Source organism: Ambystoma mexicanum, chromosome 3q (genome assembly GCF_040938575.1).
Source record: "Ambystoma mexicanum isolate Mex_15411 chromosome 3q, UKY_AmexF1_1, whole genome shotgun sequence".
NCBI lineage: Eukaryota > Metazoa > Chordata > Amphibia > Caudata > Ambystomatidae > Ambystoma > Ambystoma mexicanum.
Window position 1 is genome coordinate 340,375,410 of NC_090926.1, and position 144,179 is coordinate 340,519,588.

The window sequence follows — 144,179 nt, forward strand, 5'->3', positions numbered from 1 at the left end:
CAACAATTGTCTCTCATTTGTCATAATCTGTTCCACAACCTTTTTTCCCACAATGTGTAGCGAAACAAATTTTTGATTCGAGTCTGCTATTATTTCGACCCTTTCAATTTGAGCACTCTTTACAGATCTCAGTGCAGGGATCTTTTGAAATATCTGTAGTACTGTGTATCTGTTTAACGACGGATCGCTTTTGTTATAGTTGATATTTTCCACCAAAATTCTATATCCAATCGCTTTATCATTGTTGGTAGATTTGCTTGTATGATCAATAGGATTAGAGGTTTTTCTCCCACTTTCTGGAATTGAGGTCGCTGCCGCTTGGGCCCCCTCCATCAGTTTGCCTGTCGAACCTTTCTTAATTGACTTGGTCGCTGGTCCCGGTGTGTTACACACAATTGGTTTTTGTTGACATTGCATGCTTCTTATACGTTTCTCTTCTAACGTAAAGAGGTGTTTGACAGATCCCTCATTAGGACACTTATTCTTTAGAGGAAAATCTTCTTCTTTTGGAGTTTGAGGCCATGAGAAGGCTCTCTTGCCTGGTTGCCCCATTTCTCTCTCTGGCTCAATTTCCGACGGGATCTTGCCTGTCACGATCGGTTCTCCTTTCTTTTTGTCGTGTTGGTTTTTTGCATTACCTTCCACGTCAATCTCACTGACGCCTTCAGCGCCCACGTCATCGTCCACCGAAGAACTGTAAATTGACATATTCAATAGTTCTTCGTCCTCCTCATCATCATTTTCAATCTCCACTGGGGCTTTTTGTTTAACTTCTTTTTCCGTTGTCTCTAAGGGCTGAATCTTCCTCGTGGAAGGCAATTCAGCGACCGTTGTTCCATCGGCCTTACTGGACTCTCTAGTGCATTTTTTGCTATTTAGGCCCGTAGGTTCAGTATTGTTTACTGTAATGGTTAGCGCTTTTATGTTCCGAAAGAAGTTCGCTGAGCTTCGTGGATTTTTGTTCTTCTGTATTTGCTGGTTTTTAGATTTCTTTTTACATTTACTCTGTTTTGGAGCGGTGACTCTGCCTTGGTATTTAGGCCGGTGCTCTCTTTTAATTTTTTGGAATCAAAGATGTCAAATCACTCAGTTTCATTCTTTTTTTCAGTCGTGTCATCAGCTTTAGAGTTTACTGGAGTAGTCCTCGCCTCATTGTCGTTACCACCTACTCTCGGCTCCTCCACAACTTCATTCTCACTTCCTTTGTCTTCCTTTCCCTTTTGTGTTGTCTCCGTAAGGTCAATTTCTTCCACCCTCCCTTCTTTTGATGATAAATCATAGGGTGTGGTCATCAAGACTCTATCACTCTCTTTGATCTCTTTTGTGGTGGCTTTGTTGTTATTTCTTTTCACCTCACTGATTTTCACTTCGTCTTCTGCAATAGGAACCTTTTTTTTATTTAAGTCCTTTGGATTGTCACTCAACTCAATGGTTATCTCAGAGTCTATTTCAGAACAACAGTTCTGAATAAATTTTGGTTTTGTGAGCAGAGATTTTGGTTTTGACGTTCTGTCCTCTGGTACAGGCTCAATTTTGTTGCCTATTGAGTTCACCATGCGTCCTGTTTCTGCACTCGGCTGGATTTTTTGGGGGACACACGTCCCTACTTCCTCTGTTCTGTGTTCTCTATCTTTTTGGAAAAGCATTAAAGCTTGTTTCGTCACTTCTGCGAAGAGTCTTTTGTCTTCCGTTGTCGTTTTTAGAGATTCTCTTAGTGCCGGTAATGAAATGTCATTGCCTCTTCTGGTTGTCACAACCTGAGCCGTCATGTCTCTCAGATCTAGCTTGAGTTTTACAATTTTTGAGTTTAACAGGGCGACCAAGGTTGTTTGGTCCCGGAGGCTTTCATTTAGATTTTCATAAAGTTTCAGCAATGGTGCTACTGCTATTGTTGTAGCTGACATCAGTGGTGGGCTCAACTTTCCGACTATGGTCTCCACTAACTTCTTTTCGTCCATTACTGTTTCAGGAGTCACCAAATCCAAAAGTTGATCAGGCTGCGAACTTCTCTTTTTGGGAGACGGCATATTTTCTACGTCATCCAACACGGCTGGTCCTGGTTTTGTCACATGCTTGCTCGGGGACCCCGGTTTAGGCGTCAAACTCTGTCTTGAGTTTCTTTTAAATCTTTTGTTTGCACCCTCGTGGTCTGAATTCGAGCTTAACTTTCTCCGGCTCCTTTTTTGTGAGACAATGATCTCATCATTTCTGGCCTCAAAGGATGGTGTATTTTCTTCTAGAGTCATCATGTCAAGTAGACTCTTTTCCTTGGTCATTTGGCATTCAGTTTGTGGGGATGGCTTTCCACAGCAATTTGTTGATGAGTTTTTTCATTGTTTTGACAAGTTGGAATTCAATTCCACTAGGTCTCTCAGGAGTTGATCTGCGAGTCCTACTGAGTCTCTTCTACGAGGGGGCTCGGCCGTTCCAATTTTAGCTGTTCTTTCCTTCCATCGTGCAGCACACGCCCCCTCCTCACTGGGGGCCTCTTCTGTCACCACAATGTTCACTTTTCCGATTGACTCTACATCAGGGGGTTTTATAACTGAAGATCTTATCTTGTTGGCCACTATGTCATCTTTTTTCGTCTTTTGGGCCTGGTACTTTAGGTTTTTTCCGTTCTCCTTATGCATTGAGGTCACTTTTGTCCATGCTAGGATCTTTAGCGATGAACCCTTGTGGGGTGGTTTAGGAGACTCATCTACGTGATCTACTGAGAGCCTACTTAAACGTCTCTCATGGATAGGGGATGTCTCAACTGGGGTGACTGGCGTCGTTAGAGCGGTCTCCTCATTTGGCACACCGCATTTATTATTCAGTTGTTTCCTTGATTTTTTGTCGTTCCTTTCGTCATTGGGTGTGGCCTCCTCCTCTCGTGTGACTTCAGAATGATTTCTGGGCTCACCCAGGACTTCTGGATGGTCACAATTTGAATTCCCACTTGCCGACCTCCTCCTACCAGAGACATGTTCGCACTCTTCACTCCTAACATGCAGTGGTAGGTAGTTGCCATTTGTTGTTGACTCGGCATGGGCATGGGCACAATGTACCATGGCGGTGCATACGTCCAGCCTCGACTCACAACCCACTTCGCCCCCCCTTGTTGCGTGCGGGTCATCTCTTTCTGCCCTTTCCAAGTCTATAGTTTCCATGATTCTTGCCGAGGTGGGCGAGGGACTGTTATTTCATTTTGATCCACTCTCTCTCTCACTTCGCACTCTCCGCGACACCCACTCCGCTGACTTTTCAGTATCCCTTACAGGCAATTCATCTTCATCTTCATTATCCTCAAGCTCTGAATCGCTTGACCTCACATATTCACTGTCAGTATCCAGCTCATCGCTGGCTGCATTAGTGTTGTCTGCGCCTTGGTTTGGCACCACACAGTCATTCCACGCTTGTTTTAAGTTGTTATGGGCCCCGCATTGCGGCGGCGTGGCCGCGGTCATCCCACATTGGGGCACAGTTCTCACATCATTTCCCCCCCCACCCCCGCCGGTGGCATTCCTCCTCGTACTGGGGGTGGGGGGGTGTTTGAATTAAATGTTCGGGTGTTTGGAACTGCTAGCCCCCGCTTGGCGTACGCTCGCGTATTAGGCGGAGCACTGGACCTCATCTTTGCCGCTTTCTAAGGGGCCTCAAACCCCCCACAGACTCTCTGCAGTTCAACAGAACGTAAGCCGCATTTTTTTTTTTTCCCACAGTGTCTATCGCACAACTCACGGCGGCTGGCCAGGTGGAACTGATAACTGATAAAGGGAGGGGGGAGGTGGAAGAGTACACGGCAGCTCTTACCGGGACCTCTTGTGCTTTACTTTGCCTTTTCCAGCTTCAGTCAGCCTCCGTCGGACAGCACTCCGGCCCTCCGGCCCTCACAGGCCCCCCACGGACCACCAGGGAACACAGGAAACACTCGCCACACTCCGCTATGCTCCGCTTCGCGTAGGTGGCGGTTTTAAAGGCTCCTCCTCTTCCTTCAACCTGCACAGAAAAAAAAGGCAAAAAAATTAAATGCGAAGACTCTCCACACAGGAAACACTCGCCACACTCCGCTACGCTCCGCTTCGCGTAGGTGGCGGTTTTAAAGGCTCCTCCTCTTCCTTCAATGCGACACAGAAAAAAAAGGCAAAAAAATGAAATGCCGAGACTCTCCATACAGGAAACACTCGCCACACTCCGCTACGCTCCGCTTCGCGTAGGTGGCGGTTTTAAAGGCTCCTCATCTTCCTTCAACGCGGCACAGAAAAAAAAGGCAAAAAAATGAAATGCCAAGACTCTCCACACAGGAAACACTCGCCACACTCCGCTACGCTCCGCTTCGTGTAGGTGGCAGTTTTAAAGGCTCCTCCTCTTCCTTCAACGCGGCACAGAAAAAAAAGGCAAAAAAATGAAATGCCAAGACTCTCCACACAGGAAACACTCGCCACACTCTGCTACCATATATACGTATTGAGTCAATGTACTTTACTGAGAAATGTAAAGTAGATGGAGAAGATATTTTTAGTTCTATTTTTCAACTGTGAAAGGTGGTTCCTAAAGGAACTTTTCTTTTGTTGTTGAAAAAAAAAAAGTTTGCAGTAGAGGTTAGAAAGGAAGGTGAGGTGGGAAATGAGGGAAGAGGCACCAAGCACTAATATGGAGGCGCAGGTGTAAAGGGGACCATAAGGTCCCTTTATCAATGTTTTTTCATTGAATTTCATAGGTTTTTATTAGTGCAACTTAACCATAACGTCCCTTTAACAAAGTTTTTTCATTGAATATATGTATATATATATATTCAATGAAATAACTTTGTTAAAGGGACGTTATGATTAAGTTGCACTAATAAAAACCTATGAAATTCAGTAATAAAACGTTGTTAAAAGGACGTTATGGTTACAAGTAAAATTGAAAAACCCCTGAAATTCGCCAGTTATGGTAAGCTAAGCAACCATAACTCAAGCCAACACTGTGCACTGCTAAGACTAACACCCAGGACATCAAAGATGACATCACAAATACCATTGATGACATCACTGATGACATCACATGTCTAGCCCCTTCTTGTCTGTTCACTGCCATATCTAGGCCAGGTGATTTTATTTACTGACAGTCAGAAACTTAACTTTCAAAAGGTATTACATTTATAGATATTGCTATTCTCACATGTTCTTACACTACTTTCCTTAGAATTTAATTGCATCTTATGATGTACATATATAGAGGAAGAAGCAGCCCTGAAACACAGCAATCATTTTTGTGTGTGAATACAATCATTTAGATTATACACAGTTGCTAATGATACTGCCTCTTGTTTGCTTACTTTACTCTCCATATATAAGACCCATATTTATATGCATTGTAGTCTATTTATGTTTTGTGTGTATTAGTAGAAATATGTATTAAGTGATGCATTATTAGCTACTTAGTACACGTTTCACAGTACGGAAAAGTCTGATACAGTGAATTTCATGTGTTTTTACCAGAGTATGCCATTTTCCTACAACTTACTAATATCTTACTTACCAAATATAACAATATCTGTGCCCAATTTACAAAATGTCACCTTAAATCTCTCCCATTTCCCACCTTCTAGAATCATTTCTAACACTTCTATACACTTTTTGCAACTATTTCAACTAGTTTTGCATCTGTAGACGTCTACGAACATCTGACTTCATTGCGGACCTTCCGGACAGCGCCACATGACCATGAGCTGGCACGCAGCATGATGACGTGTCCAGGAACCCGTCCACACTTCACGATAAGATCCGTCATTCACGGACAGTTCGGAACTGCATTTTCTACTGATCTAGGAACTTTCAACTTCAAAATTTCCCTTGCACACCTCCTACACCTGTTGATACTCATTATCCATTACCAATCTAGTACACAGTACATACTTGAAAGAATTTTATCAAAACTGCTATTTATCTTAAAAATGGCATCAGTTATTGCCATCCCTCCTCCCCAAGAGCCACCACCTCCACCAGCTGGAGGACCTTCACAACAAAAAAAGCGCAGTACTTTCAAAGACAATGAAGAGGACCAAGAAGATGAGGTAGAGGAAGTGCCTACTTCTAGCACCAAGATCGAATCATGGGTGTGCTAGTTCTTTACTACTGTTGGGAGTGTACCAAAGGCTAAAGCTACCAAAGTGAAATGCACTGAGTGCACTCAGTCACAGATGACCTGGACAGTACTCCTATGGGAGCACCTCCATGTGCCGCCACACCAAATCCAATGACCGCAATGCTCTCAGAAAGGTTGTTCCTTTCTCAGCAAGTAGTAAGCTGTCTTCCTCCACCTCATCTTCCTCAACAAATACTGTACCCACACAGCTGATGTCTGCAGGCATTGGTGCATTATAAATAAATAAATAAATAAATAAATAAATAAATAAATAAATAAGGAGGGCTATGGACCATTATCGTCCATTGCAGCCCCTGAAATGGGGAATAAAGGCCATTAGCACCCGTGGTTCCCAAAGCGGGAACCCAGGGTGCTAAAACATAGATTTTTCTTCCTATAGCGGGACACCTGCGCTGACCCGCTGTAGGAAGGAAAGTCCTTTTCCAAGACAGCCAACATGGAAAGAGAAGGCGGGGCTCCGTACACAGCCCCTCTTCCCTTGCCATGGCAGCCTGCAACACCCTATGAACATATTACCACAAGCACTTTTTTTCCCTTTCAAACGTATCCTACCTTTGAAAAACTTTACCTCATAGCCGGTCCCAGGTAGACATAGACACTTTAATACCATTTTTCATCCCTAGCGGTCATGGCCAGTAGCCAAATTGTCCGTGTCATGACCTTATGCCATGACCCAGACAATCTGGCTACTGCCCACGGCCACAGGCTATACCTCAGTCACCAAAGGTATATGACTATTTTTTTAATCTACATTATTACACTTGTAAAAAAATAAAACATTTGCAAAACCATGCTTTATGTCCTTGCCAATGCTCCTCACGAGTTTGATCGAAATCCGCTATTGTTTTATTTTTTATAAAGTGTCAAAATGTATGTACATACAATAGTCATATAACTTAGCCCCCACTTGACAAAATCCATTCAGTCTTTACACAAACATTGAAGGTTGGGTCTATAATCTTTCTCAAAACATTTGTCCACATTCGTCAAAGAGCAACAAAGTTATAAGCCATCTAAAAATGTTAAAACCCCCCTCTAATTTTGCCCCATATTGAGAAAATCCCACCAAACTTTAGAAAACCATTTATATCTAGATCCAAAATCGCTTTGCCAAATGTTGTGCAGATTCGTCAAATGACACCACATTTATATGTCTTTACAATATTTTGGGACCCCCACTCTAATTTTGCCCCCTCTTGACAGAATCCTACAAAACTTTGCAAAACCGTTCAGGATTAGTTCTAGAATATAATTGCAAAATTACATGCAGTTTCATTGGATAGCGCAAAAGTTATAAGCCATCCAAAAACTGCTTTTGCCCAACCCTGTAATGCAGAAATAGGTACGTCTTAGGACATCTGAAGTGTCTGCGAACACCACAGCACTGCTCCAGGAAATCTGGAGTGTTCGCAGACTTTCGAGCAGTGAAACAACCTGTATTTTGGCTTCTTATGGCCATATCCAATCCAATCCTCATCCCCCCACATCCCCAGAGATTGTTTGTTGAGGTTGACAAGTGAAATGCTGCTTTTTAAAAAATGTTTTCACTGCACTGTCCGCGGACCCTATGTCTGCGAATCCAAAATGGCGTGCGCTTCAGGAAAACCGACACATTTCACGTTTTCTCACCAGCCAATCGGCGGCTGCGTTCCGATGTCCGCGGACCACGCAAAAGTCAGCGAATTTTCAGGCCAATCGGAGGCCAGTCCACAGACAGTACAGCCAATCAGAGGCCAGTCCGTGGACCAAACAGGGAAGTGAGTCCGCGGATCGGACATAGATATCAGTAATTGTTTTGCCTCATGTTTTGGTCATTTAAAAAAAACGACTGGACGGATTTACACCAAATTAACAAAAGCACGCTTTTGGGACCAAGCCGCTGATCCTGCCGCAAATTTGGTGAAAATCCGTCCAGCGAGTGGGCCATATACTTTTTTTGGAGCGAAGTTATAAGCCGTCCAAAAAGTATTCTTCCTATGAGATGAGCAACTTAACCATAACTACACGGCCGCTACCGCAGGCCATGTAATGCCTATCTCTCTTTCTCTCTGGCTCTCTCTTCTCCTCCCATCTGCTTCTTATAATTCAAGTTCCTTTTTTAGGTGGTCTTCGCAAATGGAACCAGCGTGCTCTAACAGTTCTATTTATATTAGGAAAAGTAATCTGTAATGCTACTGATTTGAGTACCCCTTCCACGATACCTTTTGATCTCACCAGGCCTCTTGAAAATGTATATAACATAATTTTAGCATGTAAGAAAATGCAACTTAGAAAATATAGATCTGATAAGTACAAGGGACTTGTCTAAGATACAATAGAAGATGTTCATCATCAAGAATTCTCAAATAGTTGGTATGCAGACATTGGTACCTTTCATTGTCCAAAAATGTTGCCTTCCTTCGCACCCTGGTCAGTGGCGTAACACAAAATGTGGGGGCCCCCCTGCGAGCCATGCTGAGGGCCCCCCCCCATCTCGGCAACAAATCACGGTCGTGCCTCACTCTGGGCCGGCCTAGATTATCACGTTTGCACAATACGCATGAACGTGCTGCTGAAGGGTATGCCGCACACTGTACTAGGAGAAAGATATAAATATGTGTTTTAATGCAATATACAGCAAACTTTCTGAGAATAATTGGCCAAAAAGCCAGAGTGTAACACCAATCCAATATATGCAAGTCACAAACGGTGCACAGGAACATTAATGCTTTGCTATTAAAAATGCCATGCCACATTGAAAACATATCCCACTGGCTGCACAATGTAGACCAGTGTAGACATGTTATGAAATTACAGTAAAGCATGCCAGGCCACATTTATACAGACCCAGACTGGATGCACAAAAATACCAGTCGAAGCAATAACACTCATCAAGATGAGAGCACACATTGAAGACCGGGTCTCTGCTGCCTCGAACAACACGGCCAAACTCTTTAAAATCTTCATGGAACTGGTCAATCCTGTTGCAGTCTCCACCTCTCTGGTTCCCTCCCAGGCCCTCTGTATGGCTCTGCCCTCTCACTTCTCAGCTAAAACTCAGGACATCCTGTCCACTATCTCCTCTTCCTCTCCCTCTTCCTCTCTCGGCCCCCCTTTGGCCATCTCTACCTCTCCTCCTCCTTTCTCCTCTTTCTCTCTGACAACACCTGACAAGGTTTCTAGACAAGTCCGGTCCATGAAATTGTGGCCAAACAGGTGCTCCCCTGTTCCTCCAGAACCATCAAGGGCCATATTGACACCCTTGCTGCACCTTGGCCAATTTCTGTAATCACTCTTTCACCACTGGAACATTCCCCTCTCCCCTTAAGCACTCCCTTCTGCACCCACTTCTCAAGAAGCAGTCGGCCGATCCTACCTGTCCGGCAAACAATCACCCAATCTCCATTACACCTTTCCTGGGAAAACTCTTGGAAAAAAGCTGGCCATCTCCCAGCTTACTCTCCACGTTGAATCTGTTGGTTGTCTCCATGACCATAAGTCTAGTTCTAGGGCTGCCTGAGGCACGGAAACATCTCTCCTGAATACCTGTGATGATCTGCTCTCTAACCTTGATTCCAGCATTCCTTCTGTCCTAATCCTCCGTGATGTTTCCTCGACTTTCGACACAGTCAACCACGCCATCCTGATCATTCGACTACGTGAGAACCTGGGCATCACGGATCAGGGTCTGGAGTGGCTGACCTCCTTCCTCTTGGACTGCCCCTCCCAGGTCCAACTTGGTCCCTTTTTTTTCCATCACCTCTCTCTCTCTTCCTGTGGCATTCCCCAGGGCTCTATCCTCTTACCCTGGTTTTTCAACCTCTAGTTGGCCCCTTTGGCACACCTGATCTCTACCTTCTCCTCTAACTTTCAGTGTTATGCGAATGGCGCTCAGCTTTCCTTCAGGCTCCTCTCATCTCTTGCTCATCCCTGACTGGCTATCTGCGATTCAGGATTGGTGGACCTCCAATGATATCGATATTAGTGCCATTAAGATGGAGACCCCTGCCCCTGCTTTCCCTCTCTCACTCTGGCCACCCACCTTGGGCCCTCTTCCTTCGCCTTCCTGCGAGGCAAAAAACCTTTGTCATCTTCGACTCTACTCTCTCTTTCTCTCCTCGCATCTCGGACGTCGCCAAGAGGTCCCACTACCTACCAGCTGCTCCTCCTCAAAGGGTCTCTTCCCTTTCTCACTTTCCCCCAGAAGCTCACTATCTCCAGAGCCCTGTTTCTCTCTAGGCTGGACTACTGCAACAGCCTCTTTCTCAAGCTGCCTTCCTCTACTCTCCGCCCTCTGCAACTTATCCAGAACAGGACAGCGAGACTTGTCCTTGGCCACAAGCCCAGGGATCATATCTCTACAGCCCTGAAATCTCTCCACTGGCTCTCGGTGGTTGCAAGAATAAAGTTCAAGGCCCTTCGCATTGTCCACAAGGCTTTCTGGGGTCGGGCCCACACTACAACCAAGACTCTCTTCCAAAATTCCTTTTTTCTCTAACCCTTCCACTGGCTACCTCTAACTCTCTAAGGGCTAGATGCTTCTTCAGGCAGAGAATGGGGGTGGTAGATCTCTCTCCTCTGCAGATGCCTCCCTCTGGAATGGCCTCCCTGCCCCTCTCAAACTTTAGCGGACCACCTGATGTCCGGAAGCAGCTCAAAACTTTCCTCTTCTCCTCTGCTTTTGCTCTCTGCCTCCCCTGCAGACCTACCTGACCTACCTGTCTGCTGTACTGACTGGTTGCTTGGCTACCCTCAGAGTCTCACTGACTCCAGGCTCTTTCTTGATCAGTCACCCTTGCACTGCCGATGGCCTACCATGCACTTAGGGACTGTTACTGTAACCCTACAGTCCCTTGTTCTCCTTGCACTAACCAGAGCTGCACTGTCCTGGCTGCACTTACTCGGAGCATTACAGCTCTGTTTTCCCCGCCCTTCTTCCTTGCACTCCCCCCTCCCTTACCCCTTGCATTTCTCATTCTCGCATTTGCACGATTTGAATGACACAAGGCCTAGTAAGATCATTTGTCTTGTCACTCCCTCTATCTTCACTCCATTGCTTGTCGCGCCAAGCATCACTTGTGTACAGGCGCGTTATAATAGACTTCTATCATATCATTTTATCACAGATGCTCAAAAAAATATACAATGCTGCAGTAAGAAATGGCTAGACTGGCAGCACCCAAATGCCAATCTAGCCAGGTAATTACACTTAGCAGGACTGCTTTATCAGAAATGCGCAGTTAAAAAAAAAGTCATACCAAATTGAGGAATAACTAGACTTGCTGCACCAAAATGCCCCTCTAGCCACGAATAACACATATCATGCCTGCTTAGCCTGGACTTGGACAACCATTATGATTTATCGCACAATCCCACCTCCCACACATGCCCTCTCCCTCCCATGCCCTACCCCAACCTCCAAAATCAGCTCCTTGGCCCAGATTTACCTTAACGTCCCTTCTCCTTGTCCTAGAGCTTACGTTTGAGGCTCCTGGCCTCATAGGTAAGTACTGGGATGAGAAAGAGTGGGATTAGGAGTAATGAAGATACAGGTAGCTAAGTCAGGCATTACCTCCATGTATCTCGACCTCATCCCAGTGCTTGTGTATGAGGCAAGTACTGCCTCATACACAATTACAGGGACAAGGAAGAATAGGGCTAGGAGTAATGACGATTACCAATAAGTAATTAAGGCATTAAACACAAGTAGGGTCTTAACAATATTCAGTTGACTGGGCTGCAGCACTCGCCCCCAGTAATTTTGGGCTATGCTGACTCAACCTGGCTGACCTTCAGAGCAGTTGCCAGGCAGAACAGGACACCGATGTTAAACGGCGCCTGGGTTAACAAGGGCCAAGCAGTTACTAACGTAAAGCATTTCACTGTTAGTACTTGCATTCAAATGCCAAATCTTTTAGGCAATTGAAATTGTGATGTGTGTTTAGCACTTTCATGGCAGGGAAGTGATTGGAAGTGTAGACAGAGAACAGGAGACTGTTCATTCTCACAACAGTTCATAAGTGTGTGCTTTCACACTTAAAGGAGAGAGTTCACTGCGTGTAACATTGAAGCTGCACTAGAATAGTCTCATTAAAATGCATAAAGAAGTTAGATGCCCCCACACAAAAAAGTTTGCCTCCCCCACCACCCGTGAATTTAGCACCTCCCCCAACATTTGAAGCATCAGCCCACTGAAATGTAGGTTTTGTTGCGCCCCTGAGCACAAGCACAAACACCATTCACCATATACACGCATGCACAACAGCCATCCTTACATTTAGGTGTGCACTCTTTCACCATTCTGGCACACCCAGACAGCCACCCATACATTTAAGTGTGCACCCTTTCACCGTACACGCACACACGCACACCCAGTCACCATACATTTGTGTGCACCCTTTCACCATACGCTCACAGACACACGTCATGGGGTTGAGGGGAGCCCTATTACTTCAAAAAGAAATTGGGCCTCAGTATAAGTTTGCCGGTCCGGTAACAACGGTACCGGTAAGCTTGCCGGTACTGTTGTTACCAGACCGGCAAACTATGAGTTCTGCTCGAGGGTGCCTTCCCCCCGCCAGGTCTAACCTGGCGGGCGTACCGGCACCTGTGAGCAGAGCATGTCGGGTGCACCGGCACCATTATAAATGGTGCCGGTGCATCCGATCTCCTCATTCCCATTGAACCCTATGGGGATCAAATGGGAATGGGGAGCATTTTTTTCCGCCGCCCGCAAATGGGCAATTACCAGGTCCGGCGGGACCGTAATGACCCGGTAATTGCCCATTCGCGGATGCTGGAAAAAAGAGCAAGTTTGGCGGTAGCCTGGCGGTTTTACCGGCAAGGCTACAGCCAAACTTGTAATGAGGCTGATTGTTTCTTTTTGAAGTCACTCTGACTTAATAAAGACATTATTTCTGTTACACAAATAATTTCTTTATGAAGGCAAAGTGATTTAAAAAAGAAATGAAAAAAAGATTTTGAAAAAAAAATTTTTTTTCATTTTTTTTCAAGTGGGGCCCCCTCCCAGGACATGTGATAGCGGGGCCCCCCGCACCGCAGGGGCTGCGGGGGCCCCTGTTACGCCAGTGACCCTGGTAAGGCACCCTGTGCCCTGCAAAGCCACCGGACGAGGGCTGAGTGTCAGTGTACAGCATGATCCAATGAGAACGAGGGCACAGGCCTCCAACCCCCACCAGTCCCAATCCTAAATTATAGCACCCTGGCTTTGTGACCCCCGAATTCCAATGTACCAGATAACCCCAGCCCACTGACCATAAACCTGCTGGACCATCGATCGATCAAAAGATCAGAAAGCAGGCCCTTCCTGCCTTCACTTCTAGGTCATGTTATTTGTGAGGCAAGGTGCAGGGGGGGGGTGAAATTATAGCCCAGAACGAGGGTGGGAAACCTTGGAGCAGTGCCCGCCTGTCTGGGAGCGAGTGAAGTGTGTTAGTTAGTATGACCTCGACTTTCCCCCCAGGCCCCTGTCTGTTCATACCAGGTTTACTGTTACATAGATATTGTTGTGTTTTTCTTAGTAATATAATTGTCATTTGGCCGTCTGCTGACCGATGGTGACTGCAACATTGCCCACATGGAAGAAGATGGACGGACGGGGCTGGGACCAATGGCCTGGCATCCCCTATGGAGCAAGTGACCTATGTGTAGGGTCTCACCAACCAGCAGCGCGGGTTTCCACTGTATGGGATGATGTCACTGATGACGCTATGTACCTGCTTAATGTGCTGCTCATGCAGATTTTGGCAGAACGTGATGCAGCAGCAGAGTTCGTTGTTGCTGCTTTTTCTTTTTGTAAGGAAATAAAACTCAATCCTTGCAAGTGGTGTATTGGACCTTTTTCCCTAGTGGGTTGTATTGTTTCTGGTGTCAGCATCTAGGGGCTTTCCTATACTTTGTTTTACAGAACTTCAGTGAAGGAACTGCATAATGCTTATAAATCCAGCGGCTGAAAGCAGAACTGGTTAAGACATGTTTATTACACCAGTAGCTTGGTGTTTACAGCTCCAATTAAGTCATAAACTCTCAAATGACTGCTTTAAAAAAACACTGGCATGCACTTTGAGTGAAAACTTCAATGGTAATGCTTGATTAAAGGGAGCTCAAAGAATTCCCATGCGGAGTTGTTTTAGGTGGGGAGGGGACTGAACTGGGTGGGAATGGCTATAGAGATTAGCATAGCAATGGACAGTCAATTGGTGGGTTAGTAACCAAACAGCACCTCCAAACTTGGTGTACCTCCTCATATGCCATTTCTCCCTATCTGTACTCTAATGCAATAGTTTCGGTTTATAGGTTGTGGTGCCACTTAATAGCCCAAGCTAATGAAATTATGCCACTTCTGTCTCATTATGTCAATTACAGAGATTCAGGTCATTAAATATAATGGGTCACATTATGTCCCTTCTTTATAACACAGATACTGTACCAATCCTGCAACATATTGTTATTAACTCTACTTTGTCCAATCATGTTGCTTGCTGTCATTATCTATACTTTCTCCAATAATTTCCCTTCCTGTCATTGTCTATACTGCGTCCAATCTTTTCACTTTCTGCTATTAAGCAGAATTCGTTTCACCTCCTTTCATTATCTGGCCTGTGTTCACAGGCAATTAAACTCTTTGCAATGTCATTTTCTGTCATTAGATATTCTGTGTCCAATAATATAAACATGGTATACATGAGATTTGTACAGCATGAACGTAGTTAGCAAGCAACTAACCACTGCAGAAAAAGGGGGAGAGGGGTGAGATGGGGAAGGGGTGCCATCAGTGGGGGTGGAGTGGAATGAACAGCCAGGTGCACCTTGAGGAGCAGGGTGTTCAGCTCCTTCATGAAGTGCAGGAGAGATGGGTCCAATATGATGTGCGCCGGTGTGTGATTCCAGAGTCTGGGTGAATCCCAGGAGAATGTCTGACTTCTATTTCTTACCTTTTTGCATCTCTTAGATTCTAGTCTGGTGAGATTGTATATTCTGCTGCTGCAGAGGGCTGCGAAGGTGGGGATTTGTTCGGCCAGGTAGGAGGAGCCTATGTCGTCTTTTACGTCACGTAGGCCTCTTTTAATGTGAAGCTGGCTTTAGAGGGTAACGGGTGCAGCTCTCTGAGGGTTGCTCTGATAAGGTCACATCCCTACACTCTTGTGATGAAAAGGACTGTGGTGCTCTGGGCAGCTTGCAAAGGGACCAGGAAGGATTTGGGGGAATCCCGCGGGGAGAGCCTTGCCCCTATTCAAATGGCAAAGTACCAGGGCCTGGTGGGGATGGAGGGCTGGACTTCTGGAAGCATTGGGTGGTGGTACCAGTTGTATTCACAATGCTGGTCTTGCAGGAAAGGTTGCTGCCAAAGATGAAGCCACGAGACTCGGTGCTGGAAGAGAGCTGGGCAAAGAAGGCCTCAAGTTTCATTTCCATCAGCCAATTCTGGATCTGAGCATGCTTGGTAAAGCCCCGAAGGAGGATGAAGTCTGTCTTTGTGTAGTTCACTTTCAGGAATGTGTTGAACATCCATGCTTGAATGAGTGAGAAGCTGAGATGTATTAAATGGGTGTCTGCGACGGTGGGCCTCATTATAAGTTTGCCTGTCCGGAAACAAGGGTGCTGGTAAGTCCACTGGCACCCTTGTTTCTGGATGACAAACTATGAGTCTGCCTGCCGGAACCGCTGGGCCCGACAGGTCTGCTGACCCTGCCAGGCGCAGCAGCCACAGTAGGCAGAGTGGTCACGGAAGCAGCAGCACCGTTAGCAATGCTGCCGGTGCTTCCTTGTCCCGACTCCCATAGAGGGGAATGGGGACTTACATTTCACCGGCGCCTGACTTCCCGGCCGCCAGACTTGGAATCTCCCGGTGGCACCGGGAAGTCAGGCGCTGGTAAAATGTTAAGAGTCTGGTGGCAAGCCGGCGCTAGCACCGGCAGGGTTACCGCCCTACTCGTAATGATGCCCAGAGTATACCTTTAGGCAAAGTTGAATGAATATTGTCCACATATTGGTGGATGTTTGCTTCAAAGTGAACTTAGCCTCCCACCCATTTCATGCAGTCATGTGACTTCCTGTCCTTACCTATTCTTTGTCCAATCATATCACTTTTGCCATCAGCTCTTATGTGTTCAGCAATGTCACTGCCCAGTAGTAGCAAAAGGGTGTGCAAAAAACATTACTTCTGGATCATTTGATACTTAAAAACCCATTTTTAAAAGAGTTAAAAGGCCTTGTTCGTGAGATGAATGTGTACGATGAAAATTATGTAACGTAATTATTGCTGCATACTTTGATGTATTTATAAATCTTACTTGCCATCACACTTCTTGCCATTAGTCACCTCCTCCCCCGGGCATGCTGAATGCAGAATCTTTGACCCACATCATATTTTATCTTTCCGTCTGAGATCTTCCCGGACCCTCGCACGAACACAGGATGTTCAAAGGAGCCTCCCTGCCGCCGAGTACTCACCCACCTTGCCCTTGGCTACTGCCCTGTCTTTGCCCCCTTTATCACGATGACAGCTGCAAATGAAACCCATTTAATACAAAGCCAGCTCATCAAACAACTCGAACGCCGCAGACCGCGTGTGCTGACAGAGGGAGTGCCAGCTCCCTGCTGTCTCACCGCTTAATCCTGGCATGAGTTCATCCTTTGGGGTCTTTAGCTGCATGGATCGCTGTGCTCTGAATTTCTAGCTCCGTGATGGTGCTGCTTATCGGACGCCCCCGGAGCTCATTTTCCTTGTGGCTTAACGTGAATGGAAGGTGTAAAAGCCTGGAGAAAGGGCAAAAGCGCGAGCAAAAGGCAGCTTACACGTGTGTGAAAATGAGCTCCATTCTGTTTACATTGCGCCTCATTTTCCAGCATTCGTATGGCAGAGAGGAGAGGCAGAACGCACCTTGCATTTCTGCTGCTCCCTTCCTCTCTGCCATACACATAATCCCAGGATTTGCGCCGGCATGGATGTTCATGCTGCCGCAAATGCTGTGGATCCCTATGGAGTCCGTAGGCTTTTTGTGCCAGCAAAAAGCCAGCAGACTCTATAGGGATTCATTGTAAACGGCACCTGCCGTTTACTCAATTTGCAGGACAGATTGCAAAAGGGAAAAGCAAAAGGCAGGGTACACGCTTGTGCACTCTGCATGTAAATGACGAACATTCAGCAGCAGGAACCCGCCTACATGTAAGTCTACACATAACGGGTCCCTGCCACCGAAGTACGCAGTGACTCGTAAATTAACCCCATGGTCTTAACAGGGCTGGAGCCCACCACCTGCATTCTTACCCCACATGCCGGCTACAGGCACCAGCTGCTCCCTGCCCTAAGATGGACATGCTGGCTGCAGGCACCAGCCGCTCCCTGCCCTAAAATGGGCATGCCGGTTGCAGGCACCAGCCGCTCCCTGCCCTAAGATGGGCATGCCGGCAGCAGGCACCAGCTGCTCCCTGCCCTAAGATGGGCATGCCGACAGCAGGCACCAGCTGCCCCCTGACCTAAAATGGACATGCCGGCTGCAGGCCCCAGCTCACTGCCCTAAGATGGGCATGCCGGCTGCAGGCACCAGCTGCTCCCTGCCCTAAAATGGGCATGCCGGCTGCAGGCACCAGCTGCTCACTGACCTAAAATGGGCATGCCGGCTGCAGGCACCAGCTGCTCCCTGCCCTAAGATGGGCATGCCGGCTGCAGGCACTAGCTGCTCACTGACCTAAGATGGGCATGCCGGCTGCAGGCACCAGCTGCTCCCTGCCCTAAAATGGGCATGCCGGCTGCAGGCACCAGCTGCTCACTGACCTAAAATGGACATGCCGGCTGCAGGCCCCAGCTCACTGCCCTAAGATGGGCATGCTGGCTGCACACAGATGCTGGTATCCTTAGACAGAGAATGATGGTAAGTGATTGAAGGAGTCAGGAGAGTCCGAACTCAGTGCCACTGTTTCTGTTTGAGACTTGGTCTCCAGCTTTGCAGTGTGTGCTCCTCCAGTGTGTCTAACATGGCATCAGCATCAATCGGGGGACTGTACGAGCTCAATGAACATCCACCGGATCAGGGGTTTCAAAGGTTAAAACCAAACCTGCGGAACCTCACACCACCCTCATTCCCCTGGGAGAAATTAAATCCACATACATAGGTAGAGCAACAGAGAGAGAAGCTAAATACATAACCTTTGATGTTTGTACTTGCAGATCAGAAGTATCCATCTATGTGCTAGTAAGATTTGTCTTCGGGCATGTGGGATCTGTATTTCCAGAGGGGAACACCAGGGGATGCAATCCTTCTCAGTTAATTGCTATTTCTGTTCTGCGCGCATGAGTAGAGTTGGCGGTGCAGAGTTGACTGTAGTTTGATGGGTAGTTGGCGTGGCGTTTGCTGGGTGCTGGTTCAGAGACTGAGCAAATGTTGCCATTTCAGCAGCCAACCCACTGCAGTATGTGCTTCAATGGCCGATATGGGTGTCTACTGTCAAATGCAAAGACTGAAGATAAGCGGGTGATTTCTTTACAAGAATCTGCTACACTAGTACAGTGAAAAACCTGCACTGCACTAAAGCAAGAGTGGGTCATAATGGTCCAAGTCACTCCTCTAGACTAGTACAGGGATGATGCCTGCGCTTCAGCAGGATTTGCACAGGATGATCCAAGGAGGGCTACTACACTAATGCTCTGATGATCTTTGTGCAGGGACGTCAATTGGGGGTCGCCAGGGTCACAACTATTTTTCTGGACATCTTTAAAGAAGTAAACATCATAAGTGTTATTACGTGTATATACTAGCATTTTGCCGCAACTAGACTAGCCATTTCTTACTGTGGCTTGACATTTTGTGATGGGTATCTCTGATAAAGCAATCATGTTACGTGTACTTTCCTGGCTAGACTGGCATTTGGGTGCAGCCCGTCCTTATTGTGGCATTGTATATTTTTCTGGGCATCTATGATAAAGCAAGCATGATAAGGGGTATTACATGGTTAGATGGGCATTTTGGTGCTGCTAGTCTAGGTATGTCTTACTGTGGCATGGCATTTTGGATTGTGCATCATCAAGGCTAGAGCAAACATGATAAGTCTTATAACGGGTCTGGCCTACATTGTGCAGCCAGTTTTGACATTTTTTTTTCACGGTGGTGTTGGATTTTTAATAGCAAAGTGGTAAGATAGCTCAGAGGGTTGAGTACTCGCTGCTGCGATCTGTGTGTGATCTGAATGTCACAGGTTCAAATCCTGCAAGGCCAACTCAGACTTTCATTGTTCCGAAATTGATAAATGAGTACCAACTTTAGCTGGGATGATCATTTCTGTAAATTTGTGCTATGCACAGCTCTTTGGCGGATGCCAAATAATTATCATTGATTAATGCATTAATGCTCCTGTGCACTGAAAGTGACTTTCATCTATTGGATTTTTGGATAATGTATTATCGCAGCAACTGGCAATGTAGAGGATCTACTTTTCATACAATGAAAATACCGGACATGCAGCTATAATTGGCATAATATGGAAGTAACTGGTCATACAATGCTGAAATGCAATATCTATGGCAGTAGGTCGGACTATTTTGTTTTTGTGTTTGTAGTTTATTAAAAACTTAACACAATTTTATTCATATACTTCAAAACTCTTAGTTCATTATAAATGGCAATAAATTACTTCAGACACAACATTCTAAAATAAATATTGCAGAAATGAATGAACTCAACACAATACAATGTAATATCCTATAGTATACACCCATCAAGGCCTCTGTTTCTAACCCCAAGACTGCATTTGTCACCTATCCGATAAATTACTCCTTCCCTACTTCCTTATGGTCGACTAATCTAAAAAAACATTTCCCCCCAACTTTTTGTGTATCACTATTAAAATATTCACTAAAGCAATGATAATCCAATGGTAATCCAATGAGTATCCATGCCAGAGCCTAGCTCACTTGGCTTCATTGTTTAAATCATCTGCTTATGAACTTTCCCAAAATCATTTTTCTCAGCCCTAGTGTTGCGCTACAGCAAAACAGCCAATGTTTAGTGTGTATACCTTCCTGACTTTTTACAGAGTCGACAATTTCTCTCTTGCCAATGGATCCCTTTTATGGGACCAGCCTTTGTAGGGAGCCTGGTAAGTTAAGACTCTCTTCGTAGTTTATACAATGACATTCTCTGTATATCTTTCCCCATTTTACAATTTTCATTGTGTTGTACATTTTCATCAGTCTTTCCATCAATGTAAGCTTGTCTAAATCCATTTCAGCAAGAATCGGGTCACAGGACTTCCCAAAATTGCTCAATGCTTTGTCCTAATTATGACTTAAAGATAAATTCAAATCTTCAAATAGCGAACCCAATGGCGGAACAAAATGACCTCGGCCTATATTGTACTATTGAGTCTAACCCTGTCATATCATGACTCCATCCATGGCAAATGAAGGCAGCATATCTATGAGCGCTCTGGGGAATCCCAAGATCTTACGAGAAAACAAAACTCAGTGAACTCAAACCTTTTCCCGAAACTCCATAGTAATTACAATGAGGATTAAGCATAATAGTTGGCTCTTTCACAATATTAAAATAATTTTATTCATATGTATCAATACAAAAATACAAAAGTATAGAAGGTTAAAAAGTATTTCACTTCACCGGCACTCAAAGGTGAGTGACCCAACCACCAAGTGACTCACAAATCTTTATCACAATCCATTGTTAAACATGTATCAATTCAATGTCTCCAGCCCCATAAATGAGGTTAATTTAAAAGTTGCTTATTTTTTAGGCAATAAATACTCTATTTCCCACTTGCTCTACATCACAAATTTCATGTAGCAGGTTTTCACTAGTGCCCTACACTCTTCAGGAACTAGATATTTGGCCTCATTACAAGTATGGCGGTTTGGAATTAAGGGTGCTAGTAGTAACGTACCGCACCCTTTCCAGACCTCCATACTACAGGAATGCCGGGTGGGACATGGATCCCCGGCAGGCCTGACCTGCTGGGAAATCAGGCCCCTACCAGCATGTCCCTCACTGAAGCACCGGCATCGTTAGCAACAGTGCCAGGGCTTCAGTGTCCCCATTCCCATGGAGTCCTATGCGACTACATGGGAATGGTGATTTACCTTTCTGCTGCCACTTGTGATATCCCGGTTGCACCGGGATATCAGGCAGCGGACTCAGTGTTACGGGAGTGGAGCCAACCCGCCGGCAGCACTGGCAGGTTACCGCCAACCTCGTAATGAGGCCCATTTTCACGCAATCATTGGTTTTCCTCTCTTTTATATGGTGAATATGAACGAGTTTTTCTTTGGCCTTAAAATGACCCTATATGCAGGAGTCGTTTTCCTCTGAAAGAGAGGCCCAATACAATAACAATTGAAGAATAGTATTTCTAGTACAGTTGGTGCAGCTTATTATTATCATGTATTATCATTTAATAACTGCACATACAGGAGTTAACTGTTTCAAGTCAGATTCGGCGTCCCTTCTAATGTGGTGCCTGTGGATACCAGATTAACTTCCATAACTTGTAAGGATATATTTGTATATCCTCTTCAGCATTCAAAGAATTGCAGGTATAAACTCCCTTGTCTCCCCAGATACTCCCCTACCCTGTACTCACCAGTGGGTAGTTTTCCAAATGTGCATGGTTTTGCATAAATGTTCATTTGTCAAGAAGGCCACAGATAATAGGACAGGCTCAAGACCAACCTGGGGACGGAGTGGGGTAGAGCCATCTGACAGACACAAACTCAGAGGCCCAAAGATGGATCACAGAAGGCGCAAAACACAGGGGGCCAGGAAATTTCAGAAGCTCAACACCTGTCCTCCCAGGCAAGGGATGACCTAAAGGGAGATGATTCGCCTTGATGTCATTGGATCAAAACAGGGGGCCCAAGGAGCTCAAGTTGCAGGACCCAGTTTAACAGTTTTATAGTTGTGCTTATGGAGGAAGTGGTGAGGCGAAACATGGGAGGGTGCAATACATACAGTTGAGAAGACAGAGTTGTTGGCCGTTTCTATGTTACTTTTTGAATTGTTCAATGGGAGAAGACGACTGTGAACCACAGACCTGGTATAGAGGGAAGGAGGGAATTGGCTAATGGGGCGCACACCAGGAAGGTAAAAAAGGGGTAAGAGTGGCAAGCAAGGCTACAAGGACACGCTATGGGGAAAGCTAAAAAGTATGGTGAAAGAAAGAATAGGACAGGGACCGTCACCTTAGTGGTTCAGCCATAATGCCCAGACACACGACAACGGGAGGCTGAATGCCCCAATGGGGAAAGGGAAGGGAGGGGAGGGAGGTGGAAAGGAGAGGGGAGGGGGAAAGGAGTGGGGTGGGTAGGGGGGAAGGGGACACCGAAGGGAATCAACGCAACCAAAATGTATATCGACAAAGGGTAGGGGAGATGAATACATAAAGAGGGAGGGGGAAGGTGGAATGCAGTACAACTTCACAACCAAACCGGGGGAAGTTTCTAACCAAGGGTCGGCACACAGGGAGAAAACAAAGAAGGGGAGATGGTTAACCGAAAAGTAGCAATGCTAAATATAAAGGGACTAAACTCACGGAACATAAGATCACTCACATCAAATAAGTTCCACAAAGCCAACATAGCGGTGCTGTTCTTACAGGAGACACACTACAGGCGGGGGGAGGCACATCCCCTCAAGGGACTAGTGGTGGGACAGACCGTCTGGGCCTCACATAAAACAAGCAAAAAAGAGGGTGTGGGGATTGTTCTATGAAGAACCATGCAACTGAGGGAGGTGCAAGTTAAGAGGGGTTTTGGTGGTATGTTGGTGTCAATCAAAGGGCAGGTCGAAGGGCGCCTAATCACTCATCCAATCCATATACGCACCTAACACACACCAGTTGGCATTCCTGCGAAAGGTATTCTTGGAACTTGAGGAATGGGGGGAGGGCATACGAATGGTGGGAGGGGACTTCAACCTAATAGCATTCGCCCAACTGTTGGAAGACCACTTTTGGGTAGATATATGGAGATGAAGGTTGCCCAGGCACGAGTATACACCTTCTTCTCACCCCCACACCACACATATACCAGGATAGACCTCCTACTGGTTTCAAATGTGCAGGAGGCCATGGTGTCATCACTGAGGGTGGAAACAGTGACCTGGTCGGATCATGAGATGGTACAACAGATTGGTGGTTGGAAGAAGGGAGGAAGGGATGCCTGCGCTGGAGGTGAAACGATGGCTCCTTAAGGACCCAGGGCCTCATTACATGGTAGGCGGTAACCATGGCGCTATTAGCGCCATGGTTGCCGCCAGTATTTTACCGTGTCCGCCTTGGTGGATGGCGGAATTACCGCCCTACTCCAAGGTGAGCGGGGCGGTAATTCCCCATTCACCAAGGCACTTGCCCATTCCCATTTTCGCCCCCATAGGGCATAATGGGAATGGGGAAGGAGCTAATTACGGTACCGCAAATTGCGGTACCGTAATTAGCACCGAGGTCCCTTTGCAGCACCCTACTTTAACGGCTGGTAAAACCAGCCGTTAAGGTCGGGTCCCGCAAAGGGAACTCATAGTAAGGCACTAAGGGTTTACCGGTACCGGTGCCCTTACCGGTACCGGTAAACCCTTACCGCCTAACGTGTAATAAGGCCCCCAGTATTTAGGGACTTCCTCCAGATGGAAATCACCCTATACTTTGTAATAAATGACACAGGAGAGACGAGCCCAAAGACGGTGTGGGGGGTGGCCAAGGCGACAGTGAGGGGGCTTACTCATAGCGGAAGGGGCGCAAAAAACGAGGGAAAGGACACTGATGGAGGGGAAGATACGGGAATAGTTGAGAAACATGAGGACGAGGCTTACAAGACCGAGAGAAGACAGAGGTGGTTTACTGGACACAATGCGGGACGTGAGGCAAGAATTGCATTCACTCCTGATAGGGAAAGTGGCAAAAAAGCTGAGATATGCCAAACAAAAGTTCTACGAAGGGGACGATAGGGTGGGGACACTGCTGGCGAACACAGTCAGGGAATTTAGGGGTGACAGAAGGGTTCATTGGTTAAGGGATGAGAACGGGGTGACACTCGGATCCAAGGACATCATCCCAGACTCTTTGCAGACTTCTATGAAGCACTGTACTCCCAACCGGTCGGACCTCAAAGAAAGGAGATTAAGGAATATTTGGTCAGGCTCCCCATCCCCTGCCTCACTACACAGGGGAAATCCATGTGTGAAGTGGAAATAACGCAGGAAGAGGTTAAGAGGGCAATAGGTCAGTTGAAAATAGGTAAGTCACCAGAGGAAGATGGCTACACAGGAGGCTTCTATAAGCAGTTTCAGAACTCCATAGCGGGGCCCCTAACGAAGGTCTGCAACTCCATAAAAGGGGCAGAGGACATGCCCCTTACGTTCTGTGAGGCGCTTATAACGGTGATCCCCAAGCACGGCAAGGACAAGGCAGACTGCCCCTCATATAGGCCCATCTTGTTACTTAACATGGACGCAAAGATCTTTACAAGAATCCTGGCGTGCCGCCTGGAGGTACACCTCCCTGGCCTCATAGACCCAGACCAGACAGGCATTATGCAAAAAAGGCAAGGATCCGATAACCTGAGAAAGACCCTAAACATCCTATATAATCCAAAAATGCAAAGAGAGGGGGCCCTGGTCCTTTCCCTTGATGCCGAAAAGGTGTTCGATAGAGTGAACTGGTCGTTCATGGAAGGGGTGCTGGAAGAGGTAGTAATGGGAGAACGACGGATGGGATGGATTAGGTCCTTGTATCACACTCTAAGGACCAGAGTACCAGTCAATGGGAACATGTCCTGGATCATAGGGCTCCACAGAGGGACAAGACAGGGGTGTTCCCTGTCCCCACTGGTGATGAAGCCTTGGGTGATAAGCCTGCGACAGTCAGGTGACATAACCGGAGTTCACATAGGTGGAAAGAGTTTAAAGTGAGTCTCTTCGTGGATGATGCGCTGCTCTACCTCTCTAACCCGCAGTCATCAGTACCGGCTCTCCTCAAGGGGCTGAAGGAATGTGGGGAACTGTCTTGGTTCCCAGTCAACCTCTCCAAATCAGTGTCAGGAGCAGGCGTAGACCGGGTCAGTAAATGGGGATTCCAGAAACAGCAGGAGGGTTTACGCTACCTGCGGATAGAAGTTACTAGGGAACCGGAGAATTTATTTGGGAGGAACTAACCCCCTTGTGGGAGAAAATAAAGGGGGACCTGCAGCGTTGGGTTAGGATTGGTCTCTCATGGATGGCACGGCTGAACTGTAACAAGATGACAGTCCTCCCCAAGCTGTTGTTACTCTTCCAAATGCTTCCCACGATAGTGCTGGCCCACTTGCTGGCCACAATCCAGATAGCCCCCTTGCGATTCCTCAGGGCAGGAGCGAAACCCAAGGTTGCGTACAAGATACTACTGTTGGCAAAAGGTGACGGTGGACTAGGATTCCTGGACTTGGGAGCATATTACAAGGCGGCCAAGCTGTGGATTATAGTTGACCACATGTACCCCAGTACAAAAGAAGGAATGCCATCATATGGCCAGTAACGCTGGAGGAGTGGATGGGGGTTCCACAAAGTGAAATCTTGGAAATGTTCTGGTCAATCTGGCACGAGGGAAGTGCCACCCGCTGGTTGTCAACCTGGCCCTCTCCCCTTAGCTGTATTTTGGGCACCACCTATACAGAATCACATCTCAGACTCTCTGGAATTCCAACTGTGGTATGAAACAGGCCTCTCCAGGGCAGGGAAGTTGTGGGCAGATGGAGAATTTATGTCACCAATCAGACTGGAAGGTTGATTAGCAATGAAGGGACGTTTGCCCTTCAAGTATCTACAGTTAAAGGGAGTCCTGACAAAACGCACAAGGGGAGACAAGCTATCCCAGGAACTGACCTCCTTTGAAAAAGCACTGTAACAAGAAATCAATAGCAAAGGTAGGATATCCAGGCTGTACAGGGAACTAAGTAGAGGCAAATCCATAAATATTGTGCTAGCACGGGGGAAATGGGAAGAAGAACTAGGGATTGAAATAACCGACTAGCTGTGGGGTAAAATGTGCAGATGTGTGAAAAAGTCCATATTACCCCTGAAATAAGAAGGCAGGCATTCAAGCTACTGCATAGAAGGCACCATCCGCCAGCGACACTAGCAAGAATGTACCCAGGGGTGGATGCTCACTGCTTGCGCTTTCAGAGGTCGAAGGCAGACTACTGTCACATGTGGTGGAAATGCTCACTAAACCAGACATTTTGGAAAGAGGTGCTGGGGTGTTTAATGGGACTGGACAGAATAGATAGACCCAGGCAACCCACCTTGCTGCTGTTCGGGGTGGGTGAGAAGAGGGAAGTTGGGGCGGAGGAGGGCCACATGATCCACACTCTGTTAGTGGTGGCGAGATGCTGTATATCTCAACAATGGAAGAGGGGAAGTGAGCCCACGGAGAAGGAATGGGTCCAAAAAGCAAGGTCCATCTCTGACATATGACACAAGGACAGACATAGAAGGGATCTGGCTGCCTTTCTTCAATAAATACAGTCGATAGCTTACCCATGCAAGCAAAACACCTGTGAATATGTAGGGGTCTCCCGGTAGTGGGAAAGTAGCAGAGGATTATATGGGGGGAGGGAAGGGAGGGGAGAGGGTTGGAATGTAACTCTTATATGTTGTACAAGTTGGTGTTATTGTTGATGGATCGAAACTGCAAAAATGTCAATAAAGATTTGACTTCCCCAAAAAATGTTCATTTGTTCACCTTCCTGCTTTTGCTGCTCTCTCCCAGAGATGCCTTTGAAGCAGACATTGTTGAATTATCAGTATGTTGACTGTTTTAAGAATATAGACGTTTTTCCAACTCCTTGTGTTTTTTGTTTTTTTTTACAGATTTAATTTACATTGGGCCTCATTCTGAGGTTGGCGGTAAGTATTGGTTTTTACCGGCATGGCGGAAAGAGCGAGTCCGATCTGGTACCACGCCGCTATTTACAGGCTATTCCGACCTCGCGGGCACAAGCTTTCCGCCATGCCGGTAAATCCCCTAGCGGCATACCGCTAAAGGGCCCGTTAAACCCCTTAGCGGCATGAAGCGAGACGTTCTTTACAACACCGCCATTGAAGCTTCGCCGTCCGTAATTAGTGGTGACCGTAATTTACGGATACCGTAAATTACGGTCACCGCTAATTAACGGATACGGAAATTACATCATCGCACAGGAACGGGAAGGAGCGCTGCGGCCATCTTTAAAAACACAATCCATTGCCATCCTCTTCATACAGGACCCAGAGGCATATTTGGATCAGAAAAATAGCCATTAGAGACCAGCATCATGCCGAAAGCACTGAAAAAGGGTGCCGCCCGCATAAGGAAGGAGCGCTTTACACAGGACGAGCTCCAGGTACTGGTGGACACTCTGCACGAACGTGCAGAGATAGTATTCAGCAGTGACATGCGTAGGCCCACCGTCGTCAGGAAGAAGGAGATCTGGGACTTGGTTGCACAGAGGGTGAGCGCCGTAGGAAACACCCCCACACCACGAAGGACTGCAGGAAACGGTGGGATGACCTCCATCTCAGGGTGCGGGCCATCCTATCGGCCAACCGAAGTCAGGCCCTGGAGACAGGAGGAGGCCCAGCTTCTCCCATCAAAATGATGCCCTGGGAGCAAACGTGTGCGGACATGATAGGCACTGAAGCCATAGAAGGGGTTGGCGAAATGGAGTGCGGTGCTCCGTCATCCGCTGATGGAGGTGAGTGTCATGAGTCAAGACAGTAAATGCATTCCTAATGTAAGGCACTGCCAAGGGCTGGGGAAGCTGTCACATCATGTATGGGAAACCCCCCCGCCCCCCAATGAAATCATTCCGTAACAAGTGGGACCCAGGCTGATGTCAGGTGCAAGGCTGCAACCCATATTGGCCATACCACACAAAGAGGCTGTCAATGTGAGTCACCACAGTACTCCGCCAACATGAGTGACCCAGACATCTGCATGCATTTTCCATCCAAGCCCAGATCACTGTCCCAGTCACCACCCAAATGTCAACAAAACGCTGTAATCCCATTGTGATACCATAGGCTTGAAGAAATGCTGACCCCCCAAATCATTGCTCATGCCGTCTCTCTCTTCCCCCCCACAGGCAGCGGGCATGAAAGTGAGGACCAGGAAGCCACCCGGGCCAGTAACTCCAGGGGCAGAGCCAGGGGACACTGTATACCTGCAAGCAGGAAGAAAACACATGCAACACCACCTGCTCCAGCAACCCCCATGGAGGGTGCACAACCCCCACCCGCACCCGTACCCATGCCTGCAGTGCCGCCGGACACATGCCCTACGGTGCACTCTGAGGAGTCCAGTGTGGCAGGGGAGAATGCTGCCATGTGCCTCCTCGATGTGCCAGATAGCCCAACATCAATTTCCGTGGCCAACGTGGAGGACCCCAATGGCATTGGACATAGCCCAGACACTCCATCATACAGCCAGGTGGCACACAGCGACTCCGGGGAGAGTGACACCCCAGGGCTCACAGGCCAAGGAGTACCACCTGCCTGTCCTGGATCCACTTCCCCTGCAGAAAGTCCCGAAAGGGCTGCAGGCTCAATACCAAGCCTGCCAAGCACATCGGCCACACCGGCCATGGATGCAGTGCGCTCCCAGTACCTCACGGGCCTGATTGAGGAATTCATCCGGGACAACCGCGAATCAAGGTTGGAGTGGCACAATGACCTTCAGGCTCTGGGCGAGGTGATCACTGCAAGCACAAACCGGCTCTGTGAGGTGCTGGGCCGGATCGCAGATGCCCTGGAGGCAGCACCCCCCAGACCACAGCCCCAGTGGGAGTACCCACCCTCCCAAAGCTCCTCCACGCAGACCAGCCCTGTCCGTCGGTCACTGCGTACATTGCGCCGCCACGACATGGATCCCCCTGGCTCTGGGAGTGCACATTGACCATACTGCCACACACATGTGGCCTATGTTGCAGTGATGGGACTTTTGTGGGGTTGTTGTGGGGGGAGGTGAAGAGGGGTGAGGGTGTGTGTGGGAGTTGGGGGGTAGGGGGAGGGGGGGAGGGTGTGTGTGGGAGTTGGGGGGGAGGGGGAGGGGGTGAGGGTGGAGGTTTTGCTGTACACGTTTCTACAATATTATTCAATACACTGGTTGATCATCCCTAAAAAACAGAGTGGACATTGATCATTGTGCATGTGTCTTTTAATGTCGCACAGTGCATGGTGTACATATATCCCCACACCCAGTGCCCAATGTCCTGTCATCCTCACACCCTCAGCTGACTTGTGAGTCAGAAATATTGTCCGATCAATGATTGCCGCACGGAACGTCCCTCCTGTGCATCGGCACTGTGATGCTGTCCTGCCATTCCTTCCTCCTCCCCCTCATCATCATCTGGTGGTAGCAGTTCCACGTCAGGTGGCAGTGGCACGTTCCGACGGATGCACATGTTGTGCAGCATTACACATGCCATGGTGATCTTGGACACCTTCTCGTGGCTGTAGATAAGTGCCCCACCCGACCGGCTGAGGCAATGAAATCGTGCCTTCAACAGGCCGAAGGTCTGCTCTATCACCACACGTGTACGGGTATGGGATCTATTGTAGTCCTCCTCGTGCCTGTTCTGTGGGTTGCGGACCGGGGTCATGAGCCACGGCTTCAAAGGGTAGCCAGCATCACCTGCATGAGAGTGTAATGAAGGTAAGTGTTTGTGCATTCATGGTGGAGAATTGTACTAGTCTTACATGGCCGCAGGTGATTACTGGCCATACACACATGACCCAGGATACAGTCACCCCATTACTGGCCCGGCTATGTGTCATGTGCAATGGAATGATGGAGGGGGTAGCTTCTCCCTGATGGGTCATGGTGTGCACTCACGTCTTGTTGCATGTGCATCGTATATGCATGCAGCAGTGTTGGACTGCATTCATTGATGTCTTGCGCAAGACTTGGTGAAAGGGGGTGTTGGCTGTAGTTGGTAGCATACTCGTCATTCTGCACGGATCCCTACCATGGTGACTTGCAGCAATCCTATGGGGGTGCAGGACCAGTGACACGCTGTAGGATCCCTGTTAGACTCACTTCTATGCACTCCCAGGGATGACTGTCCTGTGTGTTGAGATGCAGGAGTCAGCGACATGGTGCTATTGCACTGCATGGTGCAGGATGCCGCTACGGTGTGTAAGGGCCGCCAATGAGTGGTGCATGTGTTGTGGTATCTGGCCAGGTTTCCTGTTAGTCATGTAGTGTCGGCTCAAATTCATCACTGTGTGCTTATGTGGTCATGTGCCGTGTCACTTGCCTTGGGGCACAGTGTGCTGTGAGGTGAACATCGTGCACTGGCATTGACATTCCCACTCAGGTGGAGTATGCATCACCCCCCCCTTTCCCACCCAGGTGGAGTATGCATCCCCCCTTTCCCACCCAGGTGGAGTATGCATCCCCCCCCTTTCCCACCCAGGTGGAGTATGCATCCCCCCCTTTCCAACCCAAGTGGAGTATGCACCCCCCCCCCTTTTCCATCCAGGTGCAGTATGCAGACAACCTACTCACAGCCCCAATGCACTGCCATGGCCCATTCAGGTTACTCACCAAGCAGCCAGGCACGTCGTCCAGCATGTCGCTCCATGTAGCGTGGTAGTGTTGAGTTCCGCAGGACCAAGGAGTCATGAGTTGATCCGGGGTATCGGGCATTGCAATGTGTGATGGCTTTACTGGCATTACACACCATCTGGACGTTGATGGAGTGGTATTGCTTGCGGTTGCGATACGGCACCTCCATGGCATGCGGGACCACCAATTCAACGTGGGTGCAGTCGAGTGCACCTATGCAATTTGGCATGCCTGCCAGTGCATGGAAGGCAACTTTGGTGTCATATATCTCCTGGGGAGTCTGGGGTAGGGATATGTAGTCCCTTGTGTGGTTGAGGAGGGCATCCAGCACTTGGTTGAGTATCCGGGACAATATGGGCTGTGAAATGCCATGCATGTGCCCCACTGTATGCTGGTAGGTGCCTGTGGCAAGGAAGTGGAGCACAGACACTACCTTCAGTAGAGGGGGGATGGCAGTGCTGATTTCTATGCGGCTCACTATATCGTCATGTAACAGGTCCACTATGGTGGTAATGGTGTCCCGGTCAAGCCGGTACAAGGTGTGGATCTGCTCTGGAGTGAGGTTGAAGGGGGTGGCTCTGATGCGGGGGATTGGGGGCTGCCGGCGTGGTAATGGTGGCTGCACCGGTAGGGCACGCTGGGCCTGTCTCACCCTCCTTCTCCTCCTGTGTATCTTCTGTGGTGGGGGCTGTGGTTGTTGTTGTTGCTGTTGTTGTAGTTGCTGCCTTGCAAGCAGGGCCTCCAGCTCCAGGAATGCTGCTACAATTGGTATCATCTTGGTGTGGGAGGGGGTGTGGTGTGTGGGTGTGCTCCTTTTGTGCTGTGCCAGACTCCATTGCCTTCACCTGTGCTGATTGAGTGCACCTGTTCCTCTTGGAAACACTGATCAGGGTTCTTTACACCTTCTCGGCGATGCCGGTATTTACTCCATGCCGCTTTACTTGGGATCAGCTCCGGTTTACACCATGCCGCTAATTTCGGCATGGCGTGTCGGGCGCACGCCACTACACCGCTATTTACGGCCTCGTACTTTACGGCGCCGTAAATAATGGTCTGGTGGGTCAGAATGGGCCGTAACGGGAAACGATGCCGGTAGTCCTTTACCAGCATCGTTTTTCCCTTACCACCCAACTCGGAATGACGTCCATTGTTTGCTTACTTGGGGATTAATATTTGTCTCTGCCAAATTGCTTTTTGTTCTTGGTTTACATAATCGTTCACAGCGTTATCACAATTCTTATATTAGTTGTAAAGAGGGGATTTCTGACTGTGTAAACCAAAACAAAACACAATGGGGCAGTGTGTCAGTTTAAAGCTCTCCATTAGTATAGTCATGCTGTCATTATTTTGTAGTGTTGGTTCTGCATTCTTACCTCGTTGGATTTATTTATTAACATTTCTCGGTTACAAATTGAATATGATGACCCGTGGGGCTGTGCTGCACTACTCTAATGGCTATTCGGCTGTGCTTCAGTAGTAGTTGGACTTAACTGTCCATGGGGTTCTGCTACACTAGTACAGTGGTGTTCCCTGCACTACAGCAAGAGCTTGACATGATTGACCCAAATGACTGCAGTGAGCTAGTACAGTGGTGACCACTGCACTAGGAGTGAGGCATGTTTTTCTGCGGGGCTCACCCTAGTACAGTGGTGATCTCTGCACTGTTGCAAACGTTAAACACGAGGGTTAATTGTGACTCTACTACACCGGTGTAATGCTGGCCTCCTGGATGGCAACAGGAGTTGCATGGCAGCGACTACAATACAAACATGAAAGATCACAGGGAGGAGCACCCAAACAAACGAATTGGCTGCCTTTAGCAAATTGGAGAAAAACACTATGTTTCCCAATACCAGCAGGATCGCACACAGAATCCAAGGAAGGGATTTCGATGTCTCCCACACCACACCGGAGGGCATACAGATAAGCTCCTCACCGGAACCACCAGGCAGGACCTTCTGAGTACTTTCTGCAATGTGACTAATAGAGCTGCATGTGCCTCTCCATATATCTGTTCAAACTCAAGAATTAGAACACAGAGCCCTGATGAAGGCAGCAATCAAGCATCCATATACCACTGAAACGTGATGCCCAGGATGACTTGGGAAGAGCGGTCAGTTAGGAAGGATGACAGCCAGTCCATTGCCCATTCCGAGATACCAAGGGTATCTTGGAGCATTTGTACGAGGATGGAATGGTTGACTGCGTTAGAGTCCAGAGATGTGAGCAGTTCTTCACGGGTGTTCAGAAGAGCAGGTACTGTGCCTCTGGATGCTCGGAATCCAGACTGATGGTCATGGAGACCACCAACAAGTTCTGTGTGTGAGTTGAGTTGGGGCAATGCCAGCTTTTCCAGCAGCTTCCCTGGGAAGGGGATGATGGAGATATGGCGGTACTTGGCAGGGCAGGTAGGGTCTGCTGACGGTTTTTGAGGAGTGGGCGCACAAAGGAGTGCTTAAGGGGTAGGGGAAAGATCCGGTGACAGAAGAGTGATTGCAGAAATCAGTGAGTGCAGGGGCAAGAGAGTCAGTGTTATCCTTGATGGTCCTGGATGAGCAAGGGGAAACTTATTTAAAAGAGACCTTCATGGAGCGGACAACTTCTTCAGGTGTGACAGGGAAGAAGGAGGAGGGTGAGAGGACAATTGAGGCAAGGGGGTGTGGGATGGGTTGGGTGGGTGTGGGATAGTCAAGAAGACTGGGTGGGAGGAGAGGAGAGAATGGTCTGACCAGGCAAGGGGTGACTAGTGGGGGGCAGAGAGAGAGGTCAGAGTGTATGAGGGCGTCCAGAGTGTGTCCAGCTGAATAGGTTCATCCAGAAAGGAGAATAGAGATTGAAAGAGAGGTGCAGAGTACAGTGTAGAGAGTGGATGCACAGCCTGAGGAGTTCAGTAGGATGTTTAAATCACCCAGGAGGAGGAGGTTGGAGGTGGACAAAAGTAAGTAAGAACAGAAATCAGCCCATTCACAGAGGAACGGGTGGTGGTGCCAGGAGGCTGGTAAATGGTGGCAATGGTCAGGGTAGAGATGGGGGAGATGACCAACTTGCAAACCAGGCTTTCAAAGGAAGAATAGAGCTGGGCGGGTAAAATGGAGGCAGGAACCCACTCAGGGAAGATTAAAGCAACCCCCCTCCGCCAGTGGGGTGATGTTGAGGCTTGGAGATGATCTTGAAGCCGTCAGGGAGGAGGGAGTCAAAAGCAGTGACTGAGCTGGCATTGAACCATGTCTCTGTAAGAGCGAGAATGTCAAGGACAATGTCTTCAAGAAGAAGGCAGATGTCAGCGGAGTGTTTGTTGGCTGAACGGGCGTTAAGTGTCTCCAGATGGAGGAAGTCTCTGCCTTTGAAAGTTTTCTGAGGTGGGGTATAGGGGCATGGTACACCAATCAGAGGAGGGGGCGAGAGAGTAGTAGGGGAAGATGCAGGTGAAGGAAGGAAGATAATGAGAGAAAGGCAGGACCGGTCAAAAAGAAGGAGGTTGGGTTGTGGACCCTGAACCAGGATAGTGCCTATGTAATAGACATTACTAAAGCAACGTGAAGATGAGAAACCAGACAAGAGGACCCCCCACTTGCTTTCACTGTCAATGGTAGAGGGTGTGGAAGAAGAGAGAGTGGAGATGAGATGGGGGGTCCATAGATCTGGAAAGGGGACAGAGAAGAGGATATCAGTGAAAACTTCTCTGGATGATGCACTAACATAGGTGTCTGCGATGGGAAGTCCAGGGTTTGCACTGAAAATGTCTTTTTTGTGCTTTTTCCTACCAGACTTCATGAGAGATGGGGGATAGGTGATAGTTTAGAGAAGATGGATGATATGGAGAGGGCCATAGGGGTGGCAGAGATTAGTCAAGGAATGAAAGAAGAGTGGCTGTGTAAAGGTATAATTTTCAATAATACCGCCTGATAGTAAACATTGGCATAAGCACATTCGCATCGCACTGTAAATCGCATTTGAATGAACCTGAAATAGGCTGACTAAACCACCATTTTAAGTTATCTGCCATTTTGATTAACTCCTGCTTTCTGTGCCATTTTAGAAATTGTGTTTTCGGCTCCAGCAGACCAAAATGACCTTTGTAGTGTGTCAACGTAGATAAACATGCTGAAGCTGCTGAAGTGGATTGTTTGTCCTGCACAAAGGGAACCCTGGAGTTAAACAAGAGCCATGCTAATCAGTAATTTAGATGCCATCTGTACCAACAGTGTCTTGCCCGTTCAAATAGCGAAACAGAATGATGAATAGCTGAACATGTGCTTTTGCAGAAATCTTTGTTTTCGCTCCTTGACCTAAGCTGACTTTAAACTTATGAACGAATGGTAGACAAATATAACCAAATTAAATAAGGACTGTTACCTTTGTGTCCAATGTTTGGAAAACATATGAAGTGTTTAACAGAAAACAACAAACTATTCAAAGAATGTTTAATCATGTATTAGTTATGGGGAAAGGATATGTACCCTAGGTAAATGTGTTACACGAAGAGGGGCTGGACGATATGTCCGCGATTGTGAGAGAACTGGATAAATACTCATGTTTTTGAAATGTCCAGCACTCTCTCATCTCACGGTGTCTGCTTGCACACATTGCGGGGTGCTGAGAGCCAGAGAGCTGTTCTGTTAAAATAAAGTGTACTTGTTCCTTAGTACTCATGACTGGCGTATTTCTATTATGTGGTATTAAGCCTTGATATTCTTTTAATCTTTCAGCTGCACAGCACATTTCTAGCTAAACTCACCCGGTGGCCTATTAGAGGTTGTCACTTAGGCGTAAATGCAATCCAGAAAAGAACAGAATTTCAAGAGACAAGAGGTCACAGATGTAAAATTACACAGAACCTAATTTCGATTTTTGAAAAGGAGGCGCAAATGCACATGTAATGCAAGAGAGTTGCACAGATGTAAAAGAACAAACCTAATTTCGATTTTTGAAAAGGAGTTACAAATGCAATGTAAGAGAGGTGAACATATGTAAAAGTACACACAACTAATTTCGATTGCACCTCTTTTGCATTGCAGTACAGCACAGCCAAATATCTTTAAAATATAAAAATTCAGCATGGCAGCAAGGCGGAGCCTGGTCTCCAGGTCCTCCACCTGGCCCACGCTCATATCAGCAATACCAGTAATGGCCTGCAGTAGAGGGTTTCTCCGGACCCAAAATCCTGCAAAAGTATCTCCCCGGATCACAATTTCAGGAAATGAAACACCCATGCCCAAGCGCCCATTCAACACCGAACCACAGTAATCAGATGTTCCTAACACTCTGAAATGAACCTCCAAGCTAAGAAGAGCTCTGCTCTGGTTTGTCTTGCATTCAAGCAGCTTAAATTCTGACTACTGTTAGATGGCTGCAGAAACAGCATCAAGTTGACAATGAAGAATGTGTATAGTTGTTGCATGTCCATTAAGCATGGCAATTGTTGGGTGATTTTCAAATAGCAGGGGGCATGAAGCTGCATATTGTGTGAAAAAGTGACTAAAAGCAGGTGATCGGATCATACACTTTCTTCACTGTGTTTGTTTAATTCTTCATGCTCATATTACTTTGCATGCTGATATTTGCTCTGCATGTTACTATTACAATATATACATTGTGAAGTTTGTTTATTATGTGATTTAGGCTTGCTTTAAGTGATCTTTTGTTTTTTTTTTACAAAGGAGTGTTACTTTAGCACTGTGTTTTTTTACACTTTTACAAGAATATCACACGCCTTCCAGGACCCCTCAATAGCCCTGACCCCATCACTTTGGTCACTCCAGCCCTGTGCCGCTAGGGAAGGTGGGTTCCCAGAGTAGAATTCTGTTCACCTCCAGCACTGTTATAGCGCTAGAACAAGCAACACGCACCAAGCAATACTCTCATAAAATACTCAGAGTCCCTGTCACAGGCAACTAGCGCCAGTCTCGACTAGTCCTTGTGCTCTGCCGAAGAGGCCCTCACATTTTTTTCATCCAGTTGCCGACCAAGGTCCCAAAGTTCAGTAGGAAACTTTCCGCCCAGGGTCTCAGTCTGTAAATTACCAAAGGAAGCAGTGGAGACCTCAGTAAGCCTCATGAAAGAAAACTGACTATGTAAACCGGTTTGCTCCAGTCACCAAGCTGGCCAAAGCCTCATCATTGGCCGGGCCCCTTCCTCTGACCTGACTTAAGGTTTTACCTGGCTTCTAGCCTATAACTTAACTTTTGTTGTTCTGGTTAATCTTTCTCAGCATTGCACATCAACCAGAATTTTGGATATCACTCTGCGTCATGGTGGAACACTTTTGAACTTTGAAAGGTGTTTTACAAAGGTCTCCAAACATTCTAGGTACTTCAAAACTGTTTATATAGTTTAGACCTTGTGGTTCACTCTTATTAAATGTGCATTTTTAGTACAGGTTCACAGGGCGCCTGAACCCCGCTTACGTGTTTAGCTTTGCTTATGGTTTTTATTTATTAGAACGTTATGTTTCCTTTGAATGCACAAGCCTGAAGTGTGCTTATTATGTTTTATCATGTGTATTTATATGTATGACTAATTCCATTATGCTGCTGCCAACCAGTTCATACCAAGCCTCTCGCCTGCTGTCAGCTTAAAAATGCTAAAATTCTTGTTAAACTCATGCTCACTGCGCGGTCCTGTTCATGCTCACTGTGAGTATTGGTGCAGTTTGTGCTCACTGTGAATGCTGGTGCAGGTTGGGCTTGCTGTGAGTTCTGCTGCAGGCTGTGCTTGCTGTGAGTCCTAGTGCAGTTTGGCTCACTGCAAATCTTGGTGCAGGTTGTGCTGGCTGTGAGTCCTGGTGTAGGTTGTTCCCGCTGTGAGTCCTGGTGCAGCAGAGCAGGTTGTGCTCACTATGATTCCTAGATCAGGTTCTGCTTGCTGTGAGTACAAGAGCAAATTGTGCTTGTTGCAGATCTTGGTGCAGGTTGTGCTTGCAGTGAGTACCAGTGCATGTTGTGCTTGTTGTGAGACCTAGAGCAGGTTTTGCTCATTGCGAGTCCTGGTGCAGGTTGTGCTTGCTGTGAGTCTTGGTGCAGCCTATTTTCACTGTGAGTCTTGGTGCAGGTTGTGCTTGCTGCAAGTCTTGGTGCTGGTTGTGCTTGCTGCGAGTCCTAGTGCAGGTTGTGTTTAGCGTTGGAGCAGGTGGTGCTTGCTGTGAGTCCCGGTGCAGGCTGTGCTTGCTGTGAGTCTTGGTGTAGGTTGTGCTTGCAGTGAGTCTTGATGCCAGTAGTCTGCGCTGTGATCTTGGTGCAAGTTGTGCTCGCTGTGAGTCTTGGTAGGTAGTGCTCACAATGAGTCCTGGTGCAGATTGTTCTCAGTGTACGTCCTGGTGCATGTTATGCTCGCTGTGAGTCCTGGTGCTGTTTGTGCTTGTTGCGAGACCTGGTGCTGTTTGTGCTTGTTGCAAGCCCATTCTTCAGGTTGTGCTCACTGCGAGTCCTGGTGCAGTTTATGCTTGCTGCGAGTCTTGGTGCAGACTGCGCTCACTGCAAGTCTTGGTTCAGATTGTGCATGCTGTGAGTACTGGTGCCGTTTGCGCTTACTGAGAGTTGCAGTGCAGGTTGTGCTTGCTGCAAGTCCTTGTGCAGGTTGTGCTCACTGAGAGTCCTGGTGCAGTTTGTGCTTGCTATGACTCCTGACACAGGCTGTGCTCACTGCTAGTACTGGTGCAGGCTATGCTCGCTGAAAGTCCTGGCACAGTTTGTGCTTGCTGTGCATCGTGGTCTTCGCTGTGCGTCCTGGTGCAGGCTGTGCTTGCTGTGAGCCCTAGTGCTGATTGTGCCGACTGTGAGTCTTGGTGCAGTTTGTGCTCTCTGCGAGCCCTGCTGCAGGTTGTGCTCGCTGTGAGTGCGGGTGCACTGTGTGCTCGCTGCAGGTCCTGGTGCAGGTTGCGCTTGCTGTGAGTTCTGTTGGAGGTTGTGCTTACTGAGAGTCCTGGTGCAGGTTGTGCTTGCTGCAAGCCCTGGTGCAGGTTGTGCTCGCTGCGAGTCCTGGTGCCGATTTTGCCTGCTGCGAGTCCTGGTGCAGTTTGTGCCTACTGCGAGCCATGGTGCAGGTTGTGCTTGCTGCGACTATAAACATGAAAAAGAAGGGAAGCCAGGTAAATCTGGACTCCGGTCATACCTGGAGAGAACCAAAATATGTCAGGATACTAAGAGACCAGGGCTGAGTATGCTTCTGTCAGCTGAAAGACAAAGTCACAAAATAGTGATCTACATAAACTTAAATATGCTTAACCAAAACATTTTTAGCAATACAGAGGGAGGTGAAAAAATTCAATTCACATCCTGACCGCACAATATTACAATGAATGTATTAATTCCATAACATTTTTTTAAATAAAAATCCAACCCTGGATTGTAAAATACAATTTGACAATTAATAATTGCAAATATGAAAAAAGAAAAAGAAATAACTAATACCCAACACATTGATCACAAAATACACAAATTCATATAATATAAGATTCAATAATGCATCAAGCAAAGAAAACAGCAACCACACCTCTCAAAACCTCCATCCTAACTTCACTCATACCAAATCACATAACTCACTCAATTACTACAAGCAACTATTCAAATATAGCGCAACAAACAAAATGTGACATCACTACAATACAAAAAATTATATAAATGGTTAACAGAAATTCAACAAACTTGACTGTAAGAGTATGAATACAGTTAAATACTGGAATTAGGGTGACTAGATCAATTGGTCACTACCTATTGCCAATAATTCATTGGTATCAATAATAAAATTTGAAAACCCAACATGTTTCTTACCCAATTCGTTATTGATTGAATTAGCAGAACTTCTTCAGGGGTTATAGGATGTAAAGTCTTCAAGAGGAGGGGAATCTGTAATCATCGCCAATGCATTAGATGTCAGCTCTCTGAACTTCACCTATACAAATAACTGAAGCATACAATGAATGAGCATGAGTAAACTTAATATACTTCACTCATAACATACTGACTCAACTCTATTAATGGGTCAAGTTTAGACAAGTCTACGTATCTTTCTAGCAATACATAGACTGATTCAGTGGACTCAAAGTTAATCACACTATATAGGTCAGTAGCAATATCAGTTTGGTACCTCCTCGCGGACTTGTGTCACTGGGTATCCCCACACCCTGAGATTTATGGATTACAGTATAACCACTCACCATCAGGGAATGGAACACGTTAGCTCAAGCTGAGGACAAGTTTGTGCAACTCATGACAAACAAACAATCGTAAAGTCAGCATCTAGGAACAATGTTAGTTCTATCGGTAGTATGGTTAATCCGGGCAATAATCCAAACCCAGTAGGCCCAAACATGCGTAGAGAAAACCTCATTCCACTGTGTGGAACCCAACATTACTATTCAAGAAAAAATTAAAATGTAGAAAAATGACAAAAAAGGCAAGGAAGCTGGAGGTACATACTTACACTATGCCGTCTATGAAAATGTTTCAATATACACCGTTGGTTAATATGGGTTAGTTTTATTTCATCAGCCTGTCTACACATGACTCGCAAGAAGACCGTCGGATTTACCAAATCCTTGATGGCACATCTAACTGTAATAGAAAACCGTCATTTTACAAAGTTATCATGGGAAACCTATATCAAACAAAAATTGGCATTAGCCGGTAGCAAGATCTATCACACTCACTTGTGATTAAGTGTCCAAGTTTAGATCTTGAGCAAAAGGTCAATGAAGCTCATTATCGCAGGTGCCCACACAAATTCAAGGGTGCCTTCTTGATCTCACTACAAATCAAAAAGTGAACAAAGTGTGTAAAGGCAAAAACTCACGGCACTGCACGACATTGGAGCTAGAAATATATGGAGCCACCAAACACGGCTCGTCACATATACCCTTATTTAAACTCAGCCGTCTGTTACCCAAATAATGCTGCCCTCCATCTCAGAAGACCTCCTTAACTCTTCGCTAACTGTGTTATAAACTCTGCGTACTTCACTGTTCATGTACAAACACTTTTCACAGACTAGAAGTAACAACGGAATTAAAGAGGAAGCACACAATCCTCCTATTTTGATTGTACGAATCATGCAGACGTGATACTCCTTCTAAAGCTTACCGGCAGAGACGGGTATGTAAATGCCACCATCTCGCACTGCTCAATGTCCGTAGGTTAATGAAACAGTGATGGACTAGTGGCTAATTCTATATATAGTAAGTTCACAGACGTTCCACTCTACCCGGCATCACTTGTCCAGGTGCCGGGGGTGCTTCCTAGTCGGTTCTGGGAGTTGTCCGTGTCCACTCCAGTTTAGTCATCACTTTTTTTCTTTTCGTTACGGTTTTTAGTTTGAGTCTGTGGTGTTGAAGAGCCAGGTTTTTAGTAATTTCCTACATTTTTGGTGATCTTTGGTGTTTCTTATTTGTTTTGGGATGTTGTTCCAGGTTTTTGTGGCTAAGTGGTAGAAGGAGGTGCCTCCAAGGTTTGTTTAGGTATGGTTTTGGTTCCAGGCAGATTTCTGTCTGCATTCATGTTATTAGACATGCGCACCTTTAATAGCACTGACTAATGAAAGTCCTTACACCCATGATTACAGGCTAGAAAGTGTCCAACGAATGGTGCTGTTAAAACCCTGTTCCTAACACAACTCTTATGTTCACTGATGCAAACCTTAACCTTCCGTTCCGTTTTCCCAATGTACAGCTTTGGACACGGACACCAAATAGCATACCCTACACCACTTGTGTTGCAATTTGTGAAGTCTTTCTGATGCCACGGTCTCTTTAGACCTAGATCTACATTCTTACTTCTTGTCGTGAGAGTGCAACATTTGCATATACCACATGGGGCATGCCCCCCTGGCACACCTAAGCCCTATTGCTCACTAATAGTTTGCTGGTGAATAGGTACTTCACCGATGTCCTTCGGATCAACCAATTCTTTCAGATTATTTATGGTTATTACTAGTTCGTTTCAGCGATCTCTTCACTATTTTCCTCGGGGAAACTCTGAGGATCAAGTTGTTACTTAGCATGTCAGCTTCTGCTTGAAACAGAGTATTATTAGTACTGTTGAGCTTTAGTCTGTGGAACTGCCCGAAGAGCAAGTTATCTCTAGGAGTTTTAGGGTGGAAGCTGTCATACCTCAAAAGTGAATTCCGATCTGTGGATTTATGGAAGAGTCTTACTTCCAGAGAGGGTGTATTATCATTTACTGAAATCGTCAGATCCAGGAAATCAATCTTTTGTCGGCTGTGATTGATGGTAAATTTTTAAATCGGATTCAACCCGCTAAGCCAGTCAAAAACTGCAATCAATTTCACCTCATTGCCATGCCCGATCATCAGTACATCGTCGATATACCTCTTCCACAGTGTTTGCTAGTGTCTAAATGTGTTGCTGTTAATGTAAAAACGTGTTTGTTCAAAATAATCATCATAAAGGTTGGCCAAAGTAGGGGCCACTGCTGATCCCATGGCCGTAACATGAATTTACTGGTAAAATTCATTGTTGAATTTGAAATCATTATCTGTCAGACATGGCATAGTACACAATACAATGAAGGAATTTGGTGTCATATCTGGTGTCCTTTTAGCAAGAATTATCTCCACAATCACATCCAAAGTGGCGGTCTGAGGAATCTTTGTGTAAAGGGACACGATGTCTAGAGTCACCAACATGTCTTCTTGGTCATTGAATGGGAAATGTTCAATAAGATTAATGACATTCATTGAATCTTGTAAGTATGAAGTCATATCTTTAACATACACCTTGAGAAAAGAATCTGCAAACTTAGCCAGAGGTTCTAACAAAGAATTGGTCCGGGAAACAATCGGTCTTCCCGGGGGATTAATCAATGTCTTGTGTAACTTCAGTAAAATGTAAAACTGTGGATCATTAGGATCTTTTTTCACTAGGTAATCAGTTTCTTTGTTAGTGATCCATCGTCTCTCTCTTGTCTTTTCTACCCTATTTGTTATGAGAGATAAAAGTCGAGAAGTAGGGTCATTCTTAAGTGGTCTGTAAAAAGTTGTGTCTCTCAGTTGTCTCATATATTCTATCACATAATCTTCTCGAACTAGCAACACTATCGCGCCACCCTTGTCAGCACTTCTAATCACAATTGACTTGTTATTTTTCAGTGTGATTATTGGTAGTTGTTGTGATTTGGAACAGTTGTGAAATGTAAGTGATTTCCATCCGGCACTTCACCTAAGTCAATGCCTAGCGTGGGATGCACAACTGAAACCCTTAATTATTTATTTGTGTCTATAAGTTCTTTTATTCTGAAAGATGTACCACTTACATCACGCCCCTCTCTTTGAATCCCCCAGGTCACACTGAGCCAGGTATCAGGCTGGTTTGCAAAGTTAAAATATTTATTTAGGTATTTCACAAGATAATCACACTATATTTAATGGACATACAATAATCCCCAATGGGGTGATGTCACACCAAGCAATCTCTTTAATCACACGGAGTAATATGGAGCAAAAATAATTCAACACAGAATAATACTTTTGTGGGTTTGTTCAAATCAAATGGCAATGTGGTTACTATTTCCCCCTGCACACCACTCAACCCCTCAATATGCAATGTAGAGATATAGGAGGAGAGAGAGCAGGTTTCAGGAATGCAGAATTCAAACAAATATATCAATCCCAATTTCCCCCCAGCACTAGAGAAAAACAGAATTGATTGACAAACTTGTCAAACATGGTTTTAAAGTTGGCTTAAAATGGAATACGCAAGACACTAAAAATGGGTTTAAATCACTGAATTGTTTTAAATTCTGATGCGAGCCGCTTTATCTGGTTTCAGATACACACTATCAATGATCTGAGAGGAATAAGCAAGTTGAAAACTTAATTTTGAGGTCGGTGCAAAGAAAAGCTATTTTACATGTTATAGATTTGCCAAAATGAAAAATTTGTGGCAAACTTTTCCGCGTGTAGTAATCGTTTTCACGGGAAAGCTATAAGGAATTTGGGTTTTATGGAAAGCTCAGGATGTTAGCTACAAGCAGACACTTACATTTCGATTCTAGCATAAAAATTGAAGAAGTTATGGCCGTTTTCGGGGAGGTCGTTTTTTCAGATAGAGGCAAAATGTAAAACAAGATGCGCTTTTAAAATACAAACAAGGTTTTCTTTACACTAGGGATGGACTATGAAGAAACAAACAACACGACAGCACAGCCACCAGACCAGGACGTCTCTGATCAGGTTTTTGCCTGCCGAGAAGCTTGCCTTCTTCAGATGAAATATATCAGCACAAAGATGATTTTAACCAAATGATCACAGAAGGACTATAGGATAAGAGAGAGAGTTCAGGCAAGACAAAAAGATTACTAACAATGCAGTTTCTAGGTATAAGATAGATTTGATTTGGATGACTATGGAGAGTACATAGGCTAGTGACAATCCTATACTATGGATACTCACTACCAAGTTTTGAATGGAACCATCAGGGATTCTGGTTCTGGTCAGGGATACTTTCGGGACAGACAGCTGGACACACCGGACTGGTCTGGATCAGCGATCAGCAAGATGCTCTGGACACCACACGGCAGGACTGGACAGCAAGATGCTCTGGTCTACACTACACAGCACGACTGGACTAGATCTGCAATGGCTCTTTGGTCTGCACAGCACGGCACCAGATTGGGATTTAATCTTTGGTAGGCAAACAGTTACAGCACAGCCTGGCTGCTTCTTTGGTTTCCCCTTTAAGTTGAGGGATGGGTTCTGGAAGTTAGGCCCAGTGGAAAGTGGTTCAGCTATGCTCTGAGCCTTTCTGCTTGCAAAGTTTCTGTAGTCTGGAACAAGGAGTTTGAATGGATCTCCTTCAGAGTGCTTCACCAAAATCGGGATGGTGGGTGGATCAGTGTCTTTTCTGAGTCCTCAGCTGTCTCTATTCATGTGTTTGATAAAGTGGTGGGTATGCTGAATTATCCTAGGCGCACCCCCTTGGTAGTCTATTGGCTAGAGTCTGCTCTCTCCCTTGATTGGAGGAGAAAACAGAGTGTCATCATGATGATGCGGTTTATGAGGCAGGGAAAATCTCCCCTTTGCCTTTTTCAAATAAAATCTATTTTTGATATAATACATCTTTACATACATACAATCCTTATACCAATAAGATACATAGATCAGATATTTAGTAGAGCAAACCCTCTTCCAAGCCTCGTTGCTGTGAGATCTTAGGTCTGGATTTGACACATTTTCGCACTTTTTGTCCGGGACACAATATCTAACTTGTCAAAAATGTTGTACATATGAGCGCATTGTATATGGGCATAATCGTATGAAGTTTAATGCTTCTGACATAAATACAATTGCTACAAAACCAGAATATTCACTGTGCCTTCCCAGAACATCGCACAGAGTTCTGGCTCCTTTTAAAATGTGCACAAAAACATCACATTAACAATGCTGTTAATTCTATCATTTTTACACATTCGCACAGTCCTTTATCAGTTCCGCTGACCATTTCCTCCTCACTTCACCCCCACCCCCTGTGCCTCCTCCCGCTTTCACTCCTTCCAACTCTTAGCACCCCTACATTAGAACTCCCTTCCTCTTGATATCCGTTCTTCCCCCACCTTCACCTCATTCCACACTTCCCTTAAATCTCTCCTTCTCCATTCCCCGCCTTGAAATCCCTCCCCCTTCCTCCTCCCCCCCTTTCCCACTCTTATCCCCAACTTTCCCCCCTCCCTTTTCCCACCTTCCCTCCTCCACCCTCCCCCTTCCTCCTCCTTCCCTCTTCTTCCACTCCCCCCCACCCTGTCCCTCTCCCCGTCCTCCCTATACCACTCAGTTAATTGCTCTTCACACTGTTTTATTGCTTGATCGATTCATATTGTAATTGCTTCACTGTTATATCGTTCATGTTTCATGTATTGTTGTTCCATGTACAGCGCTTTGGCGTAAGGCGCGTTATAAATAAACAAATACAAATACAAATACAAATCAGTCTTTTTCAAAAATATGCTTTCTGTACTTTGTGAATCAACAAAAGTGTCTGTCCCCGCTTCCATCTCCATTTTGCAGCTCAAGAGCAATCTCCACCCTCTTCCTTCTGGCAGAGGCCACTGTTGACAATTTACAATCTGCATATCCTTTCAGCCAAGGAAGGTCCATTGTGCTCCTCCAGCAGCAGTCCAAAATCTCCTCCCCTGATTTCATCAACACAAAGGTGTAAGTTCCTGGCCTTGGTGGGAAGCAGGAGAGATGCCTTTTGTTAGGGGAAGCTGGGGGGGAACTGGTTTGGTGACTTTGAGTTCAGCTTAAATTCACTGTCAATTTCTTACATTTTTCTTGGTTTAAAACAAAACTTGCAATTTTTAAACAAGCAGCTAGAACACTAATTCTAGTCTCTAAACCATGGAGATTAAATAGTTACAACCTATATTACTTTTGATAACATGTCACTTAATTTCCAGACATTTGATTTCAATTGCACAAGTTTAAGCTTCTGATGCAACTAATGACATTTGTCATACAGGCGGTCGCTGGTACTGCACCCATATTTTGACAGATTTTCACAGGTAGGCACACTTTTTACTGTGGATATTTTGATGATAGATTCCGCTTTTCATCACATTTTATGTTCATATTGATTCCTTAAACGAAGTGGCGGGTAACACCCAGCAGAGATATTGGATGAGATGTTTTGGACCGGTATTTTGTATTTTCAGCAACCAAGAAAAAGGGATTTAAGAACAATTTCAGTTTTTTTTTTTTAAGAAAGCACTGCCTCTCATGTAGTTTCCATTTTTACTTGGTGAGCAGCCCAGTAACATGTTTCAGCAGTGAGGTCTCCTTTCCACTACTGACAACAGGCAAAGTAGACTTGACAGCCATCTTTCTGTGTTTCAAAGCGCAATTTTCATAGGTTTTGGCACGCATAGGGCTTTTGCGGCCATTTTGATCATTCTTGCACCATCAGCACACAGGGATGTCGCGGGGCAGAGCCTAGTGGGTTAAAACATCCCACAGAAAAAGGCTTGTCAAGTTTGACTGTTCCAAGCAGTCCAAATCTGCTAATACTCGACGTTCAAAAACAATGGACTCCGAACTGTGACTTGCAGTAGGAGGACAGCAATTAGAAGGATTGTGAAGGGCACTATTAAGAGGTCCCAGTTCAAAGGGGTTCTCATTGTAGTACTGCTTTAGATGGATCTTCCTAAAAATACTCTGTACTTCTTGTCATGATTTAAAGCAATCATAGGTGGAAGTGGAAACGAAACCAAAACCTTTCTCTAGAACTAGCTTTTCTTCACCCGTAGGTATATAGGAGGACAAGTTAATTAATAAGCTGTGTTGCCCCTGGTCATTTGTGGCTAGTAATCCCATGTGGCTGCGTCCCTGTCTAAAAAACCATCCGGGGGCCTCTGCCTCGTTGTGTTGGCCGAAAATGTTGTGGTCATCGCTTATTGTTTGCATTACCTCGTCCTGTACCAAACCCACGTCTAGGTGCCCTAAAATTAGGATCATTAGTAGTACCATTGTCATCTGAACTATGAGAGCTATAAGAGGTATTAGTGAAACAAACACTCTTCGTATTACCTCTAGGGGCACCATCATATTGTTGATCCGGTACATAACCTTCCTGCGTATAACGGAAAGCTTTCTCATGCTTGAAATCGGTTATGACTCTTTTGAGTCGCCTGATCCTGTCTCTCAAAGTAGATTCCTTAAAATCATTCAGTTCTTTAATGATATCATTGAGTCTTTTAGTAAAGGCCTCAAGAGGAACCAGTTTTTTTATCTCATCTTCCAACTTGGCTAGGTCTTTACCCTGTTTCTCTGTCATTTCTTTTGCGGTATCTATTATAAGGATAAGACAATCTCTACCGCACTAAATAGCTATATAGCTCCATCTAATGATGAACTCCTTGTTGTCTAAAAATAGCCTTGGTTCATTTCGTACCACGAGACCTTGTGGTAACATTCCGCTTCTCAAATACTCTAGCATTATCATCCCGTGTAGCTCAGTAAAAATCCTTCTTTTTTTCAGATTAAACAGCTCATCCCAATTGCTTATATTGGTCAAGGGTGGGATTTCGCCCTCATTGGAAAAGAGAGACGATCTTTCCAAGAGATCTTTTACATATTGCTCATCATAGCTGTGAGTTTTGTCAGCAACCATGGTGAAAGAATATATATAAATATAACCATGTGTAACTTTCACAATCTAGAGGTACTCAACACCCTGTCCTCAGCGTGCAGGATACATATGTCACAGGACCATAACCAGTCAATACACAAATCCCACAACCGATAGCCGTACAATAACCATAAACATGAAAAAGAAGGGAAGCCAGGTAAATCTAGACTCCGGTCATACCTGGAGAGAACCAATATATGTAAGGATACTAAGAGACCGGGCCGAGTATGCTTCTGTCAGGTGAAACGAAAAGTCAGAAAAGAATGATCTACATAAACTTAAATATGGTTGAACAAAACATGTTTAGGAATACAGGGGGAGGTGAAAAAATTCAATTCCCATCCTGACCACACAATATTACAATGAATTTATTAATTCCATAAACATTTTTTTATAAAGATCCAAACCTGGATTGTAAAATTCTATTTAACCATTAATAAGCATAAATTTGAAAAAAGAAAAAGAAATAATGAATACCCAACACACTGATCACAAAATACACAACTACTTCAAATATAAGATTCAATAATGCATCAAGCAAAGAAAACAGCAACCACACCTCTCAAAACCTCCATCCTAACTTCACTCATACCAAATCACACAACTCACTCAATTACTACAAGCACCTATTCAAATAAAGTGCACCAAACAAAATGTGACACCACAATAATACAAAAAATGATATATATGGATAACAGAAATTACAACAAACTCGACTGTAAGAATATGAATACATTTAAATACTCGAGTTAGGGTGACTAGATCAATTGCTCACTACCTATTGCCAATAATTCATTGGTATCAATAATAAAATATGAAGACCCAACATGTTTACTTCCCAATCCGTTATTGATTGAATTAGCAGAAATTCTTCAGGGTTTATAGGATTTGAAGTCTTCAAGAGGAGGACAATCTGTAATCATTGCCAATGCATTAGATGTCAGCTCTCTGAACTTTCACCTATACAAATAACAGAAGCATACAATGAATGAGCATGAGTAAACTTAATATACCTTACTCATAATAAAGTGACTCAACTCTATTAATGGGTCCAATTTAGACAAGTCTAAGTATCTGTCTAGCAATACATAGGGCCTCATTCCGAGTACGGCGCTAACCAATGGCGCTATTAACGCCTTGGTTGACGTCGTACCCGGACCGGCAGCGCCTTGGTGGATGGCGGAATTACCGCCCCATTCCAAGGTTGGCGGGGCGGTAATTCCCCATTCACCAAGGCTCTTCCCCATTCCCAAATGAGCCCCCATAGGACTCAATGGGAATGGGGATGATGCACATAACGGTGACCGTTCATTACGGTCACCGTTATTGGCTTGGAGGCCCCTTTGCGCCCTCGAATTTAACACCTGCTCAAAGCAGGCGTTAAGGGCGAGGGCGCAAAGGGAACTCGGAGTATGGCGGTAAGGGATTACCGCCACCGGTCTCGTTACCAGTGGCCGCTATCCCTTACCGCCATACTCGGAATGAGGCCCATAGACTGATTCAGTGGACCCAAAGTTAATCACACTATATAGGTCAGTAGCAATATCAATTTGGTACCTCCTCACGGACTTGTGTCACTGGGTATCGCCACACGCAGAGATATATGGATAACAGTATAACCACTCACCATCAGTGAATGGAACACGTTAGCTCAAGCTGAGGACAATTTTGTGCAACTCATGACAAACAAACAATCATAAAGTCAGCATCTAGGAACAATGTTAGTTATATCGGTAGTGTGGTTAATCTGGGCAATAAGTCAAACCCAATTGGCCCAAACATGCCTAGAGAAAACCTCATTTCACTGTGCTGAACCCAACATTACTATTCAAGAAAAAATGTAAACACAGAAAAAACAAAAAAGGCGAGAAAACTGGCGGTACATACTTACACTATGCTATCTATGAAAATGATTCAATATACCCCATTGGTAATACAGATTAGTTTTATTTCATCAGCCCGTCTATACGTGACTCATAAGAAGACCGTCGGATTTACCAAATCTTTGATGACACATCAAGTTGTAATAGAAAACCGTCATCTTACAAAGTTATCATGGGATACATATATCAAACATATATACGTTTAAAGTACGTCTGAATACTTGCCCAACAAAGATGGCCATCTTTAAATGTCTACTATCTCAAGGTGGACAGACAAAAAAAGCTGCAATCATAAAGCTGAAACCCTGTCTTTGGAGTTATGTCAATATACAGAATCATGTCAATCTGTAACAAAATTCATGACAAAAAAACAAAAGGAAATCCGTAGGAGCTAAACATTATCAGATTTATTCAATTATGTAAAACCAACCACCCCCAAAGTGGCTAGTAATCAAAAAGGGGCGGATGGAGGTATCTTGGCACGGGCTCCATAGTAACTGGCATGAGATCGATCTAAATGGTCCACTCCAACTGTTCATTAAGACCTGTAAGGTGACTTTTTGTTAAAAAAGATTAATCTCATCTCTGCTCTAGATAAGGCCCTTTTGTCTGCATTCTTGTTTTTAGACATGCGCACCTTCAATAGAACTGACCAATGAAAGTCCTCACACCCATGGTCACAGGCTAGAAAGTGTCCAACTAATGGAGCTGTTAAAACCCTGTTCCTAACACAATTCTTATGTTCACTGATGTGAACCTTAACCTTCCATTCCATTTTCCCTATGTACAGCTTCGTACACGAACACCAAATAGCATACACTACACCACTTGTATTGCAATTTGTGAAGTCCTTCTGTTGCCACTGTCTCTTTAGACCTAGATCTACATTCTTACTTCTTGTCGTGAGGGTGCCCTCCCTGGCACACTTAAGCCCCATTGCTCAGTAATAGTTTGCTGGCGTATAGGTTCTTCACTGATGTCATTCAGAGTAACCAATTCTTTCAGATTACGCCCCAGTTTGAAGGCGCACCTGGGAGCTGGAATAGGGGTTTTGCCTTTCAGCAAAAGGTGCCAGTTCTTCTTAATGATCCCAACTATTCTATTGGACAAAGGGTTATATGTACTGACAAATGTCAAGCCACATGGTTCCTGTGGGAGAGGTTTATCCTTATATTCCAACAAAGCATTGCAGTGGTTATTACTAGTTCATTTCAGCGATCTGTTCACCATTTTCCTTGGATAACCTCTGAGGATCAAGTTGTTACTTAGCATGTCATCTTCTGCTTGAAACACAGTATTATTAGTACTGTTGAGCTTTAGTCTGAGAAACCGACCGAAGGGCAAGTTATCTCTAAGAGTTTTAGGGTGGAAGCTATCATACCTCAAAAGTGAATTCCGATTCGTGGATTTATGTAAGGGTCTGACTTCCAGAGTGTGTGTATTATCTTTTACTGAAATCGTCAGATCCAGAAAATCAATCTTTGTCGGCTGTGATTGATGGTAAATTTAATAAATGGATTCTACCTGTTAAGTCAGTCAAAAAATGCAATACATTGCACCTCATTGCTATGCCAGATCATCAGTACATCGTCGATATACCTCTTCCACAATGTTTGCTGGTGTCTAAATGCGTTGCCGTTACTGTCAATACTTGTTTGTTCAAAATAATCAACATAAAGGTTGGTCAAATTAGGGGCCACTGCTGACCACATGGCCGTACCATGAATTTGCTGGTAAAATTCATTGTTGATTTTGAAATAATTTTCTGTCAGACATAGCATAGTACACCATAGAATGAAGGAATTTGGTGTCATTTCTGGTGTCCTTTTAGCAAGAAGTATCTCCTCAATCACATCCAAAGTGGCGGTCTGAGGAATCTTCGTATAAAGGGACACGATGTCTAGAGTCACCAATATGTCTTCTTGGTCAGTGAATGGGAAATGATCAATAAGATTAATGATATTCTTTGAATCTTGTACGTATGAAGTCTTATCTTTAATATACACCTTGAGAAAAGAATCTGCAAACTTAGCCAGAGGTTCTAACAAAGAATTGGTCCCAGAAACAATCGGTCTTCCCATGGGATTAACCAACGTCTTGTGTACCTTCGGTAAGATGTAAAACTGTGGTACATTAGGATAATTTTTCTCTAGGTAATCAGCTTCTTTGTTAGTGATCCATCGTCTCTTGCTGCAGGTCCTGGTGCAGGTTGTGCTCGCTGTGAGTCGTCATGCAGGTTGTGCTTCCTGCGAGTCCTGGTGCATGTTGTGCTTGGCCCTAGTTTGGGTTTTGCTTACTGCAAGTCCTGGTGCAGATTGTGCTTGTTGCGAGTCCTGGTGCAGTCTATGCTCGCTACGTGTCCTGGTGTGGTTTGTGTTTGCTGCAAGCCCTGGTGCAGGTTGTGCTTACTGCGAGTCCTGGTGCAGTCTATGGTTGCTGCGAGTCCTTGTGCAGTCTGTACTTCCTGGTGTAAATTGTGCCTGCTGCGAGTCCTGGTGCAGGTTCTGCTCACTGCGAGTCCTGGTACAGTCTATGCTTGCTGCGAGTCCTGGTGTGGTTTTTGTTTGCTGCGAGCCCTAGTGCAGATTGTGCTCACTGCGAGTCCTGGTGAAGACTATGCTTGCTGCGAGTCCTGGTGCAGGTTGTGCTTGCTGCGAGTCCTGGTGCAGGTTGTGCTCCCTGCGATTGCTGGTGCGGTTTGTGTTTGTTGCCAGCCCTGGTGCAGGTTGCGCTTGATGTGCGTCTTGGTGCAGCCTATTCTCGCTGCGAGTCCTGGTGCACTGTGTGCTCGCTGCAGGTCCTGGTGCAGGTTGTATTTGCTGCAAGTCCTGTTGGAGGTTGTGCTGCTCACTGCGAGTCCTGGTGCAGTCCATGCTCGCTGCGAGTCCTTGTGCAGGTTGCGCTCGCTGTGCGTCCTGGTGCGGGTTGTGCTTCCTGCGAGTGCTGGTACAGTTTCTGTTTGCTGCAAGCCCTGGTGCAGGTTGTGCTTGCTGTGAGCCCTCGTGAGGGGTGTGTTCATTTTGAACAAGGAGGATAGCTTACAGAGTGAAACGCTGGCTCCATGTGGCGAGCCTGCAGTTCACAGGTTGGAATCGCATCAGAATCCACTTGGCCCTTCATCGTTCTGCGATCAATACATTGGGTGTCGTTAAATTGGTTAATGATAACACCTATTACTACAGTAATAAGAGGTGAGGAGAATCTGGCAGGAAGTGCTGTATACAAAATTGACATTGTTCGTATAATCACTAATTCCTGGTTCACGTCCTTCTCAACATATGTTCGGATTTGGTGTTGTGCCATGTGTGATTTTTCTGGACCGGTGCTGCCGTGCATTGTGTGCCAAATCATTATCATTGTGTGCCCTTGCTTTGCCCACTGTGAGTCCATGACCAGTCTGCCCTCACTGCGGGTCCTGGTTATGCTCACAGACCTCAGGCTGGGTTATCTGCGCACTACAGTTCGCGTCTCAGGCACACTGGGATGCCCGGTCCCAGTCACTGTGAGTCCATGACCAGTCTGCCTTCACTGTGAGTTCAGGCCATGCTCACAGATCCCAGGCTGGAGTATCTGCGCACCACGCCTCATGACCCATCAGCTCACGCTTTGAGTCCTGACCAAACTCAGTCCAGGTGATGCTGACAGAGTTCTGGAGACGGTATCCATTCACCACCGTTCACAAGTGGTGCTCGTGAGCCCTGGGGCAGGTCATGCCACAAGACCGGGCCACGCTCACAGTGAGTCCTTGGCGAAACTGTCTCACTGGGAGTCCAGGTCACGCTCACAGAGCCCAGGTTGGAGTATTTGCGCACCACGGTTTACGTCTCATGCTCACTGTGAGTCCTGGTGCAGGCCATTCTTTGGGCCCCGGCCATGCTGACAGCGAGTCCGGGTCATGTTCGCAGGGAGGGCCTCGCCTGGTTTCTCGGCCGTTCCGACTGCTCATGTGAGAGTCGTGGGCCATTCTCCAGCGACGTTTCGCGCCACTCTGGCTACGTCTGACATGGAGCGGAAGCTTCCAGAAATAACAATCTGGCCTTCCACGAAGTGCTAATGATGAGGCATCAGTACGAGGCGGATGATGATAGCTTTTCATTATCACGACGGCTAATTATCTCCACTGCGGCTGCAGGGGACGGCTAACGAGCGCCTGCCTGGGATTCAGCTCTGCTCGCTCTGATAGCATATGCTTTGCGCATTAGGCAAATAGCAGCGGGTGGAGTCCTTGCTTCGCATCTCCTAGACTCACCACAGTGGCCTGAGAGGGGTCTGATGTGCACCTGCTCAGGGGAGTCGATTTATGAATTTCCCAGGGGATGCCCAAATATAGGAAGTGACATCACCAGCAGTTATATGACCGCATTTGCACGTAGTCCCCAACTTGGTGCAAGTGGGAGGGGGGACGCAGAACAGTGGCAACCTTGACAGGTATGTACTGCATATACTAAAGTCCAGGACCGGACTGGGATCCAAAAGTGGCCCTGGAAATATTTTTCAAAGTGGCCCCATATTTCGCTGAACGAGCGAGCATAGCACATCTGCCCAACCCTTCTATGTGGGTATTGGGAGTATACCCCAAGAAAATGTTGAATTCAATTAGTCAAAATGAGTGCATTTAAAGCATGTTTTAAATAAGTTCAGCATCTCTCAAAGTAGAAATTCAATGATAGAGGGACCTGAGACTTTACATATTTTGCAGATGAGAACAACAATTTCTTCCAGTATTAAAGGTCATCAGACACCATGCATCCCTAATCCATTTCATACCTATTCCCCTGATGGGAAGAGCACACAGATAAAATGCATCCTTAAACGGAAATGCCAACAGTTTTCGCTTTTGTGTAGGCATGGGAAATGCATTTGCCAGGCACTGCCATAGTGGTATTAACTGTCCATTGATGGTAGCAGATGCAAAGTGTTGAGAGTACCTGGGCATATAATAGCACTGCCTGGCGAATGCCTAATATTGATACACAAGCTCAAACAGTCTGCATTACCAAGCCATGTTTTTAACAGGACTTCAGTGAAGGTCAGGCATAGTGCTTATAAATGGAATGGCTGAAGGCAGACCTTGTTGACAATTTCACCAGGAGCACTTTTGCAGTTCCAGTTAAGTCATTAACTCTCAGAAGACACACTTGCAGGCAATTTAAGCTCAATGTTGTATGGTAAGGCTTGATAAATCTAGCTCAAATACATCCCAGGAGGACGTGTTTTGGGTGGAGAGGGGCAGAAAGCAGGTGGAAATGGTCATAGGAATTAGCATGGGCGTGGGCAGTTAATGGGCGAGGAAATAACCCTACAACATGTACAAAGGTTTTGTCCTGCCTCACATATTTCCCGAGCTGTACTCGAATGTCATAGTTTCAGCTTATAGGAGGCACTTTAGCCAAAACTAACAAAAAGGTTGAGTTGGTATGAGATCAGTGAGTCATGCCAATGAAGTGCCCGCAGTGTCCAGACAAAGTGGCTCAGCGCTTGTGCGTTCAACCATAGTGGTATGCTTATCAGTGGTTCCACTTCGCAAGTGACGTGTTTGCATTTTGCACTTTTCATTAAGGTAAAATCCGTATTGAGAGTGTGGGGCCTCATTCAGCAAATGGGGTACATTGCTTATGTGTTTCAACATTTTGACGGGGATCACTGTTGTTTTGTAGAGGTGAGAGGGCTGAGGACTGATTAGACACTACTAATCCTGGTACTTCTGCAAGACAGCAGTCATTTTGTCACTTGCGGGGAAAGTGCAAGGCTGCTCTGACCTTTGGTGGAACGAGTGGTTGTAGGAAGGTCAGCTGCAAAAAACAAGTTAATGAGTCAAAAGGCACAGTACGAGGTCGCTTTTAGATTCCAGCACGTGGACAGCACTAAATGTGACAGCTTGCTGACCGCAAACCCCACATTAAAACAATAGCTACTTTTTTCATTAGAAAAAATTACTGTTTAGCTCGGCCAATTTGGCACACAGGGCTTCCTGGTTTGTGGTCCTCCGAGTGTAAATAGCAAACAAAAGGCACGGTGCCTGACAGTGGCAAGCACATAGCATAGCAGGCAAGGGTTCAGCTCTGCTAGACTGAAAGGCATTAGAATGCTTTTAATGTCCTTAGGGGTGACGCTGCCAGCAGCAATCCACTTCAAGCAGGTGATCCCCTCTCCATCTGAGGACATCAGTCCAGCCATTCCCCAACCCATGCCATGCTTAAAAAAGCTTACGCTCTCTATGCAATGCCCCTTCCCACCCGCTACTTTCCTCTCTCTATAACACTCCAGTCTCCTCCCGATAAGCTGCATAACCGTTTAAAGCAAAGTTGCACAGTGACTGCTTGTCTCTGCAACTCTAAGCACTGTTCCGGTCATCGTCCACATGGGCCATCCAGCCAAGGCAGGTTTGGAATTATGGCGCGACATAGATTTGTTTTATATTTTGCATTGCTGGTGCAGCCCCCACAATGTTTCTATTCCCGGTACTACCCGGCTCTTTATGAGGCTTGTTTTCCCAGCCAGGGCTCTGCCACTCCTCTGCCCCCACAACCCTGCTTTGATCCTTAGCCCCCAGTATGAGCTCAGCCGGCATGACACCTGCAGCCCTCCCTCCCCCATCTTCAGCCCAATCCACAGCCAGCGGATACCACTTGGCCAAACACGAAGGGCCTGTCCAGACCACAGACATCCCCTGTCTTTAACGGAGGTGGGAGGCCAGGAAACATCACAGAGAGGAGGGGTCTCGCATAACTGAACCCACTTAAACGTGGGAGTCAACTTTATGACTTATTAACTTGCTGGATGCAATTAACAAACGCATCTAGTGCGCTGGTGTCAATGGGGGGAACGCACATGTGTGCGCCGCTCAAACATGAGTGCTTTCTGTTGTTGCGGCCTGGCCCCAGAGATGCTGCCCGACCACAGCTCTGCTCTCCACAAGCCCACCACCTGTTAGGCCCAGACACACCACCAAGGCAGTGGCACCAAAGGTTTGGAAACACGGTGCGCCATAGATATGTTTTTTATTTTTGCTAATAATTTCATTAGCGAAAATAAAAAACATATCTATGGTGCGCCACCATTCCGACCGCAGCCCCGCTGCCCACACGCCAAAACCAGAGGTTTAAAAACACACGGCAGCTTTATTAGGGGGAAAAAATATTGCATACCATTTGCCCGCTCAGTCGAGTCCTCATCTTGTCTCGCCTCAAGCACTCAGCAACGCAGGCAGCAGAGCCTGCCATAAGGACGCGTCACGAGCCACCTGGCTGCGCAGCCTGCGCATGTCATGTAATCGGAATACGATCATGTGACTAGAACGTAGGCAGACAGGGTACGAGAGCGGCCATCAGCCAGTTTTTAGCGAACCACCCAGGCTGGGTCAGGCTGGCCTGGATGTTCGTTCACAACCAAGCAAAGAGGCCCTATGCCCCGAGGCCTACCGGGGAAAGTCCCGGTGGGCCAGTACAGCCATGCTAAAGTCAAGTAAGATGGAGGTTTAACCTGCCAGTTGCATTCCAGTAGGCCAACACTTCCCCTACTCCATGCCTCTATAATCATCCAGGTTGTAGTAGCCCTCAGAAGGCAGAGCAACACAACTAGGATGGGATAACGAAATGGCATCCCATCCTGTGAGTGTGTCAAACCTCAGAGCAAAGACTGTGCGTGTGCCTCCTACCTTGGAGCACAATCTTACTAATTTGGTGCAAATCTCGCAAGTGGGTGCATGGGAATCCCATGTGTGTGTGTGGACTGCAGACCCCAAATCACATGCTCACTTCTTCTGCGCGAAAAGGGCAAGCATTCAGGATGGGTCTCACACCTATAAACAGTGTGATATATTGAGTGGGCACCTCACTCCTTGAGCATAATATCAACCGTTGCTGGTAATCTCACAACTGAACGTACAGTTTCACTCTTGGTCATCTCAGTGACCCCATGTATATTAATGGAGACAGTCTCCCATCTGGGAAGACAATTATATTTCTGTTAAAACACTCTGAATTCTCACTCCAGTTTTCTCGATCTATAGATCCATACCATATTCATTCATTGTGTGTGCAGGGGGGATAACTTGTGTCTGAGAGACCACATTCTTTCATTCAGGAGAGATAAAGGGGTAACAACCCCCTGTATGTGGGATCAGGCTCATTTTGGCCCATGGCCCCTCACTCCAGAATGAGTGAGCAGGTTTTAAGACCCTGCTGATTGTGCTATCCTACAGGCTCGAGCCTTCTATCCCTTGCCACATCACGGCTTCCAACATTCTGAGTGGCAGCTTATGTACAGCACGCAGCTCGGGACATGCCTGTTGCCAATTGAATGAAGTCAGATCTACTATTTAGACACTGGGAGAGAGCCTTAAACCCACATTGGTGGTGAAGAAGCACACAACATAGAGAACACAATGGTATAGTGTTGCAGTCCTGCTGGGAAATGACAATTCGGTCTGTTTAAATGTAAAGCAGAGTGGCTGAGAAGTACACGCACTGTGCCATTAAAAATATAGCAGCTGTGGTGGGTAGAAGTGCTGCTTCAGTGGCATCAAGAGTAGGCAATTCCCTGTGGGGTAGTGTTGGTCATTTCCTATTGAAGTATAGCAGCCCTTTTGAGAAGTGCCATTAAAAGTGAAGCTGTCCAGTAGGCTGGATCAGTGCTGCCCCATAAAAGGTGCAGAAGCCTCTGTGAGAAGTGTAGTATTTTCACATTAACTATGCTTAAGCACTTTGGGTTATTGAAAAGTGCTGCTACATTCTGAGTAATTCCATCACTTTAAATATATTAGCTCTTGAATAACCACAACAGCGTTGAGTTGTTCTGATGATGATGAAGATGATATCAGACTTGCTCAATAGTTCTGGTTCTCTATCATTAAATGTACTTCATACCTTCAGAGTCTCGGGAGGATAGCTCAGGGGCAACATGCTTGCCTTGGAAGCAAGACGACATGGAGCAACACAGGTTCGATCCCTCTGTCTGCACAACACAGGTTCGATCCCTTGGTCCGCGCTTAGAAACCTCTGGGTATTACGTGCATTATAAATAACTAATTAAAATTAAAATAAATAAATCTGCTGAGAAGTGCTGGGGCCTTGTCAATAAGAGTGTAGTAGCTCAACTGAGAAGTGATGATGTTGTCCCATCAAAAGTATAGCAGCCCCACTAAAATGAACTAGCATTGCCTCAACAAAAGCATAGCAGCCCCACTAAGATGAACTAGCATTGCCTCAACAAAAGCATAGTATTACAATTATAGAAGCCCTGTTGCCAAGAGGGGTGCACAGATGTACAAATACATCCAAACCAAAAAGATTTTTTAGAAATTGAGGGACAGACTTGCTTTACATCTGTGCCTCCATTTCTTTTTTTTATAACAACATTTTATTAGAATATGCATATCAATCAGACATCAACAACAGCATTGTGTTCAATAACAGCAACATTCAGCATCACAAGTTTTTAGGGAGGGTAAGGAGTTAGTTGGGGTTAGGCCGACCTCCATTTTTCAATACGACATTTGAGCTTGGTGGAGGTGGCAGCCGCTGCAGATGGGGTGGCAATGGGGAATATAGGTTGGGCAATAGAGGGGGCTGCTTTGTAACCACCTAGTTAGTGGTGGTCTTCTGGACAGAGCCGGGAACCTCGCTGCAAAGTCTATGAAAGGATCCCAGATGTTCATGGTTTTGGTGAGAAAATTGTTTCGGATCGTGGTTACCTTTTCTGCCACTGCAATGTCCCAGCATTTGGACCACCATAAAGCTATTGAGGGTCCTTCCTCATGTTTCCACAGGCGGGCCATGGCGATTTTCGCTGCGAGGAGTAAGTGCGTACACAATCGAGGTAAGTTACCTGAGATTGGCAATGCTCCGCCCCCTGTTTCCCCTAGGAGAATAATCCCCGGATCCCAAGGTATAATGCGTCCAGTGATGTCTTTGATGTGTTTAATCACCTCCCTCCAGTATGTCTCCTCCTTTGGGCAGGTCCATGCCATGTGAAATAGAGATCCTGGAGTGACGCACCCTCGCCAGCAGTGATCAGATAGCGCTGGGTTGGCTCTGTTGATTTGGACCGGGGTCATATAATATCTATAGCAGAATTTGTAACCCCCCTCCCTGTTAGTAATGCATTGTGAGCTTTTATGCAGCCTGGTCCATATTTTTGCCCAACCCTCCACTTCTATTTCCCGACCCAGGTCCTTTTCCCACTCGATCATGTATCTTTCTTTTTCGTGGGGTAAATCCTGTCCAGGAGACAATATAGTGTAGAGATTTTGCTTCTTTTTGTTGGGGTTGTTAGGGTGCTTTCTAGAGCTGTTAGTTCTCTTGCGCACTTCTCGCGTACCGCCCTATGAGATGACCAGTGCCTTATCTGGGTATAGTGAAATCTTTCCCTCTCCTCCACCCCAAACTTCTCTTTGCATCTCTCGAATGAGATGGGCGAGCCCTCCTCCAGGAAGTCACCCATTTTAAGCAGGCCTCCCTCCCTCCACGACTTGAAACTATTGGGGCTGCAGCCTGGTGAAAACTCTGGGTTGTTCCAGACAGGGGATAGGGGGCCCATGGCGTCCCTGATGCCCCATTTCCGAGCTGCTGCCTTCCAGCATTGGACTCTTGTAAGTGTGGCCGCCAGGGGGCCTGCATTCGCTTGCGTTTTCCTTTCAGGGAGGTGTGGGAGATCTGCGGGGCTTCCTGGGCACCAGAATTCCTCTATCTACTTCCATTTTGGGGCATCCTCTTCTTGTACCCAGGAAAAGGCATGTGATAGTTGGGCTGCTAAAGTAAATCTGGCGATGTCTGGTACCCCCAGCCCCCCCCTGTTTTTGTCCCGCATCATTATACTTTTACCAATGCGCTGCTTTTTCCCTCCCCAGACAAATCCCTGCAGTTTCTTTTGCATGTCCACCAGGACTGGGGCCGGGATTCGGGCCGGTATTGCAGTGCAGGTGTATAGCCACCTGGGAACAATATTCATTTTTATGGCCGCAATTCGGCCGAACCAGGATATCTCCCTGGAGGACCAGGATTTTAGGTCCTTCTTAAGGTTTGTAATAAGTTGTGGGAAATTTGCAGCATAGAGTTGGGTTGGGTCCTTCGTGATTCTCACCCCTAGATAATCTATCGCATCTTTTTCCCATGAGATAGGCATTAGCTGGCGAAGGGCTGCTCTTTCCAGGCTAGGGACATTGATCGCGAGGGCTGAGGACTTGTCTAGGTTAATTTTGAACCCTGATAGTACTCCAAATTCGTCAATTTCCCTCCATAGGGAGTTGAGGGATGCCACCAAATTTGATGCTGTTATTAAAACATCATCCCCATATAGTGCGATTTTGTATTATCGGCCCCCAATTTGGACTCCCCTTATCCCAGTATTCTGCCTAATCTTAGCTGCAAAGGGCTCCAAAGATAGGGCAAAAATAAGGGGGGATAGTGGGCAGCCCTGTCTAGTGCCCCTAGATATCTGTATTGGTTCGGATCTCCTGCCATTAACCCGTAATTGTGTTGAGGGAATTTGGTAGTTGGCCATAACCCATTTGGTAAAGTTTGGGCCGAATCCGAAATGTTCCAGGGTGGCCCGCATATACCCCCAGTCCATCAAGTCGAATGCTTTGTGTGCATCTAATGATATTACTGCCATTCTGTCCCCGGACCTGTGGGCATGTTCAATAATGTCTATTTTTCTTCGGATATTGTCGTGGGTTCCTCTCCCAGGTATAAACCCTGTCTGGTCACTGTCAATTAGGTCCGGCAGAACCATCCCCAGCCTGCCCGCCAGTACTTTAGAAAAAATCTTACCGTCATTGTTCATGAGCCTGATCGGGCGATAAGAGGCCGCTAATTCGGGAGCCTTCCCGGGTTTATGCAACAAGACTGTTAATGATTCTGCCATAGACCTTGAGACGGAGCCAGATGTAGGAACGAGTTGAATAATTCCACCAGATGGGGGACCAAGAGCCTGGAGTATTTCTTGTAAAAGGATGCGGATAAACCACCTTGGCCGGGAGCCGTGGGTTTCAGTGAGTTGATGGCATCAGTTATTTCTTCTGCTGAAATAGGGGTTTCGGGGTGCTCCAGCTGTATTGTGTCCTGCTTGGGGATTGATTGTAAATACTCTGGGAGGTTCTCCAGTATTGTCGGTGACCCTTTCATGATTTCCGAGTGGTATCTTGATAACTCTGCAATTTTATCCGCGTCAGTATAGAAGGACTTGCCGTCTGCTCCAGATATTGTAAGGATATTGTTTCTGCTTCAAGTCTTTTTCAGTTTTTGCACTAGTACTCGGTTCGCTTTGATCCCCTTTATGTAATAAAACTGTTTCGTGAAGGAAAGGGCTTTGGCGGCGCGGTCCGCACAGTGCATTTCTAATGCAGTTTTGGCCTTTCTTAGCTCTCTCTCAGCCTTTCTGGAATATCTCCTTTTTAGATCAGTCTCCAGGCGGTTCACCTCCTCCTCCAGCTTGGCTGCGGCTATCTTGGAGACCCTTCGTTGTTCAGCTCCTGCACTGATTAAAGAGCCCCTGACGACTGCTTTCATTGCGTCCCAGATGATGTAAATGGGGGAGGACTCTGTGGTGTTCTCTCTGAAGTAGTCGAGTATTGTGTTCTCCACTTCCATCCTAATGCATTCATCCAGTAGCAAAGCGTCATTGAACTTCCAGTGTTTTTGTGCAGGGAGCTTTTGTCCTGAGATAGCTAGTTTCGCCGACACTGGAGCGTGATCCGAGATCATGCAAGTGTGAATAGCTGTTGCGTCCAGGCATGGGTATCAGACCCCTGAGATCAGAATGAGGTTGATTCTTGAGAAACCTTTATGCACCTGGGAATAGTGCGAGTAGTCTCTTGAGGTCCCGTTAAAGAGCCTCCAGGCGTCGACTGTTTCCGTTTCCCTTAATAGCTTGGCTGGGGAAAGAGCTTGTGCATAATCAGATTTGGTGGGCGGAAGGGTTTTTGTCCTTCTGGGGATTTGGCACGGAGTTGAAGTCCCCTCCCATGAATAGATGCCCTTCTTGGAATGCTAAAATGGTAGGGATTAGATGTGTGATGAATTTAGCTTGGGCGGAGTTGGGGCCGTAGATTGCCGCTATAGTGATCGGGAGTTCATCGAACATCCCCTTGAGTAGGAGGAATCGCCCATTTGGATCTCTTTTTACAGTGATTTTGGTTAGGGGGATCCTGTCGCTTAAGAGTATTGCCACTCCCCTTTTCTTTTGGCCCGAGGTGGCGAAGTATGCCTTTCGGAACTTGTAAATCTTATTCTATGTTCGTCTTCCTGTAGTAAGTGCGTTTCTTGAAGAAAAACGATGTCCCCTGCTAATTGGCCAAGCCTTTGTTCTACGGATTTCCGCTTCCGTGGTGAGTTAAGCCCTTGCACATTCCATGAGAGGATTTTTATTGAGCTCGTGTCAGCCATAATCCCCTGTCCCTTTTTTATCCGAGAGTGAAATCCTGTCTGTTTGCTGAATGTGATCCTCCATTTCTGATTTTGCTTCGATGTTCCGGTGATGCTTCGTTGTTGCCGTCACTGATCTGTCGTGATGTGATCTGAAGTTCCAGGCCGAGCAGCTGGGGCTACCAGACCCATAATATTCTTTTGTCTTTTGAGAGTTCCATCTCCCTCCACCCCATAGAACAAACATGGAGGGCGAACAGCGTCCTACTGCCACTGGGAACTGGTGGCCCTGATGCGCTTATAATGGCCAACTGGGCCGCCGAGTAAACTGTAAACTAAAGGATATGCCGTTTATCCGCACTGCCTGGGGTATCAAATTCTGTGCCCTGGCGAGAGCTCGCTCTAACATGGAATTCCCATTTGCTTTTTGCTCCGCAGAACCATCCAACCTGCCTCGCTGCAGTCAGCGCTGTCCATTGTAAAGTTCCATAGTTCGGAGTATAGATGGGTGTACTTAACTGGATATCAATCGGGGTTGGGGTTTTTCTTAGGTGGCCCTCGGGGTCTGCGACGTCGGGCTGGTTTCGACCATGCTCCGTCGGAAGGTTTATTGTGCTGGGATTGGGATGGCTCCTCGGAGTCCGACCCTCCTCCTGTTTCTCCAATGCCCATAAATTTGTCGGCCTCTTTTTGTGAGTGGATTTGTCTCTGGGCCCCTTCCCAGGTGAACCTGACTGAGGTTGGAAATCCCCAATGGTAGGTGATCTTCTTTCCCCTCAGCCACTCTGTGAATGATTTCATGGCTCGGCGTTTCTGGAGCGTGGAGTTTGCTAAGTCTTGGTACAATGATATCTTAGATCCCAGGAATGTTATTTGGCCCGATTGTCGTGCTTCGTTCATGATTTCTTCTTTGATTTGGTAGAAGTGGACTCTCACCAGGACGTCTGGTGGGAAGTTGGAAGTTGATCTCGGTATCGCCCTGTGAACCCGGTCCAAATCCAGAGGCGCCTCATCCGGCAGGATTATGATAAAACTGAGCAGTTGGGAGACGTAATTTCTTAGCTCTGCGTCTGGTATGGATGCTGGTATCCCCCGGAGGCGGATATTGTTTCTCCGCGATCGATTTTCAGCATCTTCTTGTTTCATTTCCAGGAGTTCACATCTTTCTTCCAGTGCCCTGATTTTATCTCTGTCAATCTCCCCCTCAAACCGTTGGTCACAGACTTCTGACTCGAGCTCCGCCGTCCTGCTCTCCACCTCACTCATTCCCTTGTCTAGGGAGTCTATTTTTTTGGTTACTTCTTATGTGCTTTTATGAATTTCCTTTGTCAGCGTGGCGAGTAGGTCCTGCAGGTCCTTCTTAGTTACCATTTGCGCTGTGTTGTTTGCCGGTGCTTTGTTGGCGGTAACCTTTTCCCCGGAGATAGCTTTGGGCGTTTCCCCTTTTTTTGAGCGTTCAGTTGAGGCACCGGCCATCAATGCCGCAATGTCCGCATGCTTGGATACTTTTCCACTTCTAGCCATATCTGCTCCCGACTGATCTTTGTTTCACCCTCTTGGTGCTCTATCCGCTTGTTCACCCTGTTGCAGGGCGAGATGGATGAATTATAAGTTGGGGGTGCAGCGACAGATCAGGCAAATTCCGCAGTGAATTTTGGGCCGGTGATAATGTTATGGTGGAGTTTTACACGTGGCAGCCCCGGATAATGTGCAGGGAATAGACTCCCCGCCTTATCCTTCCTCCCCGCTGTGATATAATGGAGCGTTCGGAGCCCCCACTCCTCACCTCGTCTCTGCTATGGCTGCGGGGATTGCTGCTGAGCTGAGTATTCCCCCTTTTCCAGGGGCCAAGGCGGCTCCGGTGTGTAGTGGCACCAATGTCGCTCTGTACCCCTCTTGTCTTTTATGCTTCTAGGCAGGCGGAGCCGGCGTGTGGACTGGGCTCCGCGATGCGCAGCTGCTCTCCACTGCGAGTGGAGTCTGCAGCGGTGGGATTCTCTCAGTGTCGCGGGGAGCCTCAAAGCGAAGTCCTGGTGTCTCGGGCAGCCAGCCGAGAAGCTAGCTGGCTTCCGGGCGGGATCCTTGAGAAGGCGAGGTAGGAGTCGGGGGTTTCCCGGGAACAGCGAGTTCAAACCTCCTCCAAGCCTCCTCCAACCCCTGTCCGCCTCCGCTCGCTCCGCTGCCGATCGCCTCCGCCGATGGGATAATGGGTGCCTCCAGTCACTCAGGGCCAGCTGGAGAACCGCGGGCACACGGCACTGCTGTTTACTGCTCCGCGGGACCGCCTGGGATCAGGCAGTTCATCGGCGGCCCGCGTTGTATTTAGGTGTCTGCACCTCCCCCAGTCCTTCGCTTCTCACGGCCCGATGCAGTGATGGCCGCCATCTTGCCACCGGGTGATCTCCTGGGCTTGGAAGCGTCTGAACACGGAGAGCAGGGCACCGATCAGAGTGCCACTCTCCATGCAGGCGCCCCAGTGCTTCCCCTACGTTGTGAGCTGTTCTCAGCGAGAAACGGAGGCAGGAACAGGCGATGTTGCGATCCGCGCTTTGTGCAAGCCAGGAGCCTCTACAGAGCCATGCCGATCGCGGCGGCTCCAAGCCACGCCCCCTGTGCCTCCATTTCTAAAAATCATTTTGGGTTGGGTGTACCTCTACATTTGTACACCCCTCTTACCAAGAGAGGTGCACAGATGTACAAATACACCCAACCCAAAACGATTTTTAGAAATTGAGGGACAGACTTGCTTTGCATTTGTGCCTCCATTTCTAAACATCGCTTTGGGTTAGGTGTGCCTCTACATCTGTGCGTGTACAGATGTAGAAGTATACCCAAACCAAAACGATTTTTAGAAATTAAGCAACAGATGCAAAACAAGAGCCTCTTGCTCTGCATCTGTTCTTCAATTTTTAAACATCGTTTTCTACCCGGCTTTCACCCGGGCCGCCAGGGAGAGAGACACTATGGATGGAACAAAGGGCCATCCATACTGCGTCTCTTCTCTCCAGCCCGGGGCAGGGGCTCAGCATCAACTTCATTCTGCCAGGGGGTGTCCGGGCCCCGGAGCACCCACGTACTAGGCGCCCCTGCACCTGCTAATGAGAGTTCAACAATGGCTGGAGAAACTTCCCCCTGCCCATGAACTCCCTGTGGGCCTTCACCCACAGCTGGAAAATAACTCTTTAAGGGGTTAACCAAGTGATCGATACCTGGCCAGTACCTCCTGGTGGGTCTTGATTGATAGCTGGAATGTACCCTCTGAAGAACATTACATCATCCCTGGAGGATACCTCCAAAAGGGGTGTAATGCATCTCCGGCAGACAACGTGACGAAGGCCATGATCCATCACTAGAAGGCCCTTGCCAAATAGCCATGATACACCTTTGGCAGACCCCTCCCAGAGGGCCGTGATCCACGTCTGGCAGATGCCCCCCGAGCAGGCCTTCCCACATACCAGGATAAGACTTCTTGGAGGGTCTCACGCGACTCCTGGAGACGACATCTTGGACATTACTGACCTTCTAGATGGCTTTCAAGCAATGGCTGTGTATACCTACCTGCCTTAGGGATTAACCCCCGCAATGGGGGGAACCTCCGGTAGGGACTCACGCTGTAGCCTGCTGATACTTCCTGTAGATCCTGCCTCCTGGCTGGCTTGTGGCGCATGCAGGGATGCATGCCATGTCTGGCTAAGATTCCCTGGATAGCCTGGCCATTCTTGGCAGAGATTGCCCAGAGAGCCTTGCACAGTAGCTTCCAGATAGGCCCATTAGAGTCTTGTTTCATGATATCCCCGACCAGCTTACCACTGCTGTTTAAGTGCATTGCTGGCCCACCGTACCCCACTTCATCGTAAAAGTCCCTCTTCACATCTTGCAGACACTGCGATTTGCACACTGCATAGCTGCAATAAAAGGCAGCAGTTGCAGTGTAACCATTCGAGCTTGTGTCTGGTAAAAAAAGGGTTAGAATCCCTGAGTCAACAAATGATGTATCCTCCTGGGGCCACAGCATTACACACAGAAACATTGATAGGGTAGGGCTGCCCCCCTTGCCAAAAGAAGGGCCAGCCTTGGGTCAGCACTGGGTACATTGCACGGGTGAAGTGGAGTGGACCGTCCATAAGAAGCGAGGGTGGAGAGCAAAGATTGTAGTCATTCTGAGTGGAGCTGTGCACTCTGAAGAAATGGTCACGGAAAGGGGGCGCAGCAGTAGAGGTTCATCAAAAAAGGGGTTTGGGGCTAGATGCTAAAGAAAGAAAGGCATATGAGAAAAAAGAAGAGGGACAATAAGTGTAGGTGGCCGGGGTTGACAATAGATTGAGCATGTTATGTTAAAATAGCAAGCAAACAGATGGTTGCGTGAAAGGGTTAAACTTGGAACACAGAACAGGAAAATAAAGCAGGGATATGGTTAGTGGTGAGATGGCTGCGCCAGGATGGGCACTCAGTGAGTTGGCAGCCAATTATTTGTCATAGATGCTATGTCATGACTGTTGTTGGAGTTGGCTGATAATTCCTATAATTCCCCAACCCATGCCTGGCTAAGACCTCTTAGAGGACCTTGCATCAACGCTACCCGATCCCTCCTTTAGGGCCTGGCACCACAGCTTCCTGGGGTCTCCCGGAGGGCTTGTTTGCCCCATGGCTGGCTGTAACTCCCTGCCTAGTCTTGTGCCATGGCTTGCTGACATTCCCCGGCTCCTCCTCTTGCACCTGCCACTCTCCATGTACCATTTCCTCCTTCATCTCCCACTCCTACCCCTCCTTCTCCTTCATCTCCCACTCCTACACCTCCTTCTCCTGAACCTCACACTCCTGCACCTCTGACGTGTGTTGCAATCGCTGGAAAATATATGTGCACAGCTAAGTGCAACTGGAACCTGGGACACAATGGCATTGTTAGGTGCTGCTTAGATGATGTGATGTACACAGTCCTGTATGTTTGCTAATCTATCCTTTTTGGTACAGTATCTCCAGTTGATCTATTTGTTACAGGGACAGTAGGTGTGTATGTTGCGTCCAGCTGATGGTGAGTTTTCCTGAAGTGTTTGTTGGGCTCTTTCATGGATGGCTAGGAATACAGGCCATCTTTTGTGTGTATTTGGCACTGTCGCTGGGCATGTTTATAGATTTGAGCCGTGAGCGGGGCTTGCATTCACAGCAGGTGATAATAGCTAATGCCAAGAGCTTTGGACTCGATGCCATGCTAAGTCAACAACGGTAAACCCTGTGTCTAACGAGGCTAAGGAAAGGACCTCAAAACGCAGTGCCCCAGACACGCAATATTTGATGGCAGAAACATACCACTAGGTCGATCATTCCTCCTGTTACCTCTAAAGTGCTCATTTGCTTCCCAGAGCGAGGCCCACGCTAAATAAATATCCTAATAATAACAGTAATAATAACAGTAATTCTGTTTACCCTTGTAATGTTCTTTACTCCGGCACCCTACATGGTTTCCAACTTAACTTCTGCATTCTCAATATTGCTGTACCCCTTTCGTAATTGGTGAAAGCATCTGGTGAGAAATATCTGTTCTTTCACATTTTCAATTGAGAAAAATGGCCACTAATGTCAAGTCTTATTCAGAAGCCTCATGACAATGTCCAAGTCAGCCTCTGCCTGAGGCATGCCACGCAGTCTGGGATAACTGTGGGGGAACACACATGAGTCGCCTTAAGAGTATCTTCCATGAGGAGCACAGTACATCATTCCTAATTGCAGCCAAGAGTTTAATTACAAAATAGACCTTCATGTTTATCTACACTAATACAGCCTTTTAGAAAATACACTGATTTAAAAATGTCAAATAGCAAATCAACCGGCACCATTTTGTGCATCATTAGAACCGACTTGTCACATTCATCAACTTAGCAGGACGGTCTGTGTCTGCAATGCTGAGTGCAATCTTTAAAGTGTTGCTGCCATTCTGTTGAAACCCCATGAATCTACATTGCTAGCACACACAGCCGAATGTCATAAAAACGAAAAGTTGAATATCTCAACCACAGGTCTGCAATCCACTCTTTTTTTTTTTTTTGGAACACCAATTCATAACTTCACTCGTCAAAATCTTGCCTTTCCTTTGCACCTGAATCACTTCTTGGCTCGTCCCTACGCACATTTTCATTGTAAACCAATACTGCCAATATTGTCCTTGCTTTTATCCCATCGTTGTTAAAATGTAGTCTTTTGGGACAGTACTAGAAAGCCAAGCCTTTAAATACCTCCAACCCCCCTGTGTGGCAAATATCAGGAAGGCCCTTTAAGTCTTTGGATAATCGCTTCTGACAGACAATCTTTACTAGTGCTGTATGCAACGACAACCCAACACCAGCCATTTCCTCAATGTTTGCTGCTCCTCATTTAAAGGAGAATGTGCACATTCATTGAAACACTTGTGTATAGGTGTGTCATAAATGCCTATCATATCATATTGCAGTGTTGATGTGTGTCACACTCATGTTTCTTTGGTGTGTGGAGCAACAGTGATGGTCACTTTCCAACTACTATTTTTTTCAGACAATTCCCAAAGTCCTGGCAACGCCAAAGGTGGTTGTGGATTGATTGGGAACGTGAAAGTAGTTCTTCAAAACCTTTTCCCCCAGTAGCATTTATTTCCTTGTTTACTGATTTTACGACTTGCCAAACATCAAATTGATGCTTGATACGTGGAATCTTCACCCACATTGTGACAAATCAATTTCCGGGGCACCAGTGGTCCAGGGATGAATATCGGTTTCTAAACCATCAATCAGCCCCACACCGCTAGTAGACCAGAAGGGATCCAAACAGATTGGAAACACAAGTAAATTATAAACCTCCTTGTCCACTTTTGGTAAAGTGGATGGAACGGCAGCCTTATCTCCGAAAGGTTGTGGATTGTTGGGTTGTTGGGTAGTTGCAACACAGCGAAAATCCAATTATTACCCAATGATAAAAGGGACTGTCCAGTCAAGGTTGTATACAAATATCTACTTTATTATTATTACAAAAGACAGGCCTAGCACACTAGAAAATACAACCCACTCTGTTAATGAATGCAGAGGACAGACAGTTGTCGGTATAGTAATTAATCGCAATAGTTCAAGGATACTTTGTTTCAATACAAAGGGTGCAAAGGATCATAAAATGTCAATAGGGGCCTTGGGAGAAGGACTAGGGGGACAGAACCACAATGTACCTTGTACTTGTAGACTTTTTTGGCGCTGAACAATGTAGAGTCGGTTTCAGGGTTCTTTGCAGCTTCTGTGACAGAGTTCAAAACGGGAGACAGCTGGGGGTATCAGGCGGCAGGCAGTTGGCTGAGCGATGCTGCACAGATGGTTGTAGGCTAACCTACACGGCAGCTCAGGGTCAGGAATCATTGTCTCAGTGCTGGTCAGCGGTTCGGAAGCAGTGGTCGGGGGTCTCGGATGGCTTTAGTGACTGCGGGGTAACAACAGTCAGCGGTGCAGTCAGTTGCAGCTTGAGGGGCTAGACTGACTCGAAATGTCCTTTAAGGCAGATGTTAGTAGATGTTTGTCAATGCACTCCTCCTTCATTGGGCTTGTGTCATCATTTAAGGCATGTGCCCAAAGCTGAGGAGAGTGTTGCAGCCAGCTACCTTGCCCTTGGTTTGGTTTGGTTCAGAGACTCTCTGGCACTTTCCACCTAGGAAACTTGCTGCAGAACCTAGCAGGACATGCTGTGTGCTGGCTGGGAACTGGTTGTGGAGCTGCTCGAGGGTCCTCTGGATTCAGTATCTCCCTCTGTTCCCTGGGAGATGTTTAGGGGGGGAGATCTTGCTTCCCTCTTGGATGTCCTGCCCTCATTCACTGGCAGAAGATGTAAGGCAGATTGTACCTTCAGCCAGGGTCCAATGCTGAGAGCTTCTTGCTACTCCTTGCAAAGTCTTCAGATGATCTGCCCAAAAGAGGTATTCTGCCCTCTATTAAAGCCAACTGGGCCACAGTGATTGGTGTAGGCTAAGCCTAACCTAATGAATCAATCCTGGGACCCCACCAACAGTATCCTGTACGCATGAGGTCATAACCAGAGTGCTTTGCAACAGAAAAGGTAACGGGGTGAAAACATGTAATGTTAAGTCCCATCCATCTTCCTGTTTGTTGTGGATCAAAGTGTCTCCCTAGTAAATGGATCTCTCTCTGGTTCCTGATTAAAGCAGCAAGTCTCCCTAGAAGCTGCAGCATGACCAGACTTTCTGGCTTCTGCAAACCACATTCTCGTACCTTCTGAATGAGGGCCCCCCTGAGGGGATGACTACTGTAAATAGCTGTCCCAGACATGACAGTTCACCGCCCTTGATACTGAGAGGCGGAGCTGGCTTCAGGTTGACACAGATGCATATCAAAGGTTGTTGGGGTTTCCTGTCTCCTTTGTTAGCCTCATCAGCCAGGCCCCATGTGGGCCTGTTTAAAGTATCCTCTATTAGTATGCTAATTATGTTAATCACTGCCACCATTCTGCAGGGCTCCTCAAAAGCACAGGGTGGATCCATGAAGCCTTTGATAGTTAATTAAGGTTGCCATGGCAGGATTTTTGGCCCTCCCCCTTCTGAGATGACAAGGTGTAAACCTGGCTGTCATAGCCAAACTAAATATCACAGTGGTGGCGATGCCTGTAGGCTGAGTCCACCCAGAGTACACAGGTCTATGTGGATGTCGTGCGGTGAGCATAGGAAAATGTATGTAGATTAGCCCTAGACATTTTCCAGAGGTTTATCTACTATCATTCAATTTCTAAAAAAATGTTTTAAAACCCAGGCGAGCACACACCAACCGCGCTGATGTATGAATTCCTCACACACATGACTTTGGCAATGCTCACATGTCTATCTGTGGCTACAAGCCCATCGATAATTCAGTGTGTTTTAAGCTGCAGAGGAGATTTTTTGAAGCCATGCTTCTCTTTTGAAATAGAGCATGGACATTCAGTAATTTGCACCACATCATAGGTTTTTATTTTTTTACTGTCCAAAACCTGAAAATGATAGGTGCAATTATTTGAACTAACCCCGGGCTCTCACGATGACCGTCCCCTTACAGGCTTAATTTGTCTCCCAAGTGCAGCGTCAATGATTTTCTTCTCTAGTTGCATGCTTCAATACCAGCAGGATAAATGTATTTGTTTCTGATACCTGTAGCATGTGGCTTTGGACTTGAACTGTAGCACCAGAAATTGACAGCAATCGGGATGTTTTTGTATGTAGAACCACGAAGTAGAAAAGTGCAGGATCTAAGAAGGTTACCTACCCTACAGCCACAATACCAACCTTCGGCTAAGGGGGCCAGGAGAGGCATAATATTTAGCTTTGCAGGTTCCTTGCTTTTTGAAGTTTTTTCAAAGCACATAATTGGTTTCCCAAAAACAATACCTTTAATAAATGTTGCACATTGCAGAATCTTTAATATTTCAGTGGACAGCTTTCAAGAACAATGTATTTAGGTTCCTACAATATATTTTCATTCTTTATTCTTCTGTGTCTTCACCTTGAGTAGTGATATTCCCTTCGTTCGACATACTGCTATCTGGGTAGAAAACAAGCAGCAAAACTGATTTCCCCTTCATTAGTCATCATGCAATCCAGGTATAAAAATAACCAGCAAAACTGTCAGCAATGTCTGAAGCTTCTATGTGAGTCATGTATGGGGCAGAGGGTGGAATTGGGGATATTGGGAAAATGTTCTTTTGACCATGTGACATAGACTTTGATGGCATAGCTTGAAACCTTCAGGTAATTCCAAAGTTACGACTAAGACTGTGTCATGGGATGGACATAGGTCCATCCCATGACACATAGGTTTCATGGGATGGACCTTTCATTTTAGCATAGGTTTGAGCTTCGTTACCATTCCAAAATTCTGCACCAAAGTTGAATTCAGGCTCTGGTCATTGTCTCGGGAGGATAGCTCAGGGGAAACCTGCTCACCTTGGAAGCAAGACAAAGCTGAGCAACACAGGTTCGATCTCCAGGTCCGCGCTTAGAAACTTAAGTGCATTATAAATAACCAATTACACAGGCATCAGTCATTTATATTGTTGCAGAAGGTTCTATTTGGTCCACTATCTAACCAATCCCAGTACAGGTAGTTTGACTGCCAATGCCCCTCTTTTTTTGGACAAAATATGCATTTTGCAGCTGATCTTTTTTTTGTCTTCTATGAAAAGAGCTACAGTTTTAAATTAAAATATGCTGAAGAGTATGCCTCTAATAAAAGTGATTTTATTCGGTTCTCTGTGATTTGATCGCAGTTATTTGGTCGATGGAGATTTGATCAAATGACATTTTTTATTGGGACATTTCATCGCAAATCTATGTCGGTGGAGACCCCCCACCCCACCATTATTTTTACCGAAACTCACTCATACATTTGCAATGAAGTTCATCTAAAAAACTTCGACAGATTATCCTTTGACCAAATATGCTGCGGAAAAACATCTCATTCACATTTTATTCTAAGAAATGGACGATGTTAGAGTTTGTTCAATATTTGGAGAAAAACAATGGGAATTAAACATTTCTCTGGAAATATAACATTGCATGGCAGTATCACCAGACCTTTATTGACAGCCCACAACTTCCGTGCAGTCCATTCATTGGACCTCATTACACGGTAGGCGGTAAACCATGGTGCTATTAGCACCATGGTTGCCGCCGGTACCACACCGGTACCACCATGGAGAAAAGGGGAATTAACACCCTATTCCAAGGTTGGCGGGGCGGTAATTCCCCCTTCCTCCATGGCCCTTCCCCATTCCCATTTTTGCCCCATAGGGCTCAATGGGAATGGGGAAGGGGCTAATTACGGTACCGCAAATTGCTGTACCGTAATTATCAACAAGGTCCCTTTGCGGGTCCCAACTTTAACGGCTGGTCTACACCAGGCGTTAAGGTTGGTTCCCGCAAAGGGACCTCGTAGTAAGGTGGTAAGGGTTTACCGGTACCGGTGCCCTTACCGGTACCGGTAAACCCTTACCGCCTACCGTGTAATGAGGCCCATAGTCATCTTCCCTTTAGGGGCACCTGTCTTAGTAGAATGAATGGGATTTACTGGGTTGCTATGCAGTAGGCGGTTTGGGAAATAGAGGTATAAGAGCAAGGAGCAATACTTTTATCCCTCCATTTTCCACTCCATTGCTGCCTGCTTCCAACCCAGACATGGGACTCGAGTGGAGTTTACATCTCCATTGCGCTTCCCACCTGTGTTTTGGATTTTAGACTTGCATGAGGTTTTCATGCACTAGTAAGCAAATGCACTCCTATGGAATCCGTCTCCAATTAACACCTGCCAAAGAGCAGGCAGATTCCATCGGTATCCATTAGTAAACACTGCCTGCAAAGCGTAAGGCAGGCAGCTTTCACTTTTCTGCAGGACAGGGAGTACAATTGAAGATTTCACCTGGTATTACTGTTCAGTGTTCCCCTCCGTCACTCAAATGTTTAAAATTGAATGTAGGAACCCAGCAGCATGGAAGTGGTAACATTGGTGGTGCCCTGCATACAATTTGCATTTGTTTTAAAATGCCCAAGAATGACCCCTCCCCCCAGCCTTTACAAACACTCAAAAAGACAATAAGGCCACTAATTGTACAAGAGGCAGCCAGTGGAAGGTAGTGTACATCATCCATCATAACACTTTCAGTCACTAATTTAGCCCTGTGAATCGGATGCATTGATGGGCCATCAACTGGGAGGATAGCTCAACAGCAACGTGCTCGCCTTGGAAACAAGACAACACGAAGCAACACAGGTTCGATACCCGGGTCCGCGCTTAGAAACCTCGTGTTAATAACCACGTTATAAATATGCAACTAAGACATATTCCTGTACAGGGCTGTGTGAGCACTTTAAAAATGCAAATAAAGAAAAAAAATATATAATTTCATTGATACCTGTATTGCCAAAAACTCACCTGATCGAATGCGAATGCCTCTCTCGTCCTAGGAGATGCAAGTGCTTTGAGTGAATGAGAGAGTCTCCATGCCCCATACATTTATAAACATTCAACAGACCAACACTTACTGTGACTGAGGGCTACAAGACAAGTTCCACTAGAATTATGGAGTGGAATAAGAGGTCTCGAAATGCCCCCGACTGCTTAAGCCCCCAAAGATATGCAACACGATAAAAAGGAGAAACACAGAACATTCCCGAAACAGAACAACAAACTGTTCAACACAGAACAACGTGCATTTGGAAATCCATCAGGAGGACAGTGGAGCCTGGTACAGGGAAAGATTAGAAAATATTGCGATCAACAGCAAAATGTAAAGAGCCAAAGCTGTTGTTTGGGTAACCAGAGATTCGGAAAAGGAATTTCCATCGTCAGGAGTTCAAACTTCCTCTGCTGCACTTGAGACATACGCCCCTTCAAGATTCAAGTCTCTACTCTGTTTCTGGAAGCAACTGGGACAGCGACTCTGGGCTTGGTTGCTACCCGATCTAGTGAACGATGGGCCTGGGGTTAGAATGGGGTGGATCCCCGGGTCACTTTCCCTTGGTGGTCGGGGCCTGACAGGGGATGGTCACATAGCATTTCTGAACCGCCCTCCGCCAAAAAACGCACCCAGCAGCACTCCACTGTCCAAGAGCTTAATAGCCATGGTTGCATTCCCTCTGAAGCAGCCCCCCCTACCCAGCCCTGGCCCCTTCAGGGAAGCAAAACATTCAGGTGGTAACTATAGTTTCCTCCCAACCACTTTCAGAGTCTGCAGCCCGGCATAGCCAGCCATAAAGCTGCAGCCTGGGAAATGCTTTCCAAAGTATTGTTAACATGAACGAAAGGCCAGAGCCATCAATGATAACATGCCAGCACGGAAGGGACACATATCGCAAGATCACAGTTCACTGTGGTGAATGCTGGAGTCTCATGGCTGCATTATGCCAAGTTTGCAAGCTCCCGGTCCTTCCAAAACATACGCTTGCACTAAGGGCCTGATTCACAGAAAGTTTTCCAATGGGATTGCACCATTATAAAACGCTTCTGTGAATCAGGCCCTAAAACCTGATTGTGCTCTGGCATTTGCTACAATGTGATATTTTATTCATATCGCGCTCATACACACGTGTTTCAGAGCGTTTAAGTCCCACACTGTGGATAAAAGCTTTACTATCTTCAATGGAGCATCGTCAGCGATGGAAATGACCAATTCGCAGAACTGGAAAACACCTGCCAAAGATCCATTGTTACCAACCAAGCATGTCATAAAAGAACAAGCATCCAAAGTATTACAACAAGCATCCAAAGTATTACCATTTGCAGTACTGTTCATCACTTCCGCTTGTCAGCCCAGGCACCAATGCGGAGGACTAAGAGGAGTTAATTGATAATTTATTTATTGATATACATGTAGCAACAAGGCTTTGTATTACACAACATACAAAAAGATAAAATACATTCAGCATATTCATTACAGTCTGATTAAAAAGCACAAATCAGCTTATCGAAGACATGTTAAAATTTCAGCTACATGAAGATAAAACTTAACAATAAAGTACACTAGGTTGATATTGTTGCCTTGGATAAAAATTAACCATAGTGAAGGTATTTCAAACACATTTACTGCATTATTATATGCCTTAAAATATTTGAGTCGTAGAAACACAAGGCTTTCACATTCTGTAATCAGGTGATAAACTGTTTCATTGACAAGATTACCGCACAACCGGCAATCTGTGTGATTGTATACTGATTTGTTGAGCCAGCTTTTTGGTTATAAAGCTACCGAGACATTAAATTTGAGTAGCAAATATGTCCGAAAGATGTGCGGGGCAGGGTAAGCAGATAAATATTTTGGAATGGTCGTACGAGACCATCTCTCCTTACAAAAGTCAACAGTCGATGATACATTTTCGATGTGGTGAATATTTTCCAGAAAAGCACACTTGCCATTTTTACCCTTCAGCCAGTATTTTATATCACCAACCAGGAATGTGTTAGGTCCTTCATGTAACCATTTCTTATGTAGCTGTTTTAAAACGCCAATTGTACCAATCGGTATTATATCACCAAGAGCTAACTAAGAAGGCCTTCATATAGGGGACAATGATAGTTTCTGTCTGCACAGTCGTTAGGCGGTGGTAGAATAGGACACATTGGGCCATATAAACGTTCCAAATACCTTTGATGTTAAACTCTAGATATAAGTATTCATCACTAATGCATTGAGGAAGACGAAATAATCTTCACAAAAGTTTTACTTCGAACCTGATGATACGTGTTTTACATTTTTGGCCCCAAATTGCAATAGCATATGATAACATTGCCAACATTTTGGTATTATAGAATGACAAAACTGCCGATACACAAAAGCCGTTATTACGACCAATAAAGGCACTAAGTGCATTTAGTGATATCATACATTTCTGTTTCAATTCGTCCCAATGTGTGTCCCATTTTAATTTGTCATCCATAATTACGCCTAGATATTTGTAGGACGTTACTTGCTCGAGAGGTTCTGAGGCCAATGTCCAATGCAGTCTCTTTGGCCTAAGTTTCTGCGTAAGCACCATTATTTTGCTTTTTGCGGTATTGATCTTAAGGCCATTATCCTTTGAATATGAGACAAGAGCATTTAACATTAGTTGCAAGCCTGTGGGAGTGTAGTCTAAGAGTAGAAGGTTGTCGGCGTATGCAAGCCAGCCCAAGGACACCTTCTTTTTTTGATGGGGTTGGCACCTTGAATATTAAAGGACTCAAACATGTCGGTTAAATATAAATTAAATAATATAGCAGCGATCATACAACCCTGTTTTACCCCACATTTAGTTGGCAACGATTTTGATAATTTGCCTACTACATTGAGGCGGACACAGACAGTTGTGTCTGCATGTAAACATGCGTAGCAAGCCAGTTGGAATCCCCCATGCATCGAGTTTGCGCCACAGACGATTTCTGCAGACAGTATCGAATGCAGCGGAAAAATCGATGAAAGCGCAATATACATCAAGTTTGCGCCGCTGCCATGAGTGTTCAATGGCAGAGCTAAGGATGAGAAGGTTATGAGATGTACTTGATTTTTCTCTGAATCCTATTTGGTTCACTGGGAGGATATTATTAGCTCTAATCCATGTATTCAATTCATGTAAGAGAACTTTTGTGAATATTTTAGATGTTGAGGCTAGCAAAGCCAGCATACGGAAGTTTAGTGGATTATCCCAGACCCCTTTCTTGTGGACTGTTAAGATGTGACTAGATTTCCAAGATGGGGGAAGGATTCCATATTTGCCTATATGACAGAATAACGTATGAAGAGCAGCGCCCCATAGTGGTGAATCGCCTTTGATTACAAGATTCGATATACCATCAGGGCCTGCGGCACGGGAAGATTTCAAATCATCAATAATAGCAATGACATCGAGAACAGAGGCCTTGCATTCCCAAGATACTTCAGGGATCAGTAGAGGTTGAACAACAAATTCATCTCTGCCCAAGGTTGAAGCAATATGCTTTGCCCATGTTTCCTCATCAATGCAGTTTATTGTTAAATCTCTTTTTTTGTTTGTTTGCAATCAGGTCCCATATCCCAATGCTGGCGATATTGTGCCACAGTTTAAACTCAAGATCTTTCTTATGTTTATTTAACCACTGTTCATATGATTTCTTTAGTTCTCTCTAGGGTCGCATTGTTTGGATGAATCTACAATGCTTTTAATACTGTGGCGTAAATTTCTTTTTGCTATTTGAATCATTCGATCATTACCATTTTGGGCAGGCAATGGGATATTGACTCTCTCGAAAACCGTTTTATAAGACCGTTGTTCTTTGGTCGAACTTTGGATGTCACTCATTATTGATGAATAGCTCTGTATGAGTGTCCCACATGGGTTAGAATTAGATACCCCCCAGGCGAATAAAGTCAGGGAGTAAAGCCTGCGCCTTAGTGTGGCCTTCTTGAACATTATGTTTTTTCCCCGTGATACGAGTGTGTCCATTGTTTAATGAAATCTGGCCATTCCTGTCAAGTACAGGTCGGTGTGTATTATTATGCACTGTCTCCATGAGGAGGCATAGAGGCAAATGATCGCTTTCTTTGCGGCAAGCAACTCCCATATCAATAATAATAGAGTGCAGCCCCAACTGATTTGAAAATATATAATCAATGGTAACAGCAGAAGAACCCTCAATTCTAGTGGGGGCCGTTTGGAAGTCACTCATGGTTAGTCCATTTAGTCTGACCAAATTATAAGGTTGGAGAAGTTTACGCCATTTTCTACCTTGGGTGTTAAATGCGGGCTTAATGGTGTCCGATTTCTGAGGTTCATTGGTCAATTCTTCAATTGAGGTTAGGTCGCCTTTCTTAGCATTAAAGTCACAAAGAAGCCTTAACGGAAAGCGATGTGAATATTGTTTTAAGACCATTTCTACTACTTGCATATTTTTGGGAATTAATGGCATCTTGGGTGGATCCTATACATTTATTATGATGATGTCTATCACTGCATTAGAAATCTTTGCAATTAACACATTGGGCGTGGATTGGGGCAATTGAATGATCGACCAGGGAGCCTGTACTGATATTAAGAGGCCACCTTTTGGACGACCCAGGCAACCCTTAATCGCAACTTCATGCACAGTAGTATGGTTGTCAATTTGTATCTCAGCGGTGAGGAGTTAAAGGAATTCCAAAAGGTTTGCTGGCACTCATATTATTTTGGCCCAGCCAACTACTCCTCAATCTTACCCAGGTGTAATCAAACGCAGAGACCGCTCTCAGCCCTCACTCACTTTCCCCTCACAGGTACAGACCCTTAGGGAAAGGTCCACCCAAGGGCAGGAGGGAGCAGAGGATGAAAACAAACAGCACCAGTTGTGAGCTTCAGATTGTTTGAGCAGGAGGTGTGTGTTTGAGTAAGGCTGACTGTTGAAGAGTAGTGGAAGAAGAGAAGGATCGAGAGACGGATGGAAGATGAAAAAGTGGTGGCAGTGGAGAGCAAGCGGAGGTGGTGAGAGCTCAGAGGGATGAGAAACAGGTGGCAGGGCATCAGGAGGCCAAAGTGAATAGATGGTTGTAGCAAAGGAAGTGGTAACAGGAGGAGAGAGTGAGTGGAAGGTGGTGCTGGTAGCAAAGGAGATGAGGGAACAAAGGAGGAGGCACTGGGAAAGGAGGAGGCAAGATCTAAAGACAAATGTTGGCAGAAGGAGGTGACAGGAAGAAAAAAGAAGGCCATGGTAGCAATAATAGAGGAGACACGATCAGAAGAGGTGGTGATATCAGAATGGGGATAGGTCTGAGTGGAAGTGGAAATACCAATACAACCAAGGAGGTGGTGGAAGAGAGTATTATGTAGGAGGAGGTAAATCCCTGAACCCATGATGGAATGTAGACCTCAAGGCCTAGGAGTGACGCAGAACCAGTCACAACAGAGGACGAGAGTGGTATGGAGGAGGTGGGAGGAAAGCGGAGAACAGGTAGTAACAGAAAGCTTGAAGAAGGCCAGGGGCTAGCCAGCCAAAATAGGAAGATCCATCAGGCCACCTCAGCCCTATGCAGGCCCAGATGGTGGAAGGAGGGACAATATTGAGCTAGCTTGGTTTTGGCTAGCTCAGAAAAATGAAGGAGTGAAAGTCTAGGGTACATTCAGCACATCCCAGGGACTCCTCTCTACCTCTCCTTGCCAGTTATGACCAATGACATACACCCCTACAGGACTTGTTGTCTGAATCAGTTGAGGGATACAGGTTCTTGGAAAGCTGCAATCTAGAAGAGGCCAAAGAAGGTTTGGGAACTCTGTATACCTGCAAATCGAAAGAAGGAGATGGGAGGCAACCTTCCATGAACCTCAAAGACTTAGACTTGGACATTGGCTTTAAAGGTCCAAAGGCTGGATTACCCACATCCACTGGAGATACAGTTATTTGGGAGATGACCATGCTGTTTATTGTTACTGCTTCTTTTGGGGCGATACCCGTTTGTCTTTCTGTGCGTCCCTAGTGCAATAATAAACAGAGTAAACAGACAGTACTTTATCTTTGCATCTTTCTTGATCCCATGTTTCCTACTGTGCATCTTCCTGCCTACTCTTCTCACAGACATGCAGAATGTGAGGGAAAATCAGTTTGGTATAGAAAAATGTTAAGCTGCTGTACTGATTCATAACAGTTATACATCTGATAGTCTTTCCCTAAAGTTCGAAGACCATGTTCAAGTGGAATATGCAACTGTCCTTGATGTTTTCCTGGCGCAGTTTGACTGTCATCGGCTTGAAGGTCCCCTGCTTCCTTAATATTAAAGCTGCCAGGTCTTCATCAACCTGATATGGAGTGGAGCCCTTTTCTCTGGTGCCTTTCAGGAGGTGATCAGGTGGAACAGACAGGAAATGTAGCAATGATATCCCTCAGAGTGGCTTGTGGTCCATGTCGGAGAGGGTCCACCTCTCTGATCCATGGTTATACCATCCTTGCAAACCTTGGGGCCATAGCATAGATGAACTGTTTAATCCATCATTCGAGATATGCATCATCCCTCCCCTACAATACATTTTATTAAAAGACTAGCTTAAGTCCCCGGCTTCGCCCTGGATGTCCATTTTCAGATTTGATTTCATATTCCACCAAAAAAGATAAACAAATATTGTTTTTTGCCACAAAGGTAAAACACGATACATGTTAATTTCACTAATTAATTGAACTCCAAATTTTCATTTATCTCCGATTTAAATTCTCACATGAATATCATATTTGAATGTTTACTCTGATGATTTTCAGTGTTGTGAGCAGTGGTGGCCATTGTCGCTGCTAAACAGACACTGTAAATAATCAGAGTAAGCATGCAAATATGATATTGATTAAAATATGGTGTTCAATTAATTAGTGAAATTAACATATATTGAGTTTATTGCAAAAGAAATCAATGAAAACAGAAAAACACAAGACCAGTTTAGCACAGACAGTGCGATGATGAGCACTTTCTACAAAAGACCTGTAGATGGCGCGCAGAAAAAATAAAAGAAAGTTAGTTATCTCTGGAATGGGATGACATATCGAGCTAGAAATAGTTGCATTAATTCAGCAATTAAATAAATAAAATTCCATAAAAAATTCATGACACCAGACGTCACTGTGCATTAGGAGTTATGTCCCCAAGATCAATGCCACATACAAATCCACAAACAAAAACTTTGTTTTATATATATATAGATTGCGATATCAATGGCAACTCTCTTGATCTTCCAGGTTATCTAAGTCCTGTCTCATTCCCTCCAATCCACCCTTTGTTAATGTGAGGTCATTTTGCATTTCTTGTATTGAGCGTTCGCTGCCATCAACCGGATTCCCCAGCCGTGATATGTCTTTGTTCATCTTGGAGAGTAAACTGGCAATACTGCCAGACCTTCCCCCAACTCTCTGCTCCACAGAAGCCACCACTTTCATGCCCTCCAGAGTGCTCAGGTGATAGTCACTCCCCGATATGGGCTGGATATCACTGCATGGAACCCAGAGAGGTATTTCTACCGGGTGCTGCTTTCGTGTTGCGACAGATCCACCATCACAGATTGACTATGCTCAGTATTCTGATTTAGGATTTTTCACCCAAAATGCCTTTCAGCTTTCCAGAAAGGGGTTCTCAGAGGCTCGGAAGTATTGTAGTCATGCCGGCTAAGGAATCGCTGGCACTCCTCTGCTACACATGGATGTCAGGGTGGCCACAAAGTATCAGGTGGTCACCGTTTGCTGCTGGCCACACCCCCTTCCTTGGATTTTATATTTGGGTGTGGAAGGGTGACCTTGCTGACGATTAACAAATGGATTCACTAGACCTGCAGAGAGAGGGCTGGGGGTTCTAAGTTGATATTTGTAGTGATGATGAATTGAAGAGTGTGCTCACCTTCAAGGGTCCGACACTTCACACTATCTACTTGGTGCACACTGCTGCATGCTCCCTAATGCTCCCCATGTTTTCCACTCCTTCCAGCATTCCCCTACTCTCATGATGGACCGGCTGCTGCCAGAGATACCCACCCACTCCAGGGTGCCTCAGGCCATCCCCTCACAGTACCGTACCTGGAGGGCACCACTGCAATACGTCACTGTGGACACATGAATGCTCAAAGCTGCTCGCCATGCCCTCCACTAACTTCTCTACACTACCCAGCTGAGACTCAACATTCAAACCTACTATATGCATACCAACTATGTCACTCACTTGTGGCAATTGAATAAACAACAAAATGCTACATCTCTACAATCATCTTGCAAATCACAGTCCCGGGCCAATGCATCCTAGTGCCACTGACTCCTGTCTGGATAAAAAAATATTACTGGGCACATGGCACAGGACAACTGTACAAACTCCTGCACAGAGCTCAGAGTACTACCGTTCTGTGAAGATGAGCACAACAGCAAAGCTATCTTGCATTGTCTCTCCCTCCCCAGTAACCAAATATAGCCCCCCCCCCTCTCTTTCAGGTCCACCAGAGCACATATAGACCATAGAATTGGCAGCAGCACACTATATCAATCCTAGTGAAATAACATAGGCAGTCGAAGATGGGCAATTCACTCTGCAGAGCACACGAAGACGGGAAAACATACACTCTCAGTGTGCTCTTTTAGAGAAGTGAATTGGTATGCGCTTTGGTTGGTGCACATACCTTCACCTGTGTGAAGAGGCGCACTCGTGGAGCTCTTGCAAAGCGGTTCTATGAGCCTCATTACACGGAAGGCGGAGGACCAAGGTGCTGTTAGCACCTTGGTCCATGCCGGTAAAATACCGGCACCGCCTTGGTGGAAAGGGAAATTACCGCCCCATTCCAAGGTTTGTGGGGCAGTAATTCCCCCTTCCACCACTGCCCTTCCCCATTCCCATTTTTGCCCCATAGGGCATAATGGGAATGGGGAAGGTGCTAATTACGGCACCGCAATTTTGCGGTGCCGTAATTAGCACCAAGGTCCCTTAGCGGGTTGGTTTTTAACGCCTGCAAAAAGCAGGTGTTAAAGCACCAACCCGCTAAGGGACCTCGTAGTAAGGCGGTAATGGTTAACGGTCACCGTTACCATTAACAGTGACCGTTAACCATTACCGCCTTCTGTGTAATGAGGCCCATTATGTCATTCCATCGCCACATTTTTTTTTGTTGCTGGGATTTTCCCCCCACAACATTCTTCCTCATTTTCAACTATTCACCAATCCTTTTCAATGAGTTTTTTAGCCATAAATTGGCAGCAAAAAACTCTGCCAAAAAACATTGTACCATGCAAAGCATTGCAAGGACTATGGGCCTCATTACACGGAAGGCGGTAAGGGTTAACGGTCACCGGTAATGGTACTGGTGACCGTTAACCCTTACCGCCTTACTACGAGGTCCCTTTGCGGGTTGGTACTTTAACGCCTGCTTTTTAGCAGGCGTTAAAAACCAACCCGCAAAGGGACCAGGGTGCTAATTACGGTACCGCAATTTGCGGTACCGTAATTAGCACCTTCCCCATTCCCATTATGCGCTATGGGGCAAAAATGGGAATGGGGAAGGGCAATGGGGGAAGAGGGAATTACCACCCCGCCAACCTTGGAATAGGGCGGTAATTCCCCTTTCCACCAAGGCGGTGCCGGTATTTTACCGGCATGGACCAAGGTGCTATTAGCACCTTAGTCCACCGCCTATCGTGTAATGAGGCCCTATGTCTACAATTTTGGAAGGGGCATGCCTGCATCTCAATGGGATGCTCACTTCAATAGAGCCAGCCTGTTGTGCCTGCCCTTGCCAGTAGCTAGGTGCAGAGGACAGTGCAATGCTGTCTTTACAGATCTGCTCAAAATAGAAAGCTTCATGCTTTGCATGATTATTTCTGTGTTCCATTTATATTTCCAGCAGCTCTCAAATGCAACTCAATCAATCAATCAATCAATCAAGTACTTATATTGCGCACTGTCACGAAAGGCATCATGGAGCATTTAAAAAAAGGTACCGGAGAGATGAGGCTGGAGAATTACATGATCAGGTGAGTTTTTAAATTTAGTTTAAAAAGTGCAAAGTCTGTGGTATGACGTAGCGCAGGCGGTAGTGAATTCCAGAGTCTAGGCCCTGCAGTGGAGAAAGCTCTACCCCCGATTCTCTCCTTCCCCGATATCTAGGGACTCATAGGAGCGCTGCGTCAGTAGATCTGAGGGGGCGGCCGGGGCTAAGGCACTGTAGTTTCTCCTGAATGTCCCGACAGCCTTTCCCACCATACCGGGGGCTTTAAGTTTAACTCGGGCTGCAACCGGCAGCCAGTGTAGGGATTGACGCGCCTTAGAGACATGCTAACCAAAAGGGATCTGTTTCACTAATGGAAACTGCCACGTTTTGCAACACCTGATGACACTGAATAAGAGACAAGCAACTGCATCTTGAGCACCCATTGACATGAAGAGTAGACACAGCCCTCAATCATATGCGTCCTCTAAGCAAAGTTGGACACATGAGTGTTGGGAACGTGCCTAATAATCCCGTATGTGTGGAGGGTCTCGTGCGCATGCAGCCATCCCCTACTACACATCATAGATTCATGAAAAACAGTTTTGGGAATAAGTCAACTGTGACGTGGCATTTGGGGTTACGGAGTGCGAGGTGCAGGGTGCAACTCGCTCTCTGCAAACTTATATTATTCTCAATCAGCGCCTCTTACACAAAGGACATGTCAACGGTCAATAGCCAAAGAAATAAGACAGAAATTATATGAACAGATCATTTAGTGGTCTACCTAGGAATACGCCATGCTCTCAAAAGGGAAAATCGTGCTTGCTGCTATAAATGGCCTTTGGCGACTGCCTGAAGTACATTAGGCAAGGATTTAGTACAGAGTGAGGTGGCATTTTGTTATACTAGGATGGCCTACTTGGGTTAGAATAAATGACTTATGTGGATCTTGTGCAAAATGGGAGCCGCACAGACGTAAACTATTGCCCTCCATGGTCAACTTAAGTGTCATCGGTGCATGCAGCCCTGTCTTCTAGTTCCACCTCACTGTAGGGAAGCCAAAAGCTAATCCTTGGGATTTCTTTTGGCAAAATGGGCAATTTCACCCACAACAATGCAGGATGGCATTTTGGGATAAAATGCTCAATCTGAATGAAAAAGGAAAGGTATTATGACGAGTTGCGTCATAACCATGGTCCTTGCATCAACCCTCTTCCTCCATTCAAAGGGAAATATTCCCAAGAACAACTGTGGGCCATCGGTTTTGCTGGTTAGCACGCGCGCCATCCCTCCGGGAAGTTAAGGAATCCGCACCAAAAGTCCTGCTGAACTTCACAGGTCCCTCCTCACACAGCGCCGTGGAATGTTTTATGTTTCAAGCACTTCTTCTGAATAAGGTTGAGAAATGTTTGGAATCCGTGGGGGAGGGGGATATAAGGCGGCAGGCTGGCTGTGAAAAAAGTGTAAAGTCTTGTGGTACACCTTCAAGCTTTTCCAATGCACTGAAAGGAGACGCCAGCTAACGAGCACTCAGGCACCCCGTGCTTTGTGTTGGGGAGGCTCTTTTCACGTACTTGGAGTTGCCATAGCAGTGCGTACCTGCGTAAGCAATCAACAGGGGGTTGCAGTGTGATTGGTGTGGCCAGAGCATTCAATCTTAAATGGACCAGAGAGAGACGTGGGCGGTGCTATAAAATGGCGAGGTTGACAAGGCTAAACACGGTCTGGAACACATAGAAAAGAAAGTGATGCTTCATGGGAAAATTCACTGTCACACAATCTATTAAGCTCCAGAGAGGGTGCAAACAGAGTTTAAAGAAAGAAAAGGAAATGGGGCTGTAATCTGAGATCCCCGAGTGGCCCACAGAGTCGAAGTTTGCTCAGAAGTACTTTAAGGCAATATAGCAGCACCCGCGAGATGGATGGGGGTGCAGATTTATCACCCCAACACCAATCAAATAAGGACAATTCAAACGGTTTGGCAAAGGGAGTCCGTTTAATGACAAGTACAGAAAACGGGGAGTTATGAATATCAGCAATGATGTGATCTTTCTTCTCGCTTCAACTCCAACGAACTTCATACAAGTTGTAACATTTATACTCAACACTCGTCATCATTGACGTGTAACACTTAAGAGTTGACGTGCAATTCTATTGATTAGGAAAAGGTAACTTTACTATAGGTACTATATCTATACATGGTGACAGAGTGAGGGGACTGGGTAAACACTGTCAGGTGGGCATCTAAACCCTTCCTTCAAAAATGACTACTGCAGATGTCACTAAAAGTACAACGTCCCATTGGTTATACTAACTATAGGACCCTACATTATTTGGTCCATTGTGATTGGGTTTGCACCAACCCCATGCATACTTTTCTACTTTGCTTAGCAGCATGCAGAATGGTCGGTCAGGTGCGAGGTGCCCCTTAGCTACCCGGCTGTCCCCCAGTCCTTGCTACCATCAATCATAACTTTAGTAGCCATGTGTCAATTAGTTCTCTGCGGTTGGCCTCAAAACTGCATCTTCTGTCTGGAAAGGTTCTGATATCTTCATCTGGCCTGGTGCCATGCGTAGGTGTGAACTCTCGTCTCTTCTTTCTCAGCTGGTCACATGATTGAGACAATGTGAATTTGCTTCTTTTCAATCAATTAGTGTATTTGATTTTCGTTTCACCGCCACCTGCCTTCGCCTTCTTATCTCGACCTTTCAGAGGCAGGATATTCTGTTCTTAGTTTCAATTAAAAGTGGCTACTGTTCATAACTTCTATTGGTATGACCTTGGCTCTCCTGGCACGAGCTGCCTCTGCTGAGTTTCGTTTCAGCCGTCTCTTCTCTTTTTGCTAAATGTGAAGCTTTTACTCGTATGGCCTTTAGTAACCTGGGTTGATTCTGCTTCTTGTGCAAAGTGGAAATATACTTATAATAAGGTGCTTCGTTTGAGGTGGATTATGTGTAATGGCGCTTACTGCACTATTGTTCTACAAAGCATAGCAAGCCGTACTGTTTTCGTAGTCTTCTTGCAGTTCCAAGCATATTTACAGGTGTAAACTGGTTGAATATCTTCATTTTGCTTACAGCTTAAACTTCTTCCATTTTGATGTTGTACTCTTACTTTAAGTTCACAATATCCTTATTCATGGCGTTTCGTCTCTTTGCATCATTCTCTGGTTGTCATTTCTTCTATCTGCAAGTCAGTCCGGGCCCTCGTGACATCACCATTCGTCTTCTATTAAGGCTTTTTTGATTTCTTCAAGGACTGTACACAGACGATCTTCATTTCGTTTCATTTGTTGATATGGTTTTCTCAATGGGTACCTTACTGTCCACGGTTTCCTTGGTATTGGTACGTCAATAGGTGCTGTTCTTCTGGTAGGTACTTGGTCGAGCCCTACTGCTGCTCTCTGCTGGTTTATTTGCTCATCATACATCACATATCTCGGTGTGAATGTTCCTGGAACTTCAAAAGGGACGATTTTGAGTGCAGGCTTTATTTGGGACTTCCTCTACACTCCCCCCTCTGGGCGATTATTCGACCGCTTTCACTTCCGTCTTTGGATTCGTTTTACTGGGTTCTTCTGTATTCATCTTTACTTCATTGCCTGGATTCATTCCTTCTTCATCGTCTGGATCTATACATGATGGTCTGAACAAGTGTCTCTTTGGGGTCCATATTTTTATTACTCCTTTTAGACTTCCAGATGTTCTCACGTGTTCATCCTTGTTCCATGTCATTAGTTGACATTGTCCATTTGGGCTGCAGTAAATCCATCTTTCCACATAGTTTCGATGCTTCCTGGGACAGAGACATTTTGTTCCCTCAGGTGCAAGAATGCTAGATTTCATGAAGTCTCTTATTTCTTCATCAGTCAGGTCTTTGGGCTTCCATCCTGGCTTGACATCAATCATGATCTTCATCCCTTTGACTTTCTTCACAGTTTTCTGGCACTGGGACATTATTATCTTAATAACACAGAATCCTAGCAATATCATCACTAGCAGGGCTCCCAGAATGTGAATACATCTGCCATCCATTGTGGAACCCTTGAGAATAGTGATCCAAACCAACTGTCATCATCAACTTCATCTGTTTTGTCAATCATTTGGTTCTGCAGTTTTGTCAGCATACCTATGGCTTATGTTAGAGTTCCATTTTCCTCATCTTGAGACGGTATAAATATGCAACACGATTCTGCAATTTCTCACAAACTCCTCCATCCATAGCTGTGATCATGTCAAGGACACATCTGTTCTGGAGAGTCATTAATCGAATTGCTCTTAACTCTTCCTTGATTGCATTGAATCCCTTTATGGTGGTGTTGATGGTTTGCAGTAACTCGCATCTGGTTATCTGTAACCATTTAGTATTTGCACCAACTTGGAATCTTCTCATGAGGATTGTCGCGAACACTGATGAGGTAAGGCTAAACAGTCTGTGTTCATATGGGATTGCATGAAAGGCTTCTTCAGATTTGGTAGAGAAGTAATTTTCCCTTTTCAATTGAGTCATCAGTTCCACAGATCTCTTCTCTCTCAGGTGAGCATCTGCTTTTGGGAAATTCAATATTCAAGTCTCCTTTCGGGATCACCAAAGCTGGAACATGGACATTCACTATTGTGCATGTACCTCCCCAGATTCTCGGCAGTCTGATGTATGCTTTGGATCCACATGCCCAATAGTGATCCATAATCACTGCAGTTCCGTGTTCCATGCCTGGGGCATCAAATATTCATCCACAATTCTGATTCTCTCCCATATTTCTTGTGCCATTGTTCCTGAAGCACAATTTTGAGCTTTCCAGTGGTTCTATCTGCAAGGGTCCTCCTCTGTCTTCGACCCATCTTAGTAGTTTTGCAAGTTTTGGCCACAATGGTTGGCATTACCTTTGTGAATTTTCAATTGCTTCTTTGCAGGCTCCGATGACCATCCATGCTCTGCAAATCACTACTCTTTTTTCCCATCCATCTGGTGAAAGCACTGTTCCCCAAATATGCATTTGGCCTCTGTTCTTCCAACTTCGAGCCTCTCCTGGAGTTTTTCCTTTGAGATTTAGCTTCTGATTTACTTCCCATCTAATTTCATCTCCTTTTACTCCAGGTTTCTCGTACCTGATCACGTGATTTCTAGTTTGAGCTCTATTTCTTGTCTTAATGTCTTGAACATAATCATCTTCATCAGGATAGGCTGTTTCAGTTGCCCATTTTAGTGAGGCATCACTGCCCATGAACTGGCCTCGAGTTTTCCACATGGCTATGTGTGAAAGACAGTGTGCTGTCTGGACATCAATTTCCACAGCTACAAAGATCTTGGACTTCCCCATGCTGTACAGTAGGAGTGCACAAACAAAGCATTCTCCTTCTGAACTTCGTCTTTCAACTTCCTTCATGTGTTGGTACCAAATGTTGTTTCCCAAATGTGCTTTGCTGTCCAAGTAATCATTTAGTTCACTGTCATCTCCATGCATGCTTCTCTTGATTCTTAATGTTTTCCTGTAGTTTGCTATAACTACATCCCTGAAGGCATCTATATGGCTCTTTCTTACTGGAGGATCCTCAGGTATCCTTGTCCACGGTGCAGCCCTTCTCATCTTTGCTGTTTGTGTGGCCAAGAGTCTGCCAGCTTTTCCCTTGTCCTTGTACATCTCTTTCTTTCTGGTTAGGAGTGCCCATATCCACGCTGGCATTGGTCCTGTATATGGTTGTATTGTGGGGCTTGCAATTGTCCTTTTCACTGGAACATATGGATGTGTCCATGCTATCTCAGCAAGTTTATTCTCTGTCTCCTCTTGTCTCTTCCTGGCTCTGGCTTGAGCGGCCATAGTGAATCTGTTATCAGTTATGCTCGTGCAAGAATCTTCTCTTGGCTTGCCTTTATTTTTATAAGTGTTGTATCGGGAATGTTCATCAGCGTTATTCCTGCGGGCTTCTTCTCTACTTTCTTTTGTTTCTCCACTAATTCAGCTTTTCCCATGTGTCTCTCCAGCTCACTTGCAGTGGGACTTCTCATGACAGGTAGTCTCTCAGATCGTGCTTCTACAGTCATTGACACTAGGCCTGGTGTATGTGCATTCAATGTTTGCATGCGTGTTGTCATCAGTAATCTTGTCACATCCATACTTTGCTGACCCTGTCTCTGGCTTTTTCGACTTATCTGTTACCACAAGTGTGTGTGTGTCATTGCTAATCACATCCATCTCCAGTTCATTCACTCCACCATCAGATCTTCTAGGGACTGGAATGACTATGTAAGGTCTGGGTATTTTCGTAGGTTTCATGCGCACATCATTAGGTGGGTGCACTGGAATAGGAACGTTTTTTGCACCAATAAAAAATGCAGTTCTGATTGTCAATGATAATAAAACAATGATGAATATAATACATAAATACATTATACCTCTGTATGTCAGGTGGCCGCATTTACTTCCAGAAAAACGTGGGTGTCTCTCCTCCTGCGGGAGGACAAAGCTGCTGCTCTGGATCCCTATCTCGATCATTCCCCAAAATGTTAACTTTTACTATACTCCTCTAAACAATATTGTCTTTCGAATTCTTTTTTGTGAGTTTCAGGTGGTACAAAGTTGTCCCCCCACTTGTGAATAATGAATTGTCTATTATTTCGGGCTACAGTTCCTTCACTAGGCTATGGGAAGTGTCAAAATCAAGCAATATTTAGCAAGTCTCTTTACTGTGCATGTTCAAAGTATGTCAGCTCCCAGTCTATGCCTCTTATCTGCTTCATTCCCGAAGACATATTGTCTTTGTCAATAGAAGATAAGAAAGGAAATCTCTGGCAATGTTCTCTCGATCTTTCCCTCAGCGGAAAGTCTAAAATCTTCTCAAATAGGTAGCGGATGGTTGGAGAGTTCCACTTGCATCACTATTCCATGTAAGAGCATGTCCATCTGTGTAGCATTAGCTGTGTCTCTGATGAAGGTGAGGACGTCAACCTCTACAGGTCTCCCCACTAGCTCTGGAAAATCAGTGATTAAACGAAAAAAAACATTGCTGGCCAACCTGCTGTCTTCTTGTGATAGGGGCATTTGTTCTGTCCTGCTGAGGTTCAGAATGTATGTTTTCACTTCACTATGAACAATGTCTGCACCTCCCATTTGTGTGGAGTGCAACTAAGATCACAATGTTATTTAGGAGTGTGCTCAGACGTTCTGTATTTGCTGGATCTCGAAGAAACGTGAGTACGTCTGTTGTTCTCCCGGCAAGATTTGGACAGTCTTAGATTATACGAAAGAACAATGTATTGACAAGCTCATTTACTTACTTCTTTGCTTGTGACATTTGGCTTTTCCTCGCTGTATTCAGGAAGTAGGAGGAATTGCTCGGTAATTACAGTAAGCAGTCTCTTAATGGTATTTTCGTTTTCAGGATCTTGAAGAAAGTCAGTGACACTTGTGAGATTCCCCACCAGTGACGGGTACGATCTTAGCACTAGATCGAAGTATCTCACCACGTCTTTGGTGATGCTGCTACTGCAGGACACCATAGGTAATTCCGAACAATGTCTCTGTATGGAAGGAATCGGAGTACTGTATTTTCTTCCAATTTATATGTCCTTGATCAAACTTTGACATGTTATTTTGTCATCACAGTTTTAGTGTGCCCCAATCCAAAGTTCAAAGTCAACAGACTATGTTGTGGTTTGTTAAATGCAATTTTCTTCTTTACCCTGCAACTAGGATGCACAGAGTGTCCGTTTAATATGTCCTTATCCTCTTTTTTACTTAGAGGGATGTCCAAAGTGAAACCACAACTATCTCACAAAACTTCCTTTGTCTTTAATTTGCTGTTGCTCATGCATCATTTTTCCTCGTCATGGATCTTGTCTGCACGTGCTGTGGTTCTTTCCCGTCACTCATAGTCTCCTCGTGCTGGGGTGCAGGTAGGGGGCCTTCTCCGATGTAGGGTTTGATATCGCCCAGAAATTTCCAAGCTCTTCTGCCTTGTAGTTTCACTGCGGAAGGAGTGAAGTCTTCTACTGTAAAAGGACCGTTAAACCTTGGCTCGACCCACCTTTTCCTTGTATGGTTCTTTACCAGGACGGTATCTCCAGGAAAAACGGATAGTACACAAAGTCCTTGAGCTGTGTCTGTAGTAGTATCTCCTTCTGTGTTCTGTGCTGCCCTGCACCCTTTTTGTCATTGCTGCAGCTGGAACGAAATTACAGTAACGCAAGATGTCATGCAATGCAGGTAATTTTGAATTTCAGACCCTAAGATTTCTCCTGTTGACTAGGCATCACATCTAGCTCTGTTGTGGGGTGTCAGGGGAGTGCACATTCTTCTTCCTGTGGCTATTTCATGCAGTGTGAGATGATGGTCAGAACCAGGTTGGTTTCCGAGTGCATACAGTGCCAAAGGAAGGCAGTGCAACCATCCCTTTCTTAGAGTAAGCTTCAACTTGGCAATCCTTTCCTTTAATAAGCTGTTGAGCCTCTCACTGATTCTGTTGCCTTGCGGATGATACACCAATGAGAACTTGTGCTTTATACCAAGCAACAAGCCAATCTGTTCGAAAATCTCATTTACAAAATGAGCCCCATTATCTCATCTCATAACTTCACATACCCCCCACATGGGAAGTATGTCTCTCACTAAAAATGTGGCCGCACAGGTAGAGTCTGGGTGTGTACATGGACCTGCTTCTATCCATCTAGAGAATGGACACACCACAACAATTAGGTATCTGTACCCGTTACATACTTGGATCAGGTCGGCATAGTCGACATGCAAGTGCTGAAAAGGCCCATTTGGCCTTGGGATGACTCCGCTCATTACTTCTAATATGTGCCCAGCTGTGAATTGTTGGCAGATTATACAGTTTACTATGAAAAATGCAACGTGCTCGGTTAAGTTCGGTATGAACCAGTCTTCTGCGAGCATTGCTACTAGATTCTCTTTTGTCATGTGTGCCTGATAATGTAGCTTTTCCAGCGCTAATTTTAACAGGGCTATAGGCATTACTGGTTTACCAGTGCTGTCTTGTCTCCACAAGCTGTCAGAGGGGTTTAAAGAACACCCTCGCCGCTTCCAAAGATTTTTCTCTTCCTGTGGTGCTTCCCCTTGGAGTTCCATCAACTGTGTTTGCCCCAAATTATCACAACTCTCCGTGTAATTCATGCAACTAGCATTCTCTCATTTGTATGAGTGACTTCCACTTTCATGATCGTCTCACTCTTGGATGCCATACGTTTGGCTTCCGTGTCTGCTGCTTGATTTCCGTGTGAGATAAAATCTGTCCCTTTCGTGTGGGTGGCACATTTCACCGCCGCTATGCCCACTGCGAGCTGTAGTGCCTTAATCAGCCTGTCCAATAAGGCTGCGTGTTGCACTGGCATACCGTCCGCTCGGAGGTAGCCCCTCATTTTCCAGCGTGCTAGGCCTGCGTGCACTGTCGACATCACATAGGCAGAGTAACTGTACACAGTTTCTTCCTGGTCTGCGTGATTCTCAATCGCGAGTATCAATGCTAATAATTCTGCAGCCTGTGCTGAAAAATTAGATGGTATTCGTACACTAAGAAGCACTCGAAATTCTCCATTTGCTGTGTGCTTCATCACAGCGACGCCTGTATATCTTTGCCCATAGTTTTGATTGATTCTCGAATAACCATCAATAAAGACACTCTCTCCTTCTGCCAGAGCATTTTCTGTTACTCTGGGGATTTCATCATAGAATTCTTCATAGTTCGCACAGTCATGTATTGGCTCTCCTTCAGTGATTGGCTTCTGCTATGAAAATAGCTGGGTGCACTATCTTGCATTGAACTTTTTTAATTGATGGATTTGATATGATCACTTCATAGGCAGAAGCTCTCTGAGATGTTAACGTGCCTTTTGGTTTCTCTAGGATAGCAAATAGTGAGTGCTCGACGTACAACATCATGGAGCATCCCATTACAATGGTAGTAGTTTTTTCAATGGCGAACGCTGTTGCAGCCAAACTTTGTTTGCACAGGAAATGGCCCCTCATTACAGGGTCCTCATTTCCACTAAAATATGCCAGGGGCTTGTACCCCAATGTGGTTCCCTGAGTGAGCACAGCCGTCATGACGCTGCCATTCGTGTGTGAGAACAAGAAAAATTCCTCTGCATAATTGGGGATTCCTAAAACTGGTGCGGTGCAAATTGCTCTTTTGAGTTCACTAAATCCTTTCTCCATGGTCTCAGACCATTCAATCTTTTCTTTCGTCACCTGGGCCTTCTTTACGGCCTGAAGCAAAGGCTTGGTGTAAGAGCTGTAATCGAAGACCCATGCCCTGACGTAGTTGTACAGGCCTGAGAAGCTCTGCATCTGTTTTATCGTGTGTGGCTTAGCCATGTTCAGTATGGCTTCAGCCCTTTCTGGGGTCACTCTTTTCCCTTCATGCAAGATAAGATGGCCTATGTACAGCACTTCCTGTTGACAATATTGTAGCTTTTCCTTGTCAACCTTATATCCTTTCTCAGCCAGTATAGTCAGTAGCTGAACAGAATTGTGTCTGCATTGCTCCTCTGTCGTGCTGCAAATGAAGATTTTGTCCGCATATTGCAGGACTACGCTTTGTAATGTAATATTGCTTAGGTCCATCTGCAGGACTCTGTTAAAAATTGAAGGAGACTCACAGTTCCCCTGGGGAAGCCTTGTGCTTTTCAGACGCATATGTCTGAATGTGAATGACATCAGATCTTGTGAGTCACGGTGCAACGGGATTGAGAAAAATGCATTTTTCAAGTCAATCACCGTAAATATTTTGCCTCAACAGGTATATTACATAAAATTGTAGCCAGGTTCGGGACTAAAGGGAACTCTGCCTCAACAATATCATTTTGTGGGCATAAATCCTAGATTAGCCTCCAAGACCCTCCCTTTGATTTCTTGATCGGATAAACCACAGTATTGCATGACGATTCTGACGTCACTAAGATGCCCTGTTCTGTCGTAGCTGAAATTGTCTTAAAAATTCAATCATCTGCGTCCCTGGACATGGAGTACTGTCGTGCTTTTGGAAGAATTGCTCCTGCTTCAGTTTGATTCTCACCTCTACAACTCCTCTCAGTAAGCCTACATCATAGGGGCTTGTAGTGCATACTGAGATAGGCACTTGGGCCACGTCGTCACCAAAATATTCAGGACATTTTCGTGCCACCATTATTCTCTGAGGCACTTCCCTTTTGATCATTCTCACCCAAAAGGTGAGACTCACCTCCACTGTTGTCTCGCCCATATCTGCTTGCTCTTCAAACAGATTGCCATCAGTGACATCAGTCAATCGGTATCCCTATTCAATGTCGATTACTGCTCACCATTGCCGGCCTTCATCGTCATAACCGTCAATTAAAGCCATTTTCCCTCGTACTGCAGCTGTATGTTTCACCAAGGAAAATACTTGTCCCTTTTCCTCGTGCATAGGTATTCTTGGCCTGAATAAACATTCATCTGGGGTTCTCATCATCTTGTCTGCAAGGCCTGGCAGCCCTGCCATTAGCACACATATTCCATATGCGAATATTTCGGGCTCTAATGGTGTGGCCCTCATAGCTGTGTGTCCTGCGTATGCTCCAGTCCTTTCGCATATGTTTGAATAGTGTATTCCTGGAGTTGAACATATTATGCCCTCCTCCGTGAATGAGATTGTCATATTTAATTTCGTCATGAAATCTCAACCTAAGATGTTTACTGGGGTTTGTCGTGATTATAATAGAGGCACATTCATTTCACGCTCTCCTATAGAGACTGGAAGTTCGTTGGTGAAGGGAACACGACTTGTAGCTCCTATGAGACTCTGAGTATTTAAGGCATCGTCGGACATGTTCCTCCCGTGTCAACTAAGAAGGAATATTCTTTATCCACTATAACGACATCCACCCTAGGTTCCCAGTGAGGGTCTGGTGTCACTGATAGGATAGAACACATCAGGGCTCCCAGTAAGCTGTCTTAGTCCATATACAATTTTGTACCACCTTGTGCTGATGGATTTCCCCCGCTCCTAGTGTTACTTTCCTTTCCAGGGCTCACAGTCTGCCCTGTGCTCATCGTTTGTGACAATTGCAACGGTGACTGTTGGGACTGCCCTTGTGGAAAACTTACTATACTTTGGAGTTGTGGGTTTTTCTGTGCTCCTGGTGTTTGCTGTTGCACCGTGTGCTTCTGTGCAACTCCCTGTTGGAAGAATGCTGGTGGATTCACCATGCCTGCTCCTATTCCTTGGCCAGTTTGCACCACGCCTTGATTTCCTCATGTGCGTGCTAAATGCCCTATCATCCCACACAACCAACATACTGGGATAGGTCTGATCATTTGCCCATTTGACATATCTTGATTGCCATTTTGCAAATTTTGAAAACCTCCTTGATTACTCTGCCATCCCCTTCCTCTAAATCCTCTTCCCCTGGGGTAAAACCCTGTATTGCCCCGATTATTCTGCTGTGGATTATTGACATGCTGCATGCTCATTTCAGCTGTGCTAGTCATCATGGCTCCCTCAAGAGTATATTTTGACAATTTCTTCTGCACTAGTTTTGCCTCTTCACCCTTCCGTGCAGCTTCTTTTTTTGCGATTCTTTTCTTGCAGTAGCCTGCAATAGTGTGCGATGGTCAGCTGTAATTCTGACCATGGTTTAGCCTCGATTCCTACCAATTTCTTGAGCTGTTTCTGTACTGGATCCAGCAGCCCTTGGCACAATATGGAATCCGGTCATTTTTTTCGAAAACATTTTTTCGAAATACAATTATGTTGAAAACATTTTGGCGAATGTTTTTTTTTAGAATGTCTTTTTTCTTGTTTATAGTTTTTTTGTTTCGTAAGTTAAAAAAAGGGTTACAAAAAACAGGGGCTTGGGGGGGAAACCTCCCATTTAAAAAAAAAAGAGACATTCGAAATATTTTTTTTCGACATAATGGCATTCGAAAAAATGTCATTCGAAAAAATCACTATAAACCGCACAATATATGGTAGAATACAGGTATAGATTTCCCCCAAGATTCATGAGTCTCGAGTACCCAAGTGTCTTGAAAATTGGGTATGTAAATCAACGGATCCTCTGACTCCTTCATTTTTCCTGTCATTATAGCTCCCATATCGGAAGTTCTGGGTAAAGCACTCGTAGAGCTTCCAGACTGCAGCTCTGCAATTGTTAAATGGAGCTCCATCATGCGCAGTATTAATTGTGGTCACACCAGGGTAATCTGCCTGTGTCCACACATCATATGCTCTCTCACCAAGTATGGCGATTAGGAGACCCTTGATATCCCCTATGGCTAACGTGTTCCCTCCTGTCATTTTTTCTAACTAGTGTATCCATTTTCCGGCTCCCGATGTCAACATTGGAAGGTTATTTTTCAAATGTTCTCGATCCATGTGTGGCCATGGAAATATTGTTGTCTTGCTCCTCCTTCCTCGAGTAATGGAAATTGGGATGCATAGCCCTCTCTCTCTTCTCTCATTGTTCTCCTGTCTATTGCAGGGGTAATGTTCCTAAGCCTGCTCACATAGGGCGCTGGAGACACCCCCCTCTGACCGTGAGATATTTCTTCATGTCGGTCTGACTGTGTGGCTTCTTCTGATGCCCTCGGCTCAGAATCACTAGTGTCTGACCATCTTATCCCTTTTCCCCTTGGGAATCGCCTTTCGCACCTTCTCTCTTCCTCCTTCTCCTCGTGCTCCTCCCTTTCTGTGTCGGACAAGGTCTGTCCCCAACTCGTGCAACTTCTTGCGTCTTCTTTGTTTCTACTTATTTCTAATCTATCCAGGGATAGTTCTCTATTCCCACTACTTCGGGAGACATCCTCAGTGTCATAAAGCTGAGTGCTCTCTAGGTGCTCGTCTTCCCCCTCCCCTTGGGATATTTGTTCTAACCCCATTTCATCATATATTCTATTGATCGTTTCTGTGATGCTTCTGGAGTCGAAGACATCTTCAATATTCACCCTAGACATGCCTGGTACTGAATCGTACTCAGGAAAGAATTCTTCAATGTCTTCCAATCTACTATTTGCTCAGGTTTTTAACTTCTCTCTCCAGATATTCAAGATCGCGTGCTCTCTGTCTTCGCTTTTGTTCTACATCATCATTGAATTCTCTACGCTTCCTCGCCTCTTCTCTGACCCTATCTTCTTCCTCTTTCTTTGCGTCTCTACGTATTTCCTCATCCCTTTGTCTCTTCATTCTTTTCTCCCGTATTCTTTGCTCTTCCTCTATCTTACGCTGCTCCTGTCTGTCTTGATCATTGGCTGCTCCCTATTTGCGATTGTGCTGTCTTTCTAGCTCTTCACGATATAACTGCTCTCGTCTCTGTCTATCTTTTTTCCTTATTCTTTCGTCTCTCAATCCTTTTTCTTTCTCCTTCTCCCTTGTCTGTACATCGTCTAAACTCCCATTTTGTTTCACATCATCAATGCCTTTGCCATCGAGTTTCATTAAAATCTGCCCGCCCATCCATTTGTTCTTTGCAAATGCTATCTCATCAGTTCTATCTTCGTTTCCTTTCCATCTTTCATCGCCTCTCTCCTTGTCCCTTGGGACTGTGGAGGTGATATCTTTATCTTTACCCTGATTTTCGTCACTACTTTGCGTAGGTTACTCATATGCCGGTTTGCTATACCCTGTGGCAGCTTTAAGTTCTCGCAGTGGGTATAACCCCTCGTCCTTATTGTTTTCAATTTCTGTTTCAGATGGGGCAGATGGTGTGGTAAGTGTCTCACCCCCCCCCCTGTGCATACATTAAGTATCCAATCTATTGGTGGCTCCTCTTCCTTTCCCTGTTCATACATGTTCCAAAGCTCTAGAATAGCTACGCGTTCGTCCAACTTTTTGCCCGTGTATGTGGCGTGCAAGTATGTCGTCATGTGTTCCAAGACAGCTTTAGATAAGGACCTGCCCTGTGGCCAAGGCATAAACATTTTGTGGGCGGTTCCATTAACCCATTCTACACTGTATTTTTTCAGCTTAGGTGCATGTTTCGGCAACTGTTTGCACAGGTGTGCTAGTGGAGTTATGTCCTCCATGCTTAAAGCTGTTCCTTTTCCTTTTATATAACACTTTGTCAAAGTTTCACGTGACTTAAACAATTCCAACAATATGAGCGAGCACCAATCACTGCAAGCTCGAATCCTTATTTTTTCACAAAATTTGATATCTTCTATTTTACTCAAAAAACATCAGGTTATCTTCTACAACCTACCAAATATCCAATTGCACAGTGTTTATGCTAGTTCCTTGAAGGAAACATTTCCGTCCTATGATGTCACAACAATCAACACATAAGACAGACGTTAACAGACTAGACGAACTCCAGCTGGTCACACGTATCTCTGCCTCTAAAATTACCCCGACATAGAGTTTAAACATATCCCTTTCATGGCGCCTTTAATCGCTGTGGTAGTCTATTTGTTCCCCTTTATTTGGGACTCTGGATATACGTTTCTTCTAGCAGCTATATTAAGCGTAGGAATAAGGGGAATCCTCTCTCTTCTCGGGTGTCCTCCCCGGTAACCTCTCCCATCTCGGGTGTCCTCCCCGGTATCTTCCCTTTATCTACCTAATTTTTCTTGAGTCATTATTCCCTTCCCCCTATATATGTACATTCTTCTCTACTTCTAGCTATATTTTGTTTTCCCACCTCCCTCCGTTACCTTTTACCTTACTTGTTTCTAAGGCATGCACTTTTGCCAAAGCATTAGACTTTTTCACTCACCGTTCGCATGTTTCCTCTCTGGACCCTCGGGATCACTGCCTTTGTTACCGCCTTCTTCAGCTTTTCTCCCGCTCAGCTGCCCGTAGGAGTGGGAAGGGGTTAGGTGGGTAACACAGGTCCCTTCAGACCTTGTTCTGCAGATTTTTAATCTTTTAATCTACCACTGTCTACTGGCGGCTTCACGGTCTACTCAGCCGAATGGCAAAGGACTTGTGATATTGCAGAGGACCAAGAGTTACTTATGTCAACGGTCAATGGGTGTCTTAGTCTAATCGATAGCCATCAATCTCTGCTACCAAGTGTACTCTGAGACTCTCGAACGGCCCATAGTCAGAGTTTGCTCAGAAGTACTTTAAGACAAGATAGCAGCACCCGTGAGATAGATGTAGGTGCAGATTTATTACTCCAACACCAATCAAATAAGGACAATTCAAAGGATTTGGCAAAGGGAATTCGTTTATTGACAAGTACAGAAAACGGGGAGTTATGAATATCAGCAATGATGCGATCTTCCTTCTCAATTCAACTCCAACAAACTTCATACAAGTTGTAATATTTATACTCAAAACTCGTCATCATTGACATGTAACACTTAAAAGTTGACGTGCAATTCTATTGGTTAGGAAAAGGTAACTTTACTATAGGTACTATATCTGTACATGGTAACAGAGTGAGGGGATTGGGTAAACACTGTCAGGTGGGCATCTAAGCCCTTGCTTCAAAAATGACTACTGCAGACATCACTAAAAGTACGACGTCCCATTGGTTCTACTAACTATAGGACCCTAGATTATTTGGTCCATTGTGATTGGGTTTGCACCAACCCCAAGCATACTTTTCTACTTTGCTTAGCAGCACGCAGAATGGTCGGCCAAGTGCTAGGAGCCCCTTAGCTACCCGGCCGTCCCCCAGTCCTTGCTACCATCAATCATAACTTTAGTAGCCATGTGTCAATTAGTTCTCTGCGGTTGGCCTCAAAACTGCATCTTCTGTCTGGAAAGGTTTTGATATCTTCATCTGGCCTGGTGCCATTCGTAGGTGTGAACTCTCGTCTCTTCTCTCTTGGCTGGTCACGTGATTCAGACACCGTGAATTTGCTTCTTTTCCATCAATTAGTGTATATGATTTTCGTTTCACCCGCCACCTGCCTTCGCCTTCTTATCTCGACCTTTCAGAGGCAGGATATTCTGTTCTTAGTTTCAATTAAAAGTGGCTACTGTTCATAACTTCTATTGCTAAGACCTTGGCTCTCCTGGCACGAGCTGCCTCTGCTGACTTTCGTTTCAGCCGTCTCTTCTCGTTTTGCTAAATGTGAAGCTTTTACTCGTATGGCCTTTAGTAACCTGGGTTAATTCTGCGTCTTGTGCAAAGTGGAAATATACTTATAATAAGGTGCTTTGTTTGAGGTAGATTATGTATAATGGCGCTTGCCACATTATTCTTCTACTAAGCATAGCAAGCCGTACTGTTTTCATAGCTTTCTTGCCGTTCCAAGCATATTTACAGGTATAAACTGGTTGAATATCTTCATTTTGCTTAGAGCTTAAACTTCTTCCATTTTTATGTCGTTCTCTTACTTTAAGTTCACAATATCCTTACTCATGGCATTTTGTCTCTTTGCATCATTCTCTGGTTGTCATTTCTTCTATCTGCAAGTCAGTCCGGGCCCTCCTGATGTCACCATTTGTCTTCTATTAAGGCTTTTTTGGTTTCTTCGGGGACTGTACACAGACGATCTTCATTTCGTTTCATTTGTTGATATGGTTTTCTCAATGGGTACCTTACTGTCCACGGTTTCCTTGGTATTGGTACGTCAATAGGTGCTGCTCTCTGCTGGTTTATTTGCTCATCATACGTCACATATCTCTGTGTGAATGTTCCTGGAACTTCAAAATGGACGATTGGAGTGCAGGCTTTATTTGGGACCTCCTCTACAGGGGGACAATTCCTTTTGGGTTTATTGCACAAAAATACCCATACTCGCTTTAGGTGGAAAAAGTTGCTTTAATATGACATGCCACAGCTCACAGAGAAATGCTAACCTGGGTCCCTGGCCTTACAGGCTAACATATCCATTTTACCAAATTGCCAAACAATTAAATAATTAAACAATTTCCATTCCCCCAAAATTAAAAAGAGCATTTCACATTCCTCCCTTCCTATCCCTTGCTCCCTTCTGTCTCCTTAAAATCTTCTCAACCTTCATTCCCGCTTTCTCCCATCTTCTACCTGAGGCCACCCCCCTCCTTCTTCAATAGCTGTTCCCCCTCCATGTACCCCCGGGGTAGCCGGTTCATGCAAACAGCACCACCCCCTTCCTTTACCGCGCTAGTACCCCATTGTGCTTCCTCCACCACTCCTCCAAAGGGCCATGTCCCCGGCATCAAGCAACTTCTTACCCCCACAAACTCCCCTCTACACCAATCTCCTCCTTCCTATGACCTGCAGCCAGGCTGACCTGCCACATCAGCAACAATGAAACTTACATCACAAATCGCCCCCTCTGACATCCCAGCCTTTCACACGAAAACTACCAGCCCCTCTATCCCTTTCTATCCCTTCTCAAAAACTCTGGTCGTACAAATAGGGGGAAAACATAATTCTCAATTAAGGTCCGACCACCCCCACTTGTTAACCAAAAACCGGGGGTAGGAGGGCGGGGACAAATGCTCGTCCCAACTGTCGCTTGCTCCCGACCATTCCCTGCCCCCTTTTATGACCCTCTGTGGCACACTATGCGCAGGGCAGCTCATTGGCCTGTGCAGCGCCCAAAATCACCCCGGGGGAAACACTTTGCGTTCCCCTCAATGCCCCTCTTTGGGCTTACTGCACAAAAATACCCAGGCTCATTTTAGATGGGAAAGGTTGCTTTAATGTGACAGGCCACAGCTCACAGAGAAACGCTAACCTGGCTCCCTGGCCTTACAGACTAAAATATCTGTTTTAACAAACTGCCAAACAATTAAATAAATAAACAATTTCCATTCCCCAAAATTAAATAATTAAAGCATTTCACATTCCTCCCTTCCTATTCCTTGCTCCCTTCCGTCTCCTTAAAATCCTCTCAACCTTCATTCCCGCTTTCTCCAATCTTCTCCCCGAGGCCACACCCCTCCTTCTTCAATACCTGTTCCCTCCTCTTTGTACCCCCGGGCTAGCCCATTTGTGCAAACAGCACCACCCCCTTCCTTTACCGTGCTAGTACCCCAATGTGCTTCCCCCACCCCTCCTCCAAAGGGCCATGTGCCTGGACCCAGAAAAACCCTCCCCTGAGGTGTTCTTTCTGCCCCACCCCCACCTAACCTATGTTTTCCTTTATTTCCAACTCTTTATTATGTCTTTCACTGACAACCTGACATCCAATAGGTAATAACTTTTTCTGTATACCGAGAGATGCACTCCGTCCTCCCGAAAAGCTGACAATCCTCATAAATTATCTCCCGATGCTCCAGCACTTGCATCCCAAAAGCACTACAAAACTTCCCCCTCTCCCTGTTAATCTTTTTCCTTGTCCTTTCCACTGCCCCTTCATTCACTGCACCCCTCCAAACTCTCCTAGGCAATACATTTGGCCAAACCAACCTAACCATGGGCCATATCTATCGTAACCAGCTAAGGTCCCTTTTCATTTTCCTTAACAATGATACTCCTGTGTCTCTAAGTCATTCTCCCCTGCGTGTACAATTATCCCCTCCAGGACCTCATGGCGCTCCCTCAATCCCACTTGAATATATAATAAAGGCTGACGTCCAATTGTCAATCGTTACCGACACCTTTCGTCTTGTGGCTAACTCCCTCTCCTCTTCTTTAGACCCTTCCTTCGCTCTCACCTCCTTGTGCAGGAGTTTAAAAACGTCCACAAACTCCCCTGCCCATATCTTTTCTTTTGTTGTCCCCATCAAGTGCACGCCCAGAGGCTTTGTAATGCCCATGTAAGGCATCCTTTTGTCCTTCCGTGTACCTTCCGCAGCCTTCACCTTAGGCACCTGCATTACCTTTGAAGCCATGGGCTCCTCCACCTTGTCCGTTTGTACTTCCACCGAGGATGCACTCTTCTCCCTCTCCAAGGCCCCATGGTGTGAAACCTTGCTTCCCCAACTGTACCCCATGCCCCAGCTTCTTCCCTGCATGTCCCCCACCTCATGCCCGACCTCTGCCAAGCCGCTGATCACTTCCATTCCCGCTTACCTCTGTCTGCCCCGCGGTCACTTAACTGCGGCGTCCTGGCCTCCCCTCCAACACTCTCATCTCCTTTCTCACTGGGCTCCTGCTGTGGGGAAAAAAACATCAGCAGACTCCCCTAACCAATTTCCCTGCCTTCCCCTTGCACTTCTGCCCCCCAACCTGACCTTCTCCTTCAAACCTTAAACCCAATCTCACCCTTTTCCTCCCCGTAAACCATTCTCACTGTCCAACATTTTCCTCCTCCTATTGATCATCCCCAATGAAATACCATTGTTGATGCGAGCGCAAGCTCAGGCCCAGCAGCTCCTCTTCTGGTGAGCCCGGGGCCTACGCCCCGCCGCTCCAGTGACGTCTTCTCAGCAGGGGCGTGCCGACCCCTGCCTTCTCCTCTCTTCTTGGGCGAGGGGTTCTCTCCTCCACCCTTTGCTCCTCCGTGCCAGGGGCTGTGCTGCGCCCTCTAGTTTGCCCTCTGCATTCTTCCAGAGGGGCCGTTCTCAAGCCCTCTCCTGCCACCTCCTCACAAACCACAGGGGCCGTACTATGGCCTCCGTCTACTTCCCTCCTAGGTGGGGAGATCGTTTCGCAACTTCCCCCACCTCAGTAACCAACGGGGACCGAGCCCTTCTCCACCCTCCTGCACTATTTTGCAGGTATTCCCCTCCCTTGCCCCTCTGCCCCGCTGCCCAATTTGGTCCGCACTAGCCCTAGTCTCGCTTCCAGTCTGCCCCATGCCCACCACTACCCTTGCTCCACTAGTGGCCTCCCCGTCCCTTTAGCCCACAACCCCAAACCCGGTCCTTCACCAACTGCTCCCACGCTCCTGATTGCTCTCCTCTGTACCTCCCCCCTGCTCTTCCTGGTCCCTCTATCCCCTACCTCTCCCCTACCTGCCGACGGGCTGCACCCCACCACCGCTGCAATGGCCCCATCTGCCGCTGCTCAGCGCTGTGGTCTCCCCTCCGCTGTGCCCTTCTCCCCCATAACTTCTCCAACTGCCCCTTCCAGCCGGGCTTTAGTTGCTGTGCTAATAATACTAAGGGTCTCCCTCAATGCCTGGGCGTCCACCAAGCCCCTACTTCTGAATCCCTGTCCTGCCATCCTGTTGCCTGCAATAAATTCAATTAATGCTGCTGCCCCTTGCAGCCCTAAATTCCCCTAGCACCCGAACCTGACTAGTTTCTCCCGGGGGGGCCTACCTATGTTTATCTGTAGTATGAAAATAACAGTCTTCCTACCGGAAAACTTGCATAAATCTCCTACAGTTCTACTATTGCCTGTTGGCTGGCAGTCACTAACCCTAAAAAAAGGACAAGGCTCCTTGCCGTGGAAACATTGGCAGGGAGCGGACCCCAGAACTCTCTGCCAATAAATCCTTGCCCCCTAGTTTAAGTAAATCCTCTTGCTTGTTTTTTTAAAATTCCTCATGACCCTAAAAGTGCTCCACCCTACTAATCACAACTTGCAGGTACGAATCACAGCTTACAGGGACGAAAACTGAAGAAACCCCTAAGTTTAACCAGTATTTTGGCTGCACAGCATCATGGCATTCCCACCCGCGTGTGTTTCCCTTTAAGTGCTCTGCACTGCCCCCTGGTGGCCAACGAAGGTCACCACGCTAATGTGCTGACTTCCCTTGCTGATGAGCCGTCTACTAAAAAACCTGCCTAGAATGTTCTTTTTTTTCCGCCCCCTTTGCCGCCCCTCCCACTGGCCAAGACAGCATGAGGAGAACTCTCCCCCCATAACCCAAAGGACAAGACGACCCGGCTGGCAAACCGGACCCACCGCCGCCACGTTGCCCACCGCCAACCCGGATCTTGCTACGGCACTCCTAGATTGGTTTGCGGAGTGTGCTGGTGCCCCGGAATGTGTTGTTTGATGGTGGTAAGGGGAGGTGATTTATATACAGCACTCCCGGCTATGTCTAATAAAATGTTTTTTTTTTTATAATGTAACTATATGCCTACCTACTAATCTAGATTTTTAAATACAAGCAGCCCTAACGCTGTACCTCACTGCTGCTAGCGACCAGGCCCCGATGCAGGGAAGGCTCATGAGCAGCGACACGGGACAAACGCTCGTCCCAACTGTCGCTTGCTCCGAACCTTCCCTGCCCCCTTTTATACCCCCTCTGCGGCGCACTATGCGCAGGCCAGCTTGCTGGCCTGTGCAGCGCCCAAAATCACCCAGGTGGGGAAACACTTTGCGTTGCCCCTGGAGCCCCCCTTTTAAGTGACGCATTGTGTCAGACATTGACAAGAACTGTGGTCATTCAGTAACGTCCATGAAGAGCTCTCAGAAAAGAATCCTTCATGTTTGGAGGCACATGCTCAGTGACCTCTTATTAACTATCCAAGGAGATTGCGGGACTTGCAGGTTAGAGTCGTTAGAATGCTCACAACCAAGAAATGTATTATTAGTATTATTATTAATCATTTTTATGGTATTTAATGAGCACGGACCTAGCTTTGAAAAGCAACAGAGTGCTTTACAGAGGTATACAACAGTATAGATACATAACAGAACGCTTTTCAGAAGTAACAACAGAACAGATATGTGGCACGGGGTAGAATACAGAGGGAAACAAAGGAGGGGTACAGCTGTACAGGGTAACGGGGAGGAGAGGGGTGTGTAGCGTCTACTGAGTCAGGGGGCGCGAGGGGCGACATGATGGCCTAGGTGTTGAGGAGCACGCCTCACGTCAGAACAAAATAAGTAGCTGCCCTGTACTTCTTTGGCCCTCTTCTGAAAGGCAAGTAGTTTGTAATCGACAAGTAGCCCAGATCCACATCAGTTAGAGAAGTTACACCCCCAAATGCAACCACACGTATTACAGCCCTAGATGACATACATTTGGCAGCTGGCCTTCTGGGTGTGCTGTAGACTGACCAATTGACACCAATGGTTCAATGGTCTTGATATTGCAACGGTCTTAGACTATCTTAACTTTGACCTCCGCAAGAAACAATTTGCACGCCCTCCAGCGAATGCGCTGGTGGAGAATCTTTAGTCAACAAGACCACACACAAACCAAAAGCAAAAAGAACCTCACCCCAGCAGGCTATCTGTCAAGTGCTCTTGGACTGCCAAAATACCACCACAGCACCACTAACGTGTTGACTCGGTGTACCAACCCACTTTTTTAGAAAGACATGAGTTTTGTATAGAAAAAGGAAAAGGCGACAGGGTATCATGAATCCACTGTCACAGAGCTCTCTGACGTCTTCCGCACGAGATTGAAGTTACAAACATTCAAATCGTCACTCATGATGCAATCTATACACAGTGTTAATCCCCCACCCTCATTGGCTGCTGCCTATTTACATGCGAATGTTCACATATAGACCACTCTCCCATGGGTATCATTGTCTTCTTGCTCATCTTTACCACACGTGCGTAACATCCTCGTCCATCATGGAATACTGTAAGGTAACTGGTTAACATTAATTGGCACCACCCTACCTTTTATCCTGACCAGGTGATATACACCTGGTTATCAATATGATTTCAGTGGGACTCTAGGAGGTCAGCCTGGTCCTCGCGGATAATGCAGCCCTTTTCCCATCCCAGACACACTGGTGCCCCCATCGTGCCCTCCACGGCATATGAGCATCCAGTCCCCTTCCCAAGAGTGAACTTTGTATCTCACTAATTAACCCAGGTCACAAAGGATTTAGAGCCTATATGCCTACACTGTAGGATGTTTTTACCCATGCATCCAAGCCCTACAATAAAACTGTGCAGTACTGGCATGGAAAACGTCATGATGGCCAGAACTCCCCAGAGAGTGCACAGGGAAAACATGAAGAATAGGCTGCCACCCATTTTTGCCTATGTTGTGAGCACAGGAGGGCACTGCCTAAAACCACCTTTGGGCTACACAAACAGTAGCCTGAAACCATTGGGAATGGCAATTCTGATTGCTAAAAAAGCAACTCAGAACTGTGGGGAATTCATTTTCTTAATCCCAAAAATGGTTGCATTACCAGTACTCACCACTATCAGAAAGCCGGCGTTTTAAAACCACCAGACTTTTGTGTAAAACTGAACAAATGAAACAAAACCAGGCCAAGGAAAGACTTGCTAAGAGGTGGAAGAATGTAAAACTATATTCTGAAATGACTTGAAGGAAGTAATTATTTAATGTATATGTAAAAATTGTCAGTTTGATTTGAATGTAGAAAACTGGAAACAAAAAGTGACATTTAGCTGAAACCTGGCTTAATGAAACTGGATTCTGCCTGACAACTACCCCAGACAGGAGTTGAAACTGGATCAACAGCTGAGTTCCCTGCCAGGCCTGGCTGCATCCTGAGGTCACATGGCCCTGTTGATTGAAAGGGGAGTGGCAGCTGGGGACTACAGGGAGTTGAACAAAGGCCTGTCCTGGACTCAGGCAAATGTTATATTGGGGGCGTCGTAAAAGTGGCTTCCTCTTAGGGGAAACTGGGAGGGGCAGTGCCTCTGCTAGCAGCTGAGCTTGGGGGAAGTGGATAAACCAGTTATTCCACCCTGTGATGTGGGAAGCCACACCCCTTTTTGACCAGAGCATAATTTTAAAAAGATAGATAACTCATAGTGCGGACTTGTCAGAATTATATAAGTAATATCATTATTTTTGTGATTTTTCTGTGAACATTTTGAGAGGCGTTAGGACCCTGTGGTGTCTTCTGGGGGGTTGCTAGCGGAAAATAGGGTCTCACTCCAAATGTCTGCATGTTAAAAATCTGACACTTCATCAATTAATGTCCATACTCCTTGCGCACATGTGTGTAATTTTGGGTAAATGTCCGATATTGCAAAACCAGTTAAAAAGCGCAACATTTTGTCATTTTTGAATGCAAGCCCCCAGGAAGATCAGAGGCGGACAAGCATGGACCATAAGGAATAAATAATGTGCACATGTAATTTCAACAAATTGTATATCTGGGAAGGATGTATTTGAATCAAATATAGATTTGTGGGCAAACTGACCAGGGGAGGTTCCTCTGACCATACAACCTACAGCATCACTCTGACTCACATTTCCTTCCCCCAATCAAGGGAGAGAGGAGGAATTGGCCAATGATAAGTGAGAGGGGCAGGTTTAGTTATGACCAACGCACACACCCACTTTCCAAAACACATAAAAAGAGACTGCTGGGACAGGTAGAGACATGCAATTCCATTTGCTGCGGAGCATGCTGACCGACGACTTCACATCCAGAGATCCAGACTTCAAATCCATCAATCTCCAAAGACCAGAACTTTACTTCAGAACTTAAAGCAAGGGCCTAAACCCACAAACTGAGAACTCTTCTCAGCAGGCATCAGCAACCTTAAAATCATTTGAAAACTATTCCACAGCCGGGCGAGCTGTCTGAATTCTTTTGCCAAGCACTCTTGCCAGTACCCAGAAAGCAGTGTTATATCCAGAATCCACTTGATCCAGACCGGAAAGCAGAGCAGTATCCAGAACCAGAGGCCGCTGAATCCAGAGAGGCTAGACCAGCAGAGCAGAGCTGACCCAGACCGCTGTGAGCAGAACCAGTGACCCAGATCACTGTGAAGTGCTGAGACCAGAACCGGAGTCCAGTCCAAAACCTGACCAGATCCGTGGCGAGGCCTATTTCAAATTTATATTGTGAGTACCTAGCAGAACTGTGCAGAACCAATCTCTTAGTTAAAATAATCTAATCCAAACTATTTTAACCTAAGTAGAACAGCCTCCTAGAAATCGTGTCATCTGTCATTTTTAAAGCTGCACGACTGTCACCTGTCAATTCTGCAGCTGCAAGCTGTCACCTGTCATTTTGAGTTTACTTTAAATCCGAAAACTACCTTTATTTAATCGTCCGTATCTCTGGAACCGTTTGGGCTAGGAATTTAACTTTAACTTTCATCTGAAAGCTTAGAATCTAAGCTTTCCAACAAGCCTGGAACCGACTTGCTACTCCTTATACTTTTGCTGCAATCACGATTCACGCACTCGCGAATTTACCACGATTTGCGATTTTGGCTCAATTTCTCCATTTGTCAAAATAGCAGCTCCATTCTTTCTTTTGTTAAAATCCATTTGCAACTTGGTAATAACTCATAGAGCATTGCTAAAGTGAGCCTGAACTAATACCAACACGCATCTCCCACTCACCCTGAAAGGGAATTAAAATCAGTTGGCACATTTTCCCATCCATTGCCATCACATTTAAAAAGCATTTTGGGCCTGTGTTTCAAACTCCTACCTGTTTCCCCTAAGCTTGCTGGGGGGGAACTGAATTTCATATTGTATTTGATTGCATTCCTGAGAACTGTGTGCTCCTCTTTCTATCTCCTTCCATTTCTTACATTGCATAGGGGAGGAGGTGAATTGCCAGAAAAAAAGTGATTATCTTATCTTTTGCTAAAATCATATCAAGTATTTCTGTACTGCATTTTATTCCTCATTGCTTTTCCCTTGAAATCATAAAAGTATGTTTGCTACTTTATCCATCCTATACTAACTCCTCATTGATTGTAAAGAAGTGTGCTAGTGCCAGATTACCCATTGTTGATCAACATCATATGTCTAAGTGTACTATCAGATATTAATTTATTATAAAGTGTGATATATATATATTGTTTAAATTCTCAAATAAACCTTTTAATTTGCAAAACAAACCTACTTCTTGGCCCAGTGGGGTCAGGGGGATTCTAAGAGGGGGGTGTTATACAAGGGTTGTCATCCAGAGTACTGAACCGAATATAAAAATACATCAATAAGGGTTTTCCTCAGCATCCCAGACTAGGCACTGACTTAGCTGTAGTGTTGATTGAATATCGCTTACAGAAGTGGGGGCTCGAGCCGGGATATTCTGGGTTAGATTTATCGCTTGTGCAGATTAATACAGTGTGCTAACTGACAGGAGACATACATCCGGTCGGATCACCACACTGTGTTACGCTGTAAAGCACTCCTCAAAGGAACACTCTAAGGAAACGGTCTGTTTTGCAAAATAAAATACAAACTTCTGTAAGTCAGGAAGGAACTCAAATTCCAGAATGATGACCTTGGTAGATATGAAAATAGCCAGAGAGCACTTCTTACATAAGCTATTTGTGAGAGGTGAGTGGACTCATCAGGACCAAACGGTCTGGTTGCAGGCAATCGCGCAACAGGTCACTGAAACAGGGTCAGATATATGGGGAGATCAGAGTCCCCTACATGTGGCCCTGAGTGAACTATATATGGCCCCTAAAGCCAAAGATGAACATAATAAGATTGCCAGGATAGCGGCATATTTGTATCTATATATGGGAGCCATGCAGGACAAATGTGCTGAAGGCCAAGATCTGGCAAATAAGCAACAGATAGCGTTAGAGAAGGCCCAATCTGATCTGGACTCTTCTGAGCAGAGGCTGCTCAGGAGCCAGGAGTCATAAAAGGACAGCAGACAGTACATCACTAAAATAAAGTAGGATATGGATGTGCTGCAACAGGAAAAGGCGGACCAGGATACCAGATTTCTGGCCTCACAGAAGGAGTACCAAGAAGGTTTGGACTCCCTACTGCAGAGCCAGAAAAAGCTGGAGCAACAATTAGATTTCAATAGGGCATGTGCCGAGCAGGTAGTCACCCTGCAAAGCCACCTAGATAGGGAGAAGGCAGAGAGCAATAAACTGATTTTGAAAGACCTGGATACCCAGGCAGAGTTTGACCAGGAGCGCCAGAAAGCTGGTGCCTTCCAAAGGCAAAGGGACGACCTGGCGGCACAGATGCAGGCTCTTAGTCAGGAAAGGGATACCTTAGGCCAGGAAGTCTGCCACTTAAAAAGGAAAATGGAAGAAAATCACCTGGCCCTCCAGGGACTGGGTGACCTCCAAAAAGAACCCCAGAACTTGTTAGAGCACACCAGGAGGGTGGAGGTTGCTCTGGCAAGAAAGGAGCAGGCCAATAGGGACACAGCTCAGGAGGTAACCCTCCTGCAGCAGAGACTGGCCAAGTACTCCAGGACCAATCAGGAGGCACAGAGAGAAAATGAGGCTCTCTGTCAGCACAATGATAGGCTCCAGCAACAGGTAGCGATGCAGGAGAGACTGATAGAGTCTAGTAAGGCCTTAACTGAGGAACTGAAAGCGCAGGCTCTTGCATTGCAACAGGAAGCAGGGGCGGATAGAGATGAGGTTCGCTGGGAAAGAGAAACTCCTGAGCATAACCTCAGGAGCCCTAGTGCCAGAGGCCTTCATCTCTCCCAGTCCCTGGACTCTGCCACCCCCATGTCCCCTCGCGCGCATGAGCCCAGGGCCACGGGGATGGCAGATTACTATCCAGCTAGAAGTATGGGGCTCATAGGCCAGTACCTCCCAGGAATGGATGGGCGGGTATCCGGGTATGGGCAACCAAGCACAGTGCAATTTAGTGGGGAACCCCAGGAGAGTAGGCCCATTAAGGGCATCCTGAAAACCTCTGCCCGGTTAGGTCAGTGGGGGGGTACCCATCAAATCCTGGCAGCAAGGAGGGGTCTGAAGACTCCTCTGAGCATTACAGGACACAGGAGACCAGGTCCCCACATTCTGCCAGCCATTCCGAGGCTCGCAGAATCCGAGAAAACCTGGAAGATCAGATGGGCACCTCTGGGAGCAGCGCTTCTGAGTCGGAGGATGAATGGACCAGGGTTACCTGAACCAAAAGGGCCAATAAGGCAAAAAGGGCCTTGCTTAAGGACCCATTGAAACAAATAAAGGCAATAAGGCGTGTCATCACGCCTTATCATAAGAACTCCAAGTATTCTGTTTGGGAACACTTGGAGCTCTATGAGCAAATGATGGAGACTTTCCATTTGAAGGACAGCCAAAGCTGTATTCAATATGTAAAGTGGACCTTCTCACCAGAATACTCCAGTTTCTTTGCGGGGCTGGAGGATCAAAACCATTCAAGGTGGTCCACATACAGGGCGGCCATCTTAAAACATTTTTCTGTGCACAGAAATCCTCAAGAGGCTCGCAAGGCAGCCTACAATTTGCAATGTGGGGAGGATCAGGCCCCACAAGAGTTTGTGCAAGAATTAAAGCGTGCTTTTGCGCAGACCACCAGAAGGGTGCGTATGGATAGCAGAGAATTTATCAATACGTTTTTCCATGCCTTACCCAAATACATAATGACCCAGCTCGTGAGAGATTTTCATGAGAAAAGATCTTTAGACTGGGTCATTGAACAGGCTACCCGGATCTATGAGGTGCAGAAGCCCATCGAAAATAAAAATAATGCGCCGAAAAACCCCAAAACCAACAGCACTCCTGCTGCTGCCAAGGTGGCAGAGGTAAAGGTTGCCCCCGTTTTAGATTTGGAGATGGGGGGGCCTAAAAACCTGCCTGCACCAAATAATTCACACCCCAGAAGGCCCTCGGGCCAGTCACAGACAGGGAGTCGAGGAGGTAGTCCCACAAATGGGGTCCCCCGCTCCCCTGACTATGTAAGTCCCCGCTACAAGAGAAACCGACCAATCCTGGGTTATGTGTGGACTCCTCCAGCCCAAGGGGGGGATCCAGCCAAGCACCTAACCCAGGGAACTTCCCTCCCAACTTCCCACAGAAGGGCAGAAATTCTCCAAATCCTGGGCAGAACTTTTTTCCCAGGTATCCACCCAATTTCCAACCCCAAAACCATCCATCCTTCTTTCCCCAATTCCCTGAGCCCAGACAACCTAATCCGGGAGAGGGGAGGCCAAGGGTGGAGGGGTACCAAAATCTTCCCAACCAGGGGTACTACCAGAGAAGAGATAGCTACCCTTCCCGGGATCAGCCCAGGGGAGAAAATAGAGCCCCGTATCAGCCTGAGCGGGTTTCACAACTTGAGCGCCAGGTCCAAAATATGGCTCGAGATCTGGGTCACATACTGAGGGCTCAACAGAACCCTCAGATGAGCATGCCACCACAGAATGCCCCAAACTCTGGACCTGGTGCTCCAGAACAATGACAGGGGCAGCACCCCGATAACCCACCGGTTCCCAGGGAGGAGGCACAAGTGGAAGGGGGGTGTAAAGCCTTGGAGGAAGCTCCCTTCCCAACTTGTAAAAAGCCCCTGGAAAACCAGGAACCGGAAACAAAATCTCCTACCCCTGAAAGTCTGCCACCCAAGGAGCAGAGAGGAGGTAGGAGAAACAAAGTACCCAAACAGACCCAGTTTGTGGAGGAGGTACAGATCTTCCAATTTGAGGGAGAGGGATCCTCAGAGGATCCTGGGGAAACGATCTTCTCCTTTAGAGATGGGGGAACTCCTCCCAAGGAAAAATGGGTCCCAAGGGACGCCAATTCAGACTGGGGAGATGTGGAGACTGAGCTACCGCCACCCATCATCTCATCCCAGAACCGACAGTACCAAAATCCCCTGGTTCAAACCCATCCTGGTGACTGCCTCCAAAAAGGGGGGGGCGGCCCAGAACCGGAACCAGGGGAACCCACAATGGCTCTGATCTCCAGTTGCCAACTTTTTCTTTCAGATTCCCAAGGCTCTCCACAGAATTCTGCCCAAATCTCTTCGCTAGCAACGTCCAAAACCAGAAAGTTAGCCCACCAGTTGTCCAAAAATGTGCATTATCTGTGCCCCCTTGAGGAGAAGGAGGGAAGATATTATGCCCCGGTACAAGTACAGGGGCAGGGTAATATTTCGGCACTGGTGGACACTGGATCCCAAGCTACCCTTCTGTCCAAAGGGGTCTTTGAGGAACTAAATGCAGGAAGGAGGGAGAATTACCGAATTCCTCTCACCTCTCTTCCTGGACAACTGCAGAACTTTGACAGCAAGGAAATTCCCGTTGAGGGGACTGCAGACTTGGACATTAAAATTGGGCGACACAAGGTGAAACACCCGGTCATAGTAGTGACTCCATAGGGCACCCCTTGTTTACAAGGGAATGACCTCCTGAGAAGGTTGTCACCCCTAATAGATTGTGTAAACAAGGTCCTCTGGACCCAGACTAGCCGACCCATAAAATTAAAACAGAGTGTCAACCATGTTAGTTTAAACGGCCCCTGCCACATGGTTGAACAAAAATCTGACCAAGTAGAATTTCACTTCCAGAACAACCAAACTCCAGACGTGACAGTAATAGCAGTAGGACAACAGACTGGTGATGGGGGGTCCTCTCGATTTCTGAAAATCAACCTTCCTTCCAGTTTAAGGTGGTATTCCACACTGGAAGGAAACACTCTGAAATTCTTCACCAATCCACAATCAGAAACTCCCACTCCTATAGTCCAGAAAGATGTGAAATCAGCTCAGAGCCTGGCTGATATTCAGCAAATTGGAGAGCAGTTGTTCATCCCTGTTCAGTTAAATGATGGGAAGGACTCTGTTCTCGCTCGAGTGTGTGTGAACAACGTTAAGAGCTTCATCAGCGAAGCCATGTTACGCCAACTCCCGAAAGATCCAGCCATTCCCACATTCAAACTGATAGACAAATGGGAAATGGACCTGGAAGAACCTAATTCCAAACATCTCCTGCCAAGCAGGTATATGCTCAAAATCTCCATTGGCAACAAGAGCATAGTCCATAATTGTTGGGTCGTGCGAGACGTCACTGCCGCCTTTTACTTAGGCAGTGACATTCTCAATCGCTTTGCCATTAGTTTGGACCTAATAAACTTCAAAGCTTGGTCCCGATTAGCGGATAATCCCATGGGCTTTGATGATCCAGAAAAAGCATTTAGGTCAGCTCAATTGCTACCTTATGCAGTTGAAATTCAGATCAAAGAGGAAGTCACCATCCCAGAAAGGACCCGACAATTCTCCCTGGAAGTGAAAGTTAAAAGAGGACAAAAATTGCAAAACCCTGATGCTTATATACATCTAAATGCTTCTCTCCAACAGCAAGGGTTATGGGTAAACCCAACACCATTAGTCAACATAGAACATGACACCATTCCAATAGAGGTGGATAACAGCGACTTAAAGAGTATTACTCTAGCCGCAGGCACCATTATTGGAATGGCGGTTGATGACCGACATTTCTCCATTGATCTAGGAAATGAACTGTTAGGACCAATCCCCAAGGACTGTTTTGACAGTGACAGTGATGACAAAACAACACCAGATAGGATCTTCACCCGGCATGGGGGAAACTTCCTGGTGTACACTTCTTGCCCTTATGGTAAGGAAGATGTGACTTGTGACTTCAGGAGGGATGAGGTGATTTTCCAGGTCCATGAGGGCTGCCTTTCCCACCTGAAGCCTCCAGTCCAAATCAGCACTCTGACCAGGGACTTCTCCACCCAGCTGGAGGAGGCTGCTGAGATAGCCAAACCAGAAGTCTTTCCAGGCTTCAGGCAGATGGTGGAAGAGAGAGTCAACCTAGCTGATGCCTGTGTGACTCTGGAACAGAAGCAAAAGTTGAAACAAGTTTTCTTGGATTTCCAAGATCTCTTTGTGGTAGACTCATATGACTGTGGTCGCACCGACATCCACACCACAACAATTCCCACGGACCCTGGAATGACTCCAGTGTTTGTGAAGCAATATCGTTTGCCTCTCGCATCCATGGAGTCCCTTACTGAAATAATTAAGAACCTTGAGTCCCGGGGAATAGTACGTCCAGTACACAGCACCTTCAATAATCCGGTGCTGGGAATATTGAAGCCAAACGGCCAGTGGAGACTCTGCGCAGACCTTAGGGAGCTCAACAAACGGGTCCATACTTCCCGATGGCCTCTGCCCTACATTGACCAAGGGCTGGCCCAGATTCAAGGGTCACAAGTATTCACTGCAATAGACCTGACCAATGGATACTGGACCGTGCCTGTCAGTAGGGAGGACCAATACAAACTGGCTTTTACCTTTGGGGGCCAGCAGTACACCTGGACACGGACTCCCTTCGGATACCTCAACTCTGGCAATGAATTCAACATTTTCCTACATAAGGCCATGCCCGACCTGGGTGCGAGGGGTAACCTGGCTTATGTAGATAATGTCCTCATCAAAAGTTCATCTGTGGAGGAACACATAGCGGAGATCCGTTATGTTCTGACACAGTTGAGGGCCGCCGGAGCAAAACCTTCCTTTCAGAAAGCACAGTGGTGTAGAACCCGTGTTAATTTCTTGGGCCATGAGATTACTCCTCAGGGTCTCTGTCCCCAAGAAAAGAAAGTGGAAGCACTCCAGAAACTGAAAGACCCCACAACTCTGCGGGAACTAAGGAGCCTCCTTGGACTGACTAATTACAGCAGAAAGTTCATTGAAGGCTACGCAGAGATCCCTAGACCCCTGATTCATCTCTTGAAGGGGGGGGTCAAGTGGGAATGGGGTCCAGAACAAGCCGAGGCAGTAAGACAACTCAAAAGAAGCCTCTCACAAGCGCCTTGCCTAGCTTACCCTGTCAGAAACAAGGAGTTCTTCCTGGAGACGGGGTTCTCTAATACGTGCTTGACGGCAGTATTATACCAAAAGCATGACAAGGTCAATAAAGTAATCTCCTATGCGAGCAAAACTTTATCCTCTGTGGAGGAAAAATTCAACGATTGTGAGAAGGCACTCCTGGCAACGGTGTGGGCATTGAAGAATTACCGGCCGTTTATCCAGGGGGAACACATCATAGTGGAGACCCCACACCAGCCTCTGCAATATCTACAAAGTGAGAGAATCCGGGCCGGAAATGTGAGTAATTCCCGAATTACTTCCTGGATTCTGTCAATGCAAGGCTTTCCTGTGGAGGTCAGATATGGGCAAAACAAGAAGAGTCCCCTCACGCAAGGTCTGGCTGACTTGCATGATTGCGCCAGAGAAAACTGTCTCGAGGACGAAAGTCTAAAAATCAAGGACAACATGGAGGCATACCTTAATTCCCCACACAAAGTCTTTGAAGAAGACAAGTGTGAGGGAATGCCCACTGTCTATGTGGATGGATGCTCTTACCATGTTGACAACGACGGGGAGAAAGAACTGGTGGCTGGCGTAGGGAATGCATGGGTGAAGGAGTTCCCAGAACCCTCCGCTAGATACAAAATTGGTCCCCGAAGTAGTCAGGTGGCAGAATTGATGGCTGTGCATCAGGCCATCCTCACTGCTGTCCAGCATCAACTCCACAAACTGGTCATAATCACAGATTCGGATTATGTACGGAACGGGTTCGTGGAGCACCTGGTCAACTGGAAAACCAGATGCATGTTATGCGCTAATAACAAACCCCTGAAACATGGGAAGTTAATCCAAAATATTGATGATCTGGTCACATCGAATGGGATGACCATCTACTGGAAGAAGATCAAGGGTCATTCCAAAGTAGAGGGACCAGATAAAACTGGAAATGACTTAGCTGATCAGCTGGCCAAAACCGGGGCCATCCAAGGGGATCTAATAGAAATAGAGTTCCTGTTGGGGGAAATCCAGGTCACTGCGATCACTAGATCCCAGACAAATGCTCACAATGATCTTTCAACTGCCCAATGGAGCAAGGAGACCCCTGATGCTGATTTGATTACAGCTCAGAAGGGGGATCCAATCATTGGTAAGTTTTACCAACACCTTGAGGACCCTGAGAACTTTCCCCTGACGGACACAGATTACATTGGGAAAGAGGACCTTAGAGTGTTGATGAAATGTCCAAAAATGTTCCGAATACAAGACGGTTTGTTGGTAAGGAAATTCCAAGCTGGCCATGATCAGTGGGTGATTCCTACCTCATTCCGAAGCCTGATGTTAAGTCACGCCCATGATGCGGCCACCGCCGGTCATAGGGGGTTTCACACAACACTGAAAATCTTAAGAGAGGTTGCATACTGGCCACACATGGGGCAGGACCTCGACCAATACTTGAAGGGGTGTCTTGTGTGTGCACAATTTCAGCCATCATCCCTCACACACCGTGCGCCTCTCCAAAAGAGGGGGAAGACACTGCCATGGTCAGATTTGCAAATCGACTTTGTAGGCCCTGTAATCCGCTCGTCTAGAGGAAACAAGTACATGTTGACCATTACATGCTTGTTTACCAAGTGGGTGGAATGTCTCCTGGCCCCAAATTGCAAGGCAGAAACAGCAGCTGCCCTGATGATTAACCACATCTTTTCCCGTTTTGGTCTACCTCAAAGGATTGAGTCAGACAGAGGTAGCCACTTCACCATTGAAGTAATGACAAAGATGTGGGAGATACTGGGGGTCAAAAGAAAGCTACATATTGCTTACCGGCCAGCTTCTTCTGGAGCAGTAGAGAGATATAACCGAACCATTGTGAGCATCTTAAAAAAGTTTGTGGCAGATTCTGGGCCAAGTTGGGATATCCGATTACCTCTGGTCCTAATGGCCATCAGATCTACCCCTTCATCTGCAACCAAAATGTCACCATTTGAGTTGATGACTGGACGCAAGATGGTGCTTCCCCAGCATTTGTTCTACAGAACCCAAGAGCAAACGTTGATAAATGCCTCGACAACTCATGAGTATGTGGAGAATTTAAGGAAACACCTTCAACATGCTTTTGCCTATGCTCAGCGGAATCTAGAAAGATCATCCGAGAGCATGAAGATCCACTATGATTTAAAAACTACCCGAAAGGAATATAAGGTGGGTGATCGGGTCTATCTATACAATTTCCAAAGGAACCAGGCCAAACAGCGAAAATTCTTGCCTACATGGAAGGGACCGTTTGAAATTATAGACAAAATCTCCCCTGTTGCATACGAGATCCGCATCCCCAAAGGCAGTTTGGCGGAAGGGGAAGACAAGTGGGTACATATAAATCAGCTAAAGTGTTGCCATCCCAGGCACACGCTGCAGCAACTGGAGGAGTCCTCTGCAATACCAGAGGGGGCCGCTCCAGAGTAAGTCAGTTCAAACTCTAAAATATTCCACATATCAAAAATATAGTAACGTAATGCAAATGTGCCCTGTTATATATTGTTTTTAAAATCAGACTGCAAAATGCATTTGGATGTATAAAATGTACATGTTCGCCACACCATTAATAGTGGTGGAAAAATGTCTAGGAATGTGTATTGCCGCTTTTGCTTTATCATCCTAGGAGAGAGGAAACCATGGAGACGGACCAAGGAGGACGACCGGGGACCGGGAGCAGAGACCCGAGGGGCCCGGGGTACCGCCCAATCCTCCCATCAGGACCAGCAAGGAGAAGTGATTGATCGACTGGAGGGAGGAAAAGATGCTGAACTGTGCCATCCATGGAATTGGAAGAAGAGGAGGCGAACATCCCAGATCTTGCGAGTTCCATCAGCGAAAGGACAGAATAGACATCGCAAGAGGGGGGGCTTGTGGGATGTTTTTACCCATACATCCAAGCCCTACAATAAAACTGTGCAGTACTGGCATGGAAAACATCATGATGGCCAGAACTCCCCAGAGAGTGCACAGGGAAAACATGAAGAATAGGCTGCCACCCATTTTTGCCTATGTTGTGAGCACAGGAGGGCACTGCCTAAAACCACCATTGGGCTACACACACAGTAGCCTGAAAACATTGGGAATGGCAATGCTGATTGCCAAAAAAGCAACTCAGAACTGTGGGGAATTCATTTTCTTAATCCCAAAAATGGTTGTATTACCAGTACTCACCACTATCAGAAAGCCGGCGTTTTAAAACCATCAGACTTTTGTGTAAAACTGAACAAATGAAACAAAACCAGGCCAAGGAAAGACTTGCTAAGAGGTGGAAGAATGTAAAACTATATTCTGAAATGACTTGAAGGAAGTAATTATTTAATGTATATGTAAAAATTGTCAGTTTGATTTGAATGTAGAAAACTGGGAACAAAAAGTGACATTTAGCTGAAACCTGGCTTAATGAAACTGGATTCTGCCTGACAACTACCCCTGACAGGAGTTGAAACTGGATCAACAGCTGTGTTCCCTGCCAGGCCTGGCTGCATCCTGAGGTCACATGGCCCTGTTGATTGAAAGGGGAGTGGCAGCTGGGGACTACAGGGAGTTGAACAAAGGCATGTCCTGGACTCAGGCAAATGTTATATTGGGGGCGTCGTAAAAGTGGCTTCCTCTTAGGGGAAACTGGGAGGGGCAGTGCCTCTGCTAGCAGCTGAGCTTGGGGGAAGTGGATAAACCAGTTATTCCACCCTGTGATGTGGGAAGCCACACCCCTTTTTGACCAGAGCATAATTTTAAAAAGATAGATAACTCATAGTGCGGACTTGTCAGAATTATATAAGTAATATCATTATTTTTGTGATTTTTCTGTGAACATTTTAAGAGGCGTTAGGACCCTGTGGTGTATTCTGGGGGGTTGCTAGCGGAAAATATGGTCTCACTCCAAATGTCTGCATGTTAAAAATCTGACACTTCATCAATTAATGTCCATACTCCTTGCGCACCTGTGTGTAATTTTGGGTAAATGTCCGATATTGCAAAACCAGTTAAAAAGCGCAAAATGTTGTCATTTTTTAATGCAAGCCCCCAGGAAGATCAGAGGCGGACAAGCATGGACCATAAGGAATATATAATGTGCACATGTAATTTCAACAAATTGTATATCTGGGAAGGATGTATTTGAATCAAATATAGATTTGTGGGCAAACTGACCAGGGGAGGTTCCTCTGACCATAAAACCTACAGCATCACTCTGACTCACATTTCCTTCCCCCAATCAAGGGAGAGAGGAGGAATTGGCCAATGATAAGTGAGAGGGGCAGGTTTAGTTATGACCAACGCACACACCCACTTTCCAAAACACATAAAAAGAGACTGCTGGGACAGGTAGAGACATGCAATTCCATTTGCTGCGGAGCATGCTGACCGACTACTTCACATCCAGAGATCCAGACTTCAAATCCATCACTCTCCAAAGACCAGAACTTTACTTCAGAACTTAAAGCAAGGGCCTAAACCCACAAACTGAGAACTCTTCTCAGCAGGCATCAGCAACCTTAAAATCATTTGAAAACTATTCCACAGCTGGGCGAGCTGTCTGAATTCTTTTGCCAAGAACTCTTGCCAGTACCCAGAAAGCAGTGTTACATCCAGAATCCACTTGATCCGGACCGGAAAGCAGAGCAGTATCCAGAACCAGAGGCCGCTGAATCCAGAGAGGCTAGACCAGCAGAGCAGAGCTGACCCAGACCGCTGTGAGCAGAACCAGTGACCCAGATCACTGTGAAGTCCTGAGACCAGACCGGAGTCCAGTCCAAAACCTGACCAGATCCGTGGCAAGGCCTATTTCAAATTTATATTGTGAGTACCTAGCAGAACTGTGCAGAACCAATCTCTTAGTTAAAATAATCTAATCCAAACTATTTTAACCTAAGTAGAACAGCCTCCTAGAAATTGTGTCATCTGTCATTTTTAAAGCTGCACGACTGTCACCTGTCAATTCTGCAGCTGCAAGCTGTCACCTGTCATTTTGAGTTTACTTTAAATCCAAAAAACTACCTTTATTTAATCGTCCGTATCTCTGGAACCGTTTGGGCTAGGAATTTAACTTTAACTTTCATCTGAAAGCTTAGAATCTAAGCTTTCCAACAAGCCTGGAACCGACTTGCTACTCCTTATACTTTTGCTGCAATCACGATTCACGCACTCGCGAATTTACCACGATTTGCGATTTTGGCTCAATTTCTCCACTTGTCAAAATAGCAGCTCCATTCTTTCTTTTGTTAAAATCCGTTTGCAACTTGGTAATAACTCATAGAGCATTGCTAAAGTGAGCCTGAACTAATACCAACACGCATCTCCCACTCACCCTGAAAGGGAATTAAAATCAGTTGGCACATTTTCCCATCCATTGCCATCACATTTAAAAAGCATTTTGGGCCTGTGTTTCAAACTCCTACCTGTTCACTCTAAGCTTGCTGGGGGGGAACTGAATTTCATATTGTATTTGATTGCATTCCTGAGAACTGTGTGCTCCTCTTTCCATCTCCTTCCATTTCTTACATTGCATAGGGGAGGGGGGTGAATTGCCAGAAAAAAAGTGATTATCTTATCTTTTGCTAAAATCATATCAAGTATTTCTGTACTGCATTTTATTCCTCATTGCTTTTCCCTTGAAATCATAAAAGTATTTTTGCTACTTTATCCATCCTGTACTAACTCCTCATTGATTGTAAAGAAGTGTGCTAGTGCCAGATTACCCATTGTTGATCAACATCATATGTCTAAGTGTACTATCAGATATTAATTTATTATAAAGTGTGATATATATATATATTGTTTAAATTCTCATATAAACCTTTTAATTTGCAAAACAAACCTACTTCTTGGCCCAGTGGGGTCAGGGGGATTCTAAGAGGAGGGTGTTATACAAGGGTTGTTATCCAGAGTACTGAACCGAATATATAAATACATCAATAAGGGTTTTCCTCAGAATCCCAGACTAGGCAGTGACTTAGCTGTAGTGTTGATTGAATATCGCTTACAACACGTCTGGTAGGTCAAATAGAGTGACCAGTGTTCTGGGGGGCGCTAGTGCCTAAATCTTAGTTCATGTTTTGGCATCTCAAGACCTCTGCCTTTGCTCCCAAGAATACGACCTTGGTGCTAGGCTGCAGCCCTTTACGTCTTCTGCTGCACACATTCCTTCCTAATTAGTTCAAAGAGCTATCTGGTGTGGGGCCATGTGTGCTCTTTTACTGTGCCTAAGAATGGGGGGGCACTAATAAGACAAATAATAAGACCTTGTTGTTCTGTGTTGTTTTAGGAGAACAAGGCTTGCGTGGATTCAGGCCTACTCGTAAGCCCAATGTTAGTTTGTACTATGTCTATCATCTATATAAGCATACTATATCCTACATAGGTCAATGGCGCATTGCTGATTAACTTTTTCCGCTTCATGGGTTTCTGCTCCTGCCATTTGTCCTTACACATGACACACCCACCTCCCCCTACACCATCCTGTGTTCATTTCCATATTGTAATATATTTTCTGCAGTCTAAAATGATTCGGAGTGGCGCTGGTCTGGACATGCATCTCAACAGGAACATTAACTTTCTGGAAAACCCCCACCATGGCTATCTAGCCATTTGTCCTGAGGATCTAGACGTGATGTGACAGTTTAAAAAACATGTGCGGGTCGTTGTGGAGCACACAGCGGGGACCTGGGAGGATCGAGTCTCAAAGATGGCTCGAGCACAGGAAGCATCACCTGGGAAAAAGGTGCCACTGGCGGGCAGGAGAGAAACAGGAACTTGGCTCAGAGGAATGCAAGCATGTGCTGCCAGCATCTACCTGAGTGTGCTACTTGCTCATTGTCTGAACACCACTCCAAGGGAGCTAATAGGCATGAAATTACCAAAATCATAGTGCCATTGGAGGAACAAGACTCCATCTTGCTGGATTCATCGCTCTACAAGATACTGACGTTGCAGAGACTGGCGTGGAAAATCTACAGCTCAGTTATGGGTTGGCCCTGGTTAAACGATTGACCCACAACACTCCACAACCATCAGCAGCCAATGGGTCTGGGGAAGAAGATGTAAAGTGCAATTAGGAGGATTGAAGAGAAGAGAGGAGCCATTCATGAAGTCCAGAGTGGTGAGGAGTCATTTGCAACAACCAGAGTGGTGAGGAGTGAATTGCAAAGACTGGAATGGTGAGGAGTCAATTGCAAAGTCGAGAGTGGTGAAGAGTAATTTGGAAAGTCCTGTGTGGTGAGGTGACATTCTCGAAGTTCAGAATCCCAAGATGTAATTCACAAAGTCCAGAGTGGTGAGGAGTTATTCACTAAGTCCAGAGTAGTGAGGTGTCCTGAAAAAAGTCTAGGGGTTTAGAAGGCATTCACTATGTGGACACATACGCATCTAGAAAGGGAGGCTGGCTCAATGTGACAATTTACTGGAAATTAGCTAGTAGTTTCTCAAAACTCTCAGCTGCACTTAATACACATTGCGCCTTATTCACAGAAGCGTTTTATATTGGCACAATCACATAGGAAACCGCTCTGTGAATCAGGCCTCATGTATCACATATATTGCCTGTATTTAAACACAATGGGCTTCATTTCAAGTGTGGTGGTCGGGAAATAAGGGTGCCGGTCGCACCATACCGGCACCCTTTCCAAACCGCCACACTCCAACTCAGCCTTTCGGGAGCCGTTGCTCCCAGCACATCTGACCTGCCGGGCACATTGGCCCCAGTAGGCTGAGTTGTCAAGGAAGCACCGGCACTGTGAACAACGGTGTCAGTGTTTCCGTGTACCCATTACCAGCTCCACAGCAATGGGGACTGACTTCCCACTCTGCTGGGACTTGTAATGTCCCGGTAGCACCTGGCAGCCAGGAGGCGGTTTCGGTGTTACAAGGATGGCGACAACCCGCCGGCTGCACCGGCGGGTTACCACTGTGCTCGTAATGAGGCCCAATTTGTGTCACAGTCCTCATCTGTTCTTAAATTGACGCATCGTTTTACTGTGGCCAGTTGTACTTAGCGTGACAGGTTGTATCACATCTCGCAGCTCTCCTTAAAGAGACAGGGACTTCATTTGGGGGTCGCATGCTCCTGGGCTGTGGCCAGCACCATGTGGCTCTTTAATTCTGGAGTGGCGATCTTTCTTGTTCAGGCCCCTTTAAAAAAGAAGGAACAGAAGAACATGAGGGCCACAAGTCTAACACTTTTAGCACTGAACCTAAATAAGAAAGAATAGGAATGCCAAAAAATGTGTCTTTCTGGAATTCTATTCAATAATTGCTAGACTCATTAAAGGTTTATTTCAGGCACACTTCAGGGGGTGAGTCACTGATTTAGGCCGTTCTCAAAGCCTCAACTCAGCCTTTTATCCTTCTGAGGTTGATAAATGGGTACCAACACAGGTTGGGTGATATTGGGTGTATATTTCTTCTATGTAAAGCACTTAAGCGTAAGTGCTATATAATAACACATTATCATTTGGTCATGGACGTCTGCCTGCAATCACAGTAATTTGGTAATATGGGCCTATACACACTGATCTTAACGATACATATGGCGATCCATTCAGGTATGAAATGTACATCACATTATAGTGATATCGTAACCATATTTTTCGTAGTGTACAATGCTATGTGATGCCACTTCCTGTTTTGTCAATGAGTAAGGTTGTGTTCCATCACTTCCCGCGATATCATTTTGGGGTGGGGTCAAATGACACCACTTCCTGTGATGTCATCAGGGGTCAAGGGTCGTGTGATGTCACTTCCGCTACCCCTGGCATTTTGGTGAAATTACGTCCCTGTAAAGAGACCCATTATAACACATAGATCTCCATTGCCCTTTCATGTAGAAGTTCTATCATGGCTCTTGGCTACACTTAACTAGAGTTGCCCTTAAATAGCCATATCTTCCTGCCGTATTGACATTCGCAGATGTACCTAAATGGGCATGCTGCATCATAGGCCTACGGTGCGCTTACATAGACACATTTGATTACAAAGCTCTAAATTGTAGGTATTTCATATCAGCGCAGTAGCCGGACACGCTGCAAATAAAAGCATTACAATGGAGATATTGTACCTCGTTATGAATACAGTGAAACCCGTAAAAATGAGCAGCATTCGAAATACTGCCTGTTTTTACTCCCTGCCTAATAATGAGGCCAAAACGTGTTCACCTCATGCAGTATTCAGAGAACAACACATGTGGTAACTGCAACATAAGTATAAGTTTGAATTCTGCAAAGGAATTCCTCAAATGTTTAACTCCACCCAAAGGATGAAGAGGAACATTTATTAACCCCCTAGCGTGTTGTTCTTCAAGCAAAGAGACGCGCCAGCACCCCCTTATCTTAAAGGGCAAAGACCTGCATCTGGGGCACCCCAGGGGGTAGCAATGTGGTAATGTCAGATGCCCTTATTGCCTTTCCCGTTGCTGTAAAGTGAGACATGACCCTTCTGTGCATCATGTTACAAGGCAAAGTAGTGGTGTGACCCACTATGGTAGCCTTCTCCCAAACAGGGATGGAAATATATATTTTACAGGCACTGCAGCGGTTTGCATCATCCTACAAGGACCCCCAGGTTACTGCCTGCAGCACTCGGAGGATAATGAGGCCAGAATATTGAAAATGCGTCAACTGGAGAAATGTCTGCCTCAAACAATTGAATACAGGAACGCTTGCATTTAGCTGCTTTTCGCAAAGCCTTAGAATAATCATTACGTTATGCTTCCGTTTTTACTTTTATTTTTTGTTGAATGCGATTTAGCATGGTTTCTGCATTGTTTACATTGTTATTGATGGAATGGTCGAAATAGCTGCGATACCGACTGGCCACGGTTACAATTAATGCATTTTTAAAACAAAAACCTTTGAATAAACCTCATAAAAAATAAAAAAATTAATAAGAATGTATTAATTTTTACATTTGTAAAGCGCACATAGATCTTAGGCATCCAGGCGCTGTTGCAAACATGTTACTTTCTTTGCTTTAGGTTACAATTACAGTTGAAGAGCATCACATGCAGGGCCGGCCTTCGTGGCAGTAGTGCCTGGCCGATATGTTTTCCAACTCCCTGCCCTGGCACCTGGCAGGGAGTTAATCACTGGAATAGGACGCTCATGCCAATGCAGGAGCGCCCTATTCCAATGAAAACTGCCTCGCTCCCGCATCGGAGTGCGGAGGTCATCATCTGAATAGTTTATTAAATGGGACCTGCTGCTGCCGTGGGTGCATTTAATAACAAAAGGGCACCTGCCGCGCCTTCTCCCACTAGGCCAGCTAGGGAGAGCCCTTGAAAATCTCCCCCGAGCTGGCGTGGCAGGGGGCTAATGGCACCCTGGGGGACATGGCGCCCCAGGCGGTCACCCGGCCCGCCCTGCCCTAAGGCTGGTCCTGATCACATGGCTTAAGGTTATGGCTAAAGTCACATTGCTTATGATATGGTCACATTACTTCACCAAGCTTCAAGTTGTTTATTCAATTGCCTCAAAAGGCTTGTGAATTGTTTAATCAAATCACAGTTCCCTCCCTTAGGCATCACGTGCATTGTGCGCTTCAAAAGAAGATGGGCCTGACCATCAAACACGACTCCCGCCTTCACCCCATGCGTCATGATTATTATGAGCGCCTTCTCCCACAAATCTACCCTCAAAGCGCTGCCTCCCCTTGACAGCGTCTCCCCTGAGGCAGAAGAAGGACTGAGTAAGGAGTGGGAGCTGCCCTCTATCACTGCAGGTTTCAGAGCAGTTGTTCATAAATAAGTCAGTAAGTTGGCATAATACTCATCGTGGGACCTTTTATTCACAAATGTCTCCAAAATAAGTGGCACACAGGCCTTTCTCCCGTCCAATGAGGCGCACTCGGAATCGTTTATTTCTAATTTCTTTCCCCTCTACTCTTTTCCGTCTGGCAGGTTAAATGACCATACACTGCAAGGGGGGCCTAGAAAGGAACGTCTATAAGGTTGCCCGTGGCAGAGAACAGATTAGGCCAGCCGCATGGTCCTTGCCTGCCACTATAATTCCCTTGAAATATAACTAATGCTCCCTGTTTTCCATTTTCACTTTTAAACATAAGTGCTCTGAAACCTGCAGTGATAGAGGGCAGCTCCCACTCCTTACTCGCTTTCCTATCTATAAGCACCCCTAACCCCACAAAGGCCTACATTATATGGAAGGCCGAATACAGAAGGCCACCTCCTGTACTTAAGCCTTTAGGGGGCATGGCGCGGAAGGTAAGCAGCATGGCAGGTGGAGTGTGGTGGCGGGGTGCGGGGCTGACTCCTCCCACTAAATTGACAGTCGGATGGAGGTGTGGGGAGGCAAAAGACTGACCCTGCAGGGAGGGGAAACTTGACGGCTGCCTTCCGCATAAACAATCTAGTGTATGCAGGGTTTGGACCGCAAACCAATACAGGCAAGGATAGGCACCGGGAGCATGACATCAGTGTGGTGCTTGCCCCTTTAAGGGCTTACGCACACAGCAGAGTGACGTGCACTCTAACACGTGCAGTATAAATAAAGGGGGCGTTCCCAGCCCTCCCAGAGTGACCGGGGAGCCCAAACCATATGCAAGTGTGGTGTGATAGTCTGTGTGTGGGGAGGGGCTCACAGGAGTGCTGGAGAGTAATGGACACCTGTAACAGTGACGACGAGGTGGGACACCGACCCTGGCACAGGCGGTGAGGGGTGCCGTGAATATTTATTGTTATTATTCTCCGATCCTGAATGCCGCAAAGACAGCTGTGTCCATGCGGCTTGGCCGCCATCTTGCCCACTTGTTCGGAAGGGCCGCGGCTCTGATATAGAGTGCCGGTCCGCCCAGCCGCACATAATTTTTTGGGATTCCCTGGAAGGGGGACTGCTGATGCTACTTATTTGGTGTTTTGAAGTGTTTTGCACACTTTTCTAACATCGAGTTTGCGTGAGGACCTGGGGGAGGCCTACCATCCTTTGTTCTGATCCCCTGGGCCCTCCCAACTCAAATTCTGGAGCCACTAAGGTGGCATGGAGTTCCTTCTTTGTTACTCCTGACTGTTGTCGACAGTGGTGAACAAGGATTGCTGTGGTTAAGACCAAGTGGCTTTGTGCTATAATTTTTGGACTATTGAAGAAGGTACCTGGAAGGGCATTTTTGGCTGATTGTGTGGTGGTGGAGGAAGTCATCATAAGTATTGGGAGGAGGTACCTGAACAACAACATCACACTCATCATCTGTGTGCAGTGGTGCCTGACGTAGCGATCAGCTGAGTTGGTGCCTGTGCGCTCTCTGCCATGAATGCTGACGGCCAGGTTCCTGCAGTACATGCTGTGCCCCAAGCACCACCACAGGTGCCAAGGCAGCAGGGGGCACTCACGCCAATGCCTGAATTCAACATCTCTCGGGCCCCATCCAGCCTGAGACCGAGATAGAGGATGGGGATTGACAGGCTGCACATGTACTTCAGGGCCAATGGAGAGGCAGATGAGGACAGTAAGGTGGTGACACTTCTGTAATCGGCAGGACCAGATGTTCATGAGGTCTTCCAGTCCCTGCAGCCAGGGGATACTACCTATGCCGCTACCAAAGATACGCTGCGGGAGTACTTCATGCCACAGGCCAATGCTGATTAAGAACATTTAGTCATGTGTAGTGCCCACCAAAGAGATGACGAGACCCTCGACAACTTCTACGGCAGACTGCGCCGCATGTCTCTTCCGTGTGCCTGGGACAATGCGGACGTGATGATCATAAATCAGTTGACACAAGGGTGTTCATCAGGCAAGCTGCACAGGCAGGTTCTGCGTGAGCCCGGACTCACGTTGCCTCATATACTAGAACTGGGACGCTGTCAGGAGGTGTCTGATGGGCGTCCAGGATGAAGGCGGCTTTGTGCCCGGGCAAGCTGGAAGATGTGTGTGCGGTGGGCCATGGTCAAGGTGGCAGAGGAGCAAGGCGTCTGGGTGCCAATCAAAGGGACCAGAGCACGAGAGCCATGGACTTGTGTGCGAAATGTGGGTATGATATACTACAACCTGCAGAATGCCCAGCACAGGGGAAGTCGTGTGGACGCTGTGGGACGCTGGACCATTATGCAAAATGTGCCGAGCACCCGTGCGGCTGGCGGCCCAAGGGGGCCAGTGAGGGCGGGATTTTTCAGGCAACAGTGCCCGCCCAACTTTACCGAAGTCGATCAAGGTGACAACGCTGCCCCTCAGGAGGAAGACAATGAAGAAGAGGAAGAGAACATTTTCTTCATTTCAAACGTCAGTGCTCTGCGGTCCACCAACAGAAGACAACCACAATGCCTCGTCAAGGTAAAGGAGTCCTCAGTGCCAGTGCTGGTAGACACTGGGGCCTCGGTCAATGTCGTGACAAGGGTGCATTATGATGCCATGGTGGTGCTGCCCAAGCTGCAGAAACCGAAAGCATGCATCTTCAAGTTTGGCTGTAAACAACCTATCTCGCTGGCCGGGGCATTTTTAGCTAATGTGGAACACGGAGGGTCGTCCATCAAGCCCCGGTTCTATGTTACTACAGTCAGCAGAAATACCCTGTTGAGTTGTGCACTGGGCATTGTCAGTTTTGCGTATGTAGTGTGCGTGGAGGAAGTGCAGGGGCTCCTGACGAAGTACAGCCAGTTGTCTGAAGGCATTGGCCGCATAGCTGGTGATCCCATGAGGCTCCACATCAATGAGTCCATTCAACCTATCGGCCTGAAACACTGCTGGGTTTCATTTCATCTACGGGACCTAGTGGATAAAGAGCTGGACAGCCTAGTTGATCTGGACATCATCGAGAAGGTTGATGGGCCGACCCCTTGGGTGTCTCCTATCATTATCACCATAAAACCCAAGCAAACGGACTCTGTGTGCATCTGTGTCGATATACGGCTCCCAGATAAGGCAATCAAATGCGAGTGCCAGGTTACCCCCACGATTGACGACATCATCACTGAAATGCAGGGGGTGCGTTTCTTTTCCAAGCTTGATCTTCGAGCCGATACCATCAGGTGGTGCTTCACCCAGACTCACAGTACATCACAACCTTCACCACCCACTGTGGCCTCTAACGGTACAAGCACCTGAGCTTTGGCATGTCATCAGCGGCTGAGGTGTTTCAAAACATAATCCATGGAGCCCTCGCTGATCTGGGTGGCGTGTTAAACATCAGTGATGACATACTGGTGTTTGCGAGGACGAAGACTGAACACCTGGACAGGCTGGCCAAAACGTTGGAACGGCTCAAGATTCTTGGGTTGACACTGCACAGGGACAAGTGCGGGTTCTTTAAGAAGACAATTGAATTCTTTGGATTTGTGTTCAAGGAAGGGGGCATGTCACCTGATTCTCAGAAGGTAAAGGACATTGTGGAGGTACGGGCCCCAGAGAATGTATCGGAAATCCAAAGTTTCTTGGGGATGGTTACATATTCTGGCCGGTTCATCAGGAAATTCAAATCCCGCTCAGAACCATTGTGGGCATTGACAAAGAAGGACGTCGCGTGGCAGTGGTGACCTCTGGACCAGGCAGCATTTGAGGATGTAAAAGGGGTGCTGACAGCGGAGGACACCATGGCCTTCTTTGATCCAGCCTTATCATCGTAAATTGTGGCCGATGCCAGCCCATTTGGTCTGGGGACGGTCCTGACACAGACAGATGCCAGCGAGGAAGTCCCGCCTGTCACCTATGCCAGTAAAGCGCTGTCAGAGACAAAGCAGCGGTACTCCCAGATTGAGAGGGAGGCCCTAGCGGTCCTGTGGGGATGCTGCCACTTCTGTCTATATGTGCTGGGATGGCCATTGAGAGTCGTCACGGACCATAAACCCCTTCTGCACCTCATGGCCGGGTCTTCGTCTAAGCCTCCGGCCCGCATTGAAAGGTGGATGTTGGCACTGCTGGAGTATGGTGTCTCCCTCGTTTACCGGCCTGGTAGCAACAATGCCGCTGACTACTTGTCAAAACACCCGCGGTGTGACCCGGGGAGACAGGGCAACAAAAGTGCTGAGGAGGCCGGCGAGCATGTCAGACTGGTGGTGGAGGCAGCAACTCCTAACTCAGTGCTGATTTACGAATTGGAACAGTCGGCGGCCGATGATGAATGTTTTAACATCTTGAAGGCAGCCCTTCAACAGGGCTAATGGAAGTCGGTGGTAGACACGATGGCCCTGAGGACCCAGGAAGCGAGATCAGCGCTGGAACAGCTGTGGAGGGTGAAGGACGAGCTGGCGTTCATGGAGTCAGGAATGCTACTCCGAGGTGACCAGATTGTCATCCCGCAGGTTAAGGTAAGCCAGGTTGGATTTATGAGTTAGAGAGGATGACATTAGGAATGACTTTAGCTGTAGCTGACATGAAAGGGCTGCTAGCAGCTATCCTAAAGGAGAGAGCTGATGACATTTGGAAGCGAGCTGCATACACAGGTGTGACTGCGTGAAATCCGACACATGATTGAGCGCCATTTAATAATTGCCGAGCAGATGTATGGCGGGTGTTCAGAGTGCAATATCCTGGTACATCAGATATGGGTGCGATCATCTCTAGGAAGATGGGAGAAGATGAAGATCCTGTTGCCTTTATTCAAGAAATTCAGGAGAACTGGCAGCAGGAGACTTGTGAACTGTGGGATATAATGTAAACATTATTTTACCACATTTTGTCACAGGGACAATGGCAGTTGAAAAGACAGGTGGGAATGGAGGTGAATCCATGGCCAGAAATACAATTGACAATTGTGCATCACTGCCGATTAATGCAGGAGAAAAATTAGAAGAAATCTGAAAACAGAAAGCAGGAGGAAGCAAAGTTAGTTTAGAAAAGGTTGTCCAAAATAGCCATTGAGGGAGTGCTGCTGACAAGTAATGAAGGAGTGGTGGCACAGGAGATACAGTCAAGGCAGCAAAATAATGCAGGTTATCTAACAGATCAGAGTGGGTACAGTTTTTGGCCAAGAGGAAGAGTAAATGGGCCTTGAAGGGTAGGACGAGGTGGATTTCAAAACCCTCAGGGAAGAGGAGGATTTAATGGTGGACAGCCACAACAATGTTGGAATTGTGGAAGAATGGGACACATAGCTAGGACCTGTGGGAGCAGAGGAGGCATGCAACAGAAATGGCAAGCTCCAAGAGGGGGGATGGGTTATGCTCCACAATATAATGCAGAGCCACAGGAATATTATACCCAAGGTCAGACGTATGCTCAGACATATGCACCACAATCCCAACAAATGCAGCCAGCACTGCTGCAAATGCAGTCGCTGTAAAGGCAAGATAGTAGGAACCCATGCAAACACAACAGGCACAGCTGCAGCAAGCACAGGTACAGCAGGCTATGTTACCCCAATGGAATATGACCCCAGGAGTCCAACAGGCACCCACAGCCAAAATGGGGAGTGTGCTTGTGATAGGAGGAAATACTTTCACAGGTACAGTGATGAATGTATATCCACAATAGGACAGCCCTCAGAATGATTTGATCTGTTCAGTACTATCAGTGACACCAGACCCCCGAGAGGAACCAATGGTCAAGCTGACAATAGGGGGCAAGGCATTTTTATTTTTAGCAGACACTGTAGCCACTTGTTCCTGTATCAGCGAGGGAAAATACCCAATGTCAGGTACTGCCATAAATGCTAAAGGATTCTCTGGGGTGATGAGTTTAGTTCCTTTTACAGATGAGTTACCAATTTATATAGGGGAACATGATATGTCAATGCCACTACTATACTCTAGGCAGACACCGATTAATATATTGAGATGTGACTTAATGACAAACCTTAACATGACAATATCTTTCACTAATGAAGGAATAGTGTGCTCTACTCCAAGGATACACTATATGAATGTGGGAGAATGTATACTAGCCTTTACAGGCCAGAAAGCATTATGAGGAGTGCCTTTAGATCCAGAAATAGTTTTGTAAGGAGTGACTATTCTATGATCATGGTTACCCGGGTTGGTAGGTAAAATATTGAGAATACCTGATGAATTAGACCAGAAATCCCCATGGACGATGAGGAAGGGCAGATCATTCCCTTAGAATTAGAAGCAGCAGTGATCAGAGAAGTAAGGGTGATGCTTCATGGGACAGATAATGAAGGAAGGGGGTGGAGGGCAGTGATAGCTCTTAGTGAGGGATATATGTTGACAGATATGACTGACAAGGATCTGTTTAGAGATGATTATTCTGATGATGAACTAGTGTTTTTTTATTAGTATTACGTATTGGATTAAAGTGAAGAATATAGAAATACTGCAGAGAATGGCATTGGTTAAAAGAAGACCAGCATTCTTTCAGGAAGACTTAGAGTAAGTGCTAAAAATGGTATGGACTACAAGCTCATATGGTGTGGGTTTATTAAAAGGGATGGGTGCATTTAAAATTAAATTAAAACCATGAGCTCTTTTACCATGAGCAAAGCAATACCCCATGTCCAGAGAGGCGGTTGAAGGTACATTTGAGACGATTTCCATTTTAATGAAGCAAGGCATAGTGGTGCCATCAGATTTGTCATGTAACACGGCCATAAACCCTGTTAGAAAATCAAAGGGGGGGGGGGGTCATAGAGATTTATTCAGGACCTTTGCGCTCTAAACATTATAGTCGAAGCTGAGTTTCCTTTAGTTCCATATCCTGTGACAATACTGTGTAACATCCCCTTCACGGCCAAATATTTCACAGTTTGAGATTGAAATAATGCATCCTTTTCAATTCCCCTTTATGAACACTCACAAGATTTGACCTTGTTTTCATATAGACATACCCACCTGAAGCATACAGGTTTGCCCAGGGGTACTGTGAGTCCCTTCCATCTTTAACAAAGTCCTCCAGATGGACTTGCGTAATGTTCAACTTGAAAGTACAATAATTCAATATGTGGATGATATTTTGGTGTGTAGTGAGACATAGGAAAGGTGCAGAGAAGACTCAGTTAAACCCATGACCATACTCTCAGAGAAAGGATATAAGGTAGATAAGAAGAAATTACAATATTGTCAAGAAGAATTCTTGTACATAAGACAGTTGATCTCTCAAAAAGAGGGAAAAGTGACAGCACTGGAAGGAGGCATGTGTGCCAAGATTGGGCCTTCTTGCTGTACTAACACACCTTCCCACAATGGACAAAATGGAACCCTGACAGAAGCAATAAGTATGATGTTGACCCTGCATATGAAAATGGTGGTAAGAAGTGGATGAAACTCGAAGATGAAGATTGGTTTTCGTCTCTGTTCTCGTGGGTTCCAACTTGAATGGTAAATGCCTTCAAACTACTGGGAGGAATACTAATGTTGGTATTTCTAGGATTCTATCTTGTATGAATAATCAAAGGACAGTGCAAGAAGACAGCGAAAAAAGGTATTGGGATGAAGATAATGATCGATGGGAATGTTCTGGCTGAGGACCACCCCTCAGAACATTTGCCTCACAGCCTCTCAGACGATGAATCATGAACACCTGGAAAATAGCCACATTTCTTATAATGTTGTTATCAAAGTACAAAACGTGCACACCTTTTAAACCCCAAAAATGCACATCAGTATTTCCTGTGCAGTGCAACGATGACATGGGATTTCAGAGCACTCCTGCTCAGCCCCTCAAGAGGTCTTGTAGGGAAGTGTCTTGCTTCTCAACCTAGTGACTGCGGCTCAAATCCCAGCTGCAACACGGACACACTGCAGCTTTTGAAAAGAAATGTAAAGGGCCCACGGGAGCACACATGGATCCCCCAAGATTGGGGAGCTGGATCCCAGATCCAGGGTGCTGTATTTTGCTGCATCCTAGATCTGGGAAGATCTGCCCACTGCCAGCACTGAGGGTAGACATGTTTAGGTACGAAGAGGTACAATCCAGCAATGGAGGGAAGGAAAAGAGGGTGGGTGCAAAGGATTAAGCATAAGTATGTGTGGAGGGAGGATGGTGAGGGGTGGTAGTGAGGGTGTTGAAGGTAGATAAGAGCTGCTGATAAGAGTTTCAGGAGGGATTTGTTATTCTTGTAGCAAATTAATTAATTAATTAATTCAGCCATTTCATCCATGCTAAGGTTCTGCATAGACAGTGCCAAGTGTTTTATTGCCATAGATAAATATGCCATATAAGCTGTTCCAAAAATATTGTGTAGCATTGCTGATTTCTAATACGCTGTAAAAGATTATTCTTTTTTAGGAATTTATCAAACGGAGGCTTGGGTCAATCCTGTAAATACGAGGGCCATACCTGTTAGAAATGCCCCTGATTCAAGCGTTCTAGGCTGCACCCCCAAATAAAAATGATTGTTTGATGCTTTGGGCTCCCCCATACCTTCTTCGCTCTATTTAAACACAGGTCTCGACGGACATGGAAATGCCTACATTTGCTCATTTTGCAATGGGTCTTTACAGGGCGGCTTGGACAACTGTATATCTCGAATGGGTTTTTTGGGACTCGGTGCATCTCAAAAAAAGATCCAGTCGTGCTTCATTTCCCCAGGCTTGTGGCGGGGTGGAGGCGGGGAGAGGTAGCCTGAATCCTTGAGTCTGGACTGCACAGTTATCGCTGCAGAATGCACCCTTGCAAGGATGGGGGCGCCTGCATGGTTGGCTGTCCCAGTTCACTATACGATGCATCCTGCCAAGGCCAGCGACAAAACAAGCCACCCATTTCAAATGAAAGGGACCCTTCCACCTAGGGTGAGGGATGACTGTGATACTAAAAGGAAGATGTAAAGGGTTCCCTCATGCGCCCGTTTAAGATGTTAGACCTCTTTTGGGAGACTTTCTTTGTTCTGCAAGACATTGGGCAAAAAACATGCTCTGTGGTAATTAATCTGTGTAGGCACTGTCAAGACCAGAAACTACGAGACTGCACACATGCACTGAGCAATCAACATGTTCCCATGTCACTGATTCCATGTAAACAGAAAAATTTGATATTCCAAAGGCATTTCTGCTTTCATTATATCTATGCTCAATAAGGCCAAGCATCAGGCTTCCCCAAACCAAAAGGTGTTCAACAATCAAAGACACGTTTCCATGCGCCTCAGTGTGGGACCAACAGACGGGCGTGAAGAGCGATGAAACCCACATGGAGCTAGTATAATCCAACCTCAGAGATATTTGAAGGGAAAACATGCACTGTGATATGCTTTAGGAAAAATGTATTTCCCTTTTTAAACTATGTACCACAAGGCCATGCTTTTCTCAAACAATTGACCCCCTCAAGTAGGAGAGTCAAAGTCTCAGAGTGGGGGTGGTGTCGAGTTAGATCCCACAAGCAAATAAGGTCTCAGAGGCCGAGAACCTTTGTGTGACGAAATGACTACTGCCCCGCAGGATTACAGGGATGCGTAGGGCTTCTAATATCCTTTTCAGCCGCACACTGCCCCTAGAACAGCAGTGATGCGACATAAAGGTAAAACAGGCACAACATGATTCGCCTCTTAAGGTAACATGGGTCGGGGAAACATCCAAAACAACAATAGAACATATTGAAATGTTTTATCAATGTTCCTTAAAAATAAGGATTTAAGTACGTTGAAAGGACACATTATTATAGACACTAATAACCAACCCCTGCAGTGAGATAACCAGACAATGCTGACTTTAGGAGTAAGGGGCACTCTGGGTATTGAAGAACATTGGTCTCCAGTGAAATAGTCTTGTACAAAGTCAAGCAAAGTTTAAGAATATATCTCAAAGGCTTGAAGTGGGGTCTTAAATGTACTAGGTCCCATAGAAGAAGGTCTGGAGGACTCAATCACAGATGTGTACCTTTTAATCTCCTTTCAAGATCTCAACAGCTTTAAGCCGGGCTTCTGGGCGCTTTCTAGTGCTTTGAGTCGGCTTCAATGGCGTGAGCTGACTTGACGGGACTCAACAAAGCAGTGTGATTCGGCTAGCGGAAGTGGCTCCTGGCTTGAAGAAGCTTGGGGCCGGCAGTCAATGTTCGAGTCAGCATAGCTCGAAGGCTAGATGGGGTCTCGAAGCAAGGAAAGTGGGGGTTCAGCTTCAGTGCTGCACAGCGTTGAGTTGATTTGAAGCAGCGATCGGTATGAGTCCTCTAAACAATGTCTCAATAGTGGTCTCAGTGAGGGCATGAAGTGTTCAAAGTTGCTCAAAGTTGCATAGAATGCCAAAGTCGATTCATTTCGGTCTATGCAGCAGCCTAAATGCGCTCATAGAACTTGCTTTTGCACAAAGTTGCATGGAGAGCCAACTGCAGTTCCTTTGGTCCTTGCAGTACAAGCAGACTCTGCCCTTGGTGCTTGGGGAAAGGCGAGTCTGTCTTCTGTCTAAAATAAGAGAGCTTCTTAACGAGCACCCAGTTTTTACCTACCAACGAAGTTGCAATTTACACAACATGCTTGTGCACACGAACGTTCGGACACATAAGGAGCGATCAGCAGTAGCATGCCATTTCAGAGAAACCAGACACAATATTTTACAAATGCACTTACAGATTGTTCACATACTTGAGAATAAAAACGTTGAATACTTCATTGAAAAGGGATTGAGACTAAAGAAATCACTGTGGATTCAATTGTTGGATTCCCTCCGACCTGGTGCAATAAATGAGGAACATGGTGTTATGTGTTGTTTGTGAATTGAGAAGATGTCTTTGAATGTTGTGTTTTGTATCTTTCGACTGGACTATTCCCGAGATGGATTTCACTGCTCCTATATGATATGATATTTTATTTGTATCGCGCTCATACACACGTGTTTCAGAGCATGACGAGGCAAGGGAGGCGAACAAGGGAGGACAAAACAACAATCTTACTTGACCCAGTCACATTGAACACGCAAGTACAGCGGAGGAGAATGGGAGAGGGGAGAGCTGGAAAGTGCTGAGCAAGAGATAAAAACAACTGGTAGTGCAGCCTGCAGGGTGGCAAGTACGAAGTTTAAGTCACAGACAATCGGTGTCTGATATGTTCAGGTAAGGGGACTGTAGGGTTACAGATACAGACCCAAGTGCAAGGGTTTCCAGGAGGCAGTGCAGGTGTGTGGCTGGGTAGGCAGGGACCTGGGCCCAAAATCAGGGCATAGCCAGGTTCATGGAGCCGAAACAGACAGATCAGCAGGGGAGAGGAAGAGCAAAGGCAGAAGCAAAGACAAAGTTCTTGAGGTGCTTCAGGAACCGGAGATGGTTCTCCTCCAGTTTCAGAGTGTCAGGGAGGCTGTTCCAGAGGGAGTCCTCAGCCGAGGAAAGAGACCTACCCCCAGCTAGTTGCTTGGAGAAGCGACTGACCCTGAGGGAGTTGGAGGTAGAGGATTGAAGAGCTTGAGAAGAAAGGTATTTGCGGAAGGGAGAGTTTCAAGTATTTTGGACCCCGAAGGCCTTGTTGACAATGCAGAGGGTCTTCAATTTAACCTTTGCAGCCACTGGAAGCCAATGAAGAGATTTCAGGGCTGGAGAGATACGATTCCCAGGGCTTGAGGCCAAGGACAAGTCTCGCAGTCCTGTTCAGGATGAGTTGCAGTGGGCGGAGAGTAGAAGCAGGCAGATTTAGAAGGAGGCTGTTGCAGTAGTCTAGCCTAGAGAGAACCAGAGCTCCATGGACAGTAAGCTTCTGGGGGAAGGAGAGGAAAGGAAGAATACCTCTGAGGAGTTGCAGTTGATAGTTTGACTTCTTAGAGACGTCGGAGATGTGAGGAGAAAAGGAGATTGTGGAGTCGAAGATGACGGGAGGATAGCTCAGTGGCAACGTGCTCGCCTTGGAAGCAAGACGACACAAAGCAACACAGGCTCCATCCCCGGGTCCGCACTTAGAAACCTCTGGGTATTTAAGCATGTTATAAATATGCAACTAAGACAACAAAACAAAAAATTCTGTAACAGCGCCTCGATGCCCCCAGGCTGTGTGAGCGCTTTAAAAATGCAAATAAATAAATTCTTAACCTCACAGGTGGGAGCAGGAAGAGGGCCAAGGGAGGCCGGCCAGAGAGTGACAGGAAAGGAGGGTGCAGGTGTGCAGAATCTCTGTTTTACTGGCATTAAGGCAGAGATCATTGGCCGCACAACATTCCTGGATGGCAGACAGACGGTCAGAGATGAGGGAGGGAGAGGAGGTGGTGGAGGGAAGTCTGAAAACAAGCTAGTGTCATCCGCATAGCACTGAAAGATGGAGCAGAGAGCTGCAATGCGGTGGGAAAGGGGTGCCGGGTATTGGTTGAACAGCCAGGGAGAGAGGTTAGACCCCTGCGGAACACCACAAGTAGAGAGTGAAATAGAGGAAAGGAAGGACGGAAGTTGGATCTGGGAAGGTCAATCAGAGAGGAAAGAGGTCAGCCAGGCCAGGGCCTGATCAGTGATACACAAGTTATCACAGAGACAGTTGAGCAGGATGGCATGGTTGACCATGTCAAAGGCAGAAGAGAGTTCGAGTAGGATGAGGACAGAAGGGATATTAAAGTCAAGGTTAGAGAGCAGGTCTTCACAGATGTTCAGGAGAGTGGTTTCTGTGCTTCTGCAGCTGTGAAGCCAGACTGATGGCCATGAAACAACCAAGAGAGTTGGGGTGAAGATTAAGCTGGGAGATGGACAGCTTTTCCAAGAGTTTGCCAGGAAAGAATATGAGAGCAGGTTACTCAGCTGAAACATTCTACATCATACACTCTGCTTATTTGTCATGGGAAAAAAATATTGTATTGTTAGTGTCACTACAACAGTTTGGTTCGGATTCGTTCTATTGAAGGCACACCATGTGTGGAAAAATGTACATGAATGATCCTTTTTTTTAGATGTCTAGGAACTTTAGGATTTCTAATTATGTATTTTTTCTTATTTGGGCGTAGTGTAAATTGCACCGAGATTATCACTACATCAGTCAGGATCACATCGACCATTTCGAATGTATATACATACAATGCCCCAGTACATAATGACATCATGAGCTTTTGAAAGCGTCATAACAAGAATCATTTTGGGTACTAAGTGAACAGGACGTAGCGCATCAGCAATGACAATAGTTCTTGCTTGGATATAAATGGGCTGGTAACTATAGTAATATCCACAACGTCATCAACAAGACGCCACCACGCCAACATTGAATATGGACAACAGTCCATTTGAACTAAGGGCTAAAACTACTTACTAGTATAGTTCACTTCTGTTTACAGAATTCCTACATAAGGAGCATACATGGCAATAGATACATCATGTTTAAGGGATACTGAAATTGCTTCATCATTATGACGAACGTCATCACGTCGTCGCTCTATGGCGTGAGGACGACTTGGAGATGGTAAATATGGAAGGCGGGGTCAAACGAGATAGTTTGTAGCAAATAGTGAACATGCGTGCACTGTTGGCGATTGTTCCACCAACCTATGTAAGTAGCAATGTTTGTGTGCATTTGAGGGGGTTCAGGTGGTTATAAACTTGGGCATTATTTTGAGTGAACGTAATGCCTCTATTGTAGGGGTTGATGCAGAACCTCAATGTTATCATTTTTTGTGCCAAGATTGATTTTATGAGTATGCAATTTCCTTTGTGTATGTGCCTAAGTACAAGGGTCGGCACAAGGGCTTCAACTTTCTTTAGCACATATTGTTTAATTTGGGATAAGACTGTTAGACTAGGGTACGATTAACATAATATAAGAAGTTTACTCCGCTTTCCACACATTTTGTATCCATTACAATTACTTAATTAAGGACCACGTTGCACTATGGGATTATTGCATGAAAGACAGATATAGTGTATGTGTATTGCGCATTGGTAGACCAGATCTGCTTTATGCATGATTTATTTTGAAGATCAGTAATGTCTGTATTTTTGCTTTGTTTCAGGATTGGAAGCTCGGCCTTCCCGCTCTTTATGTTTGTTTGGGAGTCAGACAGGAGGTTGAGGTCCCCGATGAAGGACTTCTTGACAGCCCGAAATGCATTAGACACAGACCCCATGTTTGGCGCTACATTCAAATGGAATGTTTACATTTGTTCAAGTGGATGATCGATTGGTTTATAGACTTAGGTTTTACATTGTATACCAAAGGTCTAGTACAATAACGAAGCCATTGTGAATTATGATAGCGTTTTCTTGCAAGGGATAAGGTGGCACCATGGGTGGTTCCCATGGTCCTCACGTTGTATATATATACATTGCCATCACAGTGCAACAGTGGTTTGCCGCCAGGTCCAAATAACATACAGTTAAGTAAAGATCTTTAGAGTATTCTTTAATCTTTTATTTACATACAAATGGCGCCCGTATCCCCAGTGTTTCACTTCTCGTCTGTCTTCTCTCCTTCCCAGCTAGGAAGGATGTCAGGGATATTTGCAGGGCTTGCAATTCCAGCAGGGTACCAGTGACCATCAGAAGTCAGGCTTTTCTTCCACAGGTTACTTTAACTGTTCCCCAAAAGCAGTTAGGGGAGAGTTTGCACTCTCCTCTGCGGTCCTTGGATTCACCCAATGAATGAGACTTTGGTCAGCCTTTCCCTCGACCAGCTTCCAATTAAAACATCTTCAAGTTGGTCCCGTAGATGATTCAAAGAAGCAGGGGAGGGAGGTCTTACTCCTTTATATAGTAATTTTGCCATAGTAGATTATGGCTTTCAGCCCAAGCCATGGCAGGCCCGAGCGAAGCAAAGGCCTCGGCTCGGGATGTTGGCCATTTCCGACCATGCTCCCCCCCTCCAATCAGGGCATGAAAACCATTTGCACCCCAGTGTTCATCCGGGGTGCAAAGGGCTTTCTTAGCTTTCCTAGTTTTCCTCTGGAGATTGGCTGCCATAGAAAATGAATCCAAGATGGCTGCTGCCCTAAGGAAAAGTGAACCTAAGAGCAGGGGTCTAGCAGACCAGAGCATAAAGCTCCAGTCCTGCAGGTAAGTGGGGAGGGAGGGTGTGGGGAAGAAGGTTGGGTTGCTTTGGGGGTGGGGAAGTGGGGAGGACCTCCCTGCTGCTTCCCCACATAAAAATAAAGGGTACCAACCGAGGAAGGGCCTCAGGTGGCTGGAACAGTGTATGTATATGTTATATATTCTCGCTCGCTGTTCCAGCCACCGGATTGGCCAATGGCCATTCCCCAGTTGCAAATGGTCCACTTCA